Below are 131,681 nucleotides of genomic sequence, written 5' to 3' on the forward strand. Positions count from 1 at the left end.
TGCGGTTCATCCCCAACCCTGGTCGGGGTCCTGCAGGAGGCAACCAGATGATGTGTCCCTCTCACATCAATGTTTCTCTCTCTCTCTCCCTTTCTCTCCCTCTCTCCCCTTCCCACTCTATCTGAATATAAATTTAAAAAAAAATCAAGTGAGGATTAATAAAAAAAAGGAGGAAAGGACTATTTAAAATAAATAAATAGATCACGAGGGCAGAGCCCTCGCGAATGAGATCATGTTCTTATAACAGAGGCCTGAGAGAGACCCCTTCCCCTTCTGCCATGTATCTTGTTACAGTTGTCCAAACAGACTAAGACATTTAACTGGTGCCATATAGTAGGAGTGCTGCTGCAACAAATACCTAAAAACATGGAAGCAGCTTTGAGCCTGGGTAATGAGTAGAGGCTGGAAGAGGTTAGAGGCATGTTCTAGAAAAAGTGTACATTGCTATGAATGGACCTTTAAAAGCAATTCTGGTGAGGATCCAGAAGATAAAGAGGAGAGTTGTAGAGAGAGCCTCGGTCTTCTTAGGGAATACCTAAGGGGTCATGAGCAGAATGTTAGCAGAAATATGGGTGGTAACTGCCATTCTGATGTAGTCTCAGACTGAAATGAGGAATATTATTGAAAATTGGAGGGCAGGTCATTCTTGTTATACAGCGGCAATGAACTTGGCTGAATTGTATTCATGCACTAGTGTTTTGCGGAAGATAGAATTTGTGAGCAATGAAATTGGGTATTTGGTTGAGGAAATATCTAAATAAAGTGGTGAAGTTGTGACTTGGTTTCTCTTGGACGCTTGCAACAAAATGTGAGAAGAGAAAAATGACTTAAAGATGGTTAATCAAAAGGGAAACAGAACTTAAAATTTTGGAAAATTCTCAGCCTATTCATATTGCAAAAAATGAGAAAGCATGTTTTGAAGAGAACACTAAAGGTGTGTGTGGTCAAGCGACCAACCCTTCAATAAGGAAGCTAGTGTGTGAACCCTGGACTTCATCAGCCATCCTAGCAGGAAAACTGCCGATTTGAACTGAAGGGGAAGAAAACAGAAAGAAGGAAGGCAGTGGGACTTCATAGATTGTGCAGGACAGGACCATAGAGCTATTCTTCAAGACAAGGGAAGGACCTCAAAGGCTGTTCAGAGATCATCAGTGCCGCTTGCTCGGTTTCAAAAGTGGAGGGCATTGCCTGGGTTTCATCAGCCCAGAAAACTCCTACACAAAGCCGTGGTGACAGTGTCTTCCAAGGCCCTGAGGGTGGTGCTGCCCAAAGTATGGGGACCACTCCCGCCCAGCAGAGTTCCAGGAGAATGGCTCCTTTAACCTGGACTTTGAAGGATGAAGCCACTTGGAGCTGTGAACCAGGCAGAGGGCTTTAGCTAGGGCAATGCCTAGTGGAGCGTGGGGTTGGGGCCACCCCCAGGGCCCTACCTGTGGCAGAACCACTTGTGTGTGATTCCAGCCTGGGAGAGCCATAGGCACACAACTCCAGTCCATAAGAGCTGCTACATGGGCTCTACCCTGCAAAGTAATGGGGGCAGAAATGCCCCAGTGTGTCCAAAAGGTGGGCGCCCAGCCCCAGTGAGCCTGATGGGCACAGCATCGAGTTCAAGAAAATTATTCTCAAGCCTTTAGATTTTTTTTTATCCTCACCTGAGGACATTTTTTCATTTATCTTTAGATAGAGTGGGAAGGAGAGAGGGAGGAAGAGAGAGGAACATCAATGTGAGAGAGACACATTGACCAGTTGCCACCCACAACCCCAACCAGGGCCGGGGACAAACTGCAACCGAGGTACGTGCCCCCAGCAGGAACCGAACCCAGGACTCTCTGGTCCAGAGACCGACGCTCTAACCGCTGAGCCAAACCGGCCAGGGCTCAAGCCTTTAGATTTGATGTTGTTTGCCCTGTTGGGACTTGCTTGGGACGTGCCAGCCCTTTCTTTTCCATTTCTCCCTTTTGGAATGGGAGCGTTTACCCTCTGCCTGTTCCATTGTTGTATTTTGGAAGCACTGAACTTGTTTAATGTATAGGTTCGCAACTGGAGAGAAATTTGCCTCACAAATTTACCTCAAGTCGCACTCATATCTGATTTAGATGACATTTAAATGAAACTTTAAACTTTTGAGTCAATGCTGGAACTGGTTAAGACTTTTGGAGTTGTTGGGATGAAATGAATGTATTTTGCATGTGAGGAGGACATGAATTTTGGGAGTCCAGGGGCAGAGTGCTAAGAAAAAATTGAATTAATGGAAGTCAAAATGTCCTCCACCCAAATTTCTCTATCAAAAGCTAATTGTGGGTTTTTGAATCATTTGTTATGCGAGTATCTGAAACTCTCTCTGTGGTCATTGTCTTTGGGTTTTCTGAAGCATTTTCTGCATTACAATACTTCCTTTTCCCGAGGTGGCATCCATGAAATCTAATGTAATCCTAATGTTAGAGGGCTGTGCAGTCCAGTCCATAGAGGTATAACCTGTTACATGGATAAATAGAGAGAGAGCAAGGAGAAAAGGTTTCATTGCATGGCTGTTAGAAAATTGGACGCTAAGGACAATGCCAAGAGTATTTCAGCACAGTTAATGACAGCTGGCTCCCCCTCATCAGTTTCACTTGTTCCCTGAAAGTCCTCTGTAACTATGTCTTATTCCACTAGTTTTGGACCAGCAGCATACCTCAGGAAATCATCCTCTTCTGGTCAGGGTTTGTCCTAGGAATTTTGAGCTTTAGTTCTCTACAGGTTGAGGTAGGTTTTTCCGGTAGTTTCAGGCTATTCTCAGTGATTTGCTCTGGATCTCAAGTATATCTGTTATCTGGTCCTGCATAGCAAGCCACTCCAAAAGTTAGTGACCTAAAATGACAATGATTTGTTATTTTTTATGAGTTTATGTGTTGACTGAGCTCTGGGGGTGGGGGGTGGGGTTTGCTCTTCATGGTGTTGGTTGGATTCGCTTGTGTGACTTCATTGAGAGCTTAGCCAAAGCTGGAACATCCAAGAGACTTCAGTCCCATGTCTGGCATGGTGCTAGCTTTAGCTGGGTTGTATGATTCTCTTCCACGTGGCATCTCATCCTCCAGGGCTTCTTGAGCCAGACCTCTTCTTTCCATGGTACTGGCTTCCAAGAGGACAAATATGGAAACTGCAAAGCCTCTCTGGCTTAGGCCTGGAAGTCACCCAGTGTCAATTCTGCCACATTCTATTAGTCAAAGCAAGTCACAGGGCCAGCTCTAGTCAACAGAAGGGGAAATAGACTCCACCACTTGTTGGGAGGTGGAGTGGCCAAGCCATATTGCAAAAAGACATGCAGAATGGGAGCGACTATCTTTGGAAACAGTCCACCCATCCAGTGAGAAGTGTTCTATCAGTCCCCATATCCCAGAGAAAACCTAAGGGACAGGAAGAAGTTGTTTAACAGTTGGCACTGAGATCTCTGATAGGGGAACATGTGGGTCTATGACAGTGGCACTGCCCTTCCCAAGTAATGGTGTCCATGTTGTCACCATTTGACAAACCTTGATGTGGATACAGTAGTCAGGCTGTACACTATGACACTGTCCTGCTGGGCCATTTGTTTCCAGCCACCTTGGACCTGAAAATCTATCCACTTTGTGTGTCACTAAAGCTATTAATAAACAAGGGGATTTTAACCTTGGAATATGATCTTTCAGAAGGTATTAAAGTTATTGTGCTGAGAGTGCATGTGTTAGCTCTCACATAAAAATATAAACATTTAAAAATTCATCCTCAAAAGTTATTCAATTATCAAAACCTATTTTAACTTTTTAAATTGGAGTGAATTTCATGTAATATAAAATTAACCATCTTAAAGTGTACAATTCAATTCAGCGGAGCTTAGTAAATTCATAATGTTGTACAACTATCACTATTACCTAATTCCAGAATAGTTTCATTATCCCAAACAGAAACCTTGTACCCATTAGCAGTCACTTGCCATTTCCTACTCCCCCCAGCCCCTGGCAAGCCCTAATCTGCTTTCTGTCTATGGTTTTGCCTCTTCCGAACATTTCATATAAATGGAATCATATAATATGTGACCTTTTGTGCCTGTCTTCTTTCACTTAACATAATGTTTTTGAGATTCATCCGTGTTGTAGCCTGGATCAGTGTTTCATTCCTTTTTACCAAAACACATTTAAATTAATGATATTTTAATAAATTTATATGGTAGCTTTTAAAATCTCATTGAGCTGTCTTTAATAATAGGCACATTATGCCCTGGCCGGTTTGGCTCAGTGGTTAGAGCGTCGGCCTGCAGTCCAGAGAGGCCCGGGTTCGGTTCCCGCTAAGGGCACGTACCTTGGTTGCAGTTTGTCCCCGGCCCTGGTTGGTCGTGCGAGTGACAGCCACTCGATGTGTCCATTTCACTTCGATGTTTCTCTCTCTCTCTTCCTCTCTCTCCCTCCCACTCTATCTGAACAAAAAATGGAAAGGTGTCCTCGGGTGAGAATAAAAAAAAAATAGGCACATTATGATCATGCCTCATTATTTCTGACACTCCTCCCCCACTTTATTCACATGTGCCTTGCAGTGGATCCAAGCCAGGCTAAGGGGCAAACCTTGGCACTACTAAGCAGCCATCTACCAAGGATGGTGGCTTGGAGAAGACCCTTGTCAGCATTCTTATTAATTTGAGGACTGATCTCAGAGAAGTCCAGTATCAAAGAGAGTTGTGAGAGGAAAATGGTCGGTTGCTTGATAAAAGCACAGGTGCCCTACACCCAGAAATGCCCATGGCCTTGACAGTGTAACCAGAGTCACAATATTTGATAACAACCCACAGGAGAAAGTAACATGATAACCAGTAGGAATTTTAGCTCCTCCACTAAGGAAGAACCTTGGCTGTTTGTTTTGTTTGCTTGCTTATTTTCTTATAATTGGCCACAGTTGTGAAATAACCATGCTGAGCTCCAGGGGCAGCAGAAAAGCACCTCTGTTGACAGAAATTTTAAGCTGCCAGTTCCTACTAAGGGTGAGAAAAAAGTTCTGCCCTCTGGGTAGAATACCTGTGCTGAAAAGATATTGATTACTTAAAAACCTTTTGTCTTCTGAGCACCTAGTCTCTCTACTGTATTATGCATAAACTTTAAAAATATTTGTTGACTTAATATACCCTTATATGTATTATGCAAATTTACACTTATATACAGTCACAGTAAAAGATGTTCAGATGGCAATATTATTTAAAGCTCCTAAGGTTTTAAAATATAATTAAAACAGGTGGAGCACAAAACAATGTTATACTGCAGTGATTTTCTGAATTTAATTTGAGTGTTATGAGGGGAAATTGTGTTTATACACAGACAAGAATATATAAGTAAAAAGTAACCATGTACTTCTTCATTCTCTGTCTCTATGAATTGTAATTCTTTTGGAAATTGTCCAGATAGAGCTTACTTGCTAATTACCTCAATTTATTATTCATCTGAGGTCTCAAAATCAATTGATTAGGAAATCTTAGAAGTTATATAGATCGACATTGAAGAACAATACAATCGTAGATGATGAATGAAAATTGTTTCCTTACTAAGTGGAGTAGTTTTGTAGGACTACATAATTACTACTTTTGTTGAAAATTTAAAAGGATCAATTTTTAACATAAAGACATTAGTTATTTTAACTCCATTTAGTTCAACTCATGTGTATACATTTACATAACCATAGATCTTTTTTTTTTTTTATCCTCACCCAAGGACATTTTTCCATTTTTTGTTCAGGTAGAGTGAGAGGGAGAGAGAGAAACATTGACGTGAAACGGACACATTGAGTGGCTGCCACCCACATGACCAATCAGGGCCGGGGACAAACTGCAACCGAGGTATGCGCCCTTAGCGGGAACCGAACCCGAGTTTCTCTGGACTATAGGTTGACGCTCTAACTGCTGAGCCAAACTGGCCAGAGCATAACCATAGATCTTTAGTGTAAGAAATAATGTATCTGATGTACAGGATAAGTATCACAAGTTTAAAAATTTCCATTTGATAAAGTTTTTTGTAAAAAATTAATAAATCTCAAATCTTACAAAAACCCAAATGTAGTGTTTGCATAATATTTTATACTGTGATAAAATTGGAGAGAAGAAAGAGCTATTAAAATTTTTTTCTCTTTATTAATATTAGAGGGAGAGAGAGAGAGAGATAGAAACATCGATGAGAGACAACATAGATTGGCCGCCTCCTGCATGCCCCCAATGGGGATTGGGCCCACAACCTGGGCATGTGCCTTGACCGAGAATTGAACCAGCGACCTCTTGGTACATGGGTCGATGCTCAAACAGTGAGCCACACTGGAGAAGCAAAAGAGCTATTTTTTAAATGAAAATTAACGAAACAATTTAATTGTTCAAGGATTTCTCTTGCATAGAAGTGTTGAAGAAACTTGGAATTTTAGGTTATTTTCTTGGCTTTATTTGACCAAGTAGAGTACAGCTAAGGCCACAATTTCATAAGTGGTGTTCAAAAACGTTATCACAAAAAATGAGTTGTGTGCATCATTTGGCAATGAATGCAATGACCACGGCCTTTGCAACCCAAGGGCACCCAGTTCCCAGCTTAAGTGCCTGTAGAATCCTATCACTGGAGGGGACTTCAGGAGTCTCCCAACTGTTGGTGCTGGATCCTTGGCTGATGGAGGCATGTGAAGCAGAGCGAAACTCAGGGGTCAGGGACTTCCTCTCTGCTTTTCCATTCCCCTCAGGCTCACAGGCCACTTCCCCGTTTCTCTCCTATGTTGCTAAAGCCCTTGAAATATTGGTAAGAGTATTTAATACACAAGGGATTCCCAAAGCTTCTTTATAACTGTTAATATCTGACCTGATAACAAAGTGCCTTTCTTTGTTCCTTATCCTATAACTTAGCAACCAGGACATCAAGTCAATTAAAGAAAAAAATTCCAGTTTTTCATTTTCTCCTCATCCAAAACTTTTTTTAGAGAGAGAGAGTGTATGAAGGAAACAGGACTAGTTTTTAGACTTTTATTAATAGCCTAGTTGATGTTATATGCTTATTTACACATATTTTTACTTATTAGAGCAGCGATTTTCAACTAATGTGCTGCAAGAAATTTTTTTTCCTTTTTGTCTGGTTTATTTCACTCAGCATATTATTTTCAAGATTCATCCATGTTGTACCATGTATCAATACATGTAGCATATATCAGTACATCATTCTTTTTATGACTATACAGATTACATTACACTCTGCTTTACCTACATATCTCCACACAAAAAAAATTATAATTATAACATGAAAAGGGTATTAGCTAACATTGTAGTGGTAATCATATTGCAATATGTAAATGTACCAAATCAACAGGTTGTACACCTTAAACTTACACAATTATACTTGTCAATTATATCTCAATAAAAAGGCTGTAGTTAGCAGGTTAGTCACCTGTTTTGTAAATAAAGTTGTATCGAGACACACTCATAAGAAATGCAGTTAATTTTTGTATATTGAGCTTGTATCTTGCAATCTTGCTAAATTTATTTATAAGCTCCAGCAGTAATTGTATGGAATTTCACAAGGTTTTCTATTCATGTAATCAAATTTTCTGAAAATATTTTGTTTCAGCTTTTTATTTCCAATCCCTATGCTTTTTATTTTTTTAAATTAATTAATTTACTTATTTATTTTGTTACAGATGTTGTTCCTTTTCCCCTATTGACACCCTCTTCCTCGTGCCCTTCCCCCAACGCCTTCACTGTATTGTAGTCTGTGTTCATTGATTACTCATCTCTTCCTGCCCTCCCACCCCCTCCCTCTGTGGTTTATCAGTCTGTTCCCTACTTCTGTGTCTCTGGGTCTATTTTGTTCATCAGCTTATTTTGTTCATTATATTCTACAAATAAGTGATATCATGTGATACTTGTCTTTCTTTGATTGGCTTATTTTGCTTAGCATAATACTCTCCAGGTCCCTTCATGTCTTCTCAAAGAGTAAGAGTTTTTTTTTTAATAGCTGCATAGTATTCCATTGTGTAAATGTACCACAGCCTTTATATCCACCCATCTACTGATGGACACTTGGACTGTTTCCAGATCTTAGCTATTGTAAATAGTGCTGCTATTAACATAAGGGCGCATATATATTTTGTGATTGGTGTTTCAGGCTTGCAAGAATTTTTTAAACATGTGATACCTGACTCTTTATTCAGGGGCACTGACCTCTTTTCCCTTAGATTGTGAAATTAAAAAATGACAACAGCCAACACAACAATAGCCATCCAGTATGAATAAATCAAAATTATAACTATTTTTTGTCAGATCGGCAAAAAATATAATATTTTTTTGGTGTGCTGCAGAATTTTAGTAATTAGTTTATGTGTGCCCTAAGATGAAAAAGGTTGAAAATCATTGTATTAGCCCTGACCAGTTTGGCTCAGTGGTTAGAGTGTCAGCCCTTGAACCAAAGGTTCATGGGTTTGATTCCTGGTCAAGTGCATCTACCTGGGTTGCAGGTTCAATCCCTGGCTCCAGTCGGGGTCTTGTGGGAGACAACCAATTGATGTGTCTCTCTCACATTGATCTCTCTCTCTTTCTCTCCCTCCCTCCCGGCCTCCCTCCCTTCCACTCTATCTAAAAAAATCAGTGGAAAAATATCCTTGGGTGAGGATTAACCAAAAAAGAAAGAAAGAAAGAAGGAAGGAAAGAAAGAAAGAAAGAAAGAAAGAAAGAAAGAAAGAAAGAAAGAGAAAAGAAGGAAGAAAGAAAATCATTGTATTAGAATGTAATAATAACCAAAAATTCTATGATTTCATTGATTTTTTTCTTTTCCTTTTTGAATATTTAGAAATTGTCTTTATGCACAGAAGATATTATTCCCACAAGATTAATTTTAATTTTTATTTATTTTATATATATTATTTTTTACAAGGAGTGAAGGGTGGTAAATGGAAGGTTCTTCCATTTTTTTTTCTTAACATGCTTTTATTGATTTTTAGAGACAGCAGAAGGGAGAGAAAGAGAGAGATATAAACATTGATGAGAGAGAAACATCAATAAGCCACCTCCTGCACACCTCCCACTGGGGATCAAGTTCAAAACCCAGGCATGCGCCCTGACCAGGAATGAAAACGGCGACCTCTTGGTGGCTGTGGGTCGTTGCTCAGCCACTGAGCCACACCGGGTGGGTGGTTCTTCCATTTTATATGAAGTGCTATAATGTTACTAGTAATGGACTATGATAAATTAAGGATGGGTATGGCAATCCCAGATCAGATTTTCTCAACTGGGGTTCCATGGAACTTATGTTTCTGCAAGAATTTGCTAGTTTTGTTAGAGATCATGATTGGATGAGATGTCTGAAACAAGCAAAAGCCAAGATATATTAAATTTTTGTCTTTATATTGTAAACAAAAGATCCATCTTAAAGGAACTGTGTTGGCAGCTGGTAATGTCCTACCAATGTGTCGGCTTCAGGTCTCTTGTTTAAAAGAGAAAATAAAATCCAAATGTTGATGTCACAATACAGTTTATAAGATTAATTTTTAAAATTCATTTAATGTCTAAACAGGTATACCAGGGGGCAGATCCACATTGTAGGAGAACTGAAGTTTACACAATTTGGGTTGTTCTTTAAGAAAAAGAATATAGCCCAGCCAGTGTGACTCAGTGGCTGAGCATCGACCCATGCACCAAGAGGTAGCCAGTTTAATTCCTGGTCAGGGCACATGCCCAGGTTGTGGGCCCGATTCCCAGTGGGGGGTGTGCAGGAGGCATCCAATTGATGTTCTCTCTTATCGATGTTTCTATCTCTCTCTTCCTCTCCCTTTCTCTGTCTCTAAAATCAATGAAGAAAAAAAAGAAAGAAAAGGAGTATAAAGTTACAAAAGTGTACATTGTTTTAGAAAAAGAAAATAAATCACAACAAATTACAAATTTTATTTTTTTAAATATGTTTTATTGAGTTTTTTTAGAGAGAGAAGAAGGGGGAGAGAGATAGAAACATCGATGTGAGAGAGAAACATCAATCAGCTGCCTCCTGCACACCCCCTGCTGGGGACGGAGCCCACAACCCAGGCATGTTCCCTGACCGGGTATCAAACGGGGGACCTCTCAGTCCATGGGACGATGCTCAATCCACTGAGCCGCGCCAGCCGGGCACAAATCCCAAATTTTAATAAGCTGGCAAATACCACAAAAATAACAAAAGTCAACAAAACACCATTGTTGTTATATTTTCTACTTGACATACTTGTACTATCTTTTTCTTCCAACATTTTGGCTGCATGCTCTTTGATCACATCTTCATATAACAATAATTTTGAAACATAATTTCTACAGAAGGATAAAGCAGTCTTTCTTTCAGCATGCTTGGCTGAAATGTCTTACTGTTGATGGTTCAGAACAGCCTCTTTCAGTTTCACAAGTCTTTATCAGAAGTCACCTCAGGAACTTCCTCTGCAGTTTCTTGCTCACACACTGCTCCTTGCTCTTGGATCAGCCCTTTGGGTGAGGCCTGGGGTATGAGCACAGAAGGCCCATTTTCCTCCTTGTGGCCTCTGGGTTGCTATCACTTAGCCTGTCCAGGTTCTTGCTGTCCTGGCTCTCACCACCCCAAGACCATCCTGATGACCTTGAAGTCTGGTTGCAGCCTCCCTTGCCCACTTGCCCTTGACAGAGCAGGTTTCCTGTGGCTCCTTCTCTTCAAGGTCAAAAAGAAGTCAGGTTACTTGATGAGGCCCTCCAATCCTGAGACCACCCCCGATCAGGATGTGAGTATGGCCCAGGGCTCCGGTGCCAGCACTCTGACCCTGGGGAAAGCCCCTGAGATGGAAGGGCACTTTGGTGAGGGCTTCACTGAGGAAACCTGCCTGGGCTCTGACCTAGTCTATGGTTCCTTTTGTTTCCAAACCCCAAGGGATGAGCACTTTACAGCACCGCAGGTGTGGGCTTAACATTTTTTATTTATTTTTATTTTTTTCCATTTTTTGTTCAGGTAGAGTGGGAGGGAGAGAGAGGAACAGAGAGAGAGAAAGAAACATCGACGTGAAGGGACACATTGAGCGGCTGCCACCCACTTGACCGACCAGGGCCAGGGACAAACTGCAACTGAGGTACGCGCCCTTAGCGGGAACCGAACCCGGGTCTCTCCGGACCACAGGCCGATGCTCTAACCACTGAGCAAACCGGCCAGGGCGGCTTAACATTTTTTAATGTTAGTCTTTGGAATCAATTGAAGTAGGAGTTCCATCAGCTCTGAGAGCCTCATTGTGTTCATTTGCTCCAGAAGTGTGCAAAGATACTTTTCAAAGGAAACTCCTCCCACTGGTATGCATACAGACAAAAAAAAAAAGCGTTGCCCTCACCCAGCAGAAGAATCTTCTTAAGTCTCCTGCATGCTGGAAACCATCAAGACCTCTTGTGAGGATAGAAGTCCCCTCCACCACTGTGACTATGCCCAAACTGAGGGTCTTCATTGGGTATGGAGTTTTAGGGTCTCCCTGGGAATGTTTTGATAAGCTTGGGAACTCCTGGATGTGGATTGAGAGGTGGGGGACTGTTCCTGTTTCCTGCAACACTACAGAAAGTCGGTACTTTGTTGGAGCACACAGGGAAAGCTAGGACCCACAGCTTCTCCTGCCATCCTGCCTTCTCCCACTTGTGTGTTTTCCTGGTTCTTCAGAGGGGAAGAAAGAAAGAAAAAGCAGTCAGAACTAGCCTCGGAGAGCTCAGGTAGAGGCTGGGCTCATAAGCTGGTTAGACTCCACTTACTTCCTTTCCAGTACAAGACGCAGACCCTCCACAACTGTGCTTCAAATATCACAGCACCCAAGATGGCCCCCAGGAGCCAAATTCCTCCCCAGGAAGCCATTCTCACTTCTCATGGGGTGGCTTTCTTGTAAACCTGTCTCATTTCTACAGCTACTTGCATGTACCTTTCCTTAGAGGACACAGGCAAGCATCATGTCCTGATCCCCTTGGGTAGTGACTTCAGGGAGCAGAACTCACAGTAGAAAACAGGCAGAACCAGTTCGTAGTGTGAGCTACAAGCTAAGTATAAACAGACCCCCTGGGTCCTGCATGCTGGAAACCCCTGGGGGGGGGGCAAAGGGTGGCTACTGACACAGTTACTCTGGCCACAAACTAGAAGCACAGAACAACTAGTAGTCACTTCAATCTGGGAGACAGGACACCTCACCCAGGCTTCTGCTGTCTCAACTGGCAGACAACTGTGCTAAAGGAATCTGGTCAGTATCTTGGAACACAGTTACGGTTCACAGAATCAAGACTTTCAGTCTCAAACCATGAAGGACAAAGAGAAACTAACCAAATCAGATCAGAGGACCAGAAACTCAAGTGACCACCAGATTTTGACAGACCAGAGCCCAGAAACCAGCTCACTTGCTGCAGTAAAAGTTCAGCTCCCTGGTCAGTGGCAGCCCTCCTAGGAAGCAAGGTCTGAGACTAAAGAACCCTAACAGTGCACTGCTGGGACTTCCTCAGGGCCAAGGCTCTGTTCTGATGGCAGCTATCCTGAAGTGAGTGACTCATGGAAGAAACTTCTAAACTGTGACAGCAACCATCTCAGCCAGAGAGATGATGAACACATGTCAAAGTGCAGCGAGACAGCCAGCTAGAGAAGGCTGGCTTAAAGTGCAGTTCTCAGGAACAAACTGCAGAGAAAGAGGGGCGAAGCAGGTTAATTTGCCAAGGGCTTAAAATCTGCCATGTCTTTATGAGTTGCATGGGTTAAACCTGGGTCATGTTGAGCTAGATATATTTCCAAGAAATGCCAGATATAGGAATCTTAATGAGAAATATGGTTGTGAGCTTCAATCAGAAATTTAGTGCAAGAAAGTCCAGTTTACTCTCATGACAAACTAATGCTTAACTTGGGGAAAAAATCTGCTTTCTCTTGATTTTAACACCACTTCAGACACCAATCTAGATTATTGTCACAAGGATGGTGATATGATTGATAGAGCAGGGGGCAAAGCAGAGCTGCCTGGCTAAGCAAAAGCTTACATAATATTTATAAACTTCATCAAGACAAACGAGACAAAAGACATTGATGAAACATATCATGGATAGAAGATGGCACATAGCGCTGGCCGGTTTGGTTCAGTGGTAGAGCGTCGGCCTGTGGTCCAGGGAGGCCCGGGTTCGGTTCCCGCTAAGGGCATGTACCTCGGTTGCAGTTTGTCCCCGGCCCTGGTTGGGTCGTGCAGGTGGCAGCCACTCAATGTGTCCCTTTCACATAGATGTTTCTCTCCCTCTCTCCCTCCCTACTCTATCTGAACAAAAAATGGAAAAGTGTCCTCTGGTGAGGATAAAAAAAAAAAAAAAAAAGAAGATGGCACATAACCACAGATGCAACAAGGTTTTATTATTTTTATTAATTTATTTTTGTTACAGATATTTCTCCTTTTCCCCCCATTGACACCCTCCTGTGCAACAAGGTTTTAAACTAAAGGATATTGTGATTAACTTGATGCTAACACATTTGAACATGCAGTTGAAACAAATTTATAAAGAAAGAAATGACCAGTATTGACTCAAGAAAAGGCAGAAACCCTAAATAGTCATATATTCATAAAGTATTTTTACCAGTCAGCAGATATTTTTACCCCCAGCAAACTCCAGGCCCAGATGACTTCATCAGTAAGATCTACCAAATATTCGACAATAAATAGTTGTAATTTTACACACATTCTTCCAGAGAATAAAAGAAGATATACTCGCCCTGGCCAGTTTGGCTCAGCGGTTGGACCGTCGGCCTGCGGTCCGGAGAGACCCGGGTTCGGTTCCCGCTAAGGGCGCGTACTTCTGTTGCAGTTTGTCCCCGGCCCTGGTTGGTCGTGCGGGTGGCAGCTACTCGATGTGTCCCTTCACGTCGATGTTTCTCTCTCTCTCTCCTTCCTCTCTCTCCCTCCAACTCTATCTGTACAAAAAATGGAAAAATATCCTCGGGTGAGGATAAAAAAAAAAAAAGAAGATATACTCTTATTAGAAGTCAAACATAACCTTGACACCAAAACACTATGGAATTTTCTCAAAATATTACAAATTCATCTGCCATTTGACCCAGTGATCCCATTCCTAGAAATATATCCAAAGAATTTTTGCCCAGCCATGAGCATCAACCCATGCACAAAGAGGTCTCGGGTTCGATTCCTGATCAGGGCACATGCCCAGGTTGTGGGCCAAATCCCTAGTGGGAGGCATGCAGGAGGCAGCCAATTGATGTTCTCTTTCATCGATGTTTCTATCTTTTTTTCCCTCTCTCTTCCTCTCTCTCTAAAATCAATAAAAAAAGAAAAAGAAAAAACAATTCTGAAACATCAATCAGAAAGAATATATGCATCCCTATGCTCATAGCAGTGCTATTTACAATAGCTAAGATCTGGAAACAACCCAAGTGCCCATCAGTAGATGAGTGGATAAAAAAAACCTGTGGTACATATACACAATGGAATACTATGCAAAGGTAAGAAAGATCTCTTACCCTTTGAGACAACGTGGAGGGACCTGCAGATTATTATGCTAAGTGAAATACGCCAATCAGAGAAAGACATTTATTTGTGGAATATAATGAACACAAGAATCTGTCAAACAAAGTAGATCCAGAGACATGGACATAGAGAACAGACTGACAAACCTCAGAGGGAAGGGAGGTGGAGGGGCAGGAAGAGATAAACCAAAGAACTTATATGCACATATGTATAACCAATGGATACAGACAAAAATGCGGTGAAGGCAGGGCAGGGGGGCAGGAGTGGGGAGAGGGATGTCAATGGAGAAAAAAAGGAGGGACATCTGTAATACTTTCAACAATAAAGATACAAAAAAAACCCAAAAAACAAAAACAAACTACAAATAGGTAGTCACGTGGATGTAAAGTACAGCATAGGGAATATAGTCAATAATATTGTAATAACTATGTATAGTGCCAGGTGAGTACTGGAAATATCAGGGGTAGCATATTGAATGTAACCTATAATTGAAAAATAAAATTAACAAAAATAAAATTATAGGCCAAGCTCAATGCAAAAATCCTAAACACAATAATAGACATATATATATAAAAATGATAATACATGTGACCAAGTTATGTTTATCCTAGGAGAGCAAAGTTAAAGAACAGGAGATAATTTATTATAATTAACCACATTAATAGGTTAAAGAAGAAAAATTACATGATATCGCAATAGGTGCAGAAAAAACATTTGATAAAAATCAATATTCATGGGGGGAAGTAGAGGAAGGTACAGGGGGATTAATGGTGATGGAAAGAAACTTGACTTGGGATGGTGAACACACAATACAATGTACAGAGGATGTGTTGTGTAATTGTGTACCTAAAACCTGTATAATTTTGTTAACCAGTGTCATCCCAATAAATTCAATAAAAATGAAAAAAATCAACATCCATTTATTGTTAAAAAGAGAAATCAGGCTCAGTGGTTGAGTGTTGACCCATGAACCAAGAAGTTGCTGGTTTGATTCCTGGTCAGGGCACAGGCCTGAGTTGTGGGTTCGATCCCCAGTGGGGGGTGTGAAGGAGGCAGCCATCGATGTTTCTCTCGCATCGATGTTTCTAACTCTCCCTCTCCCTTCCTCTCTCTCTAAAAATTGATTAAAACATATTTTTTTAAAAAGAAAGCTAGAATTAAAATAAGCTTCCTTAATAAAAGACCTATAACAATAATTACAGCAACCATCAAATTTAATAGTAACATGTTGAAAACCTTCTTTTAAAATCAGAAATAAGAAAAGGATGCCCTGCCCTGGCCGGTTTGGCTCAGCAGTTAGAACGTCGGCCTGTGGTCCAGAGAGGCCCGGGTTCAGTTCCAGCTAAGGGCATGTACCTCGGTTGCAGTTTGTCCCTGGCCCTGGTTGGGTCGTGCATACGGGAGGCAGCCACTCAATGTGCCCCTTTCACGGCGATGCTTCTTTCTCTCTCCCTCTCCTTCCCACTCTATCTGAACAAAAAGTGGAAAAATGTCCTTGTGGAAAAATGTCCTCAGGTAAGGATAAAAAAAAAAAAGAAAGAATGAAAAGGATGCCCACTATCATCATTACTTTTTTTTTTTTTTTTATCCTCACCCGAGGACATTTTTCCATTTTTTTGTTCAGATAGAATGGAAGGGAAAGAGAGGAAGAGAGAGACAAATATCGATGTGAAAGGGACACATCGAGTGGCTGCCACCCGCACAACCCAACCAGGGCCGGGGACAAACTGCAACTGAGGTACATGCCCCTAGTGGGAACCAAACCTGGGTCTCTCGGGACCACAGCCCGATGCTCTAACCACTGAGCCAAACCGGCCAGGGCCATCGTTACTTTTGTGAACATTGTGCTATTGGTCCTAGCTAGTGCAGTAGAGCAAGAAAAAAAGTCTAAAGGCAAGAAAAGAAAAAACTGTCATTATTCACAGGTTATTTGATGTGTATTTTTTTGTTTGTTTGTTTTTTCATCCTCACCCAAGGACATTTTTTCGATATTTTGTTCAGATAGAGTGGGAGGGAGAGAGAGAGAGAGGAAACATGGACGTGAAAGGGACACATCGAGTGGCTGCCACCCATACGACCCAACCAGGGCCGGGAACAAACTGCAACCGAGGTAAATGCCCTTGGTGGAAACCGAACCCGGGTCTCTCTAGACCGCAGGCTAATGCTCTAACCGCTAAGCCAAACTGGCCAGGGCTGATGTGTATTTTTTTTTTTTTTTTATCCTCACCTGAGGACATTTTTCTATTTTTTGTTCAGGTAGAGTGGGAGGGGGAGAGAGGAAGAGAGAGAGAAACATCGATGTGAAAGGGACACATCGAGTGGCTGCCACCCGCACGACCAACCAGGGCCGGGGACGAACTGCAACCGAGGTACATGCCCTTAGCGGGAACCGAACCCGGGTCTCTCGGGACCGCAGGCCGACGCTCTAACCACTGAGCCAAACTGGCCAGGGCCTGATGTGTATTTTTTTAAATCTTCACCCGAGGACATTTTTTCATTCATCTTCAGAGCTGGAAGAAGGGGGGGGGGAGAGAGAGAGAGAGAAACATCGTTGCTAGAGAGACATGTCGACTGGTTGCCTCCCACATGACCCCAACCAGAGCCTGGATGAACTTCAAATGAGGTACGTGCCCTTCACCGGAATCCAACCTGCAACTCTTTGGTTCACAGGTCAACGCTCCAACCACTGAGCCAAACCAGCTAGGGCTATTTGATGTATATTATAAAATGCCAAAGAGTCTAGAGATAACTTATTACAGTTACTAAGAGAGTTGCTGGATACAAAATTCCTATATGAAAATCATTTATATTTTTACCTATCAGTAACAAACATTTCAAAAATGAAAGTTAAAAATTAACATACCATTTGTAATAGCATTTTAAAAACACAAAGTACTTAGGAATAAATTTACAAAAGATTTGCAAGCCTATCGTGGGGGAACTTGTAAAACTGTAATGAGAATCCTTAAAGAAGACCTAAATCAATTAGATGTATTCATGTCCATGAATTGGAAGACTCAGTATTGTAAAGGTGTTCATTTTCCCCAAGTTGATTGTTAGATTCAATGCAATACCTATCAAAATCATAACACAACAGGATGATTCTAAAATTTATATGGAACTGCATAGCCTCAAGAACAGAATAGGGACTCGTGAAGATGAAGGACAAGGGGGAAGACTTGCTCTCCCAGATATGGATTATATTCTAGAGCTATGGCAGTTAGTACAGGGTAGTCTGAGGACAGGGACAGAAAAATAGACCAGTGGGGCTGAATAGCCTAGAAATAGCCTCCTTGCTTGTGTGGACTCTTGAATACATGACAGAGGTAGTACTTAGGGCAGTGGAAAAAGGGGAACCTTTTAATAAATCGTGCTGGGACAACTGCATTCATATGCAGACAGAAAGGAAACTGTAAAATAATAAAGAAAAAGAAAGAGCAAAGAAAAAAAGAAACTGTACCTCTATTTTACATTATATGCAAAAATTAATTACTCATAGATTAGAACCCTAAATATGAAGGACAAACCATAATTATTTTAGAAAAAAACATATGAGAATATATTCATTACTAGGAGTAAGCAAGGGTTTTTTTATACGAGATACGAGAAGCACTAACCACAAAGGAAGCGATTGAGAACTGGTGTACATTAAAATCAGGTACTTGTATTCATCAGAAACCTCGTAAAGAGAATGAAAAAACAAGCTACAGGGTGAGATGGTTGTCACATATGTTCCCAACCAAGGACTCATATACAGAATAACGAATTGCAATTCAATAAGAAAAAGACCTACAATTCCATTCATAAATAGGCAAGAGGCTTGAACAGGCACCTCACAAAAGCAGAACTTTTTATAAATATATGAAAAAGTGCTCAACTGCAATAGTAATCAGGAAAGTGAAAAAATTAACCCACAATAAGATACCACTGCACATCCACCAGATTGGCAAGAATCAATAGTCCCAGCTCTGGCAGTACAAGGACCTGAAGTAACAGGAATACTCAGACATTGCTGGTAGGATTGTAACTTGGTGCAACCACTTCAAGAAACTGTTTGGTATTATCTACTTAATTTGAACATACACATACCCTGCGGCCCAGCAATTTCCCTCCTGGGTGTATGGATATACCCAACGGAAAGATGAGCACACAGGCCCTAAGAAGAGCAGAATGTTTGGCTCTTCAGAATGAGCAAAAACTGGAAAGCACCGACATGCCCATCAGTAGCAGGATGGATAAATAAACACATTGAAATATCAAACAGGAATGAAAATGAATTAACTATAGTTATATTTAATAACAGAGGTAAATCTCATAAACATAATGGTGAGAAACAGAAGAGCAAGGCAAACTGATATATACTGCATTACTCCATTTATATAAAGTTCAAATATCGGCCAAACTAAACTCTTGTTTGGGGACGCTTCTTTTTTTTTTTTTAATCCTCATCCGAGGACATTTTTCCATTTTTTGTACAGACAGAGTGGGAGGGAGAGAGAGGAAGAGAGAGAGAGGGAAACATCGATGTGAAAGGGACACATCGAGTGGCTGCCACCCGCACGACCAACCAGGGCCGGGGACAAACTGCAACCGAGGTACATGCCCTTAGCGGGAACCGAACCCGGGTCTCTCCGGACCGCAGGCGGACGCTCTAACCGCTGAGCCAAACCGGCCAGGGCGGGGACGCTTCTTAAGGAGGTAAAATACTATAGAAAAATGAGGATATAATGATCATAAAAGTGAAGACAGGAGTGACAGCTGGTTTTAAGAAGACTATGCCTGAGGAAGGTCACTCGGCCTGGCAATGTTGACTTATCAAGCTGTGAAGTGGTTTACAAGGGTCTTTGTTTCATAATTATTCTTTAAACTGTACAACATAGTATTTGATGTGCTTTGTTTCAAACAGTTTTATAGAGGTATAACTTACATACAACAGAGTGTATTGTTTAAAGTATATAATTTGGAACATTTTGACACATGTGAAAATAAAACCATCACATCAACATAATGAACAGCCCTGGCCAGTGTGGCTCAATAGGTTGAATGATGTCCTGTGCACTGAGAGGTCACTGGTTCGATTCCAGGTCAGGGCATATACCCAGGTTTTGGGCTTGATCCCCAGTAGGGGGCGTGTAGGAGGCAACCAAATGATGTTTATCTCTCTTATTGATCTCTCTCTTCCTCTTCCTTCCTCTCTCTCTAAAAAAAAAAAAAAAACATTTTTAAAAAGAAAATGAAATAAATAGAAAAGATAGTGAACATAGCCATCACCCCCCAAAAGTTTCTTATGCCCCTCTCTAAATCCTCCCTCCCACTACTCCCCATAGTCCAAGCCCTTGGCAACCCCTGATCTGCTTTCTACCATTATGTGTCAGTTTGCATTTCTAGAGTTCTACATAAATGGAATCACGCGGAATATACTCTTTTTCTGTCTGGCTGCTTTCACTCAGAATGATTACTGTGAGATTCATCCAGGTTTTTGCATTTAAAAAAAAAATCCTCACTTGAGGATATTTTTCTATTTATCTTCAGATAAAGTGGGAGGGAGAGAAAGGGAGAGAGAGACAAACATCGACGTGAGAGGAACACATTGACTGGTTGCCTCCCGCACGACACCGACCAGAGCCATGGATGAACTGCAACCGAGGTATGTACGTGCCCTTGGTCGGAATCAGGCCCATGACTCATTGGTCCATGGGCTGATGCTGTACCACTGAGCCAAACCAGCCAGGGCAAGTTTTTGCATTTTTAAAAATATGTTTATATTGATCTTAGAGAGAGAGGAAGGGAGAAGGAAAGAGAGAGAAACATGGATGTGAGAGAGAAACATTGATTGATTGGCTACCTTCTGCACACCCCTCACTGGGGATCGAGCCCACAACCCAGGCATGTGTCCTGACCAGGAACTGAATCGGTGACCTCTCAGTTCATGAGATGACGCTGAACCAACTGAGCCACAACGGCCAGGGCAGGTTGTTCCATTTTTTTATATTTCCTTCCTTTTTGTTACTGACTACAATTCCCTTGCATGGGGAATACTTTCTCATCCTCTGAAAGACATTTGACTTGTTTCCAGTTAAAACTATTACAAATGAAGCTGCTTTGAATATAAAAAATGCACAGAGAGGTTCATTCCAGGTTGAATAGCAGATTGAACATCTGTATATAATTCTGTGCTCCAGTAAAGCAATAGTAAAATGACTCTTGAGAGAAAAAGAAGGTAAATCTATTATACAAAAGGGGAGGGCAGATGGTGAGGCCACAGCAACAACACTTTGAGAGCTGAGAAAACAGGTGGCTAGGTGGGAACTGAGTTCACTAACGAGAAAATCAGATTGCAAGCTGGCAGGCAGGAGGCTGAGGGTGCAGGCACTGGAGCTGGGGAAAATTGGGAGCTTTATTTTCTGGAGAGGGCAAAACAAGGGGTCAGTGGACTGAGACACCAGGTGCAATTGAGGGCAGTGAAATTCTATCTGGAACAGGGCGATCCTGTGAATGTCTGCAGCCTACATGCTCACATCTCTTCCCTCTGCATCCTGATCCAGGCCTCCAGGCAGAAAGTCAGAAGTGCCTTCTCTGGGAGATCAGTCACTCTCCAAGAACCGAAGGCTTTGCCAAACTGAGAAGGACCACCAAATGCCTAGGACATGGATGAAAACAGACCCTCTCTAAGGTACATTCTCTTGATACTTTAGAGCACTGAGGACAGGTTCCAGATAGAGACAACTTCAACAAGCTTCCAGATAGAGGAGCCAGAGTTCAGTATAAAGAGTCGGGAATCAGAATGGCCAAACCTGAAACAAGAAGCTAATGCAGCAATTCCTTCTAGTTGCTGGAGGAAAATCATCTCCAACCTAGAATTCTATAAGTAGCCAAATTATCACTGATATCTAAAGGCAGAATGGAGATATTATCAGACATACAAGTTCTCAAAAATTTCTCTCCCTCACACTCTTTCTCTGGGAGAGGCTGGAAAATATGCCTCCCTCCCCTGAACTGTGAGGTAAACACAGTTTAGAGGAAGATGAGGGCCACAAGGACATAAGCTCCAAGGATAGAGGGAAGACCCCTGAAAGGAGGGTCATGCTTGACTCCAGGTCCCAGGCTTGGGGGCCACCAGTCTGGATTGGATAAGTATTACAGAAAAGACAAACACATGCAGTCCCTGGTCCCCATCCCAGCCCCACCAGATACCCCATTGTTTCCCAGCAGTCTTGTGACCTTGCCCACTGGCTTCCCCAAAAGAGAACTCCCTGAGGCCAGAACATGACCCAGAAATTCTGTCTAAGCTTCTCTTCACTGGGGAGCCTGGATCCTACAGTGACCAGGTTGCCCTCTCCTTACCAGCCACTCTGGTTTTATGTTCATCATCTTTCTTGTGCATTTCTATGAATTGGGCCTTCCCTGTCACCCTGTTTATTTTAAAAATAGCCCTGGACGGTTGCTCAGTGGTTAGAGCATCGGCCTGCGGACCAATGAGTCTCGGGTTCGATTCCGGTCAAGAGCACGTACCTCAGTTGTGGTTTGTCCCCGGCCCTGGTTGGATCATGTGGGAGGCAACCAGTTGATGTGGCTCTATCACATCGATGTTTCTCTCTGTCTCTCTCCCTCCCTCCCACTCTATCTGATAATAAGTAAAAAAAATAGCCCTGGCCAGTTTGGCTCAGCGGTTAGAGCGTTGGCCTGCGGTCCGAAGAGACCCGGGTTCGGTTCCCGCTAAGGGCACGTACTTCGGTTGTAGTTTGTCCCCGGCCCTTGTTGGTTGTGCGGGTGGCAGCCACTCGATGTGTCCCTTCACGTCGATGTTTCTCTCCCTCCCTTCCTCTCTCCCCCTCCCACTCTATCTGTACAAAAAATGGAAAAATATCCTCGGGTGAGGATAAAAAAAAAAAATAAGTAAAAAAAATATACTCAGGTGAGGAATAATAGAGAAACAAATAAATAAACACATAAAATATATTTTATTGCCCAGCCAGTGTGGCTCAGTGAATTGAGTGTCGTCCCATGGACTGAGAGGTCCTGGTTCGATTCCTGGTCAGGCCACATACTCAGGTTTTGGGCTTGATCCCTGGGGGGATGGTGCAGGAAGCAGCCGATCGGTGTCTCTCTCACATCGATGTTTCTATCTCTCTCTTCCTTCCTTTGTCTCTAAAAAAGTCAATAAAAAGATTTTTTTTTTTTAATCCTCACCCGAGGATATTTTTCCATTTTTTGTACAGATAGAGTGGGAGGGAGAGAGAGAGAGAGAGAGAAACATCGATGTGAAGAGACACATCGAGTGGCTGCCACCCGCACGACCAACCAGGGCCGGGGACAAACTGCAACCGAAGTACGTGCCCTTAGCGGGAACTGAACCCGGGTCTCTCCGGACCACAGGCCGACGCTCTAACTGCTGAGCCAAACCGGCCAGGGCTAAAAAGATTTTTTATTGATTTTTTTTTTTAGAGGAAGGGAGAGGGAGAGAGAGATAGAAACATCAATGAGAGAACACTGATTGGCTGCCTTTTTCACATCTCTTAGTGGGGATCGAGCCCACAACCCAGGCATGTGCCCTGACTGGGAATTGAACCCACGACCTCTTGGTACATGGGGCGATGCTCAATCCACTGAGCCCTGTCACCCTGTTTAAACTTGCAACCCTCCTACTGCATGTCATTCTAGACTTGAGCTAGAACTGTGAAGAAATCTGACAAAGACACTATTTCCTTCTTGACACTGATAACAAAGGCAATAGAGGTATAAGCGTGTTTGGGAAATTTATTCATTAGATCAACTGGCATTTGAGTGCTGACACCAGGCCAAGTATTTTTCAAGCACTGGATAGAGCAGAGGGCAAGGTGCAGCCCTTTCAGCGGAGGAGACAAAAGCTAACACCCCTAGAATCTGTAACATTGAAGAAAGGTGCCCAGAAGAGAGGCAGAGCCAAGGTATAGAGTGGCACAGTGCAGCAGTGTCAGCTGCTATTTTAGGTGCAGTGAATAGGGAGGGCTTCACTGAACCTGGGTCACTTGAGCAATTTGATTGATTCTAATTTCCTTTGCAGTGTAATCTATTAGCACTTTTTGTAAATTTCTCATTGGAACTAAAAAACGTATTCTCTGTAGTGTACACAGTTGGATACTTAGTTAGAAAATCAATGTCATGGATTACAGTTTTAGCCAACTGTATTGTAAATATTTTTACGTTTTCTGTATATGATGATGTTTTGACATCCTAAAAATACCTTTCTGGCTGGGGTGAGGTTGCCCTTCCCAGGGCTAGCCAATTCTCCAAGATAGCAAACAGCAAAGGGACAGCCCAGGGGCATGTCTTTGTTATGCAAACTGACCAATCCAGTGTCACACCTCCTCTAGCGGGTCCCTGCAATATTCTTCAGCCTTAATCATCCCACTGCCAGGTGTCATGCCACTAGAGACACCCCTATAGCCCAAAGACTGTCGAGACTATTCAAACTAGCGGATCCTAAACTGTTAGTCCTGTCCTGCACGCTTTCTCCATGGAAACTCCAATAAAGGCTCTGACCTAACCCTTCTCCTTGTCAGGAGGTGAGGACCTCCTGATCATCCTGGAGCTTCCCTGTGTGGACCTGTATGGTGTACCTCCTGTCTCTAGGACCCATGAGTGTAATAAACTTTCTTTTCTGGAGCCTGTGCTCTGTCTCCTCTTGTGGCTGCACCTGATTGGTCATCCCATAAAAGAACACAAAACACCAACTTATATCCTTCTCTTTGTTTTGACCCAAGAATAAGACTGTTAAATTTTTACCCATTTCTTCTTCACATATTTCTAGCAAATTATGCTTTCTCTGCTTCAACGAAATACTGCTCAGTTCATTAAGATTCATTACAGTGACTTCTTTATTGTAAAGTGCTCTCCTTATTGACATAAAATGATACTTTGGGGGTACCATTTAATATTCTTTTAATTCTCCTTTGCCAGACACTAATACTGTTTTTTCCATGAATTTAGGAAGGAGACTGCTGAGAGCAGACATGTCTCAGAAGAGTTCAGCCAGTGCACAAGATGTTCAAATTACCTGGTACATCTAAGGGACAAGTGAGTGAGCCTTGGCTTGGAGTAGCGGACCCTCGGGGTATAGGTAGGCTCAGGGTTGTCTTCAGTAACTGGTTCAGGTGGAATCATCCCATTTTGGAAATGAATGATTATCTGAAAGGAAACATTCTGAAACCTATGCCAAAATGCTTGATGACAAAGTCTAGTAATCCCAGGTACACTGAGCAACGACATTTTAAAGAATGAACCCAGCCCTGGACAGTTTGGCTCAGCAGTTAGAGCGTCGGCCTGCGGCCCAGAGAGACCCGGGTTCGGTTCCCGCTAAGGGCACGTACCGCAGTTGCGGTTTGTCCCCAGTCCTGGTTAGTCATGCGGGTAGCAGCCACTCGATGTGTCCCTTTCGCGTCGATGTTTCTCTCTCTCTCTTCCTCCCACTCTACCTGAACAAAAAATGGAAAAATGTCCTCGGGTGAGGATAAAAAAAAAAAAAAAAAGGAATGAACCCAGACACAGGGTTCTGGGTTCTGAATAATGATGGTGAGCATTAAATCCATGGACATGGAGAACTGTAAGAAAGCCAAGCATCTGTGGAACATTTCCAAAATGGAATATACATGTCTGGAACTGTGAGGATACAGAAATAATAATTCAGAGAATGAAATCAGTGGTGGAGGGAGAAAGAGTGGAAGAAAGTTCAAGTGGAATAATTTCCTTATCTTTAAATAAAAATGCTCTTACCGATAGATATTGTCTAATGTTGATCAATCAAGTAATAAAGTCTTAAATATATTATTTAAAAGATTAAATAAAACCACTAGAAGTTCTCAAAGTAATCATATAAACAAAAGTTTGGAGGAGCAGAGGGCAGGGAAGGAGGGGAAGTGGCAAGGAGAATGAGCCTGATAATTTCCTAGTCTTTTAAAGTAGAGAGTTCACTGATGGGCCTGCTCCAGACCTGTTTGTCCTCAGACCTATTCCTCACCTTTCCCTTACCCTCAGGATGGGGCCTTGCTACCTGCCTTTCCCAGGCTCTGGCTCAGCTGGTTTCAGGCTGGGATTGACAGTGAGAGGCAGATGCAAGAGACAGAGGGTGGAGGAGGGGAATAGCCAGAGTATTGCCTCTCTCCCTCCCTGCTCCACAGACAGCAGCTGCAGCTCCCACTGAGAGGCCCTCCATGATTCTAGGTCTTCTTCCTGTGTCTCTCCAGCCTAAGGATGGCAGTGACTTCCTGCTTATGATCCCCAAGCTGCCTCACCACCCCCCATCAACCTCTCAGTAGTCCTAGGTGCTCCTTTCCTGGCATTCAGTGCCCTTAGTTGAAGTGCTTTCTGTTTTCCTGGGCAGATCCTAATGGATAAAAGAGCCATTTTGAGATCACAATAAGAAACATCCCATGCTGGGCATCATGGCAGAGGCGAGTGATGAATGAATCACTGACCATATATTAAGCAGGAAAGGGTCCTCAAGAAATTTCAGAAATTTCTTGGATTAGAATGTTAACAACAAAAATGGAAAAGAAAACAAAAGCTTACGTTTAGAATTCAAAATTCCCTTTAAAAAATCTGTGCTAAGAAAAAGTCAAAGAAAAATTCAGAACATTTAGAAAACAGGAATAATGAGAACAGAAAGTAACTGGTTGGAACACAGAGAAACCAGAGAATGAATAATCAATTCCGAAATGGGTTCTTTGAGAACCCCAAACCAAGACAAGAAGATAAAACAGTAGCCAACCTAAGAAAGGAAAAAACTCAAAGTTAAAACTTCAATTTGGGAAATAAAAACAAAAACTGATGAAGTATCTAATCTCCCAAGACCTCATTGAAGTGGCCTTAAGCCCTACCCCCACCCAGGGTCACAAGCAACTTGTGATCAAGGCAACAGAAAAAATAGTTATGGCAGGAAAACGCTTAACCAAAGAGAAAGTTCTCATAAAGAGACCCCAATGCCTAATTGAGCTACTGCCACTATTTCGAACATCAACTTCAGACCCAACCCTGTCCAGGAGAAGCAGAAGGGCTGAGGCTTCCCAGAAGCCCCTGGAGGATTTGTCACAACTTCTCATTGGCCAGAACTAGGTCACCAGTCACCACAGTTCACCACAGCAGGATTTCTTCCTAAATCACACAAGAAAATAGTGGGAGCCAAAATATAACCAGGGCTCTACTAACAAGGCAGAAGGGGAATCTGCCTGGACTGGGTCTGGGTCTCTTCAGGATTCTACTCAGTTTCATTGATCATTTGTCTCTTTCAGAACCAAAGCTGCACTATTTTTTGTTGTTGTTGTTAATCCTCATCAGATGATACTTTTCCATTGATCTTTTGGTAGAGTGGAAGGGAAGGAGAGAGAGAGAAAGTGAGAGAGAGAGACCATGGCTGCCTCCCATATGAGGATCAAACCTGCAACCCAGGTATGTGCCCTTGGCTAGGAATTTAACCTGAGACCCTTTGGTCCTCGAGCTGAGGCTCTAACCGCTGAGCCAAACTGGCCAGGGCGGCTTCTTCTTTTGATCATAACTTTCTTGTCCAGTTCTTTTTTCGCTGCTGTTTCTAATTTTTTTCTTTATTTTCTTGTAGTAATTACCATCAATTTTCTTTTTATTTATTTATTTATTTTTCTTTATTGATTTTAGAGAGAGGAATGGAGAGGGAGAGAGAGAGATAGAAACATTGATGAGAGAGAACATAGATTGGCCGCCTCCTGCATGCCCCCGACTAAGGATCAGCTCACAACCTGGCCATGTTCCTTACATCTTCTGGGATTCCTCCAAGTTCATTTTCCCCCTATAAGTTATATTTGACTATTTTTATTTATTTATTTATTTTTTTAACAATAGATCAGTTATTTAATTAGGTTCTTTGTAAGAAATTTAGAACACCATTTTGTGAGGATAAAGCCCATTTGTGAGAGCAAACACAGAGTGTAGGTAGCCCTGCAGCTGAGGAACAGCTTTGATTTTTGGCAGAATTTGCGAGTCCACAGCTTTCTGGTCAACCTTGCGCTGCTCTGTAATCTCGTATTTCTCTTTCTCTGTGTCGAAGATCTCACCCTCCTGGTGCCTGGGCTTGCGTAGCTTCTTCTTCTTAAAGTAAGCATCGGTGAGATGTTTGGGGATTTTCACACCACTGATATCAATTTTGGTGGAGGTGGCAATGACAAATTTCTGATGTGTTCTACGAAGAGGAACTCGATTAAGGGACAGAGGTCCAGTCACAAGTAGCAAGCCACTGCTCAGCTGCTTCAGGAAAATCACCCTCTTGCCTCTGTGGTGCCCAGTGAGGACGATCAGAATGGTCCCGGGAGTGATGCTGGTCCGCAATTTTCTCACGTGCTGACTGAATGGTTTCTTGCCATGGCTCAGCAGCTTCCGAGGCACATCTTCAGTAGGATAATATCTAGGCATTTTGCGAAGTTTAACCACTCGGGTACCACCATTCTTGTTGCCACCAACTGGTTTTGTGACAGTAGCAAGAACTTTCTCCTTTTTCTTTTCTTTTTTTTTTTTTAATCCTCACCAGAGGACATTTTTCCATTTTTTGTTCAGGTAGAGTGGGAGGGAGAGAGAGGAACAGAGAGAGAGAAACATCGATGTGAAAGGAACACATCGAGTGGCTGCCACCCGCACAACCGACCAGGGCCAGGGACAAACTGCAACCGAGGTACGTGCCCTTAGCAGGAACTGAACCCGGGTCTCTCAGGACCGCAGGCCGACGCTCTAACCGCTGAGCCAAACCGGCCAGGGCTCCTTTTTCTTTTCAATCCTGGATTTAGTTGCGGAATACTTCCTCTTGTACATGGCCTTTTGGGAATACATAGCCGACGGGGAATACCTGCCAATTCCTCTGACTAGGACAGGGTTTCGGCTCCAGTGGGGCTTCCCCTTCTTAGGCGTCTTGGCCTTGAGGTTACCCTTCTTAACCTTGCCACCAGCATCAGCCTTCTGAGCTCCAGGTTTCTTCTCCTTAGTACGTATCAGGTTTCTTCTCCTTAGTATCCGGCTTCTCAGGTTTTCCCCCCGCCATCTTGCAAGATGGGAAAAAGCGACTATTTTTATTTTTTACTTTTTTTTTTCTTTTTAATTTTATCTTTGTTACAGATGTTTCTCCTTTTTTACCCCATTGACACCCTCCTCCCCATCCCCCCGACCCATCCCCATCTTTGTTGTCCATGTCTGTTGGTTATGCATACATTCATATAAGTTCAGTGATTTATTTCTTCCCTCCCCCACCACCCCCTCTTCTGAGGGTTGTCAGTCTGTACCCTACTTCCATGTTTCTGGGTCTACCCTATTCCTCAGACTGTTATGTTCATTATATTCCATAAATAAGTGAGATCATGTGGTATTTGTGTTTTTCTGCTTGGCTTGTTTCACTTAGGTTAATACTTTCCAGGTCCCTCCATGTCATTTCAAAGGATAAGAGATCTTTTTTTCTTACAGCTGCATAGTACTCTATTGTGTATATGTACCACAGTCTTTTTATCCATTTGTCTACTGATGAACACTTGAGCTGTTTCCAGATCTTAGTGATTGTAAATAGTGCTACTATGAACATGAGGGTACATATATTCTTTCTGACTGGTGTTTCAGGCTTCTTAGGGTATATTCCTAGAAGTGGGATCACTGGGTCAAATGGAAGTTCAATTTTTAATTTTTTGAGGAAATACCATAGTGTTTTCCATAGTGGCTGCACCAGTCTGCATTCCCACCAGCAGTGTACTAGAGTCCCCTTTTCTCCACACCCTCGCCAACACTTGTTGTTTGATGATTTGTTAATAGCAGCCTTTCTGACAAGTGTGAGGTGATACCTCATTGTTGTTTTAATTTGCATCTCTCTGATGATTAGTGATGTGGAGCATTTCTTCATATGTCGCCTGGCCATTTGTATGTCCTGTTTGGAGAGGCATTTATTCAGCTCCTCTGCCCATTTTTTTTTTTTTCAAATCTTTATTGTTGGATGTAAAATGTATTACAGATGTTCCACATTTTTCCCCCATTGACCCCCTCCTCCCGACTCCCGCCCCCCCTCCCACCTTTTCCCACACTATTGTCTGTGTCCATTGGTTATGCATATAAGTTCTTTGGTTTATTTCTTCCCACCCCCCCAAACCCCTTTCCCTTTGAGGTTTGTCAGTCTAGCAATGAATTTGTGCTTCTTAATCCCTTCACCTTTTTCACCCATTCCCCCAACCCCCTTCCCAACTGGCAACCAACAAAATGTTCTCTGTATCTATGAGAATGTTTCTGTTCTTCCTGTTCATTTTGTTTGTAGATTCCATTGTTGATAGATATGTATTCATTGCCATTTTGTTTGTTCATACATTTTATCTTTTTCTTCAAAAAGACCCTTCATCATTTCATATAATAACGGTTTGGTAGTGATGAACTCCTTTAACTTTTTCTTGTCTGGGAAAGTTTTTATATGTCCATCAATTCTAAATGACAGCTTTGCAGGATAGAGTAATCTTGGTTGTAGGTTCTTGCTTTTCATCACTCTGAATATTTCTTGCCACTCCCTTCTGGCCTGCAAAGTTTCTTTTGAGAAATCAGCTGACAGCCTAATGGGTACTCCCTTGTAGGTAACTAGCTGCCTTTGTCTTGCTGCTTTTAAGATTCTCTCTTTGTCTTGAACCTTTTGCATTTTGATGATGATGTGTCTTGGTGTGTGCCTCTTGGGGTTCATCTTGTTTGGGACTCTCTGTGCTTCCTGCACTTGTATGTCTGTTTCCTTCACCAAGTTAGGAAAGTTTTCTACCATTATTGTTTCAAACATGTTTTCGATTTCTTGTTCTCTCTCTTCTCCTTCGGGAACCCCCAAGATGCGAATGTTGGCACGCTTGAAGTTGTCCCAGAGGCTCCTTACACTATCCTCATTTTTTTTTATTCTTTTTTCTTTTTGCTGTTCTGATTGGGGATTTTTTGCTTCCTTATGTTCCAAATCGATGGTTTGCTCCTTGGATTTACATACTCTATTATTGAAGCTGTGTAAATTATTCTTTATTTCAGTTAATGCCTCCTTCAATTCTAACTGTGTATCCATGATTTCTAACTGGTCCTTTTTTATGCTCTTGAGGCCCTCCCTAAGTTCACTGAGGTTCTCACTAAGTTCATTGAGCATCCTTATAAGCAGTATTTTGAACTCAGTATCTGTTAGGTTGCTTATCTCCCTTTCGCTTAGTTCTTTTATTGGGGTTTTGTTCTGTTCTTTCATTTGGGACCTGTTTCTTTGTCTCCTCATTTTGGCTGCCTCCCTGTGTTTGTTTCTGTGTATTACTTAATGGGAGGTATGGGGCTAGCTGAGACCCGATGCTGCTCGTTTGAAAGAATTTAGGAAAACCTGAAGCAGGATCCAAGACCGGCCAATCCTATGGTTAAGCAAGTGGCAACAGCTTGGGTGGGCTTGAAAGTTGTGTGGGGCGGGGCAGGGCCTCAGGGAGTCAGCAGGGCGGGGCTACCAGTGTGAGCCAGGTTGCTGGAGTCCCAGTTATGGCTTCTGTCTGCCACCCCCGGGAAGGGCTCACCAAAGGAACAAAGGCCTCTTACAGCACGTTTGTCCCCGAGGAAGCCCCCTCTCCAGCCCTTGCTCCAGTGCCAAACAACTCAGTTCTTCCCTGTATGTCTCTGGCGCCCCTCGAGCTGCCTCCCCTCCGAGCTTAGAGGGAGAGAGTCCGACCAGTCCGTGCGCGGGCCCTTTAGGGAGCTGCCTGGGGCTCCAGCCGCTTCAGTTTCCCTGAGCCTCAGTTTCTGCTGGTTTTTCCAGCCAGAAGTTATGGGGACTTCTCTTCCTGGCACTGGAACCCTGAACGGGGCACCTGGTGTAGGACGGGGACCCCTCAGTCCTCAGGAAGGACCTTCCCAGCCGCGGGAGCCTCCTGATTTTTATCCGCCACACGTGGGTGTGGGACCAGCCCGTCGCGCCGCCGCCCCTCCTACCAGTCTGGATGTGGCTGCTGCTTTAATTCCGTGGTTGTAGGACTTCCATTCAGCTTGATTTCAGGCGGTTTTGAATGATGGTTGTTCTGTAGTTTAGTTGTAACTTTGATGTGGTTGTGGGAGGACGCGATACCGCGTTTACCTACCCGCCATCTTGACCGGAAGTCCACAGCAATCATTTCTGGGTTTCCCGGGTCTCCCTAAATCCTGCCTACAACTCCCAGGAATAGTGCAGGTCACAGCAGGACCGAGTGGGGCGGTCCCTCTGCCCATTTTTTAATTGGGTTCTTTGTCTTCCTTTTGTTGAGTTGTATGAGTACTCTACATATTTTGGAAATTAACCCCTTATCTGATGTATCATTGGCAATGATGCTCTCCCATACAGTGGGTAGCCTTTCCATTTTGATGGTTGTTTCTTTTGCTGTGCAGAAGCTTTTGAGTTTGATGTAGTCCCATGTGTTTGTTTTTTTCTTTGTTTCTGTTGCCTTAGGTGATGTATCAGTGAAAATTTTGCTGCGTATGATGTCTGAAATTTTGTTGCCTACATTTTCTTCCAGGATTTTTATGGATTCATGGGGTCACATTTAAGTCTTTTATCCATTTTGAGTTTATTTTTGTGTATGGTGTAAGTTGATGGTCTGGTTTCTTTCTTTTTTTTTTTTTTTGCATGTGGCTGTCCAATTTTCCCAACACCATTTATTAAAAAGGCTGTCTTCACTCCACTGTATGCTCTTGCCACCTTTGTCAAATAGTAAATGAGCATATTGCCTTGGGTCCATTTCTGGGTTGTCTATTCTGTTCCACTGGTCTTTATGCCTGTTCTTGTGCAAGTACCAGGCTGTTTTGATTACAGTCGCTTTGTAGTATAACCTGATACCTGGTATTATGATCCCACCTACTTTGTCCTTCTTTTTCAAGATTGCTGTGGCTATTCGGGGTCTTTTTTGGTTCCATGTGAACTTCTGAAGTATTTGTTCTAGTTCTGTGAAGTATGTCGTTGGTATTTTGATGGGGATTGCATTGAATCTATAGATTGCTTTGGGTAACATGGACATTTTAATGATGTTAATTGTTCCAATCCATGACCAAGGTATGTGCTTCCACTTTTTTATATCTTCCTCAATTTCTTTTTTCAATGACCTGTAGTTTTCTGCAAATACGTCCTTTGCTTCTTTGGTTAAGTTTCTTCCTAGGTATCTTAATTTTTTTGCAGCGATGGTAAATGGGATTATTTTTTCAGTTTCTCTTTCTGTGAGTTCATCATTAGTGTTTAAGAATACCATCGATTTCTTGACGTTAATTTTGTATCCTGCTACTTTGCCAATTTCATTTATTAAGTCTAGTAGATTTTTGATGGAGTCTTTAGGGTTTTCTATGTATAATATCATGTCATCTGCAAATAATGACAGTTTCACTTCCTCCTTTCCAGTTTGGATCCCTTTTATTTTTTCTTCCTAATTGCTGTGGCTAAGACTTCCAGTACTATATTAAATAAGAGTGGTGAAAGTGGGCATCCCTGTCTTGTTCCTGTTCTTAAGGGAAATGCTTTTAGTTTCTGCCCACTGAGTATGATGTTGGCTGTTGGCCTTTCATATATGGCCTTTATTATGTCAAGATATGATTCCTCTATTCCCACATTGCTGAGTGTTTTTATCAGAAATGAATGCTGGATTTTGTCGAAGGCTTTTTCAGCATCTATTGATATGATCATGTAGTTTTTATTCTTCATTTTGTTTATGTGGTGTATCACACTTATTGATTTGTGAATATTGTACCAACCTTGCATCCCTGGGATGAATCCCACTTGGTCATGGTGAATAATTTTTTTGATGTATTGCTGGATCTGATTTGCTAGTATTTTGTTCAGAATTTTGGCGTCTATGTTCATCAGGGATATTGGCCTGTAGTTTTCTTTCTTTGTAGTGTCTTATCCTGGTTTTGGAATTAGAATTATGCTGGCCTCATAAAATGAGTTTGGAAGTCTTCCTTCTTCTTGAATTTTTTGAAATAGTTTGAGGAGAATGGGTGTTAGTTCTTTTTTGAATGTTCAGTAAAACTCCCCCGTGAAGCCGTCCTAACCTGGGCTTTTGTTTGCTGGGAGAGTCTTGATTACCTCTTCAATTTCCTTAGTTGTTACTGGTCTGTTCAAGTTTTCTGTCTCTTCCCGGTCCAGTTTTGGGAGACTGTGTGTTTCTAGAAATTTGTCCATTTCACTTAGATTGTCGAATTTGTTGTCATATAATTGTTCACAGTAGTTGTTAATGATCTTCTGTATTTCTGTGGTGTCAGTTGTTACTTCTCCTCTTTCATTTCTGATTTTGTGTATTTGGGTTCTCTCTCTTTGTTTCTTGGTGAGTCTAGCTAAGGGTCCATCAATCTTGTTTATCTTTTCGAAAAACCAGCTCTTTGTTTCATTGATCCTTTGAATTGTTTTTTGTTTTTTGGTTTTTTTTGGTCTCTATGTCATTTATTTCTGCTCTGATCTTTACTATTTCCTTCTTTCTACTTGCTCTGGGGTTTTCTTTTTGTTTGCTTTCTAATTCTTTAAGTTGTGAGGTTAGACAGTCTATTAGAGATTTTTCTTGTTTCTTGAGGTAGACCTGTAGTACTATGAACTTCCCTCTCAGAACTGCTTTTGCTGCATCCCATAGATTTTATGTGTTCATTTTCATTGGTTTCCAGGAAGATTTAATTTCTTCTTTGATATCCATGGTAACCCATTCATTGTTTAATAACATGATATTTAGCCTCCATGTGTTCAAATGGCTTTGCATGTTTTTGTTGCAATTGATTTCTAGTTTCATGCCATTGTGATCTGAGAAGATGCTTGATATGATTTCAATCTTCTTGAACTTGTAGAGATTTAGTTTGTGTCCTATAATGTGGTCTATCTTTGAGAATGTCCCATATGAACTTGAGAAGAATGTGAATTCTGTAGTTTTGGGGTGTAATTTTCTGTAGATATCTATTAAATCCATTTGCTCTAGTGCTTCATTTAGAGTCTCTGTTTCCTTGCTAATTTTTTGTCTAGAGGATCTATCCAGTGGTGTCAACAGGGAATTGAAGTCCCATGCTATGATTGTATTGCTGTTGATTTCTCCTTTGAAGTCCTCCAGAAGATTTTTAATATATTTTGGTGCTCCTATATTGGGTGCATATATGTTTATCAAGGTTATATCTTCCTGTTGGATAGATCCTTTCCATATTATGTAATAGCCTTCTTTGTCTCTAGTTATGGCCTTCATTTTAAAATCTATTTAATCAGATATGAGTATTGCTACCCCAGGTTTTTTCCTTTCCATTTGCTTGGAAGATTTTTTCCATCCCTTCACTTTCAACCTATGTGAGTCTTTTGTTGTGAGGTGGATCTCTTGTAAACAACATATAGATGAGTCATGCTTTCTTATCCAACCAGCTACTCTGTGTCTTTTTATCGGAGCATTCAGTCCATTTACATTTAAGGTGATTATTGATATGTACTTATTTATTGCCATTTTTGTTTAGTTTGGTTATATTTTTCTTCCTATTTCTTCTACTAATTACAATAGTCCTTTTAACATTTCTTGCAGTGCTGGTTTGGTGGTAATGTATTCCCTTAGCCTTTTTTTTTGTCTGGAAAGCTCTTTATTTTACCTTGTATTTTGAATGATAGCCTTGCTAGGTAGAGTAGTCTTGCATTCCGATCCTTGATTTTCATGACCTTGATTACTTCATGCCATTCCCTTCTGGCCTGTAGTGTTTCTGTTGAGAAGTCAGCTGAGAGCCTTATGGGGGTTCCTTCGTAGGTAACCTGTTGCTTATCTCTTGCTGCCTTTAGGGTTCTCTCTTTGTCTTTAATTTTTGGCATTTTAAGTGTCTTGGTGTGGGCCTGTTTGGGTTCTTCTTACTTGGGGCTCTCTGTGCTTCTAGAACTTGAATGTCTTCTTCCTTCACCAAATTAGGGAAGTTTTCAGTCACTATTTCTTAGAATATATTCTCTAACCCTTGCTCATTTTCTTCTTCTTCGAGGACTCCTAAGATGCCATTATTATTATGTTTCCAGTTGTCCCACAGTTCTCTTAAGCTGTCTTCCTGTTTTTTAATCGTTTTTTTCCTTTTGGTTTTCTGATTGGTTGATTTTTTCTACACTGTCTTCTAATTCACTGATCCGGTCCTCAGCTTCCTCTACTCTGGTGTTTAGACTTTCCAACGTGTTCTTTATTTCCGATATGCCATTCTTGATTTCTTCTTGGTGGTTTTTAATTTCCAATTGATTGATTTTCAACATCTCTATGTCCTTACTCATGCTGTTGAGCTTCCTCAAGATCATGGCTCTGAATTCTAGCTCTGTTAACTTGCCTAACTGCTCCACATTTATCTCATCTTTGGTAGAGGTCTCTTGTTCTTTCAGTTGGCTTTTGTTTCTGTGTTTCACCATTTTGGCTATCACAGTGGGCTTTGGAGCCTGCCAAATTTTCCCTGTGGGTATTGGTGTTCTGCTGTTTGTGGCTCCCTCTCCTAGGTTTGGATGAGCGAGGGAGGACCCATGTTAAACACCACTGTCAAGTCTTACTTTCCTGGTTAGAGTTGCTAGCCCAGGAATGGTTCAGTTAACCTCTAGCTTGTTGCCTGGAGGCTATCATTAGGGGTTACTGGAAGAGCCTTGGGTTCTCAGTTGAATGAAAAACTCCCTCAGGTGCTCAGCATAAGGGGATTTCCCAATGGTGGGGCAGATGCTGGTTGTTAATGAACCTCAATTTGTATTTCAATGGCCCACCTGGGTGGGGTTGAATCTCTGAGGGAGAGGTCGCTGCCTCTCTCCAGAGCCCTGGGAAGGAGCAAGATGGCCACCGTCCTGTGTGGCTGCAACCCAGCAAAAACTCTGAGCCCCTTTCAAATCTCGAGTGTCCCCACACAGTTCCAGTCCAGTCTGCCCTCCCTCTGCTGGAGCCCAAGGTGAGTGGCTGTGGCTATTTTTTGCGTCTGTCCCGGCTCTGGGCTGTGGAGCCACTTGGGAGTTTAACCCGAGGGCACTGTTCACAGCTAAGGCTGCTGCTGTCTGTGGGCTCCCAGCCCCCCTCTCGTGCCTCCGCAATCCTACCAAGATCGAGTCAGTGTCCCTGGTTATATAATCCTTGCAAGCTGCTTTTCTGTTGCCTTTCCCCGTCGATTTGTCTTTATTTTAGTTGTAATTCCAGTTTGGTCCTGGGAGACGGTCTGTGTAGTGTCCATTCACTCTGCCACCATTTTGGAATTATATATTTGAGTATTTTTAATGTTGAGGGCCTTATTCAAATTTCTGATGATCCTTACTGGTTGGTTAATATTTAATAAAAAAGGACTGAAAAAATATTGTGAATTTAATCTGCCTTAGAGTAAATATGTTCGTTTTCCTGCTTTGACTTTTCTGTGCAGGTCAGGGAGCTGAGGAACAGAGTTCACATCCCACAAATGCTAGAATGAGGAGAAAATTCAGGGCTTGCCAATATTTATGCTGGAAGCCCTAGCCCTCTACAGACATTTCATTCAATTTCTTTAGAGAACTGTCAGGTATTTTCACTGCAGGCCTACACCAGCTGCCAGCTCAGCTATCTGTTGGAGGAGAGGTGGTTCCAACTGGTGCAGCCATTCTGTACTGGGGTCTTCAATCAATCCCCAAGTGTTCAGTTCCATTTAATTCTATTTTCTTCTACCATATGCCTGCTGATTCTGAGCCTACTCTCTGGTGTTATATCTGGCAAACTGGCTCTTACCTTCTCTGTAGTTCCCTTGTCAAATATTCTAGGCCGGATTTTTCCTGCCTGTTTTATTCGTCAACTAATTCCCATCTGTTTTTCAAAATAAAAGTGTTGAAATATGTCCATTAAAGATAACCTTCCATCCTCACCACATTCTCTTCACTTTTGTGGGTTTATTCCTTTCTGTTCCTCAATACTCTTTTTGTAGTGAGCTTCTAAGGGTAAAGAAGGAAAACCCTGTGAGTATGTCATGATATATCAGAATGAGTTCACTTCTCATCTATCTTCCTATTTCTAATAAATGTATTTAAGGCTATTACTTTTCCTAGTTGACCTCTTTGGCCACATAGCATAGGTTTAATGTGTAGGACTCTCACTGTCAGTCATTTCTAAAGAGTTCATAATTTAAGTTTTTGTTTCCTCTTTAACAAACGAGTTATTTTGAAGCTGTTTTAAAACTTCTAAATGGAGAGGTTTTTTTTAGTTTGTTTTGTTTTACTTTTGCCCATTCTTTTGTTCCTAAGTTTGTTTGTTTTTCTTTATTGATTTAGAGAGAGGAAGGGAGAGAGAGAGAGAGAGAGAGAGACAGAGACATTGATTGGCCACCTCTTGTTTTGCATGCACCCCACTGGGGATTTGGCCCACAACCTGGGCATGTGCCCTGACCGGGAATCGAACTGATGACCTCTTGTTGCATGGGTTGATGCTCAACCACTGAGCCACATCAGCCGGGCAGTTCCTAAGTTTTTTTTTTTTATCCTCACCCGAGGACATTTTTCCATTTTTTGTTCAGATAGAGTGGGAGGGAGACAGAGGATGAGAGAGAGAGAGAGAGAGAGAGAGAGAGAGAGAGAGAGAAACATCAACGTGAAAGGTACACATCGAGTGGCTGCCACCCGCACAATCCAACCAGGGCTGGGGACAAACTGCAACCCAGATATGTGCCCTAGCGGGAACCGAACCCAGGTCTCTGTGGACCGCAGGCCGACACTCTAAACCGGCCAGGGCTAATTTTATTGTATTGTTACCAGAGACTGAACTGCAGGATTTCTACATTTTGGAGATTACTGAGATTGTTTTTGTTTGTTTGTTTTTTGAGCCCACATGCAGATTTTTTTCTCTAACAAGTTTACATCAGTGGATAGCAGTTACAGACTTTTATTTCATAATAAGAAAAGTACAACCATATTTATTAAACTTGAGGTAGGTAGGGAAGAGGGAGGAAAGAACATTCAGGAATGAGTTCTCAAACTAAAGTCCAGAATTGATGTTCAAAATGACACAGACACCACTTGGTGGAGCCTTTCCTTTCCTTAGGATGTATGGGAGAGGGAGTGGTCGTCACAACAGTGTTCCTGTTGACTCCTTCTCTAGTCCCACTTTCTGTTTCCATTCTTGGCTATCAGATGGCATTCTAGGAACCAGAAATTGTTACTATCACCTATAAGTTATTCATAGAATTGAAAGTTATATCTATAAGCAAAAAAGTGGAATATGAGGAGTAGTTGTTCACATTGTGGGGCAGGAAGATGATATCAAGAGCTGCAAAACAACACAAACTCATGGGAAAGAATCCCACTCTTGTCCCCAGATAATTTCTTCATAAGTGAACCATTATTTCTTAACTTAAAAATAAGGGCAGCCCTGGCCAGTGTGGCTTAGTTGGTTGGAGCATCGTCCCATGCACTGAAGGGTCTTGGTTTCAGTTCCCAATCAGAGCACATACCCAGGTTTCAGGTTCGATCCCCAGTTGGGGCAGGTACAGGATGCAACCAATTGATGTTTCTCACATCAATGTTTCTCTCTCTCTCTCTCTCTCTCTCTCTCTCTCCATCACCCTTTCTCTCTAAAATCAATTAAAATTTATTTTTAAATAAGAGCAAAATTATAATGGGAAGGTATATAAGACTAGTCCTTGAAAATTAAAAAGAAGAACCCAAGAGATGTGTTTTATCTTTCATTTTCTCTTTTACCTCTAATCTATCCCTTCAAGATACACATAAAAGCTCCATCACCATTAAGGTATTGATTTATCCTATTAAATCGATTCTTTCTTTATGCTTTTATGTTCTAAGATATCAGGTATTTTTTGTCCAACGATTTTTGTGTTTCTTATTGCAGGGAAAGGGAAAGGAGGGGAAACATCAAATTAAAAAAAAAAAAAAGCTTAGCGCCCTGGCCAGTGTGGCTCAGTGGTTAGAGTGTCGACCCAAGCACAGAAGGGTTGAAGGTTCGATTCCTGGTCAAGGGCACATACGTGGGTTGTAGGTTTGATCCCTGGCCCCAGTTGGTTGCGTTTGGGGGCAACCAATCGATGTTTCTCTCACATCTCTCTCTCTCTCATATTTCTCTCCCTCTCTCCCTCCCTTCCTCCCTCCACTCTCACTAAAAATCAATAAAAAAAAATCCTTGGATGAGGATTAACCAAAAAAAGCATGGAATGCAGGCTCAAGCAGACACGGAGCATGTTCCTTCATAGTACAAGTAACAATGTTATAACTATTAAATGATTCTGTAACTGTGGCATTTCTGGTTTCCATGTACTTATTCTGCCTTTTTCTTTACAATTTTAGGTAGTTTTGCTTGGATTTTTTTCAATAGTTGACTTTGTTTGTTCATGAGTGATGCCAACACAGTGATCAGTCTGGGTCTTGTACTTCTTATAGATAGTTGGAACACTGAAAATGAGCAGTTCGGCAAGAATCAGAAGGGTGATTTTATTGAAAATGGCACCAACATAGGTTATCAGTCACGTGAACACAGACAGTTTCAAGGAGTCAACCAGATCTTCTGCCAGAGACAATAACGAGTTTCAGGGCCCTGCTGATGTGCACCATTGCAGCATTCCTTTAATTATGGGAAGTTTCTGAGGACAGAGTAATATCTACATCCAGGTAGGCTTTGAATGGATGGCCTTCCTCTGACTTCTGTACAGCTTGGATGACAGACTTGTAGACCCTGAAGCTGATGGTGACAGAGAGAAGAGCCAGGGTGAGGTAAGAAACCACACTGATGACACTGAAAGTTGCCAGGGAAAGCAGCACTATCAGCATGGTGCCAAAGATAAACCCAGTCTTCATCATATCTTGCCAGAAAATCAGATCATGTACTTGATAATGTTATATTGAGACAGATGTAACGATTCTTGTGTTTCTTATTGCAGGGAAAGGGAAAGGAGGGGAAACACCAAATTAAAAAAAAAAAAAAAAAAAAAAAAAGCTTAGCACCCTGGCCAGTGTGGATCAGTGGTTAGAGTGGTCACTTTTTGACAGAATGGATTTCAGTGGATCTGTGTTGGTAGACCTATGGCCATGGCCAGCGTTAAACACCAAAACCATCTCAAACGTGGCTGGTAAGGGTTTGAAGCTGGTTATCCCAAGGGCTCAGTCCTGGGTCAGGTCTCAAAGCCAGGCTTCAGGTAGGACTTGAGATTTTTTTTGAAGGGCATAATTCATAATCAATTTTAGGAAATGTTCCATAATGTTTGAAATAAATTTGTAGTTTGTGTGTGTGTGTGTGGAATCATTGGGAATGTTCTAAAAATTTGGGCTGTTTTAGCCTCATTTTATATTGTCATATTGGATTTGCTCTTCTAAAAAATATATTTTTTTCTATCAGTTCAAGGGATTTTTAGACAGATGGAGTAGAAGTTTGCACTCTATCTGCCATATCCATAAAATCCTTGTGGTGGTTGGTTTTCTGTCAATTGCTATCTCTATAACATTTTCCTGGTTTTTATCTTCTACAGTCCCATTTATAAGGGAAGTAATTTTTTAAATGTTATAGTCTCATTTTTAATTCTACTAGTAAATGCTTTATACTCTAGTATATTTTCCTACTTTTCAATGGCAAGAGTAAAATTGTATCATTTAAGTCCTGTTTATTCAAACTAAGGAATTTTTAGCAAGACCCACTTCATTGGTTTTCTCTTTCAAAAATGCCTTGACTTTTAGTCTTATATACTTACTCTTCCCGATCTTGCGTTAACTTGTTACAGTCTATAAAAACTCCTGAATTTTGAGTCAGGCAAATAATTTCCAGATTAATTTATGAAGAATTGACATCTTTATTATGTTGACTCTTCCCTTGGTAGTTTCTTTTTTTTTTCTTTCAGGTCTTCTTTTATGTTTTCAGTAAAGTTTTATAGCTTTTTAATAGAAGTTTTTGGCTTTTCTTATTAAGTTTATTCCCATCTGTTTTATAATTTTTGTAGCCAAATTAAATCTTTTTCCCCCATTACTTTTTTCCAGCTTTTTATTACTAGCTGGATTTCCATGTCTGCATCCTAACAACCAGAGAATCGACTTGGGATTAATGGGTCTTTCTCCTCATAGTAAAATTCCAAGGATGAAGTTTAAAAGAGAGTGGGAGGAAAAGCACACATGTGTTTTATTTTACATGAATGATGTTGTACTGTATATCTTGTTCTGTTTCTTGCTTTATTTCCACTTAACACCATTAAATATCATGTTTGCTCTAAGTCTTGGTTTTGGTTTTTAAATCATAAGTAGGTGTTGAATTTTATCAAACCCTTTTTTCTGCATCTATTGGAATAATCATATAATTTGTTCCCCTCAAATCTCTCTTGTTGTTTTGTTAATCCTCACCTGAGGACATTTTATCCACTGATTTTTTTTTTTTTTTTTTAGAGAGAGTGGAAGTGAGGGAGGGAGAGAGAGATCAATGTGAGAGAGACACATTGATTGGTTGCTTCCCGCAGGTGCCCTGACCAGGGCTGTGATCAAATCTGCAACCCAGGTATGTGCCCTTGACCTCGAATTGAATATGTGACCCTTTGGTGCAGGGGCAGAACTTAATCACTAAGCCACACCAGCCAGGGCTGTTCCCCTTAAATCTCCTAAGGTTGATTTTCTCATTTTAAACCATCCCTGCATTCTTAGGATAAAACTCAACTTGATTATGATGTATCATTATATATTGCTGGATTCAGTTTGTCTAGGATTTTTATACCTATTTCCACATCCTGTGTCATACTTTCATTGGCTTGTTATAGTAGTTATATTAGTCTCATAAAAGTTTGGAGAGATGTCTTTCTTTTCTATGATTGGAATTACCCCCTCATTAAAGATTTGGTAGAACTCATCTGTAAAGCTCTATGGGCCTGTGTTGTTTTTTTTTGCGGGGTTGGGGTAGATTTTTAAAATACATAGTCAATTTCCTTGTGGTTACAGAGGGTCTATCCAGGTTTTCTGTTTCTAGAGTCAGTTTTGGTAACTGTCATCTTCTAGAAATTTATTTCTTGTGCTTATGTTTTCCAATTTACCAACATACAGTTGTTCATAAAATACTTTAAAAATGTTGCCCTGGCCGGTTTGGCTCAGCGGTTAAAACGTCAGCCGGCGGGCCAGAGTCCTGGATTCGGTTCCTGATAAGGGCATGTACCTTGGATGCAGTTTGTCCCCGGCCCTGGTTGGGGTCGTGTGAGTGGCAACCATTCGATGTGTCTCTCTCACATTGATGTTTCGCTCTCTCTCTCTCTCTCTCTCTCTCTTTTCCTCCCTCTCTCCCTCCTGCTGTATCCGAAGATAAACACAAAAATGTCCTCGGGTGAGGATTTAAAAAAAGGTATCTGTTATCTATCATCTATTGTAGAATTTTGTGTCTCTAGGCTATGTCTTCTTTTCATTTCTAATATAATTGACTTATCTCTTCTCTCCTTATAGAGGGTTGGCTTTTGTTTTTTAGCTTTTCAAACAATTAGCTTTTGATGTTCTCAATCCTCTCTATCATTTGTTTCTGCTTCATCAATTTCCGTTCATCCTAGTTTTTTTTTTCTACTTTTTCTAGGTTTACTATGCTGTTCCTTTTATAGCTTCTTGAGTTGGATGTTCAGGTTGCTGACTTGTTGATTGTTGAACCAACCACCTACTCAACATCTCTACTTGCACATTTCATAGGTACCCCAAGTTTAACATGGCCAAAACAAAATTCTTGATCTGTACTCCCAAAAATGTTATTTTCCTACAGTTTTCCCAATCATGGTGAAAGGCACCTATTTACTCAGTTGCTCAAGCCAAAATCTCAGGAATCATTCCTGGTTTTGTTTTGTTTTCTCTTTCTTTATAGCCTACAGTCTCCTTGATTTTGAAAATATAGCTTGAATTTCACAACTTCTCAGAACCTCCATTGCTACCGCCCTAGTTAAAGACACTATCACCTTTCCTAGACTGTTGTCAGAATTTCCTGACTGGACTCTTGCTCCTAGTTTTGTCCCAGCATGGATAGTTCTCCACACTGCACCTACAACATAGATCTGATGAAGTCAGCTCCCAGTTCAAAATTCTCCAAGGGCTTTTCATGTCAGAATAAGCTCCCAGTTCCCATGGTGGCTCCAACTGCCTCTCCAATTGCACACCCCACTCCTTTCTAGCCACATAAGCTTCCCTATTACCCCCCAACTTGCCAGGCATAGTCTTTCCTCAGGACTATTGAACTTGCCTGAAATGTTCTCTCCCCAGAGATCCATATAGGGGAATAAAATGAGGGCAAAAACCTGTGGATATTTAAATAGCATCCTCTTCACCCTTGTTTTATCTATCTCACATCCCTTACCACTATGCGACATTATATCATACACTTATTTTTATGTTTAGTATGAATCTTCCATGTAACATTAGTTTCCTATTTTTTTTTTTGTCCTCACCCGAGGACATTTTTTCCATTTTTTGTTCAGATAGAGTGGGAGGGAGAGGAAGAGAGAGAGAGAGAGAGAGAGAGAGAGAGAGAGAGAGAGAAACATCGACGTGAAAGGGACACATCAAGTGGCTGCCACCCGCATGACCAACCAGGGCTGGGGACAAACTGTAACCGTGGTACGTGCCCTTAGCGGGAACCAAACCCGGATCTCTCTGGACCGCAGGCAGACGCTCTAACTGCTGAGCCAAACTGGCTGGGCACATTAGTTTCCTATTCTGTTCATTACTGTGCAGCCAGAGCCTGGAACAGTGCCTGGCACATAGCAGCTGTTTAATAAATGAATGGGTTGGAGCCAAATCAGAATCAGAAGGTTCTTTATTAATCATAAAACTAGCACAAGGGGCATTAGATGAATTGGATGATGGCTGGAATCGGAGTAAGGTTGCCTTAACAAACAGTCTTGTACTGAACACCCCATTGGCTAAAACTTTTCTCATACTCTTAAATATTTTTCCAAAACAGAATTGCTGGATCTTAGCTCCCAAGTCACCTCTTCTAGGAAGTCTTCCCTCTCCCCTGCAAGCAGAGCTTGGTGCTGTTCCTCTATGCTCCCACTGCCCCTTCTTCACACCTCCACCAAACCATCTGATCCAATAATGACAGGTCTCATGCAGCTTTGGCATGTACGTACCCTCTTCCCCCACGAAAATTTCATGAAAGCCAAGGCTGTGATTTGTTGTCAGTTTATTCCCTGCCTCTATGAGAGTGTGACTCATCGCAGGTTCAGATGAAAGAATGCTGTGGACCTATTAAATCAAGGTCTCTTGGCTGGAACAACGTTAGGGTCCAGGGCAGGCAACTTTGCTGCTTCTACTGAAGGTGGTGGTATTCAGAAAATGTGGGTGCAGTGGAATACTTATTGCAGAGTACTTGATGCATTTGTGGACAGCACGTCAATAGCCAGCAAGGACCGCGCAACCAGGAGTCTGGATCTTAGGCCTTCACTTGCCCCAGCATCCGCAAGGGCCCATTAATCCTTAATATTCAAATTCCGCCCACTAAATCAGCCCCTTCGGTGCCGAAGCCGCCTCTTTTCCCCAAATGACGGCCAACGGCAGCCAATCGGCAGCTGGTCAGGGTACCCGCCCCCTCGCCCCTGGTCAGAATAGACATAAACTCCCGCCAATTGGTTGTGCCGCCACCGAGGCCCCGCCCTACCTTAACTATCGCACCCAATTGCGGGCGGGTTGGCTGCGGCGCCGGGGGCGGGACGCAGGCACGCAGGTGCAGCTGCGCGCCTGCCGGCCGGGAGGGCGGGGCACGACGTCGGCCGTGCGGGGTCCCGGCGTCGGAGGCGCGCGCTCCCTCCTCTCGGAGAGAGGGCTGTGGTAAAAGCCGTCCGGAAAATGGCCGCCGCCGCCGCTGCCGCGCCAAGCGGAGGAGGAGGAGGAGGCGAGGAGGAGAGACTGTGAGTGGGACCGCCGCAGCCGCGGGCGGGGACCCTTGCCGAGGGGCGGGTGGTAGGGGCGGGACGTGACGCGGGAGGGGCCCGCGGGGTCGGCGACACGGCTGGCGGATGGCGTCCCTCCTCTCTACCCTCCCCCTCCTGCCACCGCTGGTGACGGCTGCCCCCGGCCCGTCACCCACACTGGCGGGTGTCGCCTCCCAGGGCTGCCTTCGCCTGGTGCCTCGCTTCCTCCCGCCTTCGGCGCGCATCCTGGCCTCCAGCCCCACGGGCGCCTCTTTTGCTGGGGCTTCACTTGTCCGGGCTGCGCGCGCGTCGTGCCCTTCTAGGGGCTTCGGGCCCGCCGCGCCGTCGCGCGCCCGCGGCCCCGGCCTCTCCCTGGATCGCGCTCTGCGCTCTCCCCTCTCTCTTCCTCGCGCGCCCCCTCTCCCGTTACTCGCTCCCCCACACTGGCGCGCGTGCGCAGTCCGCCTCCTGTCGGGAGAGTGCGCCACAAGGGCTCCTGCGCTCTCACCCCCATCTCAGGCTTTGCCTCCCCCCCCTTCTCGCCCATTCCATGAATTTCTGCCCCCATTGCGAGCGAGTCGTCCATCTCCTTTCCTATCTAGCAGGAACAAGTAGGTGGGAATTATTGCCCACCCACAAAAGGGACTAGATATTTTGTTCCTGGTCCCACAACTCATCCTAAAGAGGCTGTTCTAGTTCCCATCAGGAGCCGTGGGTAGGGGATTGTGTGTCCAGTAGCACCTGAGGCTCTTCAGTGGAAGCATGCCCCCGGGGTCCTTAGAGGTGCTGTGGCCTCAGAATATTAGCGCCCTCCCATCCTCCCCCCTTCGCCGGCGATCTTCCAGTTACATAAGTGGAGTGGGACATAGTATGTAACGGGCTTCCATAGTCTTGGAGCGTGAAGATCACCAGTACCAGATGGGGCAAGTTCATCGCATCGCTGTGGTTCCTGTCACTTGTCCCTGAAAGTTTATTTTCTTTTTAGTTTGGTTATGACTGAATCACCCAAACTGAAACTCAGGTGACTTTTACGTGGCGTGGCAATGTGTCTGTGGTTTTGCACTGAAGACTTAAGGTCATTGTGAAGAGTCTAAAAAGAGTGCTCTCAGAGAGGAGACTGTTTATGACATTGCTAAGTATGGACCCGAGAGGGGAAAGCTTGCTCTGGAATATCTCTGGCAATCACTTGTGTTGTGTGTTCGGTGTGGATTGGTCACAGCAGAAATGGGCTCCACCACAGAATTGATATTCCTGACTCATGGTCAGGCAGATGTGTGCTTCTGGTTATTTTTCCAGGAACAGGAATGGGCTTTGCAGAGCCATTCACATGTTGTGTCTGCTGTGCTCACACTTTGTGTCGCCTGTGTGGGATCAATACCCCAAATTGTGAGATGATAGGATCAAATTAAGGGGGTGGTTGGTGATCGTAGAACCAAACCAATGTGTGTGATGCTAAGTGGCTTAGACTTTGTAGGACTCACAAGTTGTAGACATTTTGTTATATTAGGAAAATGAAGCATATTCGGACCTTGGTAGTAAAATTCACTGTTAATAGTCAGTTATTACTCTAGAGGAGAAATTTGGGTATTGTGGTTGGAATTTTCATCTGGATATCAGTAATTGCAGTTGATAACAAGATTGAGCTGACCTCTTGGGTCTTTTGAAATATGCTGGATCCTTATGAAAAAATACAGGGTCTGGAGTTTTAGGTCTTTTGGGAATTGCCCTTGGGGATTCAAGGAAATAGGCTTATTTATGGGCTTTTTAAGGACTTCTACTTCAAATCCCACTCAGGAAGCCTAGGAAACACTTCCTTTTATTTTCTTACTTGCACATGTCAGAGCCTTAAAAGAACACAATCAATCTAGTAGAAGTACAGTTGATTAAGTAAGTTGCCACAGAGCATCTATGTGTGGCATGTCAGCTAGGTGACTGATCACTGAGGTACATCCTGTCCACGCACACAGACACACAAACCTCACTTGACAAAGATTCCAAGGTATGTATATCTGAACCTGAGATGTGACAGGACAAGGGTTCTGCTTTGTTTTGCCATCGCTGACCATGCGTTTGCCTCCTCCGATGCTCTCCAGCTAGCTAGCTGTTTGTTGTACCCCCAGCTCTTTAAACAGCACAGGCAGCTTCTAGAATTTAGTTTCTCTGCAAAGTTCCTGGTGGCATCTGAAGTCAGCATGTCTTAACAGCTTGAAGAAACTGCTTTCTTGCTCATATTGGCTTATCACACTGTCCTATTTCTTGTTGTTACAAATTTGCCTGGAATGCTTTAAACCTAGAGTACTTTGTTTCACCTGACAGCAGGATGCAGTCCAACACTACTCCGACTTTTGTGTTGTTTGTGTATTGGTGGGGTTAGAATACAATTTTTGCATTCTATTTGCAATTTCCAGCCAGAGTCATTGTTTCCCTGCCTGCCCTGCCTACGAGTGGCTGAATCTAGTGGGGTGGGAGGCAAGCTGTGGAGTTTGACAAAAACTGGCTAGATGATTGCAGTATGATGTTGCCCCCCCCCTCCAAAATACTCCTTCCCCCACATGAAAATGGAATGAGAAGCTCACTTCTTTAACTTAGAATAAAGAAGAGCAGAATAAAATTGTTAGTTCCTGTCTCAAGGCTGGTTTCCACTGCTAATGTACCTGCCTGGGACTATTTACATAAGTGATGTGTCCTGGAACCTGTAATCGTTGTAAAGGTTGACTATCAGTGGAACTCTTTTAATTGGCTATGAGCAGTTTGTTGGCAGTCTACCTGAGTATTTGTGAGGAGGGGAGAATCACAGAAAATGCTTTACATTTGTAGTAACTAGTGTTTTAACCCCATGGGGTAAAGAACAATCTTAGATTGGCAGCGAGTTCCAGGGAGTTTGGTAGGACACCTCCTTGTATTTACTGCCCTCTGTTTTGGTGACATGAGACCAGCCTCTTGTGGCTGATGGACATAACCTTTTTTCTTGGGTAGAGCATTATTTCCACTCCAGCGGAAGGACCTTGTTGTCCTCAATGCTTCTGTACCAGCCCTGTTCAGGCAAACTGCCATTGTCATCACTGCTTCTACCTTGTTTTGGTTAGGACAGACATAAAAGGGTTCCTCTTATTTGGGCTCACTTACACAAAGGTTGTGTTCCTCTGCCTTTTCTTGCTCTATTTTGCCTTTCTCTTGCAAGGAACCTTTACCTATTGAAAACTTGATTTGCATGCCATTGCCTAAAAACTTGCTTCTACTACTTTGATGGTAGGAGTGGAAATGGGAATTTGGGAGTGGGCAGGGCATCCCCACTCAAAGGGTGCAGTGACCATTCTGTTAGAGAATAAAGCCTTGGCCTTTATAGCTTTTTCAAGGCACACTTGTGTTGGGTCTGCTGGTATATGGATGTGTTCTCACTATAGCTGTTTTGCTGTTACTGCAGAAGTCTGGACTCCCAGGAGCAAGCCTGAGGAAGCGGTCACTTGTCTTCCTTTCCTAAGAGCTGGGGGTGTTATATATATATGGACCTGCAAATCACTGCTTTATTGGATTTTCACCTAACTGCTCTCATTTGCCGGCTCTTTTATTTCCCCCATGAAATCTTGGGTTAATTAAAGATCTTAAACTTTCAGAGCTGGAAGGAACTTTAGTCCAGCTCCCTCAGTTTATAAGTAAAAAAACAATTGTGGCTGCGAGAAGTTGTGGCTTTTCCAGGGCCGCCCAGCCAGGATACCAGTTTGATTTTTATTAAATAGCTAACTGAGTAATAGTGTTACCTCGACTTTGGGGATTTCAAAGCATTCTATGACTTGACTGTTTAAGGGAATTAATTGTAAGGTCTCACTGCACCTCAGTAGATAATTTTAGGTACCATCCTGGTCGTTACAGACTAGCCGTAAGTAAAAGACTTGGTTGGTGTTGCCCTTCCTCTGGGTTTGATTACACAAGTAATCGTATGAATAGTCTCTAAGTTGTGCACGCTAGGCTTTTTTTAGTCTAAAGATGAAAGTGCTACTTTTGGGCCAGCAAGGTATCAGAGATTAGCGAATATGAGCCAGTTTAGGTTTTTACAAGGAAATGATGGTTATCTTAATGATGAAAAATGTGATGACAAAAGTCCTTTTTTAAACGTGTTCAAAAGCAAAAGAGAAACTGTCAAACTAATAATTCAGTTTGTTGAACATGGCAATTTACTGATCTGAAAGGCTTTTAAAAAGCGATTGCTCTGGCCCAGCTGGTGTGGCTCAGTGGATTGAGCGCCATCCCATGACTGAGAGGTCCTGGTTTGATTCCCGGTCAGGGCACATGTCCGGGTTTCGGCTCGGGTTTCGGCTCGATCCCCAGTAGGGGGCATGCAGGAGGCAGCCAATTGATATTTCTCTCTCACATCAGTATTTCTATCTCTCTCTCCCTTCCTCTCTCTCTAAAAAATATCAATAAAAACTTTTTTTTTTTTAAGTGATTGCTCTGAGTCAGACTTGTGTATTTTGGAGGATGGCTTTGGATCTCCCAGGGCATTTGGTTTCCATTGGTACTGCTTTTTTCTCTTAGAGTTAAAGTCCCTTTACATAATGTTACAGCAGCTTGTTGCAGCTTCAGCTGCTTGGAAAAAAAGGGAGACTTTGCTGCTGGATTTCACGTGTTCTTTTTGTGATGAGATATTAATGTTGCATGTTCTCTTGAACATGTATTCTATCTCTGAGTATTTCTGTATGACATGGTACAAGAAATACCAGAGATTACTACTAATGATATGCTTTATAGTGTCAAAGTGTCCTTCATAGGTGACAAGACCTGTGATAGTGTCAATTCTAACATGCATGAATCTTTCCTTTATTTTAGCATTGTGTGTTATGTGCCAGTAATTTGCAGTGTATCCTTTGTTTCTAGCTAGGTAAGCCGGGAACTAGCATAGTACGTTGTCTATATGTGTATCTTCAAAATGTCCCAAATAGCCCTGGGAAAAAGGTCGTGCAGCACAATGGGGGCTTTCAACTTACGATTTTCTTTGTTTTAGGCTCCATAAAAATACAGACTCACCAGTTCCTGCTTTGATGTGACATGTGACTCCCCAGAATACATCTTGCTTCTGTAGACCAGCTCCAACAGGATTCCATGGTAGCTGGAATGTTAGGGCTCAGGTAAGTAACCTTCCTTTTTTTTTTTTTAGTATATGTCCTGGTTTGGCCATCTGTTTTTAAAAAAAAAAAAAAAGGAAAAAGACAAGATATACTACTCTTGGACAGTATAAAAGTACCCCAAAGACGAAAGACATAACTGTGCCAAACTGTGCCATATAATAAAAAAAAGTCACTTCCCTGAGCCCTGAAAGGTCAGTTTGGGTAGGGTTACTTGGTAGCCACAGTGTGATCTGGGGGCGGGAGTCAGATTAGAGCCGGAACTGGTGATCTGCAACTTCAGTTCACCTTGAAGCAGGTCAGCTGAGCTGAGAGCGTTTTGACTGAGCTCTTCACCTGCCGCTGCTGTTATTTCCCAGTGGTCTTCAGCATGGTGCTTTGTTTGCTTTGGTTTTGGGTAAATGACTTCCTGGTCAACATTAGTGAGCAGTGGTAATGTATTTTCAGATATGGGAACTGGTGTGTGATCCCGTGGAAGGATAGCCTCCTGAAAGCTGCCACAAAACAGTGGAGCCCATGGCTAATGGCATATACTTGCTGCATTTCTTCCATGGGAACTAAAGAGAACACCCAGACACACTTCTGGCTCTTGAGACTCTAGAGCAGAATGAATGCCTTTTGAAAAGCTGGGGATTCAAGCTGTTGGAGGGCTGACACTCAAGTGCTCTGTCAGCTGCACTTTTGGCTACTTTAGTGCCATTGTGTGGACTTTAATTTTATGAAAATGAGTGGTTCCTTAATTTGTCGATTGTCAGGCTCAATATCTCAAGCTTTTTTAAAATCATTGGTCACTCCACATTTGATATTTTGACACCTGGATTTCAAACATTCCTTGTTGGTAAGGCAAAACATTGTGATTGAATTTTTTCATTTCTTTTCTTAAGGAAAAAAGAAATGTGAGTTTACACATATGCTGCCACTGTGATTCCAGCTGAGACTTCCAAGTAGCACTTTGTTGTATCTCTAGTGGTGTCTGACATCTCAGTCGAAAGCTATGTGGACATCTATAATAGAGAGCCCATTTAGAAACTATGTGAGGGGCAGTGTTTGGTCAGAGGAGAATAGAAAGTGTGGAGGGGAAGAGAAGGGAGGAGCATCACACTGCCTCCAAGTCCCAAATTTGGTTTCACTCCTTAATCTGTGACTCAAATAGTCATTCCCCTTTACTGTGGGGTATGCCCTGGGCCCTGCTGACAGGACATTCTTTGTACTTCATGTATTTATGCTGGTGGGAGTAGTGTGGCTGGCGCTTTGTGCATTGTCTCAGAAATTGTGTGGACTAAATGTAACATGGGCAATAAATGGGTTTCTTCTGGTAGATGGTAGGCCTGGGGGTGGTTTATGTTTGTTTTTTTTTAAATCCTCACGAGGATATTTTTCTATCTCAGATAGAGTGGGAGGGAGGGAGGGAGAAGGAGAGAGACACATCGATGCAAGAGAGACACATTGTCTGGTTGCCTCCTGCACAACCCCGACCAGGGCCAGGTATGTGCCCTTGACTAGAATCGAACCTGCAACTCTCTGGTCCGGGAGCTGATGCTGTAACTGCTGAGCTAAACCAGCCAGGTCTGGTTTATGTTTTTAATAGTCTTTTTCTAAAATTACAAATGGATGTTATAAAACAGACAGTGATGACTCTATACAATTTCTTCTAAGAAATATGGAAAAGGAGATGTTTTAAAAATCTAATTATTTATGAATAGGAAAGACACAGCTATTTGAGCTTTAAGGAACTTTGAAGGGAATACTCAAAGGACAGAACCCATCTTTAGTAGATAAGTGCTTGTATCTTATTAGTTTTCTTTTTTTAAGAAACTATAAAAATAATACATACTTTTATGGAAAATTCAAGCTATTTTAAAGTATGTCAAGTAAAAAAGTGAAAGCTTTCTATTATTCTCTGTGCCCACTACCCATAGTAACCATGTTAATAGCTTAAGGTAGATCCTTCTGAATCTTCTTCTCAAGCTATACAAATGTGCACCTTTTGTGTTTTTAACAAAACGAGGTTAGAATTATACATATTCAGTATCTAGCCATTTGATGCATTTCTCTCTTGCTCATTTTTGTTAAATGGCAGCATGGTCTGGTAATAACTTACTGTCATACGTTGTCCGCCTATTGGTTTTCCCAATGGTTCCTTGTTAAAGATACTGTTGGATTGAACTTCCTCGTGTGTCAGTCTTTTTGAAGAATGGCTGCCTAGACTTGAAGTTGCTGATAGTACTACCACAATGCCTTCCTAAATGGCTATCCCAGTTCCCGTGACAGTCTCAGAAAGTGCCACTTCCTCATACCCTCCCAGAATTGCTAGCTATCATTTAAATTTGTGCTCCTTGGGTTATTAACTGAGGCTGAACCTCAGTAACCATTGGCCATTTGTATTTGGTCTTTCTGAATTGCTAGTTTGTGTTCTGCATTCATCCTTCCATTTGGATATTTTAAAGTCAATTTGTAGGAACTCTTAATGTATTAGGCATATTAATTCTCTGTCATCATACAGATATTTTTCCTACTTCGTCATATATCTTTTGATTCTGCTTCTCTTTTTGATATATAAGATGTCTGTTATGTTTTTGCCTTTTGCTTTTATACTTAAAAAATCCTTTCCTACTCTAAGAACACATCAATATTCATCTATAGTTTTTTTCTTCATAAAAAAACTTGAGGCCCTGGCTGGTTTGGCTTAGAGCATCAGCCCATGGACCAATGAGTTGCGGGTCTGATTCCGGTCAAGGGCACATATTTTAGTTGCTCTTTGTCCCCGGCCCTAGTCAGGGTCATGTGGGAGGCAGCCAGTTGATGTGTCCCTCTCACGTTGATGTTTCTTTCTCTCTCTCCCTCCCTCCCTCTCATTCTATCTGATGATAAACAGAAAAATATCCTCAGGTGAGGATTAAAAAAAAAAAAATTTTTGAGCCCTGGCCGGTGTGGCTCAGTTGATTGTCATCCTGTGCACTGAAAAGTCACTCGTTTGATTCCAAGTCAGGGTGCATGTGGGAGGCAACTAATCGATGTTTCTCTCTCTCTCTTTCTTTCCCTTCCTCTTGCTCAAGTCAATAAAAACATTTTTTAAAAAACTTGATATAGCCCTGGCCGGTTTGGCTCAGCAATTAGAGCGTCGACCTGTGGACCAATGAGTCACGGGTTCGATTCTAGTTGAGGGCATGTACCTGTTTGCAGTTCGTCCCCAGCCCTAGTCAGGTCATGCGGGAGGCAGCCAGTCGATGTATCTCTCTTACATTGATGTTTCTCTCTCTCTCCTTCTCTCTCCCTCCCTCCCACTCTATCTGATGAGAAATAGAAAAATATCCTTGGGTGTGAGGATTAAAAAATAAATAAATAAATAACTTGATATACTGTATTCACACATACATATTTGATACATATAAAAGGATCTGATAGTTAAGTTGTCTTATGGGTTTTTTTTTGTATGGTTTTTGAAAATACTTTTATTTGTATTTAACTTTAGGATAGGATGAGGTCTAGAGCCCATTTATTCAGTTGTGTCATAGCTATTTGGTGAACCAATGATATGGTCTTCACCTTTACCATACGCTGACTTCAAGTGAACAAAGCACCTCTTACCTTTTTTTCTTTGTGAGGCTTGGTGGCAAGCCTGTCAGCAAATAATCATTTATTTATTCACCCAACAACTATTTGAGCCCCTGCTTTGAGCAAGGGGCAGTACTGGACACTGCAAGTATTGCCTTCTTCTTGATATGGACAGGGCTGCAGAAGTTACGATGCCATGGTGCATGGCTGCTGTGATCATTCTGGAAGATTCAAGAAAATAATGGATCTTCACAAAAGTAGGTTTTTAGATAATCTAGGAGGACTTCAGAGGCTGTGTCTGTGGGGGGGGGGTGTTTAATTCTGACATGTAAGTTTTAGTGTTAGGGTAGACTGTAACATAAAGCATAGTTTGTTTTGTAACTCATGTAATTGCAGGCTGAATTTTGTCTTGAATTATGATGAGGGCTTTTGGCTGTTGAAACAATTCTATATTCAGCCAGCTTGATTGTTATGATAGAATAGAAGTTACATACTGATAAAAATGGTAATTTTCTTCTATGATGATTTTAAAGCTTTTCTATAAAGGCTGATAAATACAAAGACAGGCTTTTGGTGAATATAATCTTAGGGGAACAAGTATAATTTTTACAAGTTGCATTATTTAAATCTAATAAATACCACGAAACTGAAGTGGAATCCTGATTTGGGTTGAAAATATTTTTTACTTAAAAAAAGGATATTAATGATTAAGGAAAAGGCTTCTTATATAAGGCTGGGTTTTTTGAATAATTTTTTTTGAATAGTTGGGTATATAGTACAGAATGAAAAATATGGTACTAAAGGTTATATGGTAAGCCCGGCTGGTATGGCTCAGTGATTGAGTGTTGACTCATGTACCAAGAGGTCCCCAGTTCAATTCCTAGTCAGGGCACATGCCCAGGTTGTGGGCCTAATCCCCAGTGGGAGGCATGCAGGAAGTGGTCAGTCAGTGTTCTCTCTCACTGATGTTTCTCTCTCTTTCCCTCTCTCTTCCTCTCTTTCTAAAATCAATAAAGAAAATAAATAAAAAAGGTTTTATGGTAAAAGATCTCCTTGCTACCCTGTCCCCAGATATCCATTTCTCTCCCTGGAGGCAGCCATCATTACCAGTTTCTTACTAATCTCTGTGTGTGTGTGTGTGTGTGTGTGTGTGTGTGTGTGTGTGTAATTTTTAAATTGTGGTATAATACCTAATATCAAATTTACCATTTTATCCATTTTAAGTGTACAATTTTGTGACATTAAGTACATTCTCATTGTGGTGCAGCCATCACCAGTATGTATCTCCAGAAGCCTTTTCATCTTGCAAAAGTGAAATTGTCCCTATTAAACCATTGCTCCCCATTCCTCCCTCCTCCCCCAGCCCCTGGCAATAACCCTTATACTTTCTGTCTCTATAAAATTGACTACCTCATATTAATATATTTCTTTTTTATGTACATATGTTATGTGTGTGTGTTTTTACACACAAAATAAATTACTGTTCACATTTGTAATTGCTCTTTTTAGTTCATGTATCTTGGAGATTGTTCAGTATCAGTTCCTATAGACCTGTATCACTCTTTTTAAGAGTTGGGTTAGTAGTACATTATATGGATGTGCTATAATTTATTTAACTAGTTTTTTATTGATGGATATTTATTTTTCCAGTGTTTTTAACTTATGCTCTAGTGGATAGTCTTCTACATATACTATTTTGCTTACAGCCAAGTATATCTGTAGGAGAAATTCCTAGAGATGGGACTTGCTGTATGAAAGGGTATATGCATTTTAAACTTTGATAGATATTCCTAAAAAAGGGTGGCCTTTTAATTATGCAGTTTTAAGAAAAGACTACAGTCCTGGCCGGTTTGGTTCAGCGGTTAGAGCGTCGGCCTGTGGTCCAGAGAGACCTGGGTTTGGTTCCCGCTAAGGACATGTACCTCGGTTGCAGTTTGTCCCCGGCCCTGGTTGGGTCATGCAGATGGCAGCCACTCGATGTGTACCTTTCACGTCGATGCCCCCCCCCCCCCCCCCCGCGCTCTGTCTGAACAAAAAATGGGAAAATGTCCTCGGGTGAGGATAAAAAAAGAAAAGACTACATATGAGTAGATAAGCATACTAATTTATAACTGCAGGCTATTTGTAGACATTGGGGAGCTGTTAATTAGGCTAGGAAGACAGTGGCTTTTCCCCCCATTTATCTTCAGATGGGGGGGGGGGAGAGAGAGAGACAGAGAGAGAGAGAGACAGAGAGACAGAGAGACATTGATGTGAGAGAGAGACACATTGATTAGTTGCCTCCCGCACAACCCCGACCAGGGCTGGGGACCAAACCGCAACTGAAGTACATGCACTTGACCAGAATTGAACCCAAGACTCTTTGGTTCATGGGCAGACACTCTAACTGCTGAGCCAAACCAACCAGGGTGGAAGACAGTTTTTAACAGCACTAGAAAGCAAAACTTCAGAAGCTTCCATTTCATCAGATGTGACCTTGTGTGAGCAGAACCTGTGAGGCAGGGCCCTATAGTTGGCAAGAGGAACTTCAGCCAGTTCTCATTTGTGGATCTTGAAGAAATTGGGGCATTTTAATTTCGGTACTGTTCTGAGTTGCAGTGGTTCCTTGGGACTCAGGGTTGAAGAGTCTTTGTGGCTGCTGGACCTTCTGTCTTGTTTGAATTGTAGTATGCATAAAGAACAACATCTTGGAAGTACTGTATTCAGGACCAGATTGGTGTTGCTTCATTTTCTCTTTCATTGTTGTACTCTTTATATAGCAACACTTTATTCATTTACCCTATACTAATTGAGCATATAATAAGTGTCAGTTACTGTCCTAGATGCTAGGGACTGTCTCTAACCCTTAGTAATCTTTTTTTTTAATCCTCACCCAAGGATATTTTTCCATTTATCTTCAGATAGAGGTGGGGGGTGAGAAAACGTCGATGTGAGAGAGACACATCGACTGGTTGCCTCCCACATGACCCAGACCAGGGCTAGGGATGAACTGCAATCAAGGTATGTGCCCTTGATCGGAATCGAACCCAAGGCTCATAGGTCCACGGGCCAACACTCCAGCCACTGAACCAAATTGGCCTGGGTTAACCCTTAGTAATCTTACTGGTTGAAAGGAAGATCCAGCCAGGCAAACAGGCCACTCTTTTACAAGGAGCTAAATGCTACAATGGAGAAGTACTGGCCATTGAGGGAGCACAAAGACTTTAGGGGGATCCCTCCTAGTCATGGGGGTGGAGTAAGGGAAGAAACGTCTTTGAAAAATGACCCCCAAAACATTAGCTAGTTCCAGAGAAAGTATGAGTGGAGGAGAGACCAGTATGTATGGAAGCTTGGGCAAGAGAGAACTATTTGGCCAGATCCGAGGCGTTTGGAATGTGGAGGTGAGTGAGACAGGCAGAGCAAGTCAGTCTGTGGGGCTTGGCGTGGTTCTGTTTGCAGTGTGCTGCTAGGAAATTAGACACAGCCTTACCAGCTATGCTGAATAGTCTCAGCTTTCCTTCCAAGGTTCATCATACTCGAAGATGTTCCTGAGCCTCAGAAGGTAATGCAAGGCTCTCTGGCCATCCATCATGTCCCCTTTCCACCCCTCACTGTTCTGGAGGCTGTCTGCTCTGAGCTGACTTCCCACCCACCTATCAGGCCCTGAGGGCTCCCACTCCAGGTCCCTTCATGGAACCTTCCTTCCCTCCACTTTTTCCCCAGGAAACCCTGGAATACCGTTTGAAAAGAGGGCTTCCCCTTCTCTGACACACTTTATTCTCTGATACTCAATACTGAGAGGGCAGAAGCTTGCGTGATGTGAGTCAAATATGATACCAAACTCACTGCTTAGGTATTCTTTTTACCAAGACTTTCATCATGAAGGAAGCAGTGCATAAGCAAGCTTGCTCCTGGCTTGTCAAGGATCAGGTCCACCCTGACAAAGCCACTGTAGATGGCCCCCTGTAATCCCTGCAAGCCTGGGCTAAGGAGGCGGGATCGGAGCCTTCTTTGTCGCCCCTCCGTGTGCCTGCCTTTGAGGTCCTGCTTTCCGGCAGTTCTCCCTGCCCTCTGCACTCTGCGCATGTGGTAGCTACTCGGGTATTTTCTACTCAGACTTCAGGATATTAACAGTTTGTCCAATTTACATCAGCCTCCTTTTATGAAAGTCAAATGTCACAGCTCCAGTGAAATCCCAGTCTGTGGTTGCACTTGCTGCCCTGCCTCCCCAAGGTAGCCTGTTCCCCGAAGGTGATGGGGATAGTCTCCATGTTCCATGCAAGCTTCATTCTGTGTTACATATGACCAATATATAACATTGGACAGTGTTTTTGCAAATTTACTGGGTGGTATTGTGTATGTAACATTCTGCAACTTAACTCTCTTCACTCAATACTCAATAACAATTGGCTTTTGAGCCTGGTCCATGTTGCTCTATGCATACCTTCATTCATTTAGTATGTCTCCTTGTACTTGTAGAAACATCTTTACAGCAGAAGCCCCACCAGAGCTCTGAGGGAGAATGGAATTATGGAGAAATGAGGATTGACATCTGGTTTATGTTTACATCCTTTGGTTCTATTAACCAAGAAGATATTTTTATTTCTGTGTTCGTTAAAGCTTTCCTCAAAAAGGACATCCATTTTCTAGACTTATTAATAGGGTAGTTTGAAGGTTTTATTTTTAGATTTGAAGGAAAGCAAAGCAGGCTTCTAAGATACGCACATTTCTCTTTGTTTCCCTCTCCTTTGCAACATTCCACATTCCTGCTAAAATATGAACTTGAGTACTTTTAAGCATGAGCTGACTTTCTATGTGTGAGTTATTTTTGAAAATATTAAAGCATTTTGGTTTTTCTAGGGCTTCTAGTGGTACTTAAGTTTTGACATTACTTTGATAAGTTGTGTTTTATATTTGTCTACACATATTTACTAACTTATTTTTTAAATATAAATTTTGTGTTTCTGGTTTTTGTGGGGTTTTTTGTAAACAACAGAAGGTATTAGTCCATATTAAGTACTAATTTGCTCTAATATTTTCAGCTATTTTTGGAATTACACATGGCAAAAAATAGACAAACGTCTGCAGTTGTGACAATTTGTCTTTTAACTCCAGAGTAAATAATTTTAGTGAATTTTTTCTAGACTTGTGAGAACATGGGAATGGTTAAAATAGTCAATACTTAAGTGCTTAGGGAAAGTTGAAAGTCTTTTTAAAGTGGTATCACCCTATAAAAAAATTAATGTAGCTTGTAAGCAATTGTATAAAACTTCTTAGTCACTCTTTCAGGTTGTTTAAGACAAAGTGAACCGCCTTGGCCAGTTTGGCTCAGCGGTTAGAGCGTCGGCCTGCGGTCCGGAGAGACCCGGGTTCGGTTCCTGCTAAGGTCACGTACTTCGGTTGCAGTTTGTCCCCGGCCCTGGTTGGTCGTGCTGGTGGCAGCCACTCGATGTTCACGTCGATGTTTCTCTCTCTCTCTCCCTTCCTCTCTCTCCCTCCCACTCTATCTGTACAAAAATGGAAAAATATCCTCGGGTGAGGATAAAAAAAAAAAAAAAAAAAAAAGACAAAGTGAACCAACAAAAACGATATTTATTTCTTTATTACACAAGTAAAAAATTTAGATGCATATGGAAATTACTCTGGAAATTCCATGCAGAGACAATTGCTGTTACTATTTGGTGTATATCTTTCTAGATCAAGTGCTCTGACTCAGGGTTGAGAATTCAGGGGTTCTGTGACCTTAGATGGGAAAAAACACCCCATCTTTGTTTTCACCAACCTCTCACTGAAAATTCAGAGTTCCTTAAGTGACAACTATAGGCAACAGACTGTGGTAGTCTTAGGTGTACCTGTGACTGTCACCAATAGAGATCACACATGCTATCATATCATATATCATATCATATATATCATAGTTACAGATGTTTTGAAATATCATTTGTTTTTATCACTCCTTCAAATTTTGGGTAGTTATTAGACCCACCTCTAGATCTTGTTATTTAATGGTTTACTAAAGAAGCATATGCTACTGTAGCTTCAATTCTCAAAGTATGTTGTTAATCAATTTCTCTGCATTTTATTTTATGCATTTCAAAACATTCTTCAGTGGGGGCGTCCACGGGGCCAAAAGCGTCCATGCCAGAAAAAGATTAGGATCTCCTGTTGTATACGTTATACCATGCAACTACAAATAGAAGAACAGCCAGCACTGAGTAGTCAGTATGTGGGGGAAAGAGACCAAGGAAAGTCTTAAAGCACAGGTGCAATAAAGGGAGATAAGATGACATCTAAAGTTTAGTTCAGATTATTGTATCAACTATTTTTATGAACATTTATTGTTTTACAGAGACTGTGTAAAATGTAATGCAACTAAAACTTTAAAAATTCTTAATATACAGGTATATTGTTTTAGATGAATGGGATCATATAGTATATGCGGTTGTAACTTGCCTTTTTTCCTCAGTGATATGTTGTAGATATCTGTCCATATCAATAAAAATAGGTTTCTATAATCACTTTTCCCTAAGAGGAAAATAACTTAATTGTATTTTCTACTTACAAAAGTAATATCTGTTCGATTAAAATTTTTTTTAGAAAATATAGGAAGAGCCCTCAGCAGTTAGAGCATCGGCCTGCAGTCCAGAGTGACCCGGGTTCGGTTCCCGCTAAGGGCACGTACCTCGGTTGCAGTTTGTCCCCGGCCCTGGTTGGTCATGTGGGTGGCAGCCACTCGATGTGTCTCTTTCACGTCGATGTTTCTCTCTCTCTTCCTCTCTCTCCCTCCCACTCTATCTGAACAAAAAATGGAAAAAAAAGTGTCCTCGGGTGAGGATAAAAAAAAAATATATATATATATATATATATATATATATATATATATATATATGAAGAGAATTGCTCAGAAATCTGCTATCTACAGATAGATGACATCTGGATAATGTCTTTACACCATCATTTTTAGTGACCACATTTCATCGATAGTTATACCTTGATTTAATTAGAAGCGTTTCCATTGTGTCTGCGTTTCTATTTCTCTGAATGACAGGTATGGATGTGTGCTGATGCTTTTACTCTGTGCCTGCATCTCTAACCTCCCTTTCAAGCCCCACATTGGATGGCCTCTTCAGTATTTCCACTTGAGTTGTTCATAAACATCTGAGACTTAACAAGTCCCAAACAGAACTCTTGCTTTTTTCTCCATTTAACTCTGCTTCTCCTCTGGTCTTTTCTGTCTCAGTAAACAACATCAACATCCACCCAGTTACCAGTAAAAAATTCTAGGAGTTGTCCTTGATTCTGCTCTTTCCTTCACCTTCCTCTAATTCAGCAGCAAGTCCTGTGGGGCTTTACCTTCAAAAGGTACTTCAGAACCATCTCCACTCCTAGGACCTCTATCCAAGCCACAAGTCACCTCTCAGATATATATCACCTCACAGGACTTTGGGTGATATATTGAATAGCTTCCTCACCGACATTCTTGAAGCATTACTCGTTTCATAAGACTGTTAAAATGACACTCAATTCTAAATGATGGAATTGTTCTACATTTAGTAACTTTTTCATCTGTCTAATACAGTTCAGTTTGGGTACTGAGTTCCTTGCTGCTTCATGCCAAAGGATCTGCAGTTTATCCGACTGTCATCTAGCCATTCATTCCATGGTGGAGTTGGGTGTCTATGATACCCCAGGCACTGAGACACATTGGTGGTACCTTTCCTAGTGGAGTGTAAGTTTTGCTGGAGAGACAGATTTTATTTTTTTATTTTATTTTATTTTATTTTATGAATTTTTATTTATTTTTTTGTTACAGATATTTTACCTTTTTACCCCATTGGCACCCCCCACCCCACCCCGCCTCCACCCTGTCCCCGGCTTAGTTGTCCATGTCCATTGGTCCTGCATACATGCATATAAGTTCTGTGGTTTATCTCTTCCCACCCCCCCACCCCCCATCCCCTCTTCTGAGGGATGTCAGTCTGTGCCCTACTTCCATGTGTCTGGGTCTACTGTATTCCTCAGACTGTTATGTTCTTTATATTCCGTATATAAGTGAGATCATGTGGTATTTGTCTTTTTCTGCTTGGCTTCTTTCACTTAGGATAATACTTTCCAGGTCCCTCCATGTCGTCTCAAAGGATAAGAGGTCTTTCTTTCTTACCGCTGCATAGTACTCCATTGTGTATATGTACCACAGCTTTTTTATCCATTCGTCTACTGATGGACACTTGGGCTGTTTCCAGATCTTAGCTATTGTAAATAGTGCTGCTATGAACATGGGGGTACATATATTCTTCCTGATTGGTGTTTCAGGCTTCTTAGGGTATATTCCTAGCAGTGGGATCACTGGGTCAAATGGAAGTTCAATTTTTAATTTTTTGAGGTAGCACCATATTGTTTTCCATAGCGGCTGCACCAGTCTGCATTCCCACCAGCAGTGTACTAGAGTCCCCTTTTCTCCACACCCTCGCCAACACTTGTTGTTTGATGATTTATTGATGGCGGCCATTCTGACAGGTGTGAGGTGATACCTCATTGTTGTTTTAATTTGCATCTCTCTGATGATTAGTGATGTTGAGCATTTCTTCATATGTCTCTTGGCCATTTGTATGTCCTGTTTGGAGAGGTGTCTATTCAGCTCCTCTGCCCATTTTTTAATTGGGTTCTTTGTCTTCCTTTTGTGGAGTTGTATGAGCACTCTATATATATTGGAAATTAACCCCTTATCTGATACATCATTGGCAATGATGTTCTCCCATACAGTGGGTTGCCTTTCCATTTTGATGATTGTTTCTTTTGCTGTGCAGAAGCTTTTTAGTTTGATGTAGTCCCATGTGTTCAATTTCTCCTTTATTTCTGTTGCCTTAGGTGATGTATCAGTGAAAATTCTGCTCCGTATGATGTCCGAAATTTTGTTGCCTACATTTTCTTCTAGAATTTTTATGGATTCACGGGTCACATTTAAGTCTTTTATCCATTTTGAGTTTATTTTGGTGTATGGTGTAAGTTGATGGTCTAGTTTCATTTTTTTGCATGTAGCTGTCCAATTTTCCCAACACCATTTATTAAAGAGGCTGTCTTTACTCCACTGTATGCTCTTGCCACCTTTGTCAAATATTAATTGAGCGTATTGCCTTGGGTCCATTTCTGGGTTTTCAGTTCTGTTCCACTGGTCTATATGCCTGTTCTTGTGCCAGTACCAGGCTGTTTTGGTTACAGTCGCTTTGTAGTATAACCTGATATCTGGTATTGTGATCCCACCTTGGAGAGACAGATTTTAAATGAGTCACAAATAATTATGTAATTACTGTGGGTTATGTGTTCTGAAGGACAAATATAGGGGGTTCACTGTGATCATGTGTAATGGGGGAACAGTCCAGCCTTGGGCGGGGGATAAAGAGGCAGTGCCAAAGCTGGAAACCAAGGGGTGAATAGAAGTGTTGGGCAAGGTGCATAGTGGAAGAGGTCTTTTTTTCCAATGGAGAAAAGCATGTGTGAAGCACCCCTTCCCCCCAAGTCTGACAGGAGCTTACCCATCTGAGGCACTTAAGAAGCCCTGTGTGGCTGGAGCAGAGCAGGGGGTGGGGACAGAGATGTGGGCAGAGAGTTTCACAGTCTGGGTGCAGGATTTTTTTTATGTTAATGTTAGAGCAGTAGGAAGCTATCGAGGGTTAGGTTGTTTGATATTACCAAAATATTATCAGCCACTTGCCCTGGCCGGTTTTGCTCAGTGGTTAGAGCGTCGGCCCATGGACCAAAGAGATTTATTCTGGTCAAGGGCACATACCTTGGTTGTGGTTTATCATGCAGAGGCAACTGATACATGTGTGTCTCTCACACATGAATGTTTCTTTCTCTTCCCCTCCCACTCTGTCTGAAAAATAAATGGAAAAATATCCTCGGATGAGGATTGAAAAAAAAAGAATATATATATTTTACAGCCATTCAATAACAACCTAACCTCTCTCAAAAGAGGTTATGGTGAAAACAACAATCTATCTCTTCTCCTTCCTGTTCCATGACCCAGAGATGACAGCTTTTAACCATTTTCTACTTTTAGTTTCTTTGATAGTTACCTTCAAACCTAAATCATAAATCATATGCTTAAACCGTTTTCTTGATTTGCCAACTTTGGGGAATTATATTATCTCCTTGTAATGAAAGAGGATGACTTAGCTTATATCACCTTCCATGTTGAGATTCAAGTTACATTTTCTCTAAACAGTGGTTCCCATTCCATCAATTTTAGTCCATATGCACTTTCCCTCTGTATAAGATGAGGATATTAATGACCCTGCTTTTCCTTCCATATCCTTCTATTTCTACTTTCTAAAAGCTATACCTGGTCATTTCCATTCTTACAGTTGTTAACGTTTATGCCCTGCCCTGCAACCACATACAGTAGTCATAGGTTAATTCTAACATTGAAAGCCAGTCAACATCATTGACATTATTATACATATGTAAATACTGTTCACTACAAGGCCTAGTAACGAATGCGAATATTACATTTCCTTCTTTATAGGTGTAGAATCACAACCGCCTAACCACTCAAAGGAGAATGAATGACCAATCAAGATCAAATGGATTCTCTTTTCTTAGGCTGTATCACCCGCTTAAAATTCTTGCCAGAATTCAACCTGCTTTATATTTGGACCTTGGCTTTCTTGTATAGCTCTTTGTTTTTCCCATTGTTTCTGATTGCTTTTCACTTTGGTTTTATACTATTTCCTGGTCTTCTTGTGAAATCATCTCAGCTATGCTACCTCTTTCCTGTAGTTCTGTGTTTCTCACCCTTAAAGGCCTTCCTCTCAGAGCTCTCTGTCACCCTGCAATCTGGACAAGTGCTTGCTCTCTAAGGTTGTACACATCGCCACCTGGATCTTCCCTTCACTGAGCTCTTGAATTTGAGCTACTGTTTCACAGAATCCCTCTTTTACTTGATTTACTCCTTGTTTTCTGGAATACATCTTTAAATAACTTGCTAAGATACGATGTGTGGGTAGTAAACTTTATTGGACACTGTTGTTGCTTACCCATATCCATTTTCTACACAACCCTGGTATTCACCTTTCTACATTATTCCCAACTCCAGTAAGAATCCTGAAGTCATTCCACGTGTTACATTCCCTTGGCAAGGAAGTGTTATTGTTCAGGGCTGGACCTATGGTCAAAGTTGGTCCACTCAGGCTGAAGGGAAGGGCTTCAGTGTCATGTTCAGGGGAGACTGTCTTTCTTTCCCTCGCTGTATGTAAATAAGGAAGGTGCTGCTGGTAGCCTCGTGTAACCTCAGACTGAGGGACCAAGCCTGACAGCACTTCCTCACCAAGGATGGTGGAGTGGAGAGATGGGAGGAACCTGGGGCCTGCCCCAGCTCTGGGCTTCCAGTTATGAGAGAGTACATTTTTTTATTTTGTAAGCCAGTTTGAATTGGCTTTTCTCTTACTTACGGCCAAACACATTATAATAGATATGTCTTCTGCGTACCTGCATGTCAGAAATGCCTTTCTTTTGCTCTTCTGCTCAACTGGCTAAGTATAGGATTCCAAGTTAAAAGTTATTTTCCCTCCCCCTGGCCAGTGTGGCTCAATGGATTGAGCATTGTCCCGTGGACTGAGAGGTCCGGGTTTGATTCCCAGTCAGGGCACATACCCCGATTACAGGCTCAATCCCCAGTAGGGGGCATGCAGGAGCCAGCCCTTCGATGTTTCTATCTCTCTCTCTCTCCCTTCCTCTCTCTCTAAAAAAAAAGTCAATAAAAAATATATTAAAAAAAAAGTTAGCCCATCCAGTGTAGCTCAGTGGTTGAGCATCAATCCATGCACCAGAGGTCGCAGGTTTGATTCCCGGTCAGGGCACATGCCCAGGTTGTGGGCCCGATCCCCAGTGGGGAGCATGTAGGAGGCGGCCACTCAATGTTCTCTCTCTTTGATGTTGGTATCTCTCTCTCCCTCTCCCTTCCTCTTTCTCTAAAAATCAATTAAAAATAATAATAAATAAAGTTATTTCTCTCCTAACTTTGAAGGCATTGCTCACATTGTCTTCTAGTATGCAGTCACTAATGAAACAAACTGATGCCAATCTGGTGGTTCTTTTGTAGGTGGTTTTCTTTATTCTCTTCTTCCCTGGAAAATTTTTAGAATTTTTTTCTTTTTCTTTAGTGTCCTGAAATTTCATGAGAATAAGTCTAGAGTTGCATGTTTCATTCACTATGCTGGGGTCAGTCAATCAGAATACTTTTGTCTATTGTCAACTCTTTTAAAAAATATGTTAGCTTTGTCCTGGTCCATGTTACTCAGTGGTTAGAGCATCTACCGTGCCCCAAAGAGTCATGGGTTCAATTCCTGGTTGGGAGCATGTGCCTGGGTTGCACATTCAATCTCACCGTGTGCAGGAGGCAACCAGTCCATGCATCTCTCTCGCATTGATGTTTCTCTCTGTCTCCCCCTCCCATCCTCCCTTCCACTCTCTCTAAAAACCAATGGAAAAATATCCTTGAGTGAGGATGAAAATACATCCACACACACACATACACACACACACATTCTATTGTTTTCTTTCCTGTGGAGAGTCCTCTGAGCTTAATTTTGGACTTCTTTTATTTGTCCTCTGTCTTGGTCCTCCCTCATATTTTCTTTCTTTTTTTGTGAATCCTCACCCAAGGCTAATTTTTCACTGATTTTTTTTTTTTTTTTTTTGATAGAATGGGAAGGTGGGAGGGAGAGAGAGAGAGAAACATCAATGTGGGAGAGACACATCATTGGTTCCCTCCTGCAGAACCCTGACCAGGGCCGGTGATTGAACCCGCAACCCAGGAATGTACCCTTGACTGGGAATTGAACCTGTGACCCTTTGGTCTGCTGGCTGATGCTCTAACTGCTGAGCCAAACTAACCAGGGCTATATTTTCAATTTATTATTTTTTTTGCTCCAAATTTTGTAATATTGCCTAGACTTTATTTTCTATCCTTTCTGTTAAATTATTTCAGTCAAATCTTTTTTTTCTAACTTATTGTGGAGCCTGTGTGTCCACTGTGTAGATTCAACAGTCATTGACATTTTGACATATTTGCTTGGTCTGCATTGCTAGTGCATTTTTATATCCTTTTGCTGACCATTTGAAAGGAATTCGCAGACAGCATGGCATTTCATCTCTAGGTACTTCAGCAAACATCTAAAAATCAGGACATTTTCCAATATAAGCACAATGTCCCAAGCACATCTTGAAAATTTAACAGTAATTCTCCAATGTTATTAGACAGCCATTCTAAATTGTGATTTCCCCCAAATGTCTCTTATAGCTGTTGGTGGGGGGCAGGTAGTATGAAGTTAAGATTTATACCTTGCATTTTTATATGCTTCCTTTGTCTCTCTCTTTTTTTTTTAATGCTCACCCGAGGACACTTTTTCGTTTTTTGTTCAGATAGAGTGGGAGGGAGATAGAGAAACATTGATGCGAAAGGGACACATCAAGTGGCTGCCTCCCCCACGACCCAACCAGAGCCGGGGACAAACTGCAACCGAGGTACATGCCCCCAGTGAGAACCGAACCCGGGTCTCTCTGGACTGCAGGCCAATGCTCCAACTCCTGAGCCAAACTGGCCAGGGCTCCTTTGCCTCTTTTAACAAGATCAGCCTCCCCACCTCCGGTCCACCTGTGACATTGACTTTTTGAAGCAACCAGCACAATTGTCTTATAGTAGTCCACATTCTAAATGTCTCTTTTCCTATTTATCCCTTTTATTAATTGTAAATAAGTTATATCTGCAGACTTCTTTAGGTAAATATTTGGGGTATTTAAAAAAATTTTTTTTATCTTCACCCGAGGACATTTTTGCATTCATCTTCAGATAGAGCTGAAGTGGGGGGGAGAGAAACATCGATGTGAGAGTGACACATCGAGTGTTTGCCACCCACTTGACCCCAACCGGGGCCTGGGACAAACTGCAACTGAGGTACATAGCCTTAGCAGGAACTGAACCTGGGACTCTCTGGTCCACGGGCCGACACTCCAACCTCTGAGCCAAACCGGCCAGCGCAGAATATTTTGTATTAGCATCAGACTGGCTGGTTCTCCTGTGGTTCCTGATGCTACATTTTACCACTTGGTTGAAGGAGGTGACTTCCAAAGCTCTCCATTGCATGTCTACAGTTTTCCTGATGTAATTGATAAGTAATCTGTGGTGTGATGCTTTGGCACCATATGAAGATCCTGTTGCTCAACAGTCATTCACCTAATGATTTTAGCATTCATTGATGATCCTTCCCTGAATCTATTAATTACATTGTAAGTTACATAATGGTGGGTTTTTGAATTCTGTCATCTCTTCTACTTTTAATATTGGCATTCAGAAAGAACTTACCTACATAAAGTAAAGAGGAACTATATTTCCTTCTAAAAAGATAGTATAAATGCTAAATCTTTGCTTTTAATTACTAAATTACCAAATTCTAGGGTAAGGAGTTAGTATAATGAACACCTCAAATAGTGGCAAAATATTTGCTGTTGTGTTTTCTCTTTTATGTCAATATGGACTCATGTTTGATTAAATGTTTGCAATTCAGCTGCAGTCACTATTTTTTTAATCAAATTATTCCAAATTTGATCAGTGAGAGTTGCTTCATTCTGGTACCTATGTTCTCTTGGCATACTCTCATAAATTAGTTTTTGAGTGATTCTTTGCTTTTTGGCATAAGGCATTTCATCTGAGGCCTTTCCTGCCTCAGAACTGGTTCCAAGAGCTCTGGCTCTCTTTAGTGGGAAATGCTATTTAAAATCCAAGTATTGGGTGCTAGGTATTCTCATTCTTACTGGGGTGACATTGAGTCTAGGCCCTTTTAGTGGCCAAAGCTAGGAAATATATTGAAAAATAACTTTTTAAAGTAATGGGTACATAACGATATCGTCAGTGGAAATTTAACATTAGAGGGTTTGTCTTTAACTTTTATGTCTTTTTCTTACACTGAAAATCTTGGTTCCTAATTAACACACTTGCTTTATCTTGTAATATACATAAAACAGTTATAAAATTATAATACCAGCATTACTACTAGCAATACAAATACTGAATGAAGTTTAAGATTTTTTTTTTTTGTCCTTAGGATGTATGTCACTAAGGATGTAGAATCAAGATTATTGTGTTTAAAAGTTAGCTGGATAATTTTCTTCTGGTAGTAGTGAAGTAGCTCATGTTGGATTACCCCTCTTGTGGATAACAGCTAAAAACTCTGGACAAAAATAAAGAGTAACTATTTAAAGGTACTGGAGAGTGACTAAAAGCAGGCAGTAACTGGAGGGAAGTTGATATTCGGAAGAAGGGAACTGCATTAGGTGAGTTTCCTGTTTGTAAAGGCTTTTTGCCTGAGGGCAGCCCTAGTCAGTGCTGCTGCAGGGAGACTGAGACTTACATGGAGACCTTCAGTCTTGGGGGTTGAGGAATAGGAGGACTGAGTTTAGAGCAACCACAACAGCTGGAAACTGAGGGCAAAAATCCTGGAAAGCAATAGCCACAGGCAGGGGGCCCAGATTCTTTATATAAGCTCTGCTAAACACCATCTAAGCCTTATTAAGGCTAAAGAAATGAACAGAGCCCTGGCCGGTTTGGCTCAGCGGTTGGAGCATCGACCTGCGGTACAGAGAGACCCGGGTTCGGTTCCCGCTAGGGGCACGTACCTCGGTTGCAGTTTGTCCCTGGCCCTGGTTGGTTGTGCGGGTGGCAGCCACTCGATGTGTCCCTTCACGTCGATGTCTCTCTCTCTCTCTCTTCCTCTCTCTCCCTCCCGCTCTATCTGAACAAAAAATGGAAAAATGTCCTTGGGTGAGGATAAAAAAAAAAAAAAGAAAAGAAATGAACAGAGATTTCAGCTGCTGCCCAGCATAGGGAAGACAGTTTGGAGTTTGAGTTCTACCACGTTAACTGACTTCTAAAATAAAAAATCGGTATTCTTCATTGGAACATAACAGAATCCAAAGTCTGACAATGTATCATTCACAATGTCTAGACATTTGAAAAAATAGGAAAATGTGACTCTTACTCAAGAGCAGGGTTAAATAAAATTTTTTCATAAACAGTAACTATGTTTCTGTCACAACTGCACAACTCTGCTGTTTTAGTGAGAAATCAGCCATAGATAGTATATAAACAAACGAAAATAGCTGTATTCTAGTAAAATTTTATTTACAAAAACAGGCAACCCTGGCTGAGTACCTCATTTGGTTAGAGCATCGTCCTGATATGCCAAGGTTGCGGGTTCAGTCCCCAGTCAGGGCACATACAAGAATCAGCCAATGAGTGCATGAATGAGTGGAACAACAAAATTGATGTTTCTCTCTCTCCCTCTCCCCTCCCTTCTTCTCTCTCTCTCAAAAAATATATCAATAAACAGAAATTTAGCCCTAGCCGGTTTGGCTCAGCGGTTAGCGTGTCGGCCTGCGGTCCTGAGAGACCCAGGTTCGGTTCCCGCTAAGGGCACGTACCTCGGTTGCAGTTTGTCCCCGGCCCTGGTTGGTTGTGCGGGTGGCAACCACTCGATATGTCCCTTCACATCGATGTTTCTCTCTCTCTCTGTTCCTCTCTCTCCTTCCCACTCTACCTGAACAAAAAAAATGGAAAAATGTCCTCGGGTGAGGATAAAAATAAATAAATAAATAAACAGAAATTTAAAAAAACAACAGCAGGCAGTGGGTCAGATTGGGCCTGCAGGTCATGTATTGCCCACTTCCATTCAAGAGAAAAGGCACTCAATGGCAGTCTACCTCAAGGTGACCTGTATGTTGGAATGAGCAAAGAATTTTTGAGCAGCGGTTCTAACTATACACAAGGACATAAAAGAAAATATGCTCATAATAAAAGAACACATCAGTCCTAAATCTAATAATATCAATAATTATATTCAATGTAAATAGACTAAGCATTTCAGTTAAATGACAGAAATTATAGACTGATGAAAAACCCTGCCCTGGCTGGTTTGGCTCTGGTTGGAGCATAGGCCCGTGGACCAAAGAGTCGTGGGTTCGATTCCAGTCAAAGGCATGCAGTTCGGTCCCCAGCCCTGGTTGAGGTCATGTGGGAGGCAACCAATTGATGTGTCTCTCTCACGTAGATATTTCTCTCTTTCTCCCCACCCCATCTGAAAATCAATGGAAAAATATCCTTGTGTGAGGATTTCAAAAATAATAATAATAATAAAAAGTAAGACCCAACACTATGTTGTTTATAAAATCATTTCAATATAAAGACACAGGTTGAAAATGAAAGGATGGAAAAAGATATACCATACAAACGTAAGCATAGGAAAGCTGGAGTGACAATATCTAAAAAAGCAGACTTTAAAACAAAGCATGTTACCAGAGATAGAGACACATTTCCTAATAATAAAAGGGTCTGTTCATCACAAAGATATCAGTCATAAATGTATATGTGCCTAATTACATAACTGCAAATACATGAAGAAAAAATTGCAAAATTGAAGAGACAAATAAATTCATAATCATAGTTGGCACTTTAATACCCTTCTCTCAATAATTGATAGAACTAGACAAAAAAAATCAGTAAGTATGTAGAAGATCTGAACATTACTAGCCACCTTAACATAATTGACATAGAATAATACACTTAACAACTGCAGAACACATATTCTTTTCAAGTGTACATGATACAATTTAACAACATATCATTTGCTGGACCATAAAACAAGTCTCAGTAAATCTCAGAAGCTTGAAATCCTACAGATTATGTTCTATTATTAGACCGGAATTAAATTAGAAATCATAACAAGATCTAGGGGGAAAATTTTTGAAAATTAACACATATCTAAATAACTTGTGGGTCAAAAAAAATCATAAGAAATATTATTTCAAGTAATAATTATGAAAATACAACATAATTAAGATTTATAGAATGCAGCTAAAGGAATACTTAAAGGGAAATTTATAGTTTTAAATGCATTTATTAGAAAAGAAGAAAAGTATAAAATTATTGTTCTGAGATTCCACTTTAAGAAATTAGAACAAGAAGAGTAAAGTAATCCCAAAGTAAGTACCGGGAAGAAAGGAAGCAATAAAGGTAAGTACAGAAAACTATGAACTAGAAAACAGATCAAGAATGGAGAAAATTAACAAAGCTAAAGTTGATTCATTGAATAGATAATAGATAATCTCTTAGCCAGACTAAAGATAAAAAGAGAAGGACATAAGTTACCAATATCAAGCATAAAGGGGGGCTATTCCTAAAGCCTCTTTACACATTAAGAGGATTACAGTGAATGTTGGGAATAACTGAAGTTGACAACTTGGATGAAATGGACAAATCTGTTGAAAAAAGCAGGACATCAGCCCTGGCTGGTTTGGCTTCGTGGTTAGAGCATTAGCCCACGGACCAAAGGGTTGCAGGTTTGATTCCTGGTCAAAGGCATCTTCCCCTGTCCTGGTCGGGGTCGTGCAGGAGGCAACCAGTTGATGTGTCTCTCTCACATCGATGTTTCTTGCTCTCTCCCTCTCTCTCCCTCCCTCTCTTTCTGAAGATAAATAGAAAAGTGTCCTCAGGTGAGGATTAAAAAATAAATTAATTAAAAACCATATAATTATCTCAAGAAATATAGCAAAAGCATTTGATAAAATGCTATGTTAATTCATACTAGAAACTTGGCAGATTAGGAATAGAAGGGAATTTCCTCCTTTGAGAAGGTGCATTTATAACAGCGCTACAGATGAATTGTATTTAATAGTAAAATATTGAACATTATCCCTAAAGTCAGAAAAAAGGCAAAATACTTCTATTCAACATTGTACTGGAGGTTCTAGCCAGTATGATAAGGCAAGAAAAAAGATACCAGGCATTAGTGTTCAAAAGAAGTAAAACTATTTCTCTTTGGAGGTAATGTGGGAAATTTGAAAGAATATTAAAAAGCAGGAATGAAAGAAGCAAAGAAAAAACCTTACTAGAACCAAAAAGTGAATTCAGCAAGGTCTTAGAATACAAGGTCAATTATGCAAAAATTAATTGAAAAAGAAATTTATACTGTAGTATCATTAGGAATAATTTAATGAAAAATGTAAAAAGTCTGTATACTGAAACTGAAAACATTGCTGAAAGAAATAAAAGCCCTAAAGATATACCATGTTCATGGATTGAAAGACTAAAAAGTTGTTACAGTGTCAGTTCTTATATCATTAATCTGTAGATTAAATGTAATCTCAATCATAACTCCAGGCTTTTGTTGTTGTTAATCCTCATCTGCGGATATTTTTCCATTGATTTTTAGATAGAGTGGAAGGGATGGAGGAGGAAAGAGAAACTTTGATGTGAGAGACACACATCGATTGGTTGCCTCCCACATGACCCTGACCATGGTAGGAAATCAAACCTGTGACCCTTCGGTCTGCAGGCTGACACTCTTAACCGTTGAGCCAAACTGGCTAGGGCAACTACAGGCTTTTTTATGGAAGTTGACATGCTGATTCTAAAGTATATAGAAAAAAATAAAAACAACCAAAAAATTGAAGGAATATCACCAAAAGAATAAAAATAAATAAAATGTCTATGGACATGCGAAGTACCTGGAATATCCAAAGCAATCTTGAAAGAGAACAAAATTGGAAAACGTACATTACCTGACTGACTTACTATAAGTCAACAATAATCAAGACCACCTGCTACTTGTACGAGGATAAACACATGGTCCAAAAATTTGACATAAATTCTCTGATTGTTTGATTTTTAACAGAGATGTCAGAGCAATTCAGTGGGAGGAAGGAAAGCCTTTTCAACAGATGGTTCTGTATGATAGTAAATGTCCATACCAGACAAAAATGAACCTTGACCATACCATATTCGTTTCCTAGGGCTGCCGTAGAAAAGTATCACAAACTGGATGGCTTAAAACTCAAGTTGTCTGCAGGGCTTTGTTCTCTCTAAAATCTGCAAGGGAATAATTTCTTGCCTCTTCCTAGCTTCTGGTGGTTTGCTAGCAATCTTGGTGTTCCTTAACTTGCAGCTGCATCATTCCAGTATCTGCCTTCCTCATCATGTGGCATTCTCTGTGTATGTCTTCACGTGGCTGTCTTCTTATAATGACACCAGTCTTATTGGAATATGGGCCCATCCTACTCCAGGATAACCTCATCTTAACTAATTACATCTGCAAGGACCTTATTTCCAAATAAGGTCACATTCTTAGGTGCTGGAGATTAGGGCTTTCACATATTTTTTTTGAAGAAGACACAATTTAATACATAACACTATCTCACACGAAACATAAAAATTTAAGTCCTCGTCAGTGTTGCTCAGTTATTTGTGCGTTGTCCTGTGCACTGAAAGATTATCAGTTCCATTCCTGATCAGTGACACATGCCCAAGTTGCAGGCATAATCCCTCGTAGGTGGGGTGCAGGAGGCAGCTGATCAGTTTTGCTCTCACATAGATGTTTCTCTCTCCTTTCCTCTCTCTAAAAAAATCAATAAACTTTTCTTTCAAAAACATAAAAAATTAATTCAAAGTGGATTATAGACCTAAATGTTTTAAAAGCTAAAAGGTAAAGCTTCTGGAAGAAACCATAGAATATCTGTACAATCTGAAGATTAAGGATTCTTAGGCTACAGAAAGCAATAAGTATTAAAGGGAAAATGGGTAAATTGTGCTTCATTAGAATTTAAAACTTATGTTCTTCAAAAGAGACCATTAAGAAAATGAAGACAGCCCTGGCCATTGTGGCTCAGTTGGTTGTGCATTGTCCTGTGCACCAAAAGGTCACTGGTTTGATTCCGTCAGGGCACATGCCCAGGTTGCAGGCTTGATCCCTGGTAAGGGTGTGTGCAGAAGGCAACTGATTGATGTTTCTCTCTCACATCAATGTTTCTCTCTCTCCCTTCCTTTCTCTCTAAAAATCAATAAAAACATATAAAAAAGGAAAATGAAAAGATAAGTCGCTGAGTAGTTGAGACAAGTCATAGAGAAAATAGAAAGTCATATCAACAAAGGACATGTATCAGAATATATAAAGAACTCCTACAACTCAATAGTAAAAAGACACCTATTTTTTATGAGGTGAAAAGATTTTAGCAGATACTTCACAAATTAAGTTATCTGAATGATGACCAGTATACTCATGAGAAAGTGTTCAACAGTCATCAAAGGAATACATATTAAAACCACAATGAAATACCAGTATACACCCACCAGAATGGCCAAAACTGACAACACCAAATGTTGTTGGGGATGTAGAGTGAGGCTGACTGGGAAGTGGCACCAAGAAACTTTCTGCAGCGATGGTGACATCTATCTTGATAGAGATTTAGTTTATACAGGTGCATGCAGTTGACAGAACTCATCAAATTATACACGTAAGATTTGTCATTTCATTGGATGTAAATTTTACCTAAAAGAAAAAAAGGAAATGAATTTTCAACTCGTTAATGACATACATGCCAAAGTGTTTGGGGATGAAGTGTACTGATGTGTGAACTTCGAAATGCATCAAAAATAATATGAATTGATGGATAGAAGAGTGATGTCTACAATAGTAGAATCTAGGTGATGAGTATGTGGGTGTTCTTTATGTAGTTTGTTCAATTTTTTCTTTACAATATGCTGGGAAAAGTCACTTGGAATAATTCTTTTCTGTGTGGTTATGTTATTGATTTGATATATAGTTAGGTTTATTTGTTATTTTATGGTTATTTATTTTTCTCTATTTTTGGGATACATAAATTATTTATTTAATGGTTCAAAATCAAACCTAATTTAATACAGGGAATTGCTACTTCACTGATCTTTGCTTAGTCTGTGGAATAACAAAAAGTTATGATTGTGGTAGTGGTTCTTTGTATTAATAACCTATGTGCACATTTTATGTACATGAAAATGTGTGGTTTTTGTAATTATCTTTTGTTACACTTGTTCTGATTATATTTATTGAAATGCAATTTGATGTCTAGTATAACAGGTTTGAATTAAAAACAAAACAAAACCAAGCCTATATAGTAAGGTATACTCAGAAGTCACATTTCCATCTCTATCCCCTTGATCCTGTTTCCCTTACCCCTTATAGGTGACTCTTGTTATCAATTTCTTGCTCATTCTTCTAGTGTTTCCTCTTGCAAAGATAAGCGAATAAATGTATATATTTTTATTTATCCTTTCTTACATAAAAAATTAGCATGCTGGATATGCTGTTTCACATCTTGTTTTTAGTTTATTCTCACTTAGTCTATCCTGAAGGTCATTCCCTATCAGCACAGATACACTCATTATGGCAGTGGAGAACTTTCCCTTCATTCTTTTTGTTCCTGCTGCACAGACTCTATTGCATAAATAAACCATGCTTTAGTCAAGCAGCACCCTGTGGATGGACATTTGGGTCCTTTTCAGTCTTTTCCTATTGTAAACAGTGTCACACTGTTTCTTTGTATTTGTAGCTAACCCGTTTTAATCTCTGAACTCTTTTATCATCCGTCTGTTTCTTGTTGTGGACATTTTTGTTCTGGTTTTATGGCAGTATTATCTTCTAGAATTTCTCCTCTAGGGATAGAATTGGTCTCTCTTCCATGTTGCTAGGTCTCCTCCCCTGATCCTGAGGAGCTGTTTGGGTTGGAGACAAGAGACCTGGGTATCTGGCACACTGCCCCTGCTCTGATGGAGTTGCCTGTTTTCCTGCAGGGTCCCTCCCTGAGTGGGAATTTGGAGTAGGAGTTATGTGGGGAGCAGGGAAGGGCAGTTTGGCCAACAGAATTTGGCTTTGAGGGGAAGCAGATGGGTCAGCCCTCATGCCATGGACCCTCGGAGGCCAGAAAGAAGTGGGTGTCACCTGGGCTGCTGCCAGCCACACCAGGAATCTTGGGAAGAAGGGAAGGTTCCAGCCATTGATTTAGAAAAGACCCTTTGGTTTCTTGCCCATGGGAGGAAGTGACACCTTACCATTCAAAGTGTGCTCCACTGACTAGCCCCAGTACCATCAGCCTCACCTGGGAACTTGCCAAAAGTGCTACATCCCAAAACTACTGGTTCAGAATCTGATGGTCAGCAAAGCCTTTCAGGTGACTCGTATGTACATGAGAGAGACTGGGGGGCACTGCTTACCCCTGGTCTGCTCTGAGAACCTCTTTGGGGTTTTCATCTCCTTTGTAGCTCCCTTATAGTACATTTTGCTCTGTTCTGTTAGTCAACATGTTCCTCCTACTTCCAGCATCTAGAAACTTGTGAAATATATCTCATCTGTTCACAAGACCCCTCCTGCTATGATCTCTGTGGGATGTTTCTTCCTCTTTATACATTTGTACTTTGTTTCTTTGAGGTTTGAAGGGTTAGGTTGTAAATGCTTGTATACAGTTGATCACCCTCTAGTGAAGGATTTTAATCAGGGAACTACCTGCAATGTGATGAACTTTATCAGAGGTAATGGGGACAGAAGCCAGCTTGGACTGGATAAGTGGGAGGTGAGGAAGTGGAGACCAGGTATAGACAACTCATTTTGAAAAGTTTTGCTGTGATGAGGACCAGAGAATTGGGGGTGGGGTTGAGGGCGATGTGGTGTTACAAAGGGTCTTTTTCAGGTGGATGGCTATGAGAGCATGTTTGCACAAGCAGGAAAGAAGGATGAGGAGGAGACGAGGGCCCTTTGAAGAAGCAGAGTCTTTGCATGGAGAGTGACCACCTGAGGGCGGGCTTAGGGCAGGTACTTCCTCTTTGGTAAAAAGCAAGAGAATAGAAGGCCCAAGGATCCTTTGTTAAAGCTCAGGAGTGAAGTGAGAATTAAGCTCCAGTAGAAGCTGATGAATGTATGTGACAGCTGCAACAAAATATCCCAAACTGGGTGGCTTACAGCAACAGCAACGTATTCTTGCACAGTGCTAGATGCCAGATGTCCAAAATCAGGGTGTCACAGGGCCCAGTCGCTCCTGTGGCTCTTGTGGAGGGTCCTTCCTTGCCAGTTTTAGCAGCTGGCTGCTGCCTGGCAATCCTAGACATTCTTTGGTTTGTGGTTATATCACTCCAATCTCTGCTCAGGGAAGGCCAGGATCCCCACCAATGGTTATTTTCAGTGGAATCCAGGCTATAAGTAGATGGTCAGTGGCAATTCAGTCCTATTCCGTGTAGCATGATCACAGTAGTTCAGCTAAAGGAGTTCACAGTAGACTTAATGAGATGCTCATCTTGACTTAAGTAGTCTTCACATAGCCCTCACATAACTTCTGTCTGGTTGCCACAGTTTGGCAGCTGTAATAGGACAACCCTTGTTATTCACTGGAAAGTTTTGTGTAGTTAAAATTAAGTGTTCCTTTTGTGATAGCCTGGATGGACCTGGAGATTATTATGCTAAGTGAAATAAGCCAGTCAGAGAAAAACAATATCATATGATCTCACTTATATGTGGAACCTAGTGAACAAAATAAACTGATGAACAAAATAGAAACAAAGGCATGTGGATACATGGAACACACTGACAGCTGTCAGAGAGGAGAGTGTATAGGGGGCTAGATGAAAGAAGGTAAAGGCATTAAGCAAAAAAGTATATATATGTATGTTGTATATATAAAACACATAGACACAGACAACAGTGTGGTAATAGCCAGAGGGAAAGGGGGGTGGGAGTAGGTGGAGGTGGGCAAAGTGGAGTATAAATGGGAACAGAAAGAGACTGCTTTGGGTGATGGGCACATGATGCAGTGTGCAGATGATGTTTTGTTGAGTTGTACACTTGAAACTTACATGGTTTTGTGAACCAGTGTCACCCCAATAAATTCAGTTTTTAAAAAAATTTAATAAAATACAAAATAAAAAAGGAGAGAGAAAAACTAAGTGTTCCCTTAAGTTCATTCTATACTTCTGTACCTTGTTCTATGACTAGACATGGAAGTGAAACATTGTTATTTATTTGTTTGTTTATTTTTTAAATCCTCACTCGAGGACATTTTTCCATTTTTTTGTTCAGATAGAGTGGGGGGGGGAAAGAGAGAGAGAGAAACATCGACGTGAAAGGGACACATCGAGTGGTTGCTACCCGCATGACCCAACCAGGGCCGGGGACAAACTGCAACTGAGGTATGTGCCCTTAGCGGTAACCGAACCTGGGTCTCTCTGGACCGCAGGCCAACGCTCTAACCGCTGAGCCAAACTGGCCAGGGTGAAGTGAAACATTTTAAAAAGTTAATGTACTTACAACTGTGTTCTTCAAGACAACTTTTTAAAGATGCACATGCTCTGAAGAATCTTATTCATTCTTTCTCAAAGACAAACAACTTTTATGATAGCTGGTACTGGTGCCAGAAAATTTAGCCATAGTCATTTTTATCAACCCCAAAAGAAGAGATTCTCCTATACGTTCAACTCAACAGCCTCTATACCCAATTCCATAATCCTTAGCCCTCACTGGCACTCAGATGCCATTGATGGTTCCATCTTCTGTCTGCCCTCATAGCCTCACTCATCTCCTTCCCGTAGTTGTGAGTACTCCCTGGCATACCACCTCCACAGCCTTGCCATTTTCTTGCTGTCATACTCAACTGGTGAAGCCCCAATCCTGGTGAAATTCAGTCATCCATCTGCCCCATACCTGCTCTGCCATACATCTGAATGTGGCCCCCTGACTGCTTTTATTTCAAGTTCACATCCACTTACTTCAGGAGAACTTCACATTGCCCAGCCATCATACTGCAATTCCCCAGTCCCTCCTTGCTTCTGCTACCCTCCTCATCAGCTGTCACACCATCTTGCAGCTGATTCCTCATTTCCTAGTTCCCAAAGAGCAGGGAAGCAATCCGAAGAGAACATCTGCAGGCCCCACATCTCCTTACTCCTTACCAGCATCTGCCCTTGCTCCATCTCCCCAATTCTCTCCTGGGCCCTCACTCCTACTCCTGTTCTGGGCTATCCAGCCCTCTCCTGCATCAGAGATTCCTCCCTCAAAGTTGGGTCCTTCCTATCCCCCACAAAGCCTGCTGTTATTTCTCCCACCTTGAGAGAAGTTTCTCTTGGCCCCATAACCCTTCCAGCTTCTCTGCTTCCCTTTTCCAGTAAGACCACTCCATCTTTCCATATGTTCTCTTAAACCCTCTCCAGTTGGTCCTTTGCTGACATGAATGATGATCTTTGTGTTGTTAAACCTGGAGGCCATTTGTCACTTTTCCTCTTCCCCAACCTGTCAGCATCAGTGACGCCAGTATCCATATGAGTCGGTCCTTTCCCTCCCATGGGGCTTTGTACCAGTGTACATCTTCTCAGTGGGGCCTACCCAGAATGCCCTGTTTTTTCCAAACCACATCTTTGGTCCCTTTCTTAATTGTATCGTCCCTGCTGGGGCGCAACTCTGTTGGGCAGGGTTGTTCAGTATATTCACTGAGGTAGCTAAGGCACATAGAATGGTGCCTGGATCCTCCTCAGTGCCCCACATGGTATTGGAGGGCTCGGGCTTAGACTTACCTTCTCCACCCTCACTTCCAAGGTGATCTTATCCAACCTCATGGCTCTCTATTCCATCTGTAAGCCATTGGCTACCAAATTTGTCTCCATGCTGACCAGGTCCCCTGAACTTCAGACCTGTGCTCCCTATACCAACTTAACATCTCTGCTTAGCTTTTAACAGGCTTCTCCAGCTGTACCTGTTTACACCTGAGCTCCCAACCACCCCCACACCACCCCCACACATACTCCCACCCCCTACCCCCCTCTCTTTCCATGGTCTTCCCCTTCCCATTAAACAGCAACTCCATCGTCCTACTCCTTGGGCCAGAAACCTGCTGCTGGTTATGCAGAATGCTTTCTCTTACACCACATCCATTTATCCACAAACCCTGTTCATTCTCCCTAATGAGTTTCCCCATCTCCAGTGGTCCCATCTTGGTCTGAGCACCCAGCCTTGCTGCCTGCCACCTGCCACTGCCCTTGCCCCCTGCGTCTCTGCTCAGTCATGCAACATTTTGGTTGGAACGTGGTGCTCTTCTGTTCAGGACCCTCCAGTGAGCTCTCCCATTGCTCAGAGTCAAAGCCAAAGTTATTACAGTGGTCTACAGGTTCTTTGTGATCACCTCTCCTATCACTCATCCACTGAGGTTTATCTGGCCTCCTTACTCCCCTCCCCTCTCCAGGTACACCCTTGCCTCAGGGGCTTTGCCCCTGTTCTTTCCTCTGTTAGGGTCATTCTTCCTCCAGACAGCACCCTTTTTGGTCTGCTCAAGTTTGGCCCTCCTTGAATATTGATGCCTGCCTCTACCTCACCACTTCTCCCCCTGCCTGGCCTAGCACTTATCATCATCTGCTCTGTGCTGTTTTTTTTTTTTTTTTTTTGGTGGTGGTGGTGGGTTTTTTTAATCCTCACCCAAGGACATTTTTCCATTTATTGTTCAGATAGAGTAGGAGGGAGAGAGAGGGAGGGAGGGAGAGAGAGAGAGAGCGAGAAAGAGAGAGAGAGACAGACATACATCAACGTGAAAGGGATACATTGAGTGGTTGCCACCTGCGTGACCCAACCAGGGCCAGGGATAAACTGTAACCACGGCACGTGCCCTTAGCGGGAGCCGAACCCTGATCTTCTCTGGACCGTGTGCTAACCACCGAGCAAAACCAGCCAGGGCTGCTCTGTGCTGTTTTACTCATTGATTTTGTGTTCCCTCCCTCCCTCCCTTTCTCTCTCTCCTTTCCACTAGAATCTAAGCCCCACGAAGGAAGATTTCTTTTCCCCTCCTCTTGTCTGCTGTATTTCCAGCGCCTACAATTGGCGTGGTGGGTGGGTGGGTGGGTGGGTGGATGGATGGATGGATGGATGGATGGATGGATGGATGGATGGATTCTGAAGTGGGACCTTGCCTTAAGATTTTGTCTTATGCTAAGAGAGGCAGAGTAGACTATAGCCTGCTCTGCTGTTGACCCATTAGCTTCTGTGTGGCCAAGAGAAACAATATTTTTTATGGGTTAATCAAACCTGCCGTGTAGAGTCAGAAGGTACATATAAGGGGAAGATATGTGGGGTTAAAGTTTGCATTATTTTGGGGGGATTTTCAGTTATCCAAAAACATGGAATAAATTGATGAGAGTCTACATATCACCTACACAGTTGCACCACTTTTTAAACATGCATCCTTTATGAGTGTATAATTTAACAGCACGATTTCCCAATGCAGCTTTGTAAGACAGGAGAAATGAATTTTAAAGGCTGTCAGGTGCCTTTGCAATCTGGCTTGGTATTTGTGTAACAACATTTGTGTTTTGCCAACAGATGTGTTGCTTAAAGTACCCATGAGAATGGTCTTTGTGGTTTTCCACCTGACTGGACAAAATCTCAGGCACTGATTCCTGAGAAGAGGCTGACACTGCCCACCCCAGCTCCCAGTCCTGAGGGGCCTTACCATTCTGTCCTTGGGACCTTAGTGACTCTTACGGACATCTGGTGCAGCCCCTGTAGCCAGAAAGGACAGTGGTTTTCTCACATGTTGCTCTTTCCCTAGTGGGTTATGAGCTTCTGGAACAGAGACCCCATGCAACTTATCAGGGCCACCCCCTGCATAGTGTAGCACCTGACATGAGTAGCTGATAGAGTCTCTCCTGGGAGAGTAAGGGGCAGGGTTTCTGACTCATGACATGGCTTCCTCACATGCCTCCACTACCTGGACCTGGTGTTCCAGGCTCACTCAGCAGGCTTGGGCCACTTGTCTTCCTGCTTAGCGGCTGTAGTTTGGGAGAAGAAAATACTCTGGCTAATTAATTAAACTTTCTGAGTCTCAGCATTTTGAACAGTTTTGTTTTCTTCTGGTCAGGTTATGACGCCCATACTGTGAAGGAAAGGAAAGCAATCTGGTGTTGTAGGAGGTGATGTATTGTGTCATTAATTATTTTATTTTTTAAGTTTTTTTCTATTTTTCCAGTGAGTCAAGTTTTCTTTGAATAAATAAAGCTGGGAGCTTATCACATAGAAGGCATATGTGTTGTCCTCAGTACATTCTGAATTATATGGGTTTATTTTTGTCTTCTGAATTAACTTATAAACAACTCAAGGCTGCATTTTAGCCAACAGAAATAGAAAGAAAGAATCTCAGAATTTTTGTCATTTTTCAATAGCTTAAGTTATAGTGATTGTGATAACTTAATGAAAAGGCTGTATAGCAGCGAGTAAACTTCACATGGTTTATCGTGAACATTTTGTTATGCCTGTTTTTTTTCTAAGCACCTTGATACCTATTTTGTGTTAAAAGAATCCCGCAGATTTATTCTGGGGATGCAAGGCTGGTACAATACTCACAAATCAATAAATGTGATACATCACATAAACAAAATGAAGGATAAAAATCACATGATCATATCAATCGACACAGAAAAAACATTCGACAAAATCCAGCACCCATTTTTGATAAAACCTCTCAGCAAAGTAGGAATAGAAGGATCATACCTCAACATAATAAAGACCATATATGGCAGACCTATAGCCAACAAAGCATTTCCCATAAGAACAGGAACAAGACAGAGATACCCTCTTTTAACCACTCTTACTCAACATAGCACTGAAAAGTCCTAACCACAGCAACCAGACAAGAAGAAAAAAATAAAAGGCATCCAAATTGGAAAGGAGGAACTAAAACTGTCATTCACAGATGACATGATATTGTACATAGAAAACCCTAAAGACTCCACCAAAAACCTACTAGATTTAATAAATGAATTTGGTAAAGTTGCAGGATAAAAAATTAATACCCAGAAATCGATGGCATTTTTTTTTCCTCACCCAAGGACATTTTGCCATTTCTTGTTCAGGGCTGGGGACAAACTGCAACCGAGGTACATGCCCTTAGCAGGAACCGAACCCAGGTCTCTCTGGACCGCTGGCCGACGCTCTAACCGCTGAGCCAAACCGGCCAGGGCTCGATGGTATTTTTATACACCAATAATGAACTCTTAGAAAGAGAAATTAAAACATAATCCAGTTTACCATTGCAACAACAAAAAATAAAGATACCTAGAAATAAACTTAACCGAGGAGGTAAAAGACCTGTACTTGGAAAACTACAGGACATTGAAAAAAGAAATAAAGCCTGGCCAGTGTGACTCAGTGGATTGAGTGTTGTCCCCTATACTGAGAGGTCCCGCTTCGATTCCCAGTCAGGGCACGTGCCCAGGTTGCGGGCTCAATCTCCAGTAGGGGGTATGCAGGAGGCGGCCAATCGATGTGTCTCCCTCACATCAATGTTTCTATCTCTCCCTTCCTCTCACTCTAAAAAAAATCAATAAAAACATATTATGAGGGGAAAAAAAGAAATAAAGGAAGATACAAACAAGTGGAAGCATATACCGGTTTTATGGATTGAAAGGATTAACATCATTAAAATGTCTGTACTTGGGGGTGTGGGTGTGAAAGGGGCCTAATATATGGTGACGGAAGATGATTTCACTTTTGGTGGTCGGCACACAGTACAATATACAGATATCGTAACATAGAATTCCACACCTGAAACCTATATGATCCTATTAACCAATGCTACCCTGATAAACTTAATAAAAATAAAATAGCCCTGGCTGGTTTGGCTCAGCGGTTAGAGCGTCGGCCTGCGGTCCTGAGAGACCCGGGTTCGGTTCCCACTAAGGGCGCGTACCTCGGTTGCAGTTTGTCCCCGGCCCTGGTCGGTTGTGCAGGTGGCAACCACTCGATGTGTTCCTTTCACGTCGATGTTTCTCTCTCTCTGTTCCTCTCTCTCCCTCCCACTCTACCTGAACAAAAAATGGAAAAATGTCCTCGGGTGAGGATAAAAAAAATAAAATAAAGTAAAATAATAAAATGTCTATACTATGCAAAGCAATCTACAGATTCAACACAATCCCTATTAAAATACCGATGATGCCCTGGCTGGTTTGGCTCAGCAGTTGGAGCGTTGGCCCATGGACCAAAGAGTTAAGGGTCCGATTCCATCCAAAGGAACGAATGTTGGTTGCTGTTTGGTCCCTGGCCCTAGTCAGGGTCATGAGGGTGGCAACCAGTCGATGTGTCTCTCTAGCATCAATGTTTCTCTCTTTCTCTCTCTTTTCCCCTCCCTCCCTCCCTCCCTCCCTCCCTCCCATTCTATCTGAAGATAAATGGAAAAATATTCTTGGGTGAGGAATAAAAAAATCTATACTGATGGCATATTTCACAGACCTAGAACAAATATTCCAAAAATGTATACGGAACCAAAAAAGACCCCAAATAGCCTCAGCTATCTTGAGAAAGAAGAACAAAGTTGGAGGGATCACAATACCAGACATCAAACTATACTACCAAGCCATTATAGTCAAAACAGCCTGGTACTGGCACAAGAACAGGCATATAGATCAATGGAACAGAACAGAAACCCCAGAGATTGACCCATGTCATTATGGTCAAATAATATTGGACAAAGGAGGCAAGAGCATACAATGGAGTAAAGACACAGTCTCTTCAATAAATAGCATTGGGAAAATTGGAAAGGCACATGCGAAAAAGCAAAACTAGACCACCAACTTACATCATACACAATAATAAACTCAAAATGGATACAAGACTTAAAAGTCTGAAACCATAATACTAGAAGAAAACATGGGTAGTAAAATCTTAGACATCTCATGGAGCAGAGTTTTTGTCAGATACATCTCCTAGGGCAAGAGAAACAAAGGAAAAAATAAACAAATGGGACTACATCAAACTAAAAACTTCTGCACATTAAAAGAAACAAGCATCAAAATGTAAAGGGAGCCCACTCTGTGGGAGAGCATATCCAATGATACATCTGATAAGGAGTTAATTTCCAAAATATATAAAGAACACATACAACTCAACAAAAGGAAGACAAACAGTCCAATTTAAAAATGGGCAAAGGACCTAAATAAACACTTCTCCAAAGAAGACATTCAGATGGCCAAGAAACATGAAAAATTGCTCAAAGTCACTAATCATCAGAGAAATGCAAATTTAAACTACAGTGATGGCCCTGGCTGGTGTGGTTCAGTGTCCCCCAGGGGTGGGGAATGTCAAGCCCCTGGGCCATATAAGGCCCAAGACATAAATGCCAGCTAACATCACACGCTTCACCAAATTAGCCTGACTAAATATAGCAGGCTAATTTTTAAGTTGGTAATTTTGTATGGCTTGTGTATGATGTTATAAATATCCAAATGGCCCTTGGCAGAAAAAAGGTACCCCACCCCAAGTAGAGTATCGGCCTGAGGACCAAAGGATCTTGGATTCAATTCGCAGTCAAGGACACATACCTGGGTTGCAGGTTTGATGCTAGGCCCTAGTCAAGGCACATGAGGAAGGCAACCAATCGATGTGTCTCTCTCACATCAATGTTTCTCTCTCTCTCTCCCTCCCTCCTATCCTCCCTTCCACTCTCTCTAAAAAGCAATGGAAAAACATACCCTCCAGTGAGGATTAACAAAAACCTACTACAATGAGGTGGCACCTCACACTTGCCAGAATGGCAACCATCAAAAAATCAACAAACAGTTGTGCTGGTGAGGATGTGGGAAAAAGGTAATCCTAGTATACTACTGGTGGGAATGCAGACTGGTGTGGCCACTATAGAAAACAGTATGGAGTTTGCTTTAAAAATTTAAAATGTAACTGCCATTTGACCCAGTGATCCCACATCTGGGAATATATTCTAAGACTCCTGAAACACCAAACAGAAAGAATATGTGCACCCCTATGTTCATAGCAGCACTATTTACAGTAGCTAAGATCTAGAAACAGCCCAAGTGGCCATCACTAGATGAGTGGATAAAGAAAGTTGTGGTACATTTACACAATGGAATGCTATGCAACTGTTTTTAAAAAAAAAGGATCTCTTACCCTTTGAGACAGCATGGATGGACCTGGAGATTATTATGCTAAGCAAAATAAGCCAGCCAGAGAAATACAAATGTCACATGATCTCACTTATATGTAGAATCTAATGAACAAAATAGGTCGAGAGGCATGGATGCATGGAACAGACTGTCAGATCTCAGAGGGGTGAGGGTGATGGGAAGAGATTAACCAAAGAATTTATGTGCATAGCCCATGGACACAGACAGTAGTGTGGTGAAGGCCTGGGGTGGGGTGGGGGCAGGATGGAGGGGAGCAAGGGGGGGATGGAGGACATCTGTAATACTGTCAACAATTTAAAAAATTTTTTTAAGAATACCGCATTGTGTGGATCTTGGGTAAGAGGCAGGTGGGCCCTGCCTTCTCTAAATACAAGGTTGGAGACTTGTGGTATCCTTTTCTCTCATGTGCCCTGAAGTCTGGATACAGGCTATCCATGGACACTGCAGTGGTTCTGTAAGGATCTGGGATCCAGAGCCCTTCAATCTTTTTCTTCCTTCACCCTGAGCAAGAGACTTCCATTCTCAAGGTTGCCTGTGGTCGCAAGATGGCAGTTGGAGCTCTAGCCATTGCATTCTCCTCTCCAGGTAGAAAGGGAGAGCTTGGGGAAAGGGCAAAAGGGCACTTGCCAGCTTACCCTACAGTCCCATTTAATTTCCACTTCCATCTTCATATCTATCTTTTTTTTTTCCCCACACTGAGGAGCAAATAGTGGCAATAACAAGCAATTGTTTATTTCTCACTAATGGGTCTGGATCAACTGGGGTTCGAATCTGTTCTCAAGTCTGTGGTTCCAGGATCCAGAAAGGGAAAACAACTGCCAGGGACAGTCACTTCTTAGGTGGATGTTAGGAGCCCAAGAGGAGTGAGCATAGACACAGGGACCTCTTAAAGTCTTATCCTCCTTAGTCCCATCAGAGAAAGCCAGAGCAAGTGTGAGCCAAGTGCAGAGCCAGTGGGCCGGGAGGTGTGCTCTGTCCACAGCCCATGGGGTAAGAGCCAGCCTGAAGAAGAATGGAAAAGGCAGCACACTCTGCCTCTGTCTCATTGGCCAGAATGTTGCACCAGCTCTGCTGGGAAGCTGGGAAATATCTTTCCAAGCAGAGCACAGGGTCCTGTTAGGAAAACAGAAAGAGAAACCTGGGTGTTGGGGTCAACTGTCAATGCCTGCCATGGGAGACAATATTTCCTCCCCTTGCTGCCTGCAAGCTAGGGGATGGTGATGAGACTGAGGCTTGGCCAAACTCATTTTGTTTTCAGGGACTTTGACTTTTGAGGAATAGTGAGAGATAAGTCATGGTAATAACACATGCATCAGAAAGCAAGCAGTCGTTCGGCCGATGTGGCTCAGTGGTTGAGCCTCGACCCACACACCAAGAGGTCGCTGGTTCAATTCCCAGTTAGGTCATATGCCCAGGTTGTGGGTCCAGTCCCCAGTAGGGGGCATGCAGGAGGCGGCCAATTGATGTTCTCTCTCATTGATGTTTCTCTCTCTCTCCCCTTCTCCCTTCCTCTCTCTCTAACTCAATAAAGGGAAAAAACAATTTTTTTTTTTTTTAAAGAAAGCACACAGTCGTGGCTCGTGTCCAGAGATGAGGTGATGGTGATGCCCAGGGTGGGTTTACCAACTAGATGGTCCCTTTAGTACACCTTGGCTGTGTTTTAGTTATGTAGCTGCTTTTCTGAGCTTAGTCCTCTTAGTTTTCAGTTATACAACCACTTTTCTAGGCTTAGTTCTTTCATCTTCTCTCCATTTCCAGATCTGCCCCAAAAAACTCCTTTGTAATTGAAGTTGGCTAGACTTGGGTTCTGTTGCTTGCGACCCATGTCCTTGATGTATGGGGCAAGGAAAAGACATGCTTTCATATTTTTATCTCAAGATAGTAGAGGAGCATAGGTTTTTTTTTTAAGCCATGTTGCCTTAGGATTAAATCTCAGCTTTTATACCTACTAGTTAAATCACTTTTCTGTCTTTGAGCCTGTGTTGCCTTTGGTTAAACACTACGTTGGTGTGTTGCTGGGCATTCGGTGAGACTGTGTAGAGCAGTGATTGTGAAAGTATTGGGACATTGTCTTGGTCTGAGCTTTTGGATTGATGATTCATTTGAATAATGGGCTAATAACTTAGGAGTACTGCTAGCCGCTAAAAGGGCCCTCTGGAAAGGGGGTAAAGAAGGGTGCAAAGTGCTGCTGGTGCCCATTGAGCGAGGTTCTCCAGCAGACCCTGGCCTCCATCAAAGCACAGTGCTTAACAAACAGAGACTGTTCAGTAAATGAATAAATGAATGAATGCGTGCTTGGGTGTAATTCCATGGGATTTGGGTGAGTTTGAAGTGTATGGATTGGGAAAAATAATTTAGCTGTAGATCATCATCCAACAAATCATTCTAGGCTTAATGCTTCTGACCCAGCAGTGGCACAGTTATCTTGGACTATTCAACAGTCACTTATTGTGAGTGTACTTCGGCAGATTTTTAAATTTCCTTTTTAGTCTAGACTTGTGTGCAACAGTCTTTATTGCTGACTTACCACTAGTCACCACTAATGAACAAAGAATATGAACAAGAAATTCATAAAGGAAGAGATACTGGTGGCTAATGAAGATAGGAAAAGAGTTCTACCTCAATGATAATCAAAAAGACACAAATGAAAACAAAGAAGATGCCATTATCACTTACCAAATTTGTAAAGATTAAAAAGACAAAAAGAAAAGACCTAGAGCCAGCTAATACTGGGATCTGCTTCTGCTGCACAGCTTGTCCCCCACCTACTGAGCTGGCCTGCACTTGCAGCCAGGTGAAGCCTTTCCTTGTCTACAGGCACATATGGATCCACTGTTGAGCAAGTGACTCGCCCACATAGTTCACAACTCAGGAAGTGTAAACTAGAGAAATGCTTGGTCTGTGAGTGTCTTTGCTACCATCCAGGCTCCTCTATAAGGAACAGTTGCTTCCAGGGTCCTGTGTATGTTCTTTGATGTGTTCTGTGCATGTACACACACTTGAAAACCTGTTTGTATTTTCCCTGCACCTTCTCAGGACAGGTATATTTTTGTCCATTTTGTCTGTGCTACTAAATGCATTAACATGAAGTTGTGCATATCTTTTTAAACCTCTGCAATATCTGTACTTATATCTCCTTTTTCATTCTAGAATTGTTTGCTTGTACCTTTTCCCTTTTTTCCTTGTCTTGGTAGAACTTTGTCGGTTTTATTAGTCTTTCGAAGAGCAAACTTGTAGGTATTATTGTCCTGTATTACTCTATGTCTACTTTCTAGTTCATTAAGTTCTACTTTTATCTGTATTACATCTTCTTCTTTCTTGGATTATGTTCTCTGGTTTTCTTTTTCTCACTTCTTAGATTGTAAACTTAGCTCATTGATTTCCAACCTTCCGTTCAAATATAAGCCTTTAAAGGTGAACCTCAAACTATTTCAGCTGCATCCAGCAAGTTTTTGGTGTGTAGTTACAACTTTAAGTCAGCTTGATGGGTTTTTTAAATTTTCGTTATGACTCTGAACCACAAATTATTTAGAAATGTGTTTTTTAAATTTCTAAGCAAATGGCTTTGTGGTCTTTTCCTAGTTACTGTTTTAAAAACTCAAGTTAAGTTAAACTGCACTGTGGTCCAAGAACTTGGTATGTGTGACACCAGCCCTAGAAGCTTGTTGAGAAGTGCGTGACTGCTTGAATAGAGCGTGCAGCTGCCAGACAGTGATGCAGAAGCCTGCAGAAGCTCATCACTTCAGTCTTATTCACAGGGTTATGAAAGTATCCTCTCTTTTACTGTTATTTTGTCTACTTGATTTACCCACTGCTGGGGAACGTTTGTCAGACTCTTCTGTCATGCTGGTGGACATGTCAGTTTCTCCATGGGCTTTGTTCATTTTGGCTTTATTATTTATTTTGAGGCCTTTTAGGAGCTATTTTATTTTCCTGATAAATTGAACTTTTGGCATTATGAAGTGACCCTCTTTATAATTAACAGTGCTTTTGCTTTGAATTTACTTTGATAGTAATAGCACTGCACCATCTGTGATTTTGGTCAGTGCTGCCGCTTTTCATTTTCCTCCCTTTTATGTCTTTATGGGTTAGATGTAACTCTTGAAAAATGGCAGATAGCTAGATTTTTAAAAAAAAATTCATTCTGTTTCATCCATTAACATCTATTTAATTACTGATGCTTTTAGATTTCTTTATACCATTTTATTTTGTGCATTCTCATTTTCCTACATTTTCTGTTCCTCCTTTCTTGCCTTCTCTTAAGTTGATTTTTTTTTTTTTTTTTTTTGTGGTAAGATACACCTGAGATAAAACTTGCCACCTTAAACATTTTTAAGTGTACAGCTTAGTGGCATTAAATAACTAGATTGCACTACCATCTTTTGGATTGAGTTTTAATTGGTATCACATAGTACATATAGTGCTGTACCCTGCATTTACATTTTTCATTTAACAATAGAACATTATTATGGACTAAAGTATTTGTGTTCCCCCCAAATTTACATGTTAATGTCGTAACCCACAATGGGATGATATTTGGATATGGGGCCTTTGGGAATTAATAAGGGCTATATGAGGTCATGAGGGTGGGGCCCTCATGATGAAATTAGTGTCCTTATAAGAAGAGATATCACAGAGCTCCTCACTCTGAAATGTGCCATGAGTACACAGTGAGAAGGCAGTGGTCTGCAAGCCAGGAAGAGGGCCCTCACCAAACATTGAATCTGCCAGCACCTTGATCTTGGACTTCCTGCCTCTAGAACTGTGAGAAATAAAATTTGAATGTTTAATCCACTTGGTCTGTGGTATTTAGTTACGGCAGCCCAAGCAGACTTAATACATCCATGTTATGAAATATACCTTACATTCCATTGCACATTCAGCATATCTTCTATCTTGGCCTTCTATTGGCTCCCTGCCCCTTGCCTCGATGCCCCACATCTTCTCTGTGCCAACCTTTCCAAAAGAGTCATTTATATTTGCAATCTCCACCTCCCCATTGGTCAGCCCCTAGGATTACTTCTCTACTCTGTCCTTCCACGTGCAGTGGTTCTGAACGAGCTGCTTTGCTGTCTGCCTGCCTGATCAGGATCCACTCATGGAATCCACACCAATTCAAGAGGCAGACTCATCCTTACCCACACTCTACAGGTGAGAACTTACCAGACTCAAGCATTTACCTTAGTGGCCTTTCCATGGCATGTGAAAATGTTGATTTGCTTCTTGCAGCTCTTCACTGGCAAAAAGGGGAGTTAAACCAGGTCATGCTCTTTGGCCCTCATCTCTTTGTCCCCTCCCCTGCACTGGACTCTGTGTCCTGCATTGAGGCTCCTGTGGACTTCTCTCCAAGCAGTCCCAGATGATGGTGAAGTTACCTATTACTGCGTGTGCCCCCTGCTCTGCTGAAGCCACTGAGAGCAGTGACTGCCTCTGCTCGCCCACCACAGCTTCCCCTTGTTACCTCTGGTATGGCACTTGTTACACTTTTTGTTCAGTGAATAACATTCGTAGATATGCCAGAACTGTGGGAGGAAGGCAAGTTAGCAGCAAGGAGTAAGTCCACCTAGACCTAGAGGTGGCACGTTAAATACCAGAACCAAAAACTGAATTCATCTAGGCTCAATGTCCCAGAATTTTTGTCCCACCAAATAACAGTTTCATGGATGTCTGCACAGTAGTTCCCTGAACATGATTCAGTTTGATGGTTGATCCTGGGAGTACAGAGGAGTAAAGGTTGAAGGGCATCTGTGAAAATGATCTTAAGTTGAACAAGGTATTAATGAGTGAATGTCTCTGTTAGCTCCAGAAACATCTGATTATCCAGAACAAGGTCCTGTGGACCCTAGAGATGTTGTCAGATGTCTAAAATTAGCTGGACAGTTCCTTCTCCACCCTGCCGCTGTCCCATCTGCCATACCACCACCACCTGGATGGCTACTCTGTCAGGAGCCTCCTGATGCCCACCTGACAGTCCATGAATGAGTCTTTGGGTTTCAACTAACATCCCATTAGGTGGCGACAGAGCACATGAAAATGAAGTATGAAGGAAATAAAACTTGTTTTGCTTCATGTTAGAAAAAGGCTTATGAGGTATATGTACAGTTTAGTCAGATTTTACTGTGCAAGGCATTTGAGGGTTTTTGCCCTTTTTTCTCCTTCCCATTCTCAACTCAGTGCTTGCCAGACCAAATCCCTGCCTCCCCCCCATATAAGGTTGCTTATATCAGAAGACCGATCAGCCAAACCCCATGTCCTCTGGTCTGTGTCATACTTGGTAACACCAGTCGTGCAAACTGGGAACCCGAAAGTCTCCTGCCTCACCCATCACTGCCCACATCCCAGGAGCCAGCCAGCCCTGCCCTATGTTTCTTTATTTCTCCAACCTCTCTCTTCATCCCTTCTTCCACTAACCTGGTTCAAGACCTCATCTCTCTCTAGGACTCCTACAATAACTCGCTAAATCTCCTACACATTTCTACATGCAGTCTCTAGAGTAAAATATCCCCTCCTTTAAAACCAAGAGTGGCACTCTGTCTTCAAATGGTATTGAGGCCCCTAATGTGACCCCTGCCTGTTTCTTCTGGCTTCTTCCGTTGCCACCCCTATTCTCATAGGTGTACCCTCAGCCATACAGAACTGCTATCTGTGGTTCCCCTGCAGCATTTCTTCCTCCGATTTATTCTTGAAGACTCAGCTCAGGAATCTTTTTCTGCAGAAAACCCTTCCTAAGACCCCAGGCCTCGTCCAGGTTAGGTCCTTCCTCTCTTGCTCCCACTTTATACCAAGAGAGCAAGCAGCCTGTTAATTGTCATGGCCCTTGTACCCTCAGCAGGAGGAGGAGCTGTGTCTTCTATGTTCATGATCCATGCTCTCAAAAAAGCATGCTGAGCCTGGCCGGATGGCTCAGTTGGTTGGAGTGCTGTCCTGTGTACCAGAAGGTCACGAGTTTGATTCCTGGTCAGGGCACATACCTAGGTTGCTCTCCAGTCGGGGCGCATATGGGAGGCAACTGCTGGATGTTTCTCATTTCTCCCCATCCCTCCCTCCTTCCTTTTGCTCCTTCCCTTTCCCTCTTCCTCCCTCTAAAGTCAATTTTAAAAAGCATGCTGAGATGTTCATTCCACTCAGCTTTCCAAGCCCACACATTCCCTGTCACAGGCTTCCTCACCATCCCAAATAGTCCCCCTCCATTGAGGATTCAGTGCCAGGCCCACAGTCTTTGTCTTTCTGACCCAGTCATTTCCTTCCCACAGGTGACTTAAGTGTGCACATAGTGGCCCTCCGGGCACCTGGCTTCCCCCTCTCCTTGACCACCTCTTTCAATGACCTCAGCCACCCACTACCATGGTCACAGCCTGGACTTTGTCATCACTGGAAACTGCTCCACCCATGGAGCTGTAACAGCTCTGCTGGTGACAATGACTTCCTGGGCTTCTAGCTCACAGGTTCCATACTCCTGGCATTCTGTCCATTTTCCCTCCTCTCATGAATCATGCCCATTACCCTACGAACATGTTTTAGAATTTCCTATCTTCGCTGAGCACTCCCTCCTCTGCTCCTGTCCTGTTCTCTGTTCCACCTTTGACCAAGCTCTTCAAGAGTTGGCTATTCACCATTCCCTGTCCTCACCTCCCATTCTTTGTTCAACCCACTCCACAGAAGCTTTCTTCCTCACATTCCACGGACAGTCTTCAGCCCCCAGTGGATGTCCACATCGCTGTGGCCATTGGAATTCCTCCTTTTGATGTGGTTATTCCCTCCTGGAAACCTTGTGTCTCTTCTGGGACCTCACCCTTTCCTTGTACAGCATCACTGGCATAGTCGATTTTATTTTCCTTGGCCACCTTATTTCATCTCTGAGTCCCTTTCTGTGTTTGGAGGAACTCTCACCCCACCTTATGAGTTGGATGGCGGGGGGCCAAGTGACTTCTGACTGTAGTTGCTAAAAATGCCAGATGCTTCTTTTTCTAGGTTCCCTTTCAGCTGGGGCAGCTTTCAGCAAATTATATCCCAGGGCCAAATCTGGCCCACTGCCTGTTTTGTAAATAAAAATTTATTGCAGTCCAGCCCACCCCTTCCTTTATGCTTTGTCTGTGGCTGCTCTCCCACTACACCAGCAAGTTGAGTAGTTGTAACAGAGACCACGTAACCAGCAAAGCAGAAAATATTTGCTATCTGGTCCTTTATCCAAAAAATGGCCTGAGCCCTGCAGGAGAGTATGGGCATGTGCCAGGGCTCCACCACTCAGACCCACCTGCCTGGGGAGAAGAGGGTGGGCAGCATGAGAAGCCATTGCTCAGTGTCAGGGCTGCAGGAGAGACCCCAGTGACCTGTGGCCAGTGCTGCCCCCTGCAGGGTGGCAGAAGCAGTGCTGTCTGCCCTGTGCCAGCCTGGCAGCAGGATTTGGAATATTGTTCCTGGCCAAATAAACTCAAAACCTGTTCCTCCAACCCTCTAGGGATTTTCTGGCCACCCAGTAAGCCCCCCCCCCCCCAGTTTTTGTTATTATGGTAAAATATACATAACATGAACTTTACCATTTTTAAGTGTACAGTTCCATAGTATTAAGTACATTCACATTGTGCAAACATCACCACCTTCTATCTTCCAGTAGCCTTTTAATCAGCTCCTTGTCTGTGTTAATCATCTGGAGTTGGTCTGTTACTTGCCACCAATAATCTGGACAGATACACCTGATTGTCCAGCTACCACCTCACTCCTCTTCCTCTGTCTCCTTTGCTGACTCTTCTCCTCATCAGAACTCCAGATAGTGGAGGAAGGGTTGTTCACACTCACATCTGAGATGCTCTCACTCACTCTTCTGGCTCTTCAGACCTCTGTGCTGAGGACTCCTGAATATCTGTCTCTAGCCCCGACCTCACCCCTGAACTATAGGCTCATATATCCAACTGTCCTTTAGACCTCTAGAAGGCAAAATGTCTCAACATTAAAAACATAAAATAGGGAAATCAGAACCGTTGATCGGTGCCCCTACTACCCCTAGCACACACATGCCCTCCACTAACAGCACCTAGACCAGCCACCTCATCATTTACCTAGACTATGCAATAGCTCATGCAGCACAGAGGTCACCTGTAGATACCCCAGCTTGGGGGTATGGTCAGCAGGCAGCTCCAACTGCCTGTTCCTTTGAGTGAGAGCCTAGGTCACATTGTTTCCAGAACAGCGCCCAGGTGACTTGAGTGAGAGGGAGTACAAAACCCCTGTCCTGCCATCTCTGCCCATGGAGGGCCAGAGCTTTGTTGGGTCTACATCGCACTTCGGCTTCTTCCTCCTCCTAGACCCACTTCCTCCCCTATTCCCTGGTGTCAGTCTCTAGTAAACATTTAATACCCCAAACCATGATCATGCCCTGCAGTACCTTGTGTCTCCTTGTCCCCTCAGCCACACACACTACATGTTCCACATAGTCAATGAACTTTTTTAAATTGTTTATTTGATCATGTTGCTACTCTGAGACAAAAAAAAAAAAAAAAAGCCCTCTGGGGGCCTCTCACTCCTCTCAAAATAAAATCCAAAGTCCATTGCCTGGAAGCAGGACTGGCTTCTTGAGCATGTAACCTATATAATGTCCAGGACTTAGAAGAACTGTGCTTGGTTTAATGCTCTATTGTGGCCATCTCAAAATTCTCTGTTTTTGAACAAAGGGCCCTGCATTTTCATGTTGGACTGGGTTCTACAAGTTATGTAGCCAGGCCTGTCTCATTTTCTCTGCCTTGCTCATGTGGCTCCAGCCCATCATTCTTGCTTTTCCTGGAACATGCCAGATTTTTCCTGGGGTCAGGACCTTGGCTGTTGCTGCTCCTTATGCCTAGGCCCCTTTATATGACCTGCTCCTTCACCCCTTACTTCCTTTAGATCTGGGTTCAGATTCACCTCAGAGAGGACTCCCTCAGGCATCGGGCCCCTGCCCATCTCTCAGGCATCACCTCTGGCCGTGTGCGCGCGCACATACACACACACGTACGTACATACATACAGAGACCCATAACAGCTATGCCAGTATTTGAGCTCACAGCTTGCTGGCTTTAGAGCCTATGCTCCTTACCACTGCAGTGAACTGTCCTGGAACTTCGTAGATGTTACATACACCTGGTCTTCTGATGTTTCCCCCCTAGGATGTCATTTGTTTTTTCCCTCAGGGAGTCTGAAGAATTCTTTTTTTATCCTTGAAGTTGAGGAGGTTGACCAGAGGCTTACTGTTGAGTGTTCTTTATCACGTTTTCCTGGGAACACAATGTTTTCTTTCAAGCTGCATATGCAACTTGTCTTCATTTCAGGTCAATTCTCTTATATCTTTGATGACATCTTTTCCATTATGGGGGTCCCCTACTATGGGGACACAAGTTATCCTTCTGTTAGATTGGCTTTGTGTCTTTTCCAATACTATTAGCTTTGCTCTAATTTTTTTTGGCTTTATCTTTTTCATCTGCATTCACTGTTTGTTTGATTTGATTTTCAGCTATGTATATTCTGTTTAAGGTTCTTTTTAAATGTATTTATGAGTTCCATAATGATGTGGTTTGGTCTGCAGTTTGTTTCTCTAGATTGGAAACTTGCCCTTTCACCTTACTGTTTTATCATCTTATCTTTGAACTTCTATTGAGAACATGTTCTTATAAACTTGTGGGGGCTTTCCTTCTCTTCCCTGTGGTGTATTCTCTTCTTCATGGAGAAATTTACCTTTCCTGAGCCATCTCCTTCCCTCTTTTTTTTTTTTTCCTTCTGGCCATAATATGTTTGCAGAGTTACCATTTAATTTTTTGTCATCTTGGCTCAGGCTTGGATGGCTCCATGAAGTCATTCTGTTTGCTTTGGTACAGTGGGGGAATTCTTGGACCTCTGTTCCAATCTCTTGGCATCCACTCTCTCTGCTTTCCCCTCTGGGCTATGGTGAGCTCTTTATCTTATGGTCAGAGAGAAGTTACACACTGAGGGGAATTATAGTGGGGGATAGTCTTTGGCAGTATCTAGATTCTTCTCTCTGTCCTGAGAGTTGTATTAAATGGCCCTGGCTGATTTAGCTCAGTAGTTAGAGCGTCAGCCTATGGATCAAAGAGTCACAGGTTCAATTCTGGTCAGGGCACGTACCTCAGTTGCGGTTCGTCCCTGACCCTGGTTGGGGTTGTGCGGGAGGCAACCAGTCAATGTGTCTCTCTCACATTGATGTTTCTCTTCCTTCCTCCCTACCCCCTTTTCTCCCTCCCTCCCTCCCTCCTTCCCTCCCTTCCTCCCTCCCTCCCTCCCACTCTAGCTGAAGATAAAAGGGAAAATATCCTTGGGTGAGGATTAAAAAAAACAATTGTGTTAAATGTCACCCTGGCCAGTTTTGCTCAGCGGTTAGAGCGTCGGCCTGCGGTCCAGAAAGACCCGGGTTTGGTTCCCGCTAAGGGCACATACCTAGGTTGCAGTTTGCCCCCAGCCCTGGTTGGGTCGTGCGGGTGGCAACCACTCGATGTGTCCCTTTCACATTGATGTTTCTCTCTCTCTCTCTCTCTCTCCCCCTCTCCCTCTCCCTCTCTCCCCCCCTCCCCCCTCCCTCCCTCCTTCCCACTCTATCTGAACAAAATGTGGAAAAATGTCCTCGGGTGAGGATTTAAAAAAAAAAAAGTCTTATACCAAGGCTTACCCAAGCTGCTTGGAGGACATGTATGCCATTCCTGTAGGGATGTGAAAAGGGGGCACCTCAGGCTCCAGTTGGTTCCCTGAGTCTGTGTGTACTCAAGAGCAGTTGCCTCCCACAGAGCCAGCCTGGCTCACTGGCACTTTACCTGTTTGTTCTGTTTGTTCTGTACCTCACAGCAGGAGCTTCTGTAATTCTTGGGCCTACAAGGAAAAAGTTACTGGCTCCCAGTTGCTTCTTGCCAGCTTGTTGCCTGACAGGTCTTGGGGTATTGTTGGCTCCCCAACATGGCTTCTGGGGATGAGGCAAGGGCAGAAGCTCAGTCTTGCTGCTGCTTTGTCCTCTAGAATCCTTTTCTAGGCTTCTTGGTTTTGAAATGTACTGTGTTTGATTTTATGTCCTTTTCCTTTGTGTGATGAATTCTTCCCTTCACATTCCTCCTCCCAACCTTTGCTTTGTTTCTTATTTTATTAGGGATTGGGAGAGAGCAATTCTGTGGGGAGTTGTAACCTGCTATTTGATCCTAATTCTCTGATCCATGTGGAATCAAGTTTGTTGTGTGGTGTGTGATGCAGTGGCCAATAGAAGCAAGTCACGGCCCTGCACCCTGATATGTTCTTTGGCTGTTCGCAGATGCTTATTCTGGGTACATGCTTGGTTCCAAAGGGAATTCCATTGGGATCTTGACTGGACAGACAGTATTCAATCTTTCTTTTGTGTTTTCTACCCAGTTAGTGTTTGTACACAGGGAAGTGACCTGTTCGTTGATATTTGTCTTGTCACCAGGCATGTTTCTTACTTTTTAGCCAGTCCCCAAGTTGTTTATGGGATAGAGACCTAGTCCCTGCTACTTGCCTGCTGCTTCCTGGTGGCTTTGAACCCTGTTGTTAGAAGCTGGGTTGGGGGTAGGATGGATTCCCAGGGTACTGTCAGAGAGGTTGCTGAGACAAGTGGGATCTCCATCCATATCTCTGTATCTCTCTATGGATGTTCCAGCAGTGTAGAGTCACTGGAGTCCCACAGCCCTTCTCTGCCCCTCCCCTCCTCTGAGCAGTGCCCAGGGGAACCTCTCAGACTGTCACTGTCCTTTCCACGTACAGTGGGCTTCCAGGCCCTTCATTTGCCACCAGCAAATTGCACTTCAGCCAGCCTTGCTGGCTCCATTATCCTGTTTATTCTGACCTTGAAGATTTCCTACGGCTCTGTTAGGAATCCTATCTCTAGACCTCCCTGATGGCTCCACCCTGCCCCATGTTTGAGTGTGGTAGAACTGTGGGAGCAGAACTTCTCGCACATTGACTCTAACTGCATCACATCTTACAGCAAGCATTCTCTCAAAAGTACTTCAGCCACTGGTGGCACCCTTCTTGTTTGCCAACTCTGATAGAGAGATTTCCCCTTTTTTTGTTTTGTTGGTTATTTCAGTGGACTTAGATGTCATCTTCGGGAAACAAAAGTTTGTCAGGCATGAAGATATGGGGTGACCTACACTGGTAAGAGGCACAATAATGAAAACAAGACCATTCACTTCGAGTTATGAGATATTCAGATAAAATTAGCTGACTGTTATGCAGAGTTCTCTCTTTTACTAGAGATCTCCTTTCTGCCCCCTTCCCTCACCCCAAATATGTTGCCTCTGTATTAAATTTTATATTGGCAAATATTCTGTTCTTCAGTAAAAGCAGCTGACACTTGATAAAATCTGTAAAAATTGTTTACATAAAAGAACGTAAAGGTGCCCTGGCCGGAGAGCTCAGTTGGTTAGAGCATTGTCCCGATACACCAAGGTTGTAGGTTTGATCCCCAGTCAGGGCACATACAAGAAGCAACCAATGAATACGTAAATAAGTGAATCAACAAATTGATTTCCTCCCCCCCCCCTTTTCTCTCTTTATAAAATTAATTAATAATTAAAAAATAATACAGAGATAAGAGGAAAACAGTATCAACAGAAAATGGTGAGGGAGAGAAGCATCTGTGGGAATGTATTGCTGGGGACCAAAACGGCAGGCACAATGTAAGTGCCTATGGAGACCAGCTGTTGGAACTTTCCGGACCAGAGAGAAGATGGTTTCTGCCACCCCACTTTACTCCTATCTAGTTCCAGAACATTGTCATCACCCCCAAAGGAAGCTCCATGGGAAAAAATCTGGCAGTTTCTCAAAAGGTTAAACATGGAGTTCCCATATGACCCAACAATTCCACTCTAGGTGTAGACCCAAAATAATTGAAAACATACATCTATGCAAAATCTTATACACAGATGTTCATAGGAAACAGCCCAGATGTTATTCACCAGCAGAAGACTGGATAAAAAAAAGTGTGATGTTTCCATACATGGAATGTTATTCAGCCATAAAAAGGGATGATGTTCTGACACAATACTATAACATGGATGAACCTTGAAAACATGCTGAGTGAAAGGAGCCTGGCACAAAAGGCCACACAGTGTATGATTCCATTTATATGAAATGTCCAGAAGTGGCAAATCCATAGAGACAGAAAGGAGATTAATGGTTGTAAAGGGCTGGGAATAAGGGGGGACTGGAAGACGACCACTTAATGGGTATGGGGTTTCCTCTATGGGCAATGAAATGTTCTGGAACTAGATAGTGGTGATGGTTGCACAACATTGTGAATGTGTTAAGTGTTGCTAATGGTAAATTTTATGTTATGTGTGTTTTACCACAATAAAAATAATTGATCAAATGCCCTCAATATTTAACCAATAACCTTTAACTTAGCTAAATGCCTAGTAATTAAACTTCTTGAATTAAATTCCTTTCTGACTGGCATTGTTACCATGTTCTGGGCTTCACATGTAGTATTCAGGTCAGCTTGGTCCAGTCTAGCACATGTCACCCTAGGTCCCCATGCTGGGCTTTTTCTCTGGCATAGATGACAGAGCTGTTTGCCTGAGCTCTGTACCTGCAACCAAACGGGCTTGCTTGGAGACAGTTGCGGCTGCTGAGCACTGCATGGGAATCACAAAACTTACCTTGATGATTTAGGGTAATTGGTGAAGTCAGCTGTCATTTTAGTGGGGTATTACAAAAATTGAGATAAAATTCACATACCATGAGCCCTAGCTGGTGTGCCTGAGTTGGTTGAGCATCGTCCTGTGCAGCCAGAGGTTGTTGGTTGGATTCCCTCCGGAGCATATGCCTGGATTGTGGGATTAATCCTCAATAGGGGGCGTGCAGGAGGCAGCTAATCCATGATTCTCTCTCATCGATGTTTCTCTCTATCTCCCTTCCTCTTTCTCTCAAATCAATAAAAACATAATTAAATTTTTTTTTTTGCCCTGGCCGGTTTGGCTCAGCGGTTAGAGCATTGGCCTGCAGTCTGGAGAGACCCGGGTTCGGTTCCTGCTAAGGGCACGTACCTTGGTTGCAGTTTGTCCCTGGCCCTGGTTGGGTCATGTGGGTGGCAACCACTCGATGTGTCCCTTTCACATTGATCTCTCCCTCCCTTCCTCCTCCCTCCCTCCCTCCCTTCCTCTCCCACTGTATCTGAACAAAATATTGAAAAATGTCCTCGAGTGAGGATAGAAAAAAAATTTCTTTTTAATTCACATGTCATGAAATTCACCCATTTAAATTATACAGTTCAGTGGCATTTACCACATTCAGTGTTGTATAACTATCAACTCTGTTTAGTTCCAGAACGTTTTCATCACTACTATAAAAAAAAAAAAAAAAAAAAAAAAGCCCTATACCCCATTAGCAGTAACTCCCTGTTATCTACTATACCTAGTCCCTGGCAGTGAAATAATCTACTTTCTGTCTGTGTGGATTTGCCTATTCTGGACATTTTGTATAAATGGAATCATTCAGTATGTCTTTTTTGTGAGGGGGTTATTTCACTGAGCAGTCTCCCAAGGTTTATCCGTGTTGTAGCATGTGTCAGAACTTCCTTTTTTATGGCTGAATTACATTCCATTGCATGGATACACCACATTTGTTTCTCCATATTATCTGTCAATGTACACTTAAGTTGTTTCCACCTTTTGGCTACTGTGAATCATTTCTAAACATTGGCATGCAAGTATCTATCTGTTCAAGTCCCTATTTTCAATTCTCTTGGGTTTATACCTAGGAGTGAAATTGCTTGTTCGTATGGAAATTCCATGTTCAACCTTTTGAGGAACTGCCTGACTATTTTCCCATCAGCAATGTTTGTTTAAAACTGCTTTTTTGCCCTGGCCGGTTTGGCTCAGCGGTTAGAGCGTCGGCCTGTGGTCCGGAGAGACCCGGGTTCGGTTCCCGCTAAGGGCACGTACTTCGGTTGCAGTTTGTCCCCGGCCCTGGTTGGTCGTGCGGGTGGCAGCCACTCGATGTGTCCCTTCACGTCAATGTTTCTCTCTCTCTCTCTGTTCCTCTCTCTCCCTCCCACTCTACCTGAACAAAAAATGGAAAAATGTCCTCGGGTGAGGATAAAAAAAACAAACAAAAAAAAAAACTGCTTTTCTTGCCCTGGCTGGTTTGGCTCAGTGGTTAGAGCGTTGGCCTGCAGACCAATGAGTCGTGGGTTCGATTCCGGTCAAGGGCACGTACCTCCGTTGCGATTTGTCCCTGGCCCTGGCTGGGGTCATGCGGGAGGCAGCCACTCGATGTGTCCCTTTTACGTCAGTGTTTCTCTTTCTCTCTCTCCCTCCCACTCTATCTGAACAAAAGTGGTGAGGATAAAATAAATAAATAAAACTGCTTTTCTTTCCCCATGTATGGTGGACTTGTGCTATAAAGATGAGACTTACCTTATGGTGCTGGTTGGCTTCATCTGGGGAGGGATCTACCTTTGGGTGGCAAAAACTGTTTTATTTAGCTTTTTTAAACAGACAGTTTTGCCCTGGTCAGTTTTTCTCAGTGGTTAGAGCATCAGCACATGGACCAAAGGGTCACGGGTTCGATTCCCAATCAAAGGCACATACCTGGGCTGCAGGTTCGATCCCTAGCCCTGGTCAGGGTCATGTGGGAGGCAGCCAATCAATGTGTCTCTCTCACATAGATCTCTCTCTTTCTTTCCCTCTCTCCCTTCCACTCTTTCTAAAAATCAATGGAAAAATATCCTTGGGTGAGGATTAACAAACAAAACAAAACAAAAAATAGACAGTTTCTTGCATCTTCTAAAACTGGGGTATTAAGAAATATACTGGCCCTGGCCAGTTTGGCTCAGTGGTTGGAGCGTCGGCCCATGGACCAGAGAGTCCCAGGTTCGGTTCCCGCTAAGGGCATGTACCTCAGTTGCAGTTTGTCCCCGACCGCATTGGGGTCATGTGAGTGGTGGCCACTTGATGTTTCTTTCTCTCTTCTCCTCCCTCTCTCCCTCCCACTCTATCTGAAGATAAATGCAAAAAAAGAAAGAAAGAAAGAAAGAAAGAAACTGAATTCAGAGCAGGGTCACTAAATTTCACGTTCAACCACAGTAGCCTTTGAGCTGAAACACCATCACCTCTTTTGCTTCGCAAAGACCACTGAGATTCTCAGTCAGTACAGTTTGATTTCTCTCAGATCTTTAAAGGGGCCAAAGCTGGCGTCTCAGTGCTGCTGCTTTTATTGATTTGTACAGAAAAGCTTCCTTGATTCTTAGATTCTGCAGCTCACACTGAAGGTGCAAAGAATTGGAAGCATCAAGTGAATGACACTTAAGGATGGAAGCAGCTACTATAAGGAGGCCATTTCTATCCTCTGGTCCCTGACCATTGACCTGGGGAAGTAGCCACTGCCCTGACCTTGTAGTTCGTGGTACTTGGGTTCCTGGTGCAGCTCCATGGGATGGATAACTAGAAATGAAAGATGATGAGAAATAACATCTGGAATTGGCATGATGCAAACATGAGTGTAATTGGGAAAGGTCAGGATATTGCTGGGGCTCTGGAAGGTTCTCTGGAGCTCACTGTGGGAGGAACTAAACCAATTCAAGTGAAAAACTTTCAGCTGCTGTTTTCACCTGGCTTTGTAGCCTTTTTTTTCTTTTCTTTTTTTTTTTTTATCTGAAGGCCTTGGAGATTGAGTAGTTCCTCCTCCCACAGTTGTCTGGCTAGCTGTACCTGCTAGCTGTTGGTTGTTTGCTCCCCTGTATGTACAGTAGCCTTGGGTCAAATGAGCATCAGGTGCAGCCTCCCATGGCCACTTTCTACAGGATTACTGTAGGTTACTTTCATTATTAAAATACAGGCAGTTCTCGCCATCAGACCCCTTGAGATAAAATGATTTGGCTCAAAAACAAGATTCCTGTGACTCTAATTTTCTTCTGCTAGATCAAAGGAAAGATTTGGTCTGATGTTTGCGGTCTAGCAGCAGAATCACTGAATGATGTTTTGTTATCAAGAGCCTTCTCTCATGCTTCATAGATATTTAAGATTTGTGAAGACCTTTCTGCTTGAATGCAACATGTGCATTCCTGGAGGAAAAAATCTTTTGTTTTACAAATTGCACAGTAAAATATAGTTGTTAAGGGAAAAATAGGTGAGGTAGACCGTGCCAAATCTATGTGATTTGGTAACCAGAGCTCACTAACAAAACCAGTGACAATTCTGTTTAAAAAACAGAACACCAGCCCTGGCCGGTTTGGCTCAGTGGTTAGAGCGTTGGCCCGCAGTCCAGAGAGACCTGGGTTTGGTTCCCACTAAGGGCACATACCTCGGTTGCAGTTTGTCCCCAGCCCTGGTTGAGGTCGTGTAGGTGGCAACCAGTCGATGTGTCTCTCTCACGTCGATGTTTCTCTCCCCCACCCCACTCTGTCTGAAGATAAATGCAAAAAAAATAATAATGTCCTCGAGTGAGGATAAAAAACAACAACAACAACAGAACACCAGCCTGGCCGGTGAGGCTCAGTGGTTGAACATTGTCCCATGCACCAAGAGATTGCTGGTTGAATTCCTGGTCAGGGCACATGCCCAGGTTGTGGGCCCAGTCCCCAGTGGGGGACATGCAGTAGGTGGCCAGTCGATGTTCTCTCTCATTAATGTTTCTATCTCTCTCTCCCTCTCCCTTCCTCTCTCTTTAAAATCAATAAAGAGAAAAAAAAAACAAAAACAAAAAACAGACCACCAGGCCATTGAAGTCTCCATTGGCATTTGCACCCAGTATCTCCATCAGCCAACCATTTTTCACCATAACCCCGATTTGTGCTTCAGCCCACACTATGCACAGGTGAGTTGTTCCATCGACATTAAAAGTCAGGTCCTAGGCAAGGCTTCCTTCAGCAATGACTTTATTTTAAACACAGGGAAATATCTTGACACCTTCATTCACACTCACAGCTTCACCATATAGAACATAACACTGTGGAAGACATTGTGGTTTTTTCAGCCACTAAAAGAAGGCACTTGTACAAGGTTTCCAGCTTTTTCTCTTAATGTAGTTGTGTAACGTGAAGGCTTTCTCTTTAATTGTTAGAAAGCTTTCCCGAAACTGCTTTAAAATATTACTATCAACCAGCACAGCTTCCAGTTATATTGATGTCATCTCCCCACTTTTTTTTGTTGTTGTTAATCCTCACCCAAGGATATTTTTTTCCATTGAATTTTAGAGAGAGTGGAAGGGAGGGAGGAAGAGAGAGACAGACAGTAACATTGATGTGAAAGAGACACATCAATTGGTGGCACTCACAACCAGGGCCGGGGATTGAATCTGCAGCCCAGGCACATGTCCTTGACCTGGAATCAAACTTGTGACCCTTTGGTACGTGGGCCAATACTCTATCCACTGAGGTACGCTGGCCAGGGCCATCTCCCCACTTTTTAAAAAAATACATATTTTTTAATTGATTTTTTTAGAGAGAGAGGAAGGGAGAGAGCGAGAGAAACATCTATGTGAGAGAGAAACATCAGCTGCCTCCTGCACACCCACTACTGGGGATCAAGCCCACAACCCGGGCATGTTCGATGCCCTGACCGGGAATTGAACTGGGACCTCTCAGTCCATGGGACGATGCTCAATCCACTGAGCCACACTGGCTGGGCCATCTCCCCACGTTTAAACATATTTCCATTGTTGTGTGGAATAGACCCTCTCTTTAGACCCTTTTAGTTGTTTCCTCATTGCCTCTGTTACCCCTTCCTGCAAATGAGGTGGTGCTGATGCACCTATATAGTCCTCCACAGCACTTCTACAGGCTGGCCACAGTCAGTAGTACTCAGTTTGATCTCTGGTTAAGGGGCTGCTTGCCACATTTCTTCACCGAACAGGACACCTTTCCTTCCTTCCCTTATTCTTTAGCCTATGCATTCCTTAATTTCTTGCCCACCTATCTGTGTAGGTAAGAGTTTTTAAACTGTCTTCTATAACATCTTCTAGAAGATGTTCAGTCCATCCTTTTTAGTGGTTTTAGGAGGAGTATCTGTGGACCTGACCACCTCATTGCTGGAATCCAGTCTGTGGAAGCCTGGAACCCATCCTCCCAGTGTAACCGTCTCCCATACTGCTGCCCTCGTGATTCCTCCCTCCCCGTCACTGTGGATATCATTGTCTGTGGTCCTGGGTGAATGTGACACCAGAGCCATCAGTGACCACCCCAGCCTCATCTCCTGCCAACCCTAAACCACCAGTGACCACCAGGCTACTGGTAGTGCCCAAACTTGTTATTTAGTCACTCAGTGCCTGCTTGCTTTGGGTGCTAAGCTCGCCCCTGCTCCTTGAAGCTAATGGTCACAGGGATATAGCCATCAAAAGAAGCAAAGGTAGCACAGTATCTGAATTGTGATTGCCATTTGGCACATGATTATTAAGCTCTGTTTCTATGTCTTGCACTGTATGTTGAGCAGGGAGATGACAGTAAAGAAGGCACAAAATGTTTGTGGGGAGTTGCTCATCACAGTGGGATATTCGAAGTACACTGAGGGGCATAGGGTGCTCCTGCTCATGGAAGGGGGGAGGCAGGAGCAGGGAAGTCTTCTCAGAAGCACCATCTTAACCCAAATAAAGAAGGGGGAGAGGGCCCGCCCAGAGCCTCTGATCTTCCTCCCAGGGAGGGCATCATAGTGGGGACAGGATGGGGCTGTTGCTATTGCTGATCTGTCCTGCCTTGAGCCCTCCTGAGCAGCCTGTGCAACTCCTCATGAGGCTTAAAAGAAACAGGCTCAGGACTTTCTCCTCCAGGGAATCCACATCTTTGGGCTTCTCCTCTGCCTGGAACAGTGGAGAGTGTCACTGTTTCTTTATTACCTCTTTGTCTGTCACACACACACTAAACCGGGAGGTCTAGAAGACCAAATAGTGATGCTAATTCTTCCCGGGCATCCCAGCCCATAGCAGAGTCTGGTTCAGGGCAAGGACATCAATGAAAACACTTTGGCTCAACCATGACCTCAGACAAGTTTCCTTGTCTGGTTGTGCTTCCTTTTCTTCTGTGACACTGAAGAATTGAATAGGTGGTCTTTCTGCAGATAATTCCAACTCTAAAATATACAAACCTGTGAACTAGGTGCTCAGTTCTCCTCAAACTCAGAATTGCGCGCGCACACACACACACACATGATGTGATTAGAGGGAGGATAAAGAAGGTTGTTTGATTTCTTTGAAAAAGTGTATGCTTCAAATCCCATAACCTCCTGGTGTGTGTGTGTTGGAGGGATGCTTAGGGATCTGCCAGGCATCCCATCCTATCCTTTAAACTTCAGGGTTACCCTGGGCTGAGCAGGTACTAGGGCCAGGGGTAAACTCATTTGGATTACCTGTTTTGCATCATTTTTATTTAAATTTTTGTTACATGCCCCCAGCAGGAACCAAACCTGGGACTCTGGTCCACAGGCCAACGCTCCAACCGCTGAGCCAAATCAGCCAGGACTGTGTTGCATCTTTTTTTTAATCCTCACCCAAGGACATTTTCCCATTTTTTTGTTCAGATAGAGTGGGAGGGAGAGAGAAGAGAGAAAGAGAGAGAAACATCGAGTGGCTGCCACCCACACGACCCAACCAGGGCTGGGGACAAACTGCAACCGAGGTGCATGCCCTTAGTGGGAACCGAACCCGGGTCTCTCGGGACTGCAGGCCGACGCTCTAACTGCTGAGCCAAACTGACCAGGGCTGTTTTGCATCATTTTTACCTCCACACCAAGCAGAATGCCTTCTAGGCTTTGGGGCTTTTGTTATTTGTTTTTAAGTAACAAACACCTGTGTATCTCTCAATGCATAGAATTGAAGATCACCATATTGTCATAGTGGTTTCAAGTAATTTCAATTTAAAGAACTAGAATATTATAGGTAAAGTTAAAGGTCCTTTCATTTATCGCCTGGCTGGTATGGCTCAGTTGGTTGTGCGTCGTCATCCTGTGCACCAAAAGGTTGCCAGTTTGGTTCTAGGTCAGGGCACATGCCCAGGGCTACAGGCTCGATCCCTGGAAGGCAGTGTGCAGGAGGCAGCTGATCAATGTCTCGCTTTCACATTGATGTTTCTCTCTACCCTTCTTCCTCTCTAAAAAATCAATAAAAAATATTTAACAAAAAATTTTCATTTGTTCTACACTTAGGAGCAATTAAAAAGATAAATTTTATCACAATAATAAACTTTTTAAAAAACCCAAACAGTTAATTTAGGCCACGTTAGAGTTTGGGCACAGCTGGCTATCTCACTTTTGTAGCTAGTAGTCAAAGATCTATGTTCTCCTCTCCTTGAACTCCATCCTCCCAGCTTTGGCCGAGGTCCTTAACTCATCCCTGCTTCTCACTCCTACACCAGTCCATGAGCCAGCTCTGTCGCTTTACCTCATGGTCATGTCCCCAATCTTCCACTGTCCCCGTCCTGGGCCCAAACCAAAACCACTGCCAGAAGCTTCTCAGGGGTCTTCCCTGCTTTCCTCTTAGGTCTCCTGCAGTCTGTTTAACTGCGGGGGTGGGGAACATCAATACCAGCAAACATCACATGCCTCACCAAATTAGCCTGACCAAATATAGCAGGCTCATTTGATAAGTTTGTATGGCCTGCAAGTGATAAGTATCCGAATGGCCCTTGGCAGAAAAGAAGATTTCCCCACCCCTGGTTTAGAGTGATCCTTTGAAGATAAGAACCATTGTCCCTGCCCCTGCTCAGAGCTTCCTATCACACTTGGAATAAAACCCTATGAAGCCCTCCATGTCCCCATTTGAGGCCTCTCTACTGTCTGGGACCTTTTTCCCCCACATGGCCATATGACTTGCCCCTTTACTTCATTTAGGTCTTTCTCTCTTTTCTCCCCTAATATCACCACATGAATTTTTTTCTTCATTATGTTATAATAAGTTCATTCTTTAAACACTCTTCTGGTCACAGCATTGCCCAGTGCGAGGAACCCTTTCAGCCAGCACCTGTTTCCTTTTGACTCTCCCTGTTAACCTCTAAGTGCTTCCACTTTCCACCTCCACAGGCCGCCCCACAACCAGAACGACCCACTTCTCCCAGGGGCCAGCCTGGTTCCCTTTCGTGGACACTAGGCATGTTCCCTGCTCCTAGGGTGCTATCGTTGTCCTTAGAATATGTCCCACCAAGGATTTACAGAGCACTGGGGTCAAAAATATTTGAAATAAATCTTTTCTCTGAGGTATGTTATCAATTTGACATAATTATTCATTTGTTTCTGTTTGCATTCAATGTAGTAAGGTTTTGTTACCTTTTGTTTTCATTTTATTTTGGGTTATGTAAACTTTTACATGATTCAGGAGTTAAAATTATGCTCTGGTGTACCCAGAGAGGCCTCGGCAGTTCTTAGTTTCTGCTGTGTGCTTCCTAAAGTCCCCTCTTTCTTACACAAAAGGCAGCCTATGATACACATTTTTTACCTTACAGTAGATCCTGGGGATCACTCCCCGGTGGTTTGGAGCACTCTCCATGGTGCGGGTGTGCTGTCATATAGTCACTAGGTCCCTGGTGGCAGCTATCTGAGTTATCCGCAGTCTTGGGCTAGTAAAAACAGTGCTGTTGTAAATAACATCATCCTTTGTTGTTTTGCCTTTCTGGAGGGCTCTCATCAGGGTAGATTTCTAGAAGGGATTCCCCTAGATTGCATCAACACCCTTGATTGTATCTAAGAGGCATTCCTGGGTCATATGGCTTGTACTTGACCTCATGATGGTGAAAGTATTTGGGGAATACAAATGAGTTCTGAAGAAGCCAGACCTTTTCCATTGGTGCAGTGTTTTTCTCTGGCAACAGGACTGTCAACGTTCAGGGAGCAGCCCTGGACTTCAACAGTGCCACTGTGGACTGTTTGGAAGTGATGATTCCAGTCTGTCCACCACTTTGCTGCTGGCAGAGCTCCCCTTCTCCCTCAGTGATAGTGGGCCTCAGGGCACACCCACTTCCCAGGTCTTCATTTTTTGTTGAGAGGCTAAGATTGGGAGAATTGAATAGTAAGCTCTGCTGGAACAGGTTAGGAACCCCCGCTTTTACAGCAGAAAAAGGTCTCCTATGAGCCAAGGGCTAAATCTGGGTGACACTGGCAGTCATGTTCAGGGCCCTAAATTTCTGGAGAAGATCCAGGGAACTCAGGGGTAAGCTTGAGGAGGGCTGGGACACATCCTCACCATGATCTGTCTGCCCACGCCTGACTTGAGCTGTTCAGAAAAGCCATGTCTTCATGGCACCAAGTGCATCCTGATGCTAACCTGCTTTCAGTGACTTACCCATGTCATTCAAGTCTGGTTTCGAGTGCACACCACCATGCCTTCATTGAAGTCTCCACAGTGTGAACAGGAAGGGAAGTCATTTGGGATAGACCAGCCACAGGACAGTGATTGGTGTAGACGTGAGCTGTATGAGACAGGGCAGCTCTAGTGATGAGATACAAAGAATAGTCTTGCCCTTTTCTATAATGAGCTGCTAGCTGAGGGACTAGCAGATAGCAATTCTTTCTAAGCCTTCCCTGGCCTCAGTTGTGTTCTTGCTCTCTTAGCCCGGCCAAGAGAGCATTGTGGTCAGACTCTGATCCCAGGGTCCAGGGCCTCACAGTGAGCATTCCTGAAGTATACAAGGAAGGGACCCTACCAGATGGAACCAAAGTATAGGGGAAGAGCTGCTCTGTCAGTATGAAAAAATGGGGACGTGCCCACCCTGTAACCTCGGAAAGGGTGCTCCTCTGTGCCTTTTTCCTTGTTCTTTCCTTCCACCAGCAAGGCCATACCCTTGCCATGCATTATAAGGCAGTGTCTAGTGATAAAGGCTAACTCGACCTGGGATCACTTTTCTTCTTATGCCAACGCTGGGCAGCAGTTTCTGGTTGCCCAAGTTAGCCAGGATTTATATAGTGCCTTTGTGACTTTTCTTCCTCTGGGGTGTAGGTACCCATTGTTGAGATGAAGAAACAGACATGAGATGTTGAGGTCACTTGCTCAGGTCCATGTTTGAAAATGGCAAAGTCAGGATTTGAGCTCAGGTTGGTTGGCTCCAAACCTTTGTGCTCTTTCTACAGTGCTGCGCTCTGTACTACCTCCCAAGGGAGTAGTGGAACATTGTGTTCCTGTCAGCAAGTTGTACTGTGCCCCACAGCAGTTCTTTGTTGAGTACACATTTGAGAAAACCCCAAATACAGAAACTATAGTAGCACCCAAGCCAGGTCATTGAGAAGAGGAGCTCCACCCCCATGTTGGGTGGACAGCTCCCTCTCCAGCAGTCGAGTCAGCCCTCGGGTGCAGCTCATCAAGTGGCCTCTGCCAAGGCAACATGCTGAGAAGCCACAGTGTTCCTGCTCAGAAAAAATGCTATCTTGTAGCTTTACTCACTCTCCTGCACACTAGGAATGGAACTCAGGGTGGCCACAGTGCAGGTAGAATGCAGTTGGCCAACACCATCAGCAGCCCAAAGCCTCTTAAGAAATCTATAAAGGGAAGAATATCAAGACCTGGGTGAGCACAAGCAGGGCAGCCCCGGCTCCCAAAGCCCTGCCTGTGCTGGGCTGCCTTGAGCCTGCCGATGCTCACTTTTTCTGCAAACTGGTGTGTTCTCTGTGATACTTACATATTTGTTTAACACTTCAGGGAAGAAAAGTCAGAAGACCAGGATCTCCAGGGCCTCAAGGACAAACCCCTGAAGTTTAAAAAGGTGAAGAAGGATAAGAAAGAAGACAAAGAGGGCAAGCATGAGCCCCTGCAGCCGACAGCCCACCACTCTGCTGAGCCAGCAGAGGCAGGCAAAGCAGAGACCTCAGAAGGGTCAGGTTCAGCCCCAGCTGTCCCAGAAGCCTCTGCTTCCCCCAAACAGCGACGCTCCATCATTCGCGACCGGGGACCCATGTATGATGACCCCACTCTGCCTGAAGGTTGGACCCGGAAGCTTAAGCAAAGGAAGTCTGGTCGCTCCGCTGGGAAGTATGATGTGTATTTGATCAAGTAAGTAATGGCAGCTCTTGTCTCTACAGAGCTGGGAGGCCCGGGTAGGCGGGAAGTGTCAGGGACGGATGCTGAAAATGAATGGAGGTCTTTGAAGTAGGGACGGATGCTGAAAATGAATGGAGGTCTTTGAAGTAGGAGCTCGTTGCTGCAAGTTGATTTAAAAAATGTGTGTGTGGCCCTGGCCAGTTTGGCTGAGCAGTTGAGCATCAGCCTGCGGACCAGAGTGTCCCGGGTTTGGTTCCTGCTAGGGGCACGTACCACAAAAAAAAAGAAAAGAAAATGTGTGTGTGTAATCCCACCTAGGGTCGTGGAGGTGGCTTCAGTAATGAGCACTGCTTGCAGGCATGAGTAGATATGCTTGGAACGCCTATGTATGGAAGTCACTGCCCTGAGTGAGATATGCACAGGGTAACAGAGTGTGATTTACCCTGCCAGCCCTTAATGCCTCATTTGGAGATGGACTAGCAGTAGGGCCTATCCAGAGTCACAATGAGAATGCCATGAGAGATCATCTGGGAAGCCTTGAGGCCACAGGGCCTGCCATGTGCAGTGGCCTGGGCTCAGGGGGCAAGCGGAGCTCCCTAGGGTTCCTGCCATTTCCCAGCTGGAGAACATCCAGCTGAGGGGCTCTCCTTATAACCTGTTAACCTCATCTTCTTTCTGGGAGAGTGGTTCTGTGACATTGCTTCATGAACCAGAAAAAATAAAATAAGATTTCATAGAGCTCAGTCCACTATGGATTGTTCTGGGAAAGGTGGGCTCTCAGACAGGGCCTCTGGGGAAAGACACAGATAGGCCCCATGTGCCTTTCCAACTGTCCTTTTTACATTGGTCTAGCCTTCAGGGAAGGTCACTGGGTGTTGTTGTTTTTTTAATTATTTTCTTTATTGATCTTAGAGGGGGGGAGGGAGGGAGGGAGGGAGAGAGAGAGAGAGAGAGAAAGAGAGAGAGAGAGAGAGAGAGAAACATCAATCAGTTGCCTCCCGTACATGCTCAACTGGGGATCAAACCCTCAACCTGGGTATGTGCCCTGCCCCAGGAATTGAACCCCACCACCTTTCAGTGTACGGGACAATGCTCCAACCAACTGAGCCACACCAGCCAGGGCCTGGTTGTTTTCTGTTGAAACAGTAACTTTCAGGCCTGAACTTCAGAGGAAGAGTGAATAAATACATTTCAGTTCTGCCCCCTAGACAGTCCCAAAAAGGTTAGCAGTTTTCAAAGGACATTTATGGATGTTTACAACCTTGTTTGGTCCCAGCAAGTTTGGTCCCTGCAAGTCTGAAAAGGATGAGCAAAGCATTATCTTATTGACATATGAGAAAACCAATTCCCAGAGATGCTAAACAGCATGCCCAGGCTCAGACAGAGAGTGCTTTACTGGCAGGTCAGGCTCAGACACCAGCCAACAGAATGGGACCCAGACTGATAGCTAGACAGGGTCCCTAGGTCAGACTCCTTTGGGAGCCAGAGGGGGTCTCAATGGCAGGCAGGTCCTTGGGTGGGAAGCATCTAGGTGACAGCTGTGGAGCAGCTAGCACCAAGCTACTCTGGTATAGGAACAGGCCATTTAGGTAACCACCACTGCCTGGTGACCTGATTGCATCATGTGTAACCATAGCCATGTCCCTCATGTTTTAGGTCATCCTGGTTTTTCTTAAATGTGACTCTGGTTCAGTAGTGTCATCAGGCATATCAGCTACAGAACATCTTCTGCCAAAGTTCACCACCTTCTGCTCTGCCCCATTTCTGACATTGCTGTGGAAGCTTCTAATCATTTTTTTATGTCTCTCCATTTGTTCCCACAGTCCCCAGGGAAAAGCCTTTCGATCTAAAGTGGAGTTGATTGCATACTTCGAAAAGGTAGGCGACACCTCCCTGGACCCTAATGATTTTGACTTCACGGTAACTGGGAGAGGGAGCCCCTCCCGGCGAGAGCAGAAACCACCTAAGAAGCCCAAATCTCCCAAAGCTCCAGGAACTGGCAGAGGTCGGGGACGCCCCAAAGGGAGCGGCACTGCGAGACCCAAGGCTACAGCATCAGAGGGCGTGCAGGTGAAAAGGGTCCTGGAGAAAAGTCCCGGCAAGCTGCTGGTCAAGATGCCTTTTCAAGCTTCACCAGGGAGCAAGGCCGAAGGGGCTGGGGCCACCACATCAGCCCAGGTCATGGTTATCAAACGCCCCGGCAGGAAGCGAAAAGCCGAGGCCGATCCCCAGGCCATTCCCAAGAAACGGGGCCGAAAGCCAGGCAGTGTGGTGGCGGCTGCTGCCGCTGAGGCCAAGAAGAAAGCCGTGAAGGAGTCTTCCATCCGGTCTGTGCAGGAGACCGTGCTCCCTATCAAGAAGCGTAAGACCCGAGAGACAGTCAGCATTGAGGTGAAGGAGATGGTGAAGCCTCTGCTGGTGTCCACCCTCGGCGAGAAGAGTGGGAAGGGACTGAAGACCTGCAAGAGCCCTGGGCGGAAAAGCAAGGAGAGCAGCCCTAAAGGGCGCAGCAGCAGTGCCTCCTCGCCCCCTAAGAAGGAGCATCACCACCACCACCACCACTCAGAGCCCCCGAAGGCACCCACACCGCTGCTCCCACCCCCACCCCCACCCCCACCTGAGCCCCAAAGCTCCGAGGACCCCACCAGCCCCCCTGAACCCCAGGACTTGAGCAGCAGCATCTGCAAAGAGGAGAAGATGCCGAGAGGAGGCTCGCTGGAGAGCGACAGCTGCCCCAAGGAACCAGCTAAGACTCAGTCCACGGTTGCGACCTCCACCACAGCCGCAGAAAAGTACAAACACCGAGGGGAGGGAGAGCGCAAAGACATTGTTTCATCCTCCATGCCAAGGCCAAACAGAGAGGAGCCTGTGGACAGCCGGACGCCCGTGACCGAGAGAGTTAGCTGACTTTACACAGAGTGGATTGCAAAGCAAACCAACAAGAATAAAGGCAGCTGTTGTCTCTTCTCCTTATGGGTAGGGCTCTGACAAAGCTTCCCGATTAACTGAAATAAAAAATATTTTTTTTTCTTTCAGTAAACTTAGAGTTTCGTGGCTTCAGGGTGGGAGTAGTTGGAGCATTGGGGATGTTTTTCTTACCGACAAGCACAGTCAGGTTGAAGACCTAACCAGGGCCAGAAGTAGCTTTGCACTTTTCTAAACTAGGCTCCTTCAACAAGGCTTGCTGCAGATACTACTGACCAGACAAGCTGTTGACCAGGCTTCTTAGGGTATGCCTGCACCTCCTCTCTTACCCAGAACTCCCCCCCCATGTGGTCATTAAGGACAGAGAGCACTTAAGAGGACACTCCCATTTTCGGTGCCATTGGTGCCCCAGTCTCAGCTCTCCTCTCCCCCCACCCTGCCCCTAGCCTCCCAACCTGCCCCACTCCCACCCACGTTAGGACAAGAAGGTGTGAGGCAGGAGAGACAGTTGGATTCTTTAGAGAAGAAGATGGAGATGGCCAATGGCTACAGCCTGTGTGATACCATCCATGGTGGCACAAATCTGGCCCCCCTCCAGCCCCAATCTAAAACTGACAAGGACATTTCACAGGACAGAATAGTAGCACCTGTTCACTCCAGTTCTGACATGACTCGAAGGGAGTCATCCTTTGAGCTGCTGGGTGTAGACTGGCTTGAGCCAGAGGAGAGGATGGCCCAGGGCTGGTCTCCAGTGGATGGCACTAGAGAGAGGCCTTGGAGGCAGCAGGAAGAGGGGCAGGCAGGCTGGCCCAGCTCCGGACCAGCAGAGCTCATCAGGGCAGGAGGGACTCCTAGTCGCTCAGAGCAGTCTGTGACTGGCAGTTAGAGGCTCAGTGGGGCGGGGGCCAAGGGGAAGGAGGGGAGAATGTTCTTCCAAAACTTTCCAATTCTACTCCTTAGGGACAGCTTAGAACTATTTGCACTATTGAGTCTTCATGTTCCCACTTCAAAACAAACATGCTCTGAGAGCAAACTGGCTTGAATTGGTGGCACTTTGTCCCTCAAGCCACCAGATGCAATGGTGTTTAGAACTGCCTGGATCTGTAGATACCTGCGCTTGTTTTAAAGTGGGCTCAGCACATAGGGTTCCCACGAAGCTCCGAAACTCTAAGTGTTTGCTGCAATTTTATAAGGACTTCCTGATTGATTTCTCTTCTCTCCCATTTCTGCCTTCTGTCATTTCATCCTTTCAGTTCTTCCCCTCCTCCTTCCTCCTCATTCATCCCTTCTATTCCAAGCAGCCGCAGTGCCCAACTGTACCCTGAACTGATTCTGGTTAGCTCATGCCTCAGAACTCACCCGTCCTTGGCCTTCCCGCCACCAACCCGAGCCCAGCCTCACCCCATCCTCAGCCCTGAGGAAGCCCTAGGGTCTGCTGAGTCCACCTGACCCTAGCACCTCAGCCTCTCTGAAGGGCAAGAGAACAGCAAGGTCTTGGTCTCCTAGGTCAGAACCCAGACACTGAGCCTCCGCAACTTTCCACTCAAAAGAAGTGGGTGGGAGAAATCGGACCAGATTTGGATTTGAGGGATGAGGCCAAAACAGATGCCCCCCATGCTCTGCCACAGTCATCAAGGGGCCCAGCCCTGACCTTGGCCTTTGCCATGCCTGGATAGTGCAGTGCAATGTGGCAGAGCAGCAGGCGGAACAAATACAGATGCCCCCAGACCTGAGCTGGGACCAGTGCCTAGCCCCACCCCCTTTCTCTGCCCACCCAGCTCCTCTGTTAAACCATGAGTTCTTTTCTAATGGAAAACATTTGGCTTTTGCTTTCTGGAGACTGGGTACGGCCAGTGTAGCACACATTTTCACGTTTGCACCAGGGTTATGGTGTAGGGGCTTAGAGGCTTGGGTTTGCTGTGGGATCCCATTCTTTCAACCTATCTGTTCAGGAAGTCCTTATCTAGCTGCATATCTTCATCATATTGGTATATCCTTTTCTGTGTTTACAGAGATGTCTCTTATATCTAAATCTGTCCAACTGAGAAGTACCTTATCAAAGTAGCAAATGAGACAGCAGTCTAATGCTTCCAGAAACACCCACAAGCACGTCCCATGTGAGCTGCTGCCATGAACTGTCAAGTGCGTGTTGTCTCGTGTATTTCAGTTATTGTTCCCTGGCTTCCTTACTGCGGTGTAACCATGAAGGAGTGAAACATCCTAGAAACTGTCTAGCACTTCCTTGCCAGTCCTTAGTGATCAGGAACCATAGTTGACAGTTCCGATCAGTAGCTTAAGAAAAAACCGTGTCTGTCTCTTCCAGAATGGTTAGAAGCAAGGGAGTTTGCCCGTTCTGTTCGTAGAGTCATAGTTGGCCTTTCTAGCATTTTTGTATCCATTTCCTTATGCTGCAAAAGCAAGTCCCACAAGCAACCCCCTCTGCTGTCAATTTTCCGGGCTTCACTTCTGACTCCTCCCCAGGAGGGAAGGGGGGTGGGAGGAGGGTACAAGTCCTTCAGGACTCCTCTTCCTCCAAGGACAAAAGGCTCTGGATCCCACAGTGGCCTTGCACTCCTGGCATCCCCAAAAGACACCTATCCACGCAAGCTCGGCATTCAGCCAGTTTGTCATGGAGACGCCGTCCATTTTGGTTGGTCGGGTTTTTATGTATTATACCTAGTCCAGAGAAATGTGGCTCCTGGGACCAATGTCAGGAGCTGGCTGGCTTCCCCATCAGCTCATTACCATCTGGTCTTGGGAAGAGGAGTGCGGGGCCCACCAGGCCCCCCTTTCATCCATGACAGTTTATTTAGGGGCTGACTGGGCACTGTTGGTCAAGAACACAGCATTTCAAGGGTCGTTTTCTTTCTGTCTGGCCCAACCTGCAGCCCCCTAGCTCCCCAGCTTCCCCTAGAGTTCCAAAGCTACAGGCAGTGCCTGAGGCTCCTTAGGGTTTTCTCCCCCCCCCCCCCCAGCCTTTCTTCCACATTCCCGCTTCTTCCCCAAATAAAAGTATCATGAGTAAGTCACTTTTAAGTAGGCCACCTTGGTGGTTTGTCACTGTGGCAGGCAGGGGCTCTATAACTCCCATGCCACCCCTGTTCCTGGAGTCAGGTTGGCAGGAGGTTGGAGGGAAAGCCTAAGCCCTGGAATTCTTACCAGCTGTGTCCAGCCCCGTTTGGGGTGTGACCTTGATTTTGTGTATACTTGAACACCACAAAGATTGGGGCCATCTTTTATGGACAAGAATACAGAAATTCACGGATAACTTTCAGATCCCCATGGGTCTAGGTCACAGAGAGTCCTGTCTCCCCAACCATCATTCTAGTTGTTAGTTACTACCTCCTTTCTTGACAGAATTCTGTATGTCCTCGAGCTCCTCTCAAAGCCCAGCCCTGCCCTACCTGTCTGCCTGTTGGTGGGCTTGTCCTTACCAGTGGAATTGCTGGCTTTGACACTTTAGTGAACTGGGGAATTGGGTCCCAACCAGTCTCTAGTACAGTTCCCTTCTGCTGGCATAGGAGACACCTGGGAATGCCATGTCCCCAGTCCATCAGTGCCAAACTAGCAAAGGACCCCAGCCCCTCAGATCCCTGGAAAGTGAAAGTCATGGTAGTGGCCAGGTGACACTGGCCACAACCAGCACCTGGCTTCTACTGAGACCCCATGCGGGTGTGGGCAACAGTCTTTTCAATGGCATCATTCCAGGCTGGAGGCAAAAAACTGGCAGTGAAACCTGCAACAGCCCCAAGTTGTTGCCTGCTCCTCTGCCCAGCTTGTCATTGCTGTGATAGCCATCATGAAAGGGTACTAGCCAGAAATAAATTTCCATGTTCAGTGGGAAAGGAGTTTTCTTAGCTGACAGGCCCTCTGGATTTTCAGTAACTCTTAATAAGCAGCTCAAACCCAGGAGGGAGCAAAGGTTTATGAACTAAACTCACCAAGGGGCCGACTGGATCTTATGGATCATTCCCACCAGGCTCTCTGGACTGACACCTTCAGGGGATATCACAGGTACTGGTTCTTGGAGACCTTTGTGCATCCATTCCTAGCTAGTGTTGCCCTGAATTGCTTCCTGGTGTGAGTTTTGCACACAGAGTCTAGGACCAATGGCCCAGATCTCAGGAAGCAAGCTGTGGCAGAGCCCTATGTGTGTTTGCTTAGCCAGTCTCCCAAGTACCAGCCGCTGGCGTGTGGGCAAGCACAGCAGCATCACCAGGCCTGTGGTCAAGCCCCTGCTCCCGTGCCCCTGCTGTGTTTTATTCCCGCTCTTACTCTGCTTTCTGCAAGGGTCCATCTTTACTCTTGGTCAGTGAGCCCGTCCACTCTGGAGGGGTTTGTTGAGTCTCCATTTTTGTGTCTTTCTCTTTTAGATAAATCTTTAGAAAAGGCCTAATTATAAATCGCTAGGATACTGCCTCCCCCAGGGTCTGAAGTTACATATTAAAGGTGGGGGGGGGGGAGTGAACACTGAAACCCGCTCTCAACAATTCAGAACGCAAACCTAGAAAAATATTAGGCAAAAAAATTACATTTTAATATTTCTGAATGAACAAGAGCAAGCTTTTGCAAAAATTCTGATCTAAAAATACTTGGAGCTTCACCTGATGTGTGGTGAGTGCTGCAGGCAAAGGGGATTCCAGCCCAAAGCTGCGAGATCTGAGACTCAGGGCCATTCTGTCATTGAGTAGCAGTCCCTGAGGACTTGGCTCTGCCCCTGTCCTCTGGGGGAGCCTGGAGGTTAGTAACCCACCTGGTCCCAAAGCTGCAGGAGCCCAGCTCTTGGTGTGGGAAGCAGAGTGGTCACCAGGGCCTGCATCATTCTCACTCCCCAGTACCATCTGTTTCTTGCTTCGTTCTCATCTCCACAGAGCCTGCCCGAAGCTCTGATTTGTCAAGAAAAAAATTAGTTCTAACTAGAGCCCAGGTAACTATGAAGGTGATGTCTCCCCTTTGGCCTTTGCTGGTGGCACAGCCTGTTTCCTGATGACATTCCCCTGCTCTGTTCTCCTCGGGGTCTAGGGCCTGGTGAAGTGGTATTCCTTTCTGAACTCAGAGGTGAGAACAGAGGCCTGAGCACTCACTGTGGTGTGTGTCCCACTTGCCCCTCACTCTTGAGAGCCCCTGGGGCAGAGGGAGGGTGGGTGTGAGGATAGGTGCCCCCACCCCTGGCAGAACTGAGACCTTCACAGGAGAAAAAGCTGGCCTTTGAGTTTCAGAACATTTGGGAAACTTGCAAATTGTCTTTGCTCCTCTAGCTCCCCCTTCTATCTTACCTTTTCTCAGGTCCTGCTCAGCAGCGAGAGAAAATAAGATGAAAAGGCCAAGAGGTTTGGCTCCTGTCCACTGGTAGTCCTCCCCGCAGTGTTTGTGTGTCAAGTGACAAAGCTGTTTTTCCTGGTGACCCTGATTATATCCAGTATCTTATAGACTATATGCATAGGCCTGCTTGGTCTTCTCTGTCCTGGGCTTTTGTTTTGCTTTTTAGTTTTGCTTTTAGATTTTCTGTCCCTTTTATTTAATGCACCAACTAGACACACAAAGCAGATGAATTTTTATATATATATATATATATATCTATATTGCACAATTATAAACTCATTTTGCTTGTGGCTCCACACACACACAAAAGAAGACCTGTTAAAATTATACCTGTTGCTTAATTACAATATTTCTGATAACTGTAGCATAGGACAAGGGAAAATAAAAACAAAACAAAAAAAGACAAATCTGTCTGCTGGTCACTTCTGTCCAAGCAGATCCGTGGTCTTTCCTCGCTTCTTTCAAGGGCTTCCCTGTGCCAAGCTAAGGAGGCTCCAGGCAGCACCCAGGTTTTGCACTGTTTCTCCAGCGCTTGTGAGAGAGGTCCCAGGATACTGGTGCAGGACAGCTCACCTCAATGGGTGGGCGCTCAAGTGCTCCCTTGCCCTGGCGAAGTCCGGAATGTAGTTGGCACCGCCTGGTCCCCTTCCACCTCTGGGTAGGGCAGCTGGAGTCCTTGAGGGTGGCCTGATCCCCCACCCGTTCCAGTGACCCAATCAGAGTGATCATGTGTGGAGAGTCAGCTCAGCAGGCCTCCCCACCAGTAGGGCTCCCACCTTGTGGAGTCCAGGAGCTGGAGGGAAGATGTGAGCTGCACCAGATAGAATGCCAGGGACCCCAGAACCACATAGAGAGTCCAGTCTCCTCTAGGAGGTAGTGAAGACTCCAGAAATGTCCCTTTCTCTTCTCCCACATCCTGTGAGTAATTGCATTTGCTTTTGTAATTCTTAATGAGCAATATCTGCTAGAGAGTTTAGCTGTAACAATTCTTTTTGATCATTTTTTAAGTAACTAAAAACACCAAAAAAAAAAAATCCAGAAACTTGTTCTTCCAAAGCAGAGAGCATTATAATCACCAGGGCCAAAAGCTTCCCTTCCTGCTCAGTACTTCTGAGGCATAAATCCAAAAGAGAAACACTCCTTGGCCCTTTGGGTGGCTGGGCTACCCTCGGGCCCCTCGGAAGACCTGGTTTGGGGCCCACTCCAGTCTGCATTCAGTATTAGCGGTGGGTCACGACGTCCTTGCCCACCCAGCCTGGAATGGGGCCGAGGAGGTGAGGAGGCCGTTGCCACTGATGCCTGGCCACTAACAGGTGGGTGTCCGCATGTGTCCACGTGCATGCTTTCTGATGGAAATGTAAAATCACCCGAGTTAGCCTCACCCAGTGACCTCTTGCCCTGCCGGAGCGGGGCCCACACAGTTCAGTGTTTCTGGGGAGCTGGACAGTGGAGTGCATAAGGCTTGCAGAACTTGAAGCCTGCTCCTTCCTTTGCTACCAAGGCCTCCTTTTCCATTTGATTTGTCACTGCTTCAATCAATAACAGCCGCTCCAGAGTCAGTAGTTGATGAATATATGACCAAATATCACCAGGACTGTTACTCAATGTGTGCCGAGCCCTTTTATCGCGCTGGGCTCCTTGTGTACCCGGACACTGTAATGTGTGCTGTGTTAGCTCTCCTCCCCTCCTCTCTCACCCTCCCCTTGTTTTTCTGGGGGTTTTCTGTTTGGGTTTGGTTTGGTTTTTATTTCCCCTTTTGTGTTCCTAACATGAGGTTTTCTCTACTGGTCCTCTTAACTGTGGTGTTGAGGCTTATATTTGTGTAATTGGTGGGTGAAAGGAAATTTGCAAAGTAAATCTCTTCTGTGTTTGAACTGAAGTTTGTATTGTAACCATGTTTAAAGTAATTGTTCCAGAGACAAATGCTTCTAGACACCTTTTCTTTACAAACAAAAGAATTCAGAGGGAGGGGATGGTGACTGAGATGAAAGGGGCTGTCCTATTTCCCCAGGAGGGGAGACCTGAAGAGATGACCCCTGCTCAGATCAGCCAGAAGCCACCCAAGAAAGTAAACCGAAGCCAACAGACCGAATAGCTGATGTGTTGCCATTTTCAAAGTCAGAGCAAAACCAGATCTTGTTCCACCCAGTGGATTCTTTTGCTTCCCCCTCTCCCCCCAAAATTATTAGCATCATTATTTTTAAGGACAGACCAGATTTTTGTTCCTGTGAGGGGAGCCAGGAGGGGTGTGAGCAGGGCCAACCTGGGGCAGGCCTAAACCAAGTAGCTCAGATTAAAGGTGGGCATCTCCCTGGAAATCTCCACTGTGGCCACAGGTCAGGTATATGTTGACAGAGCAGATTGGCTACTCTTCACCTGATGCAGCTCTTTGTAGACAGGCCAGGCAGAGGGCATTACCATTTAGGACACCTCCATCACATCCCACCCCTTACCGCAGTGCACAATACTAATGTGACCTCTCAATTCCCAACCATCCCAGGTGATAAAATGGTGGTGGAGTGGGAGGGTGCATTCTCTTTGCTGTCATCTGATTCCCAGGAAAATTTGGATGTGAGAAACCCCCTTCCCTTTCCATGGCAAAACCAGACCCTTCTTAGAGAAACCGTTATCCCCACTAGACATTGTTTTGGGTTCACAACAGGGACAGATGTGTGCTCCCTTAGCGCCTGGCAGCCCTTCCTCTGAAAGGTGAGGACAGTGCTGATTGTAGTGACCATTTGCACATGGGGTTTAGTAGTGGGAAGAATCAGGCAGGGTGGCTGCTTCCTCTCGAGTTGCAGTGACACAGGCCAGCCACCCTGTGCAGAGGGAAGCCCTGCTGAGGGTGGGAGAGGTAAGCATGGGGTACGGGGAGCTGCCCAGGACAGTCTTGGCTGGATATGTCTCTAAAAGCCCTCTATTGCATTCACCTTCAGTTTTTGTGTTTTGGGACAATTACTTTAGGAAATAAGTAGGTCGTTTTAAAAACAAAAAAATATTGATTGCTTTTTTGTAGTGTTCAAAAAAAGGTTCTTTGTGTATAGCCAAATGACTGAAAGCACTGATATATTTAAAAACAAAAGGCAATTTATTAAGGAAATTTGTACCATTTCAGTAAACCTGTCTGAATGTACCTGTATACGTTTCAAAAACACCCCCCACTGAATCCCTGTAACCTATTTATTATATAAAGAGTTTGCCTTATAAATTTACATAAAAATGTCCGTTTGTGTCTTTTGTTGTAAAATCAAGTGATTTTTTCATAAGGTTCTTTTACTATTTGAAAAGATGGGCAGCACGCAGTTTTATTTTATTTTTGTAAGTTTTTTAATACGTGTGAAAGCAAAGACTACTCAGCATGCCTTTCTAAGTGACACGTTTGCACCTTTTGTTGGGAAGTACTGTATCCTTTGCTGTTAGCATTCTCGATAAATCTCTCTGTGAAAGTGACTCAAGGTCTGGGCTTTCATTATCTGACAGCTCACAGGACAGCATGGTGGTGTGTTTCCTGATTTGGTCTGGCTGTCCCTGAACACAGAGAGCCAGTTGCTTTCAGGACTGCCGTGGGAGGAAAGGGCAGCCCAATCCATACACTGCCTCCCCTTGGGTGCCCCAAGGCTACACTTTCAGGCACACTGCTCCTGCATGTGTGAGGAAACTATGGGTGGCAGGCTGGGAAGGACCTGGCACAAATCTGCCAGCTATGCCCTAGGTCCAGAGGCAGGTGGGCTGCAGGCCTTCTGCATAGCAGCAGCACAACTTCCCTATTCCTAAGGGCCACTATAGGGGCACCTCTTTGGCCTGGATGTGCCGAGGTGCTTTTGCAAATACACCCCCTCCAGCTCCGGGCTCCTTCTGTGCCTAACACCTGAGACCCTCCCATGGCCTCTGCTGAACTGGCTCCCTGCCCAAAGTGGGTGCTGTCATCACTAGGGTTTGCAGGCGTCACACCCTGCCCTTCCTTGCTTCTTGGCTTCCAAGTAAGGCTATGGGCTCTCAGGAGCTACCTGCCCCACCACAGTCATCCTCACCAGGCTGTTATTAAGAGGACAAAAACTGCTCAGTGTCCAGCTTCACACGCAAACGTGGAAATATCTATAGAAGGTGCATTAGAAAGTCCTGAACTCGAATGTTAAACAAAGGGTTGAAATCAACCTGTGTGTACTGAGCATCTCTTGTGTGCCAGGCCTGTCTGGGTGCTGCAGTTCAGCAGTGAGCAGGTAGGACTAAGTGCCTGTTCCCTTAGAGCTTGGCATGTGTGTGCATGATAATTTCCTATACTCAAGGCGTGGCTGGCCTCCTTTTTGGGGGTGGCTGACTTCTGGGAAGAGGTTCCAATGGAGGCTCATATTTGGACAGACCTGGTTTCTGGAAACAGCCCTAAGTTCCTGGGGTAGCGGAAGCCCTCTAGGGTCAGATCGAGGCAACCAGGGGGATGGTGAAGGAAGGAGACCAGTTGCCTTACAAACATGCACCTAGCTGGAAAAACAAAAGAGGAAGGTGCTGTGGGGTCTTTCTCCATCTAGTTGGGGAGGCTCAAGAAGGATGTACAAGAGATGCCAGTCACAACAGAGGCTGCAGCCAGCTCTGCCACAGTGGCCTAGGGAGCTTTCATCGTAGCTTCCACCTGGGGAGCTGTTTGAGCTCAATCTTGTCACATGAGGGCCAAGAAACTGGAAGTGCAAACTGCAGAAGCCCTGGCCCATTCTCGGAACCCTAAGGAATTCTGGATGTCTTAAGGATGCTGACATGTACAGAGAGCTAGACATGAAATGAGAGGAGAGGGGCCACGTCGTGACAGTGGTGGAGGCTGCAATGAAGAGCTGGGGCACATCAGAGGGCTTCGGAAAGCACGAGAAGGTCTTAGGCAGGAAAGCTATGTGGCTTGATTTGTGCCAGAGGAAGAGCACCAGGGTGGAGACAAGGCAGGAAAGCCGTCAGGAAGCCAGTGCGTTCATCCAGGTAAGAGGTAGTAGTGAGGGCAGTGGGCCAGTGAGGAGGATGTGGACTCCAGAGATGGTCAGGGAGACAACAGGAAAATAGTGGCTAATGATTGCAGGGTGGAGGAATGGAGAGTGCAGAGCATTGTGGGAATGGGCAAGAGAGAGATATGTGGCCAAGATGTCAAACAGGCTGGGAACTGAGCTTGGTGTTTGTCCACTGCTTCAGAAAAGAGGGTGGGAGAAGCTGTTCTCACAGGGGTGAGTGCAAACTGAGCCAGAAATGTGACAAGAGGGAGGAGGGACAGCAGGAGCTGAAATCCATTTTGTTGTTAATCCTCACCTGAGGATATTTTTTCCATTGATTGTGGAAGGGAAGGAGGGAGAGAAAGAGAGAAACATTGATGTGAGAGAGAGACATCAATTGGTTGCCTCCCACACGACCTCGACCAACAGGGCTGGGGATTGAACCTGCAACCCAGGTATGTGCCCTTGACTGGGAATCGAACCCACGAGCCACGCTCTAACCACTGAGCAACACCGGCCAGCGCTGAAATCCTTTTTTAAAGGGATAAATAGTTCATGTACTAGAGGGACGGAGCCAGCAAAGAAGGAAACGTGAAAGATGTTGCTAAGAGGTGACAATTGCTGGTGCAGGTTTCTGAAGGAGCGGGAAAGATGGGATCCAGGGCACAGGAGATGGGCAAAAATGCTCAGAGCTGGGGTGGGCTGCTGTACAAGTTTCCAGACCGTTCTCCCTGCACTCAAACACATTGCCATCTGACAGGAGTCAGCCAGGGGGGCCTTTGTGTATGTAACCCACATCTGACCCTGTTCTGCCGGCATCTCTGACGATAATCCATGTCTCCCAAATAAAGCCAAAACGTCTAAAAGGGACCTCCGTGTCACTGTCAACAAGGCCCGGCTCTGGCGCTTCCTGGAACGCCCCATGCCTTCGCCATAGCATCCGTCCTCAGTGCTGGGAACTGCTCTCCTCATCCCTCAGAGCCCTACTTCAGACAGCCCCTCCTCCTGGAAGCTCGCCCAGCCAGTCTGGCCCCGCGCAGTGGCGCTGCCTTCGTTGTAAGGGACCGCGTGCGGCGCCCCCGTGTGGCCGAGGGCCGCGGCGGCGGCGGCAGCGGAGGCAGCGGCGGCGGGCAAGATGGTGGAGTCCTGGGCACCGCCCCTTCCGCCCAGGCGGGTGTCGCACGAGGCTAGCTTAAAGGGGAAGTGAGTCAGTGTCCGCGGACACGGCCGGCCGAGGCCCCAAGAGGCCCCGGCCTGGCGGCGGCGGCGGCGGCGGCGGCGGCGGCAGCTATGGCTGGGGGCCCGGGCCCGGGGGACCCCGCGGCCCCCGGCGCCCAACACTTCTTGTACGAGGTGCCACCCTGGGTCATGTGCCGCTTTTACAAAGTGATGGACGCCCTGGAGCCCAGCGACTGGTGCCAGTTCGGTAGGTGGCGGCGGGCCGGCCGGGAGAGGAGAGGAGGGGAGGGGAGGAGGAGGGCAGGGGAGGGCGCGGGCCCCGGCGCCCAGGCCTGACGCCTCCTGCCCCACAGCCGCCCTGATTGTGCGGGACCAAACCGAGCTACGGCTGTGTGAACGCTCCGGGCAGCGCACTGCCAGCGTCCTTTGGCCCTGGATCAACCGAAATGCCCGCGTGGCCGACCTCGTGCACATCCTCACGCACTTGCAGCTGCTCCGTGCGAGGGACATCATCACGGCCTGTGAGCACGCAGCCCTGAGACCTGGGAACCCGGAGCTGGAGGCTTCCCACGGGGCTCCTCCCCCTGCCAAGGCCTAACCATCCTTTCCTTCCTTAACGACCCAGGGCACCCCCCTCCCCCCCTCCCCCCCTCCAGCACCACCGCTCCGAGGACCAGCAGCATCTCTGTACCCTCTGAGGCCAAGGCCCCCCGCCCCCCGAAGTTGCAGTCATCAGCTTCCACCTTCCTCTCCCCAGGTAAGACGGCTCTGATGTTGGGCTTGATGGACCTGACGAAAAGGCCACATTGACCATGGCCATGGCTCTAGACCCTGCTGCTGGTCCCTACCTGCCTCTTACTCCTGTCTTTTCCAGGCTCCCAGACCCATTCTGGGCCTGAGGGCGGCCCTGTCCCAAGCCCTGCTGCTTTCTGGCCACCACCACCATCTCTAGTCTTTTCTTCTACCAAGGTAGGTGGGTCCTGCTCCCTGGAGAGGTTCCAGACAAGGAACTAGAAACCCAGGCTTTGGTACACTGGGGAGCCCCAGCCAGCCCAGCAGGGCCAGCTGGAAGGCAGCTGGGGTAGGGAGAGCTTGTGACTAGGGCTGAGGGGACGAGGCAGGAACTCACCTGACTGGTATCTTTTTCCACAGCGGAGCCCAAAGAACCCAGTGTCCTTCCTACAAAGGAACCACTCTTCTGCATTATGCTGGCCCCTCCATGAGATTTCCCAGGGCACCCACAACTTCTCAGAGGAGCTGAAGATTGGGGAGGGTGGCTTTGGGTGTGTGTACCGGGCCGTACTGAGGAACACAGTGTATGCTGTGAAGAAGCTGAAGGAGGTGGGTGTAGCATCCTGGTGAGGACCCTTGAAGGCCAGCAGCAGACCCTATCTTTTTGGTCTCCTCCACTCCCCCACCCCCACTTCCCACACAGCTCCTTCAGCCCTCTGATTCCCCAACTCAAGGTCTCCAGCCCCTTGATTGTTCTGGGCCCAGGATAGATGGCACTGGGAGTGACCATCAAGCCTTGGCTGCAAGAGCCTCATGCTGCTCCCCCCCCCCCATTTTCCCTGAGGGCTACAGGAGGCAGACCTGGAGTGGACCACTGTGAAGCAGAGCTTCCTGACTGAAGTGGAGCAGCTGTCACGGTGAGCCTTCAAGACCACATACCATGGGACCTAGCTCCCTCGGATACTGAAGCCTGCCAGGCCGAGCCTAGCTGAGGGACCAGTAGGGACTGCTCACCCCTGAAACAACAAGATGGAAAGTGCAGTGGAGGCTGGGGATCAGAGCACTCAGGCACCACTTTTCCAAGCAGGTTTCGTCACCCAAACATCGTGGACTTTGCTGGTTACTGTGCTCAGAGTGGCTACTACTGCCTTGTCTATGGCTTCCTGCCCAACGGCTCCCTGGAAGACCGCCTCCACTTCCAGGTAGTCTTAACCTAGCCTGGCACACTTTCCCAGATCTGTAGCACCTGGATGGAGTGGGGCAGTGGGCCTGGGCTCTCAGCCTCCATGAGTGGGTCCCACTGACAGGCAGAGCCTGGGCTCAGGGTTTGGCCCAAGGTGGGTCGCCATTTTCTGTGGCCTCCCTGGCTGTTCCTGCATGTCCAGGAGCCTGTGCCATGGTGCCTCTGAAAAGGGGATTATTGACTCACAGTAACCTACTCAAGCCTCTCCCCTTTGCAAACAAGAGTAGCTGAAGGGTATTATCAGTATTGCTCCTGAGGAAAGGGGGAGAGTGAGCAGCAGGTTACACTATCTGACCCACATTTGGGCCCTGTCTAGTGAGGCACCTCCCAGGCACAAGGGTGTACTACACACCGTGTTGGGGGAAGTGAGGAGAAAGCCTCCAATGATGTCCTGATCGCGCTGGGACAAATGAATGAACTTCAGGAACTGAGGACCACTGAGTTCTATGGTGCCTCCAGCAAGCACGTTCCTAGCCATTTTCCCAGCATACTTTATAAAGCAGTGGAATAGCTTAGTCTAGATTATCTTGTGAAGTAGCTCATGGAGATTTTGCTCTTCATTTTCCAGAAGGGGAAACTAAGGCCCAGAGAGTGAAGTGCTTGCCTAGATCCCACAGTGACAGGTGGAACAAGGGTTGGGGTCAAGGAACAGTGACCCCCAGCATCCCTCATACCCCTTTGCTCCTTCTGCTGCTCCAGACTCAGGCCTGCTCCCCTCTCTCCTGGCCTCAGCGCCTGGACATCCTTCTGGGCACAGCCCGGGCGATTCAGTTTTTACATCAGGATAGCCCCAGCCTCATCCATGGAGATGTCAAGAGGTAAGGAGGGGGCATAGCCAGGCCCCTGGGTCCCCTGAGAGCTGCAGGAGTGGAGTCTATAGCAATGCACCAGCAGGGAGTCTGGTCCAAAGGAACCCCACCCTGAGTGTCCCACATGAGAATAGGCCTGCCCTCTCCTGCTCAAGGTGGAAGTGGGGGACAAGGTGCAGCACTGAGGCTTGGGGCATCAGAGCTGAGGCTCAGGGTCACTGAGTACCCGGCATGGGACAGATGTGGAAGCAGAAGCCAAGGACACAGCCCTGGCCACTTTGGCTCAGCAGTTAGAGCATTGGCCCGCAGACCAATGAGTCGCAGGTTCGATTCCAGTCAAGGGCACGTACCTCAGTAGCGGTTTGTCTCGCCCTGGTCGGGTTATGTGGGAGGCAACCAGTCAATGTGGCTCTATCACATCAACGTTTCTCTCTTTCTCTCTCCCTCCCTCCCACTCTATCTGATAATAAATAAAAAAGTATCCTCAAGTGAGGAATTAAAAAAAAAAAAAGAAACCAAGGACAGGCCACACTAATGTATGGGAGCTGAACTGTGCAAGGGTGCTCTGAACACTGCTTGCAACCCCCCAACTCCGAGGTAGCTGGACTATTCTAGCAATACCAACCACTTTCTGTAGGCAGGGTGCAGTTTGGCGACTTCAAGTCCAATTACATCAGTGCCAGGCATGTGTCGGGGACAGAGCAAGCTGGGGCCAGAGCCAGGCTGACATCCTTCCTTTCTCCCCTAAGTTCCAACATCCTTCTGGATGATAGACTGATGCCCAAACTGGGAGACTTTGGCCTGGCCCGTCTCAGCCGTTTTGCAGCATCCAACCCTGGTCAGAGCAGCACCGTGGCCCGGACTCAGACCGTGCGTGGCACCCTGGCCTACCTGCCTGAGGAATACATCAAGACCGGGAGGCTGGCTGTGGATACCGACACCTTCAGCTTTGGCGTGGTGAGGCATGCTCCTCTTCTGCTGGCCAGAGGGGTGGGGAGCTGTGGCCGGCCAAGGCAGAGTGGCCTGGAGAATTCTGTGTGGAGCCAGAGGCCAATCTGGCAGGAAGCTAACAGAGCTTTAGCTGCAGGCCCCTCCCTCCCTGGCACAGGCCCCTTCCTTGGCCCTGCACCTCATTTCATATTTGTCCTTTTGCATTCTTTTCTTTCAAGTCGGTACTCCAAACTTCCAAAGCTTCAGTCCCATGACATCTGGCTCTGTCCCTGTGGGGAGCTGATCCTGATCTGCCCATTCAAGGGCTAGGTCACTCCCTCTACCCCACAAGCCACCTCTGCTTGTGGCCCTCCTTACCAAGGCCTGGGACTTTGCCATCCCAGAAGCCACTACTATGCTCTCCATCCTGCTCTCTCTCCAGGTAGTTCTGGAGACCCTGGCTGGCCAGAGGGCTGTAAGGATGCATGGTGCCAAGACCAAGTACCTGGTGAGCCTCCTGAGGTGGGGCAGGGAGGGAGGCAGACAGGAAGAGAGAGAGGCAGACAGGGAAGAAGAGAGGGGGGCAGGGAGGCACTGCTCCTGACAACCAACAGGTGCAGCCCTGGAGGGTGGAATGATCTGGAATGCAGCACCCCACAGAAGCCAGCCTTTGCTGCTGCTGACTCATCTTTGAAAGTAGGCAGGGCCCAAACAGCTTCCTTTACCTTGCTAAAGAGAAGCCTGTCTTTCTTCTATAGATGCACTGGGCTTTTCCAGACCCCACCTGGGTTGTGGGGAGGGAAGAGGGCGTCCCAGCAAGGTAGTCCCAGTGCTTTGGGACCAGAATCTACAGCAGAAAACAGAACACTGGAGCCTGCGAGCGGGTGTGGCAGAGAATTGGACAGGCTCTGAGAAGCCTTCTTCTGGGCC

The 131,681-nt window shown here is 44.1% G+C and overlaps 3 protein-coding genes and 1 pseudogene across 6 annotated transcripts in view; 2 read left to right on the plus strand and 2 right to left on the minus strand.

Annotated features, from left to right (window-relative positions):
• Positions 1-27,321: 27,321 nt before the first annotated feature.
• Positions 27,322-27,949, minus strand: LOC118636312 (60S ribosomal protein L6-like). The gene has a single exon (XM_036271394.1). The coding sequence runs from the start codon at positions 27,886-27,888 to the stop codon at positions 27,355-27,357; it is 534 nt and encodes a 177-aa protein (XP_036127287.1). The 5' UTR covers positions 27,889-27,949; the 3' UTR covers positions 27,322-27,354.
• An 11,728-nt stretch (positions 27,950-39,677) lies between these two features.
• Positions 39,678-40,446, minus strand: LOC118635393 (annotated as a pseudogene).
• Positions 40,447-45,155: 4,709 nt separating this feature from the next.
• Positions 45,156-115,684, plus strand: MECP2 (methyl-CpG binding protein 2). Of its 4 annotated transcripts, XM_036270369.1 has the most exons (5): positions 50,082-50,137; positions 50,261-50,384; positions 105,376-105,510; positions 112,306-112,656; positions 114,468-115,616. In XM_036270369.1, the coding sequence occupies exons 2-5, from the start codon at positions 50,359-50,361 to the stop codon at positions 115,549-115,551; spliced, it is 1,596 nt and encodes a 531-aa protein (XP_036126262.1). In that variant the 5' UTR covers positions 50,082-50,137; positions 50,261-50,358; the 3' UTR covers positions 115,552-115,616. The 4 variants fall into 4 exon arrangements, with proteins under 4 accessions (XP_036126263.1, XP_036126262.1, XP_036126264.1 ...); XM_036270370.1 differs by lacking the exons at positions 50,082-50,137; positions 105,376-105,510 and adding an exon at positions 45,156-45,258 and having other exon boundaries at positions 114,468-115,684; XM_036270371.1 differs by lacking the exons at positions 50,082-50,137; positions 50,261-50,384; positions 105,376-105,510 and adding an exon at positions 109,705-109,874.
• An 11,464-nt stretch (positions 115,685-127,148) lies between these two features.
• Positions 127,149-131,681, plus strand: part of IRAK1 (interleukin 1 receptor associated kinase 1) — a 9,786-nt gene continuing 5,253 nt past the window's right edge. The window contains exons 1-10 of the mRNA XM_036271519.1: positions 127,149-127,284; positions 127,391-127,558; positions 127,663-127,794; positions 127,912-128,006; positions 128,190-128,378; positions 128,622-128,686; positions 128,857-128,971; positions 129,712-129,830; positions 130,571-130,778; positions 131,194-131,259. Of these exons, the coding sequence (XP_036127412.1) occupies positions 127,149-127,284; positions 127,391-127,558; positions 127,663-127,794; positions 127,912-128,006; positions 128,190-128,378; positions 128,622-128,686; positions 128,857-128,971; positions 129,712-129,830; positions 130,571-130,778; positions 131,194-131,259 (1,293 nt within the window). The remainder of the gene's footprint in view (positions 127,285-127,390; positions 127,559-127,662; positions 127,795-127,911; positions 128,007-128,189; positions 128,379-128,621; positions 128,687-128,856; positions 128,972-129,711; positions 129,831-130,570; positions 130,779-131,193; positions 131,260-131,681) is intronic.

The sequence above is a fragment of the Molossus molossus genome, unplaced genomic scaffold, assembly GCF_014108415.1.
Source record: "Molossus molossus isolate mMolMol1 unplaced genomic scaffold, mMolMol1.p scaffold_m16_p_2, whole genome shotgun sequence".
NCBI lineage: Eukaryota > Metazoa > Chordata > Mammalia > Chiroptera > Molossidae > Molossus > Molossus molossus.

Bases quoted from the DNA above. Each gene is read 5' to 3' on its own strand.
- LOC118636312 (XM_036271394.1), bottom strand. From the start codon at position 27,888: ATGCCTAGATATTATCCTACTGAAGATGTGCCTCGGAAGCTGCTGAGC.
- MECP2 (XM_036270369.1), top strand. From the start codon at position 50,359: ATGGTAGCTGGAATGTTAGGGCTCAG. The intron at 50,385-105,375 runs GTAAGTAACCTT...AAATCAATAAAG, and splicing joins GCTGGAATGTTAGGGCTCAG to AGAAAAAAAAAACAAAAACA. The intron at 105,511-112,305 runs GTGAGTTGTTCC...TTAACACTTCAG, and splicing joins TCAGCCCACACTATGCACAG to GGAAGAAAAGTCAGAAGACC.